Source organism: Oncorhynchus mykiss, chromosome 14 (assembly GCF_057628025.1).
Source record: "Oncorhynchus mykiss isolate SJ-2025 chromosome 14, ASM5762802v1, whole genome shotgun sequence".
Taxonomy (NCBI): Eukaryota; Metazoa; Chordata; class Actinopteri; order Salmoniformes; family Salmonidae; genus Oncorhynchus; species Oncorhynchus mykiss.
The window spans coordinates 13,373,054-13,493,101 of NC_143035.1; the positions used below are offsets into that span (position 1 = coordinate 13,373,054).

General features: G+C 42.4%; 6 protein-coding genes and 1 pseudogene across 13 annotated transcripts; 2 read left to right on the forward strand and 5 right to left on the reverse strand.

Annotated features, from left to right (window-relative positions):
• The first annotated feature begins 17,050 nt into the window (after window positions 1–17,050).
• On the forward strand, window positions 17,051–57,566 carry slc43a1a (solute carrier family 43 member 1a). 2 transcript variants are annotated; one of them, XM_036942973.2, is made up of 15 exons: window positions 17,051–17,343; window positions 23,226–23,386; window positions 28,574–28,772; window positions 31,013–31,068; window positions 32,456–32,532; window positions 48,653–48,745; window positions 48,923–49,056; window positions 50,848–50,963; window positions 51,064–51,210; window positions 51,774–51,806; window positions 54,060–54,189; window positions 54,276–54,405; window positions 54,514–54,587; window positions 54,661–54,784; window positions 54,887–57,566. In XM_036942973.2, the coding sequence occupies exons 2-15, from the start codon at window positions 23,233–23,235 to the stop codon at window positions 55,076–55,078; spliced, it is 1,659 nt and encodes a 552-aa protein (XP_036798868.2). In that variant the 5' UTR covers window positions 17,051–17,343; window positions 23,226–23,232; the 3' UTR covers window positions 55,079–57,566. The 2 variants fall into 2 exon arrangements, with proteins under 2 accessions (XP_036798868.2, XP_036798870.2); XM_036942975.2 differs by having other exon boundaries at window positions 17,099–17,343; window positions 23,231–23,386.
• A 266-nt stretch (window positions 57,567–57,832) lies between these two features.
• med19a (mediator complex subunit 19a) lies at window positions 57,833–64,963 on the reverse strand. 2 transcript variants are annotated; one of them, XM_021561254.3, is made up of 6 exons: window positions 64,588–64,963; window positions 63,802–63,924; window positions 63,284–63,417; window positions 62,574–62,670; window positions 62,408–62,502; window positions 57,833–62,254 (listed from the first exon to the last, which is right to left on the reverse strand). In XM_021561254.3, the coding sequence occupies exons 1-6, from the start codon at window positions 64,805–64,807 to the stop codon at window positions 62,189–62,191; spliced, it is 735 nt and encodes a 244-aa protein (XP_021416929.1). In that variant the 5' UTR covers window positions 64,808–64,963; the 3' UTR covers window positions 57,833–62,188. The 2 variants fall into 2 exon arrangements, 1 of the variants encoding a protein (XP_021416929.1); XR_016486292.1 differs by lacking the exon at window positions 57,833–62,254 and having other exon boundaries at window positions 62,430–62,502; window positions 63,223–63,417.
• A 130-nt stretch (window positions 64,964–65,093) lies between these two features.
• On the reverse strand, window positions 65,094–67,103 carry pmf1 (polyamine modulated factor 1). The gene is made up of 5 exons (XM_021561255.3): window positions 66,271–67,103; window positions 66,060–66,165; window positions 65,883–65,983; window positions 65,489–65,684; window positions 65,094–65,343 (listed from the first exon to the last, which is right to left on the reverse strand). The coding sequence occupies exons 1-5, from the start codon at window positions 66,501–66,503 to the stop codon at window positions 65,266–65,268; spliced, it is 714 nt and encodes a 237-aa protein (XP_021416930.2). The 5' UTR covers window positions 66,504–67,103; the 3' UTR covers window positions 65,094–65,265.
• Window positions 66,754–72,611, forward strand: tmx2a (thioredoxin-related transmembrane protein 2a). Its single transcript, XM_036943624.2, is given in 8 exon segments — window positions 66,754–66,769; window positions 67,462–67,575; window positions 68,554–68,630; window positions 68,978–69,018; window positions 69,181–69,246; window positions 69,448–69,557; window positions 69,560–69,576; window positions 69,693–72,611. Coding segments are annotated over 8 exon segments (612 nt in total). The 3' UTR covers window positions 69,864–72,611.
• Window positions 72,612–72,654: 43 nt separating this feature from the next.
• Window positions 72,655–97,210, reverse strand: LOC110488833 (palmitoyltransferase ZDHHC5-B). 2 transcript variants are annotated; one of them, XM_090198382.1, is made up of 12 exons: window positions 96,789–97,210; window positions 82,419–83,857; window positions 82,191–82,312; window positions 81,960–82,117; window positions 81,328–81,500; window positions 81,141–81,243; window positions 80,874–81,041; window positions 80,603–80,735; window positions 80,405–80,513; window positions 80,219–80,319; window positions 75,358–76,316; window positions 72,655–74,946 (listed from the first exon to the last, which is right to left on the reverse strand). In XM_090198382.1, the coding sequence occupies exons 7-12, from the start codon at window positions 80,894–80,896 to the stop codon at window positions 74,841–74,843; spliced, it is 1,431 nt and encodes a 476-aa protein (XP_090054508.1). In that variant the 5' UTR covers window positions 80,897–81,041; window positions 81,141–81,243; window positions 81,328–81,500; window positions 81,960–82,117; window positions 82,191–82,312; window positions 82,419–83,857; window positions 96,789–97,210; the 3' UTR covers window positions 72,655–74,840. The 2 variants fall into 2 exon arrangements, with proteins under 2 accessions (XP_090054508.1, XP_036798872.2); XM_036942977.2 differs by having other exon boundaries at window positions 80,950–81,041; window positions 96,789–97,207.
• A 9,338-nt stretch (window positions 97,211–106,548) lies between these two features.
• Window positions 106,549–111,443, reverse strand: LOC110488835 (polyribonucleotide 5'-hydroxyl-kinase Clp1). Its single transcript, XM_021561257.3, has 6 exons — window positions 111,336–111,443; window positions 109,309–109,574; window positions 109,076–109,183; window positions 108,786–108,905; window positions 108,419–108,556; window positions 106,549–107,664 (listed from the first exon to the last, which is right to left on the reverse strand). The coding sequence occupies exons 2-6, from the start codon at window positions 109,570–109,572 to the stop codon at window positions 106,969–106,971; spliced, it is 1,326 nt and encodes a 441-aa protein (XP_021416932.1). The 5' UTR covers window positions 109,573–109,574; window positions 111,336–111,443; the 3' UTR covers window positions 106,549–106,968.
• Window positions 111,444–111,518: 75 nt separating this feature from the next.
• Window positions 111,519–117,549, reverse strand: LOC110488836 (selenoprotein H-like; annotated as a pseudogene). Of its 4 annotated transcripts, none has more exons than XR_002468489.3 (7): window positions 117,516–117,549; window positions 116,894–117,045; window positions 115,854–116,424; window positions 113,004–113,142; window positions 112,569–112,711; window positions 112,259–112,378; window positions 111,519–112,063 (listed from the first exon to the last, which is right to left on the reverse strand). The product of XR_002468489.3 is annotated as a selenoprotein H-like, transcript variant X1 (transcript). The 4 variants fall into 4 exon arrangements; XR_002468488.3 differs by having other exon boundaries at window positions 115,854–116,652; XR_002468490.3 differs by lacking the exon at window positions 116,894–117,045.
• Between the last annotated feature and the right edge of the window lie 2,499 nt (window positions 117,550–120,048).

Sequence of the window (120,048 nt, forward strand, 5' to 3'; positions counted from 1 at the left end):
TCCTGACAACGCCTATTATTTTGAGATTGCGTCACCTGTGGATCTGTTGGGGCGGTATGCGAACTGAAGTGAGTGGGTGTAGTTTTTCTGGGATGATGGGGTGAGCCATGACCAGCCTTTCAACGCACTTCATGGCTACCGACGTGAGTGCTACGGGGAGTAGTCGTTCAATCAAATCAAATGTTATTTGTCACATGCACCGAATACAACCTTACTGTGAAATGCTTACTGACAAGCCATTAACCAACAATGCAGTTCAAGAAATAGAATTAAGAAAATATTTGCTAAAAAAAACAAGGTAAAAATATTAAAGAAAATAATGAAGTTCCATACCAATAACGGGAGTATCAGTGCCGAGTCAATGTGTGGCAGTCAACAACACAATAGAAAAATCTATGTACAGTGTGTGCAAATGTAGAAGAGTAGGGAGGTAAGGCAATAAATAGGCTATGGAGGCGAAATAATTACAATTTAGCATTAACACTGGAGTGATAGATGCTTATGGCTTGGAGGTAGAAGCTGTTAAGGACCCTTTTGGACTTAGACTTGACGCTCCGGTGCCGCTTGTCGTGCAGTAGCAGAGAGAACAGTCTATGACTTTGGTGACTGGAGTCTTTGACAAGTTTTTGGGCCTTCCTCTGACACAGCCTAGTATATAGGTCCTGGATGTCAGGACGCTTGGCCCCAGTGATGTACTGAGAGGTACGCATTACCCTCTGTAGCGCTTTACGGTCAGATACCGAGCAGTTGCCATACCAGGTGGTGATGCAACCAGTCAGGACGCTCTCGATGGTACAGCTGTAGACCTTCTGGTGACCCATGCCAAATATTTTCAGTCTCCTGAGGGGGAAAAAGGTTGTGCTGTGCCCTCTTACCAACTGTCTTGGTGTTTTTGGACCACAATAGTTTGTTGGTGATGTGGACACCAAGAAACTTGAAACTCTCAACCCGCTCCACTTCAGTCCCATCGATTTTAATGGAGGCCTGTTTGGCCCTCCTTTTCCTATAGTCCGCGGTCAGATCCTTGGTCTTGCTTACATTGAGGGAGAAGTTGTTGTCCAGGCACCACACTGCCAGGTTTCTGACCTCCTCCCTATAGGCTGCCTCATAGTTGTCTGTGATTAGGTCTACCACTGTTGTGTAGTCAGTAAACTTAATGATGGTGATGGAGTTGTGCTTGGCCATGCAGTCGTGGGTAAACAGAGAGTACAGGAGGGGACTAAGCATGCACCCCTAAGAGGGCCCAGTGTTGACGATCAGAGTGGCAGATGTGTTGTTGCCTACCCTTTCCACCTAAGGGCAGCCCATCAGGAAGTCCAGGATCCAGTTGGAGATGGAGATTTTTAGTCCCAGGGTCCTTATCTTCGTGATGAGCTTTGTGGGTACTGTGGTGTTGAACGCTGAGCTGTAGTCAATTAATAGCATTCTCACATAGGTGTTCCTTTTGTCCAGATGGGAAAGGGCAGTGTGGAGTGCGATTGAGCTTGCATCATCTGTGGATCTGTTGGGGCGGTATGCGAATTGGAGTGGGTTTAGGGTTTCTGGCATGATGGTGTTGATGTGGGCCATGACCAGCCTTTCAAAGCACTTCATGGCTACCGACGTGAATGCTACAGGGCGGTAATCATTTCGGCAGGTTACCTTCGCTTTCATGGGCACAGCAACTATGGTGGTCTGCTTGAAACATGTACAGTGCCTTGCGAAAGTATTCGGCCCCCTTGAACTTTGCGACCTTTTGCCACATTTCAGGCTTCAAACATAAAGATATAAAACTGTATTTTTTTGTGAAGAATCAACAACAAGTGGGACACAATCATGAAGTGGAACGACATTTATTGGATATTTCAAACTTTTTTAACAAATCAAAAACGAAAAAATTGGGCGTGCAAAATTATTCAGCCCCTTTACTTTCAGTGCAGCAAACTCTCTCCAGAAGTTCAGTGAGGATCTCTGAATGATCCAATGTTGACCTAAATGACTAATGATGATAAATACAATCCACCTGTGTGTAATCAAGTCTCCGTATAAATGCACCTGCACTGTGAAAGTCTCAGAGGTCCGTTAAAAGCGCAGAGAGCATCATGAAGAACAAGGAACACACCAGGCAGGTCCGAGATACTGTTGTGAAGAAGTTTAAAGTCGGATTTGGATACAAAAAGATTTCCCAAGCTTTAAACATCCCAAGGAGCACTGTGCAAGCGATAATATTGAAATGGAAGGAGTATCAGACCACTGCAAATCTACCAAGACCTGGCCGTCCCTCTAAACTTTCAGCTCATACAAGGAGAAGACTGATCAGAGATGCAGCCAAGAGGCCCATGATCACTCTGGATGAACTGCAGAGATCTACAGCTGAGGTGGGAGACTCTGTCCATAGGACAACAATCAGTCGTATATTGCACAAATCTGGCCTTTATGGAAGAGTGGCAAGAAGAAAGACATTTCTTAAAGATATCCATAAAAAGTGTTGTTTAAAGTTTGCCACAAGCCACCTGGGAGACACACCAAACATGTGGAAGAAGGTGCTCTGGTCAGATGAAACCAAAATTGAGCTTTTTGGCAACAATGCAAAACGTTATGTTTGGCGTAAAAGCAACACAGCTCATCACCCTGAACACACCATCCCCACTGTCAAACATGGTGGTGGCAGCATCATGGTTTGGGCCTGCTTTTCTTCAGCAGGGTCAGGGAAGATGGTTAAAATTGATGGGAAGATGGATGTAGCCAAATACAGGACCATTCTGGAAGAATGGATTCTGCAAAAGACCTGAGACTGGGACGGAGATTTGTCTTCCAACAAGACAATGATCCAAAACATAAAGCAAAATCTACAATGGAATGGTTCAAAAATAAACATATCCAGGTGTTAGAATGGCCAAGTCAAAGTCCAGACCTGAATCCAATCGAGAATCTGTGGAAAGAACTGAAAACTGCTGTTCACAAATGCTCTCCATCCAACCTCACTGAGCTCGAGCTGTTTTGCAAGGAGGAATGGGAAAACATTTCAGTCTCTCGATGTGCAAAACTGATAGAGACAAACCCCAAGCGACTTACAGCTGTAATCGCAGCAAAAGGTGGCGCTACAAAGTATTAACTTAAGGGGGCTGAATAATTTTGCACGCCCAATTTTTCAGTTTTTGATTTGTTAAAAAAGTTTGAAATATCCAATAAATGTCGTTCCACTTCATGATTGTGTCCCACTTGTTGTTAATTCTTCACAAAAAAATACAGTTTTATATATTTATGTTTGAAGCCTGAAATGTGGCAAAAGGTCGCAAAGTTCAAGGGGGCCGAATACTTTCGCAAGGCACCGTAGGTATTATAGACTTGGTCAGTGAAAGATTAGTGGAATCTGTGTGGGTAGCTGGACAGGTAGGATGACTGACAGTGAAGGTGAACAGGTGGTCACGTGTCAGGTGACAGAGGAATGGATGAGACTGAGGCAGGATATCCTTTAACCATAAAGTGGTATATTTATTGAGTAGTCTGTGCTGCATCACAAAGGAAACAAACAACATGTATCCGATCAAATTCCTCATCCCAAAGATCATATCATAACAATCATTCATGATTAACATAATTAGGGAAGTCAACAATCCAGTTCGTTAAGAAGTCAATAGTAATCATCGGTGAGTCATTTAGCCTCGTAACCATTTATCATAAATCATGATAGAATACAAACATTGAATGGTTCTTCAATCTATAATCCCCATTAGTTTGGTATCAAAGTCAATCAGTTAGCAAACAATGACGTTTCTCATTTCACCCTTTCAATTGTCTTCATGTGTACGTATAATTAATTGCATTACATATTAACCATTTCGCTTGCATAATTGGCCTATGAGGATCCGTAGGGCCATGATCATTGACAATTCACATTACACAATATGTTTGAAGCGTGCGCTCCAAGCCGCGCTCCGCGGTAATAACGATAAGCAATAACTGATGGCCCACTCCCCCGATCGCCACAGATAGTTCAGATGAAAGGTAACAGAGTCGGTGGACTTACGTGGATTCATGGACACACAGAACTTCTGGATCAGATGGAGTTAAGGAAGAGAAAGCAGCGAGATCAGGCGATGGCAATTTACTCCTTTTATGGAGTTGAGATCTGTCGGACATTTCCACCTGACCTAATTAAAGCGCCCCTGGCCAAGCTGAGTAAATGGCAATGAATTAAAGGATTATTCCACCAACTCCATGGGCCTCTTCTACAGTCAGGGAGAGGTTGAAAGTATCAGTGGACACTTGCCAGTTGGTCCACACATGCTTTGAGTATACATCCTGGAAAATCCATCTGGCCCCGCGGATTTGTGAATGCTGACCTGTTTAAAGGTCTTGCTCACATTGGCTCGGGAGAGCGTAATCACACAGTCTTCCGGAACAGCTGGTGCTCTCATGCATGCTTCAGTGTTGTTTGCCTCAAAGTGAGTATAAAAGGAATTTAGTTTGTCTGGTATGCTTGCGTCACTGGGCAGCTTGCGGCTGGGTTTCCCTTTGCAGTCCATAATAGTTTTCAAGCCCTACCACATCTGATGAGCGTCAGAGCCAGTGTAGTACGATTCAATCTTAGTCCTGTATTGATGCTTTGCTTGTTTGATGGTTCATCTGAGGGCATTGTGAGATTTCTTAAAAGCATCCAGATTAGTATCCCACTTTATGAAATCTGCAGCTCTAGCCATTAGCTCAGTGTGGATGTTGCCTGTGATCCATGGCTTCTGGTTGGTATATGTACGTACGGTCACCGTGGGGACAACCTCATCGATGGACTTATTGAGAAAGCCGGTGACTGAGGTGGTATACTGGATGAATTGGATGAATCCTGGAACATATTCCAGTCTGTGCTAGCAAAACAGTCCTGTAGCGAGTCACTGGTACTTCCTGCTTTAGTTTTTGCTTGTAAGCAGGAATCAGAAGAATATAATTATGGTCAGATTTGCCAAATGAAGGGCGAGGGAGAGCTTTGTATGCCCCTCTGTGTGTGGAGTAAAGGTGGTCTCAAGGTTTTTTCCTCTCGTTGCACATGTGACTGATGAGGCCTACATGAATTGCTTCTTACTGACAAATTGACCAATTTTGGAGCCTGAAAAGTCGGAACGCCTGAAATGGGCTAAAACTGTCCGACGAAAAACAGGATGGTCACCCTAACACAAACGTATTACCATTAACTTCAAATAGGCCTACCAGTAGCCAGTGATGTACTAGTAAAAAAAAGTGTAGGTAAACTCTGATTGATGGTCCCAGTGAAAAAATGCCCCATAATGCCCCATAATGTCTGGCCCTGTGCCCTCCCTAAATCATGGCATTGAATGGTTCGTCAGAGTTTTAGCCCTCCATAACTGGCGACGAGACTATGGCAGCTCTACGGGTGTAACATTTATTGACAATTTTGATACCTTCTGGAAACAAAGCTCATATTATAAGGAGGATGGGATGCACCCAAATCATTTGGGTTTCTGGATCCTTTCACAGCATTATAAGACTGTGTTAAGGCAATGACTTATCAATGACCCAAGCCCAGCTCATTTAATCCCTACCATTGTGTCGCTGAGTTGTTATGATGCTTCTGCAAAAGTACATTATCCCAGGGGTGCCGGAAGACACAATGTAAGTAACCTAATTTATGTCCCTCTTACTGCCCTGAATTTCTCTGCTGATCCTACAGCTATTGTATTCAGTAATCATGTGCATATGAACCAGAATGATAATGTTAACAATGAGGCAGTGTGCCCTAGCAGAACGTCCACTGTGTGCAGCTCACCCTGCACTAACATAAATAACCTGAGCATGTCTACCTCTGCTAAGCTTCCCAGTAAAGCAATAAAAACAATCAAGCATTAAAGAAAAAAGGTTTTCCAACTTACAAAGCATGTCTGCAGGTCTGTAATTGTTATCATAGATACACTTCAACTAATGGAGGTCAGAATCTAAAACAAAAATCCAGAAAATCACATTGTATGATTTTTAAGTAATTCATTTGCATGACAAATGTATTTGATACATCAGAAAAGCAGAGATCATACGTTTCCTGTAGTTCTTGACCAGGTTTGCATACACTGCAGCAGGGATTTTGACCCACTCCTCCATACAGACCTTCTCCAGATCCTTCAGGTTTTGGGGCTGTCGCTGGGCAATACGGACTTTCAGCTCCCTCCAAAGATTTTCTATTGGGTTCAGGTCTGGAGACTGGCTAGGCCACTCCAGGACCTTGAGACGCTTCTTACGGAGCCACTCCTTAGTTGCCCTGGCTGTGTGTTTCGGGTCGTTGTCATGCTGGAAGACCCAGCCACGACCCATCTTCAATGCTCTTACTGAGGGAAGGAGGTTGTTGGCCAAGATCTCGCGATACATGGCCCCATCCATCCTCCCCTCAATACGGTGCAGTCGTCCTGTCCCCTTTGCAGAAAAGCATCCCCAAAGAATGATGTTTCCACCTCCATGCTTCACGGTTGGGATGGTGTTCTTGGGGTTGTACTCATCCTTCTTCTTCCTCCAAACACGGCGAGTGGAGTTTAGACCAAAAAGCTATATTTTTGTCTCATCAGACCACATTACCTTTTCCCATTCCTCCTCTGGATCATCCAGATGGTCATTGGCAAACTTCATACGGACCTGGACATGCACTGGCTTGAGCAGGGGGACCTTGCGTGCGCTGCAGGATTTTCATCCATGACGGTGTAGTGTGTTACTAATGTTTTCTTTGGGACTGTGGTCCCAGCTCTCTTCAGGTCATTGACCATGTCCTGCCGTGTAGTTATTGGCTGATCCCTTACCTTCCTCATGACCATTGATGCCCCACGAGGTGAGATCTTGCATGGAGCCCCAGACCAAGGGTGATTGAACGTCATCTTGAACTTCTTCCATTTTCTAATAATTGCGCCAAGAGTTGTTGCCTTCTCACCAAGCTGCTTGCCTATTGTCCTGTAGCCCATCCCAGCCTTGTGCAGGTCTACAATTTTAGATTCCGTCTCTCACAGTTGAAGTGTACTTATGATAAAAATTACAGACCTCTACATGCTTTGTAAGTAGGAAAACCTGCAAAATCGGCAGTGTATCAAATACTTGTTCTCCCCACTGTATGTGATACAGAGAGGTATATTTTCTGGGTGATTTAAGTATTGACTGGCTTTCATCAGGTTGCCCACTCAAGATAACGCTTTAAACTGTAACTAGTGCCTACAACCTGGTTCAGGTTATCAGTCAACCTACCAGGGTAGTTACAAACAGTACAGGAATGAAATCATCAACATGTACTGATCACATATTTACAAATTCTGTAGAAATTACCTTAAAAGCAGTATCCAAATCCATCGGATGAAGTGATCACAATATAGTAGCCATCTCCAAAGGCTGGACCTAATAAAGTGTATGAGGTCATACAAGACATTTTGTAGTGATTCCTATGTTGTTGATGTAAGGAATATTTGTTGGTCCATGGTGTGTAATCAACCAGACGCTGCACTTGACACATTTATGAAATAGCTTATCCCAGTTACTAATACGCATGCACACATTAAGAAATGACTGTAAAAACTGTTAAATCCACACGGATTGATGAGGAATTTAATAATTGTATGGTTGAGAGTAATGATGCAAAATAAATGGCAAATAAGTCTGGCTGCACAACTGTGGTGGCATTTTTCTGCTTTACCAAATGAGGATAGAGTTACAAACTTCACACACCAGTCAGAGTTACACTTAAACTAACTACATATTTTTTAATAAGAGCTTTGCAATAGCCTTTTTTTACTTTCAATGATGCTCTATCTCTAATGAACCGTTGAAAAGTGCCAACAGAAAAGTACAAAGATCTTTTATAGCCAAGATACACCCCTCTCAACTTACATGACGAACCACAGATCTTAGGAACAGTTCACAAAGGTTAAGATGCGTATGAAAGATATCCATAAAACATAGCAGACCGTTCCTGCTGTGTCAACAGTTCTCATTGTAAAGACCAGTGTCTGGCCCCCTCCTACTCCAAACTGGAACCTGTCTCACCCTGGTACGGTATAGCACAAAAACATTACCTTTAATATCTGGTATGCTCTTTAGGCTTTATTACCCAAAGACATCCTAAATCTCCTCTGTCAGTGCTATCTCATAGAGGCCCATCCTCAGTGGAACACACAAACAATACTCTATTCTGTCGAATGTAACAACTATTATAATGTAATACAAGCATTATAACAATCTTACAAGCACTAAAACATAATCTTGCAATTTTCCAAGACACAACCGATTGGCAAACATGCTGCAAATTGAGAAATCATGTGACTAATCTGAATAAAAAGAAGAAGAACCCACACTATGAAACAAAGATGATATTAAAAAAGCTTTAGAGCACCTTAAATGAAATTTTGAACACAAAGGCTACATCCAAAATCCAAATCCATCATTCATTGGATCAGATGGCTCATTCATCACAAAACCGACTGATATTGCCAACTTCTTTATTTGTTAATTGGCAAGATGAGCAAACTTAGGCATGACATGCCAGAAACAAACGCTGACACAACATATCCAACTATATCTGACCAAATTATGAAAGACAAGCATTGTAATTTTGAATTCCGTGAAGTGAGTGTGGAAGAGGTGAAAAAATGATTGTTGTATATCAACAATGACAAGCCACTGGGGTCTGACAACTTGGATGAGAAATTACTGAGGATAATAGCGGACGATATTGCCAATCCTATTTGCCATATCTTCAATTTAATCCACTATAAACGGTGTGCTCTCAGGCCTGAAGGGAAGCAAAAGTCATTCCCCTAGAATAGTAAAAAAAACTTTACTGGCTCAAATAGCTGACCAATCTACTTGTTACCAACCCTTAGTAAAACTTAGGGGGAAAATTGTGTTTGACCAGATACAACGCTATTTTGCAATAAACAAATTGACAACAGACTTACAGCATGCTTATGTGGAAGGAACTTCAACAAGCATAGGACTTACACAAATGACTGATGATTGAGAGAAATTGATGCAAAAAAGATTGTGGGTCTGTTTTAATAGACTTCAGTGCATCTTTTGACATTAGATCATAGTCTGCTGCTGGAAAAGCATTAAGATTAAAAAAAGCCAACAGTTTTGGCTTTACACCCCCTGCTACGTTCTGGATAAAGAGTTACCTGTCTAACAGAACACAGAGGGTGTTCTTAAATTAAAGCCTATCCAACATACAGTGGGGCAAAAAAAGTATTTAGTCAGCCACCAATTGTGCAAGTTCTCCCACTTAAAAAGATGAGATAGGCCTGTAATTTTCATCATAGGCACACTTCAACTATGACAGACAAAATGAGGGAAAAAAAATTAAAAATCACATTGTAGGATTTTTAATGAATTTATAAGTATTTGGTCAATAACAAAAGTTTATCTCAATACTTTGTTATATACCCTTTGTTGGCAATGACAGAGGTCAAACGTTTTCTGTAAGTCTTCACAAGGTTTTCACACCATTTTGCTGGTATTTTGGCCCATTCCTCCATGCAGATCTCCTCTGGAGCAGTGGTGTTTTGGGGCTGTTGCTGGGCAACACGGACTTTCAACTCCCTCCAAAGATTTTCTATGGGGTTGAGATCTGGAGACTGGCTAGGCCACTCCAGGACCTTGAAATGCTTCTTACGAAGCCACTCCTTCGTTCCCAGGGTGGTGTGTTTGGGATCATTGTCATGCTGAAAGACCCAGCCACGTTTCATCTTCAATGCCCTTGCTGATGGATGGAGGTTTTCACTCAAAATCTCACGATACATGGCCCCATTCATTCTTTCCTTTACACGGATCAGTCGTCCTGGTCCCTTTGCAGAAAAACAGCCCCAAAGCATGATGTTTCCACCCCCATGCTTCACAGTAGGTATGATGTTCTTTGGATGCAACTCAGCATTCTTTGTCCTCCAAACACGACAAGTTGAGTTTTTACCAAAAAGTTATATTTTGGTTTCATCTGACCATATGACATTCTCCCAATCTTCCTCTGGATCATCCAAATGCTCTTTAGCAAACTTCAGACGGGCCTGGACATGTACTGGCTTAAGCAGGGGGACACGTCTGGCACTGCAGGATTTGAGTCCCTGGCGGCGTAGTGTGTCAGCTCCCTGCAGGTCATTCACTAGGTGTGTGGTTCTGGGATTTTTGCTCACCGTTCTTGTGATCATTTTGACCCCACGGGGTGAGATCTTGCGTGGAGCCCCAGATCGAGGGAGATTATCAGTGGTCTTGTATGTCTTCCATTTCCTAATAATTGCTCCCACAGTTGATTTCTTCAAACCAAGCTGCTTCCCTATTGCAGATTCAGTCTTCCCAGCCTGGTGCAGGTCTACAATTTTGTTTCTGGTGTCCTTTGACAGCTCTTTGGTCTTAGCCATAGTGGAGTTTGGAGTGTGACTGTTTGAGGTTGTGGACAGGTGTCTTTTATACTGATAACAAGTTCAAACAGGTGCCATTAATACAGGTAACGAGTGGAGGACAGAGGAGCCTCTTAAAGAAGAAGTTACAGGTCTGTGAGAGCCAGAAATCTTGCTTGTTTGTAGGTGACCAAATACTTATTTTCCACCATAATTTGCAAATAAATTCATTAAAAATCCTACAATGTGATTTTCTGGATTTTTTTTTCTCATTTTGTCTGTCATAGTTGAAGTGTACCTATAATGAAAATTACAGGCCCCTCTCATCTTTTTAAGTGGGAGAACTTGCACAATTGGTGGCTGACTAAATACTTTTTTGCCCCACTGTAATCCAGGTTGTATCAGGAAATTGTAAATTGTATAACGGCCTTAATTTTGCTGGACCCCAGGAAGAGTAGCTGCGGTCTTTGTAGTATGATCTAAAATAAGGACGCGCGACAACTAGGTTCTATCTCCAGCCTGTTTATTAACCTAACCCCTGCATGTCATACATAGGTACGGATACCCCCAAGGGACATCCTACTACAGTCTTGGCAGCAGCTAATGGAGATCCATACTAAATATTTTTTGTCAGAGGACAAACCATTCACAGAGACAAACTGATATCTTTCCGACTGATAAGATCTAAACCAGGCCAGAACTTGTCCGTGTAGACCAATTTGGGTTTCCAATCTCTCCAAAAGAATGTGGGGATCGATGGTATCAAAAGCAACACTAAGGTGTAGGAGCACTAGGACAGATGCAGAGCCTCGGTCTGATGCCATTAAAAGGTAATTTACCACCTTCACAAGTGCAGTCTCAGTTCTATGATGGGGTCTAAAATCAGACTGAAGCATTTCGTATACATTGTTTGTCTTCAGGAAGGCAGTGAGTTGCTGCGCAACAGCCTTTTTTGATGACACGCTCTTCAAAATGCCGGCGCTGCAGCATACTCCTAGCCAACATCTCTCTCCGATATCCCTCCTCAAACTGCTCCATCGACTCCCAGATGGTTTCTGGCTCTCGCCTCTGCCGAACGCCCCTTGTGCACCTCCCTGACCATAGAGAAGCCAGAGGGCTCTATGGTCAGGGCGTGATATTCTCCTAATTTCGTCAGAACTTTCATTCATTTTACTGCAGGTTTGCAAGTCACAAAAATAAATTAAATTACATTGTAGTATAGATAAATCCTTCCTTCACTCTTTCCCAAGCCAAGCTTGTCCCAACCTCCCATTCGAGATTTTTATTCAGCTTTTTTTTTTATTAAAAAAATATTCATAATTAAATTGGAGGTCTTCGGGGGGCCAAATATCACCAAATTAATTATGAATATTTTTTTAATAATAACAATCTCGAACCCGTTTTTGCATCAGGGGACCCACATATGATGTACGTGAACGAAGGAGAATGGATGAGTAAGCCGATGTATGGCTGGGTGTAAATGTGTCTGAGAAGAAGTTAGGGTGCCAAAAGATGGGAGATTGGGACAAGCTTGGCATGCTGTAGTCTTCAAATCTGGCTCGCCTACAATATTGTTTAACCCACAAATTAATTGTGAATATCTTTTCATAAAAAACAATATATTCATAATAAAAATATCGGACCCGAGATAAAAAAAAAACTCCCAAATCCAATGTCCCAAGAAGGAAGTTATCCTACCTAAATAATGCAAAAGTTACATTTTAATTTCATTCATGAGGAAAGAGAATGCAGGAGACAGTCAACTAATAATGCAGGCAGCGGACCATTTTGTGGTGCTGAAACATGAAGCTGCAACCACATCGCAATCAATAGGAGGTGAACAGCGCCTGGTGCTGAAAATATAGCTAACTTGTTATGCAAGTGTTGCACAGCAACAGATGGAGAACACCTACAGCAGTCGAGTAAATCATTTCAACAAAACTTTTCATTTTTTAATTTGATTTTACAAACAACAGGAGGACTTAATTGGAGTCTATTTCTTCCTAGGTCTACTGTATATAAAATAACAACTGGCTGAGCTAGGCTATAAGGCTGAACAGCATCTTTCACAATAAAAAAATACGTCCCGAGTCTATATTGCGTTCATATAGGAAAATGATGAATCGCAGGTGTAAGTCGATCCAAACATTGTTAGCACATAAAATACAAGTTTCTTTATTGTGCTGTATTTCTCTGAGCATGCCACCCACAACGTACACAGGGACTCAGCACTCCTGAGCGCATCCCTGATTTGTCTCGATGTCTGGAATTCAATCAGCTCAGTTTGAATTGCGGTCTCATCCAGCGAGGGTATAGTTTTCTCAGCAAGGAGGGAGAACTCTCCACCTGGGCATCTGTGAGAGGATCACGTACAAATGCAATGATATCACTGGGCATGCTGTAGTCTTCAAATCTGGTTGAAAAGTTGTCCCTCAGCTGCTTGATGAAATATTCCATGCTGCGGCCTGGTCCCTCTGCCTGTCGTTTCTTCAGTGTGCCGAAGTGCAGTAGATGTCAAGTCCAAATCGAACAACTCAAGCTTCCCAGTAAAGGCCTTAAGTTTTTCCAACATGTCCACCACTGTTTTCCCTCTTTCTTGTAACTGGAGATTTAACCCGAATATGTCAGCAAAAAAATCTGTGTGTGTTTTTAGCAGTTTTATTTTAGTGCCTTATTGCAAACAGGATGCATGTTTTGGAATATTTTTGTTCTGTACAAGCTTTCTTCTATTCATTCAATTAGGTTAGTATTAGGTTAATATTGTGGAGTAACTGCAATGTTGTTGATCCTTCCTCAGTTTTCTTCTATCACAGTAATTTAACTCTGTAACTGGTTTAACTCTCCTGTTGTGTTCGTTTAAAAAATGACTGCCCCATTATAGCTGATATAGCTGATCCATAATAATACCATAATAATACATATATTATCACCACACAATCTTGTGTTCTGTTTCGTTGTGTTCTTGAACATAGCCCTGTTTCTTTGTGTTCTTGAACATAGCCCTGTTTCTTTGTGTTCTTGAACATAGCCCTGTCTTTCATTTTTGTTCATTGATTTCACCTGCGTTAGTTACTCACCTGGTCTCATCAGCTCCTTTTTTTAAATCTATCATACAGAAATCCAGTGTCTTCCCTCAGGCAAGAGCACCATACACAAATCCAGTGTCTTCCCTCAGGTAAGAACACCATGCGCATAAAACACTTTCAATCACTTGTCACCCAGTACCTCAGTACTGACTTGGTTCATCCTAATCTATAACCAAGTTCCTCACACAAGGTTCCATTAGACCCTCAGGAATTTCTAACTATTACACCTGGGGTTCTGTGTCATTTATCTCATACACATCGTATACGGGCTTATAAATAAATGTAGGTATCAACTGTTCCTGTAAATATCAACCCCATGAGTGAGGTGCCACTTGCATACTGGAATCAGTCATCAACCACAGAGTGCTTTTTTAAATTTCAGACTGTTGGTTTAACAGACGTCTGCTTACCTTATAATTTGATGCGCTGCACAGTGGGACGAAGATCATCCAGACGCAGGGGTCACTCACTCCTGGCTCGCTCGCCAAATGTTGGTTTGTCCTTTGCATGGGGTGATGTAAGTTTCCTTTGACAATCAGTCTTCCAGATAGATGACATAGACACAGGAACCTTGGTATAAAACTCTTTAGTAATAAAATGCAATTGCAGACAGAGTTTCACATACAGAGTACCTCAGTAGTCTATAATAAAGATCTGTGTGGCGAAACAGGAGACAATGCTCCTTATACTAGTGGGTGTAGACAACCTACCGTCAATCATACCTTAACATTGTTGCATTGGATTAGATACAAAGTATCAAAGATGAGGAAAACATGTCTACACTGTGGTTTCTCACTCTGCTATCTTGGCCTTGAGCCTGTGTGACTATCAGCAGGTGCAGACAATTCTCAGCCTGAGAACTAAAGCACTACATCTCCATTTACCCAGTACCTTCCCATCATTGCGCTTTGCAAGCATACAAAGGTCATCACATATATACAGTAATCATGGCATTGATGTAGCCCCACACTCGACACCCAGGGTAACCCCCAACACAGGCAGTGATGCAACTGGTCAGGATGCTCTCGATGGTGCAGCTACAGATCTTTTTAAGGATCTGGGGACCCATGCCAAATCTCTCCTGAGGGGGAAAAGCTGTTGTCGTGCCCTCTTTACGACTGTCTTGGTGTGTTTGGACCATGATAGTTTGTTGGAGATGTGGACACCAAAGAACTTGAAACTCTCGACCCGCTCCACTACAGCCCTGTCGATGTTTCCACTGCTGTTGTGGTTAAAGCACAATAGCGATACCATGTTCCTCAAAAACCGATAGGCTTTTCCTCAGCTGTAGATCACAGCTGAAGAACAATCAGTTAGTATAGTGCATGTAGGTGAGGACCTCCATGCTGTTGAAGAGACTTATAGAGCTCGCCAGCTTGTAGTCCTAAAAACCAGACATGAGTTACTCCTGGTTCATTCGGCCATTCCTATGGGGAAATAATTGGGTTTTGGGATAAACACCGAAAATAAAGTCTGAGGTTAAAACAGGCTAAGGATATCTTATACGTTTTGTTATGAGATATCAGTCCGTTAACATGACCTTTATGAATTATGATTCCTTTATGCACTTTATGTTCCTATTTTGATTACATAAATGCTTCAAATTCACAAAAAGTGACATTAGCTGGTGTAGACTCTCATGGAACCCGTTCATTTTCCCATACGCTTTGGCCAGCAATGAGCCATGGCGGAGTGCCTACAAAAAGACACCATTACCGAAGATTTTTATAGCTAACCCAAGATAGACCACAACCTGTCGTTTCCAATGGGAGCAAATTAATCATAGTGGGCTGATCAAGCACGAGTTAGCGAGGTACTATTGGTGTGTTCTAGCATGTATTTGCATATTTCCATTAGGGAACGCCAACACTACAGATTCTAGTTTTGGGAACAGAAAATTGCATTGAGATAAAATGTTTCATCGATGAGGAAATTAGCAGTATAAAATACATCTCTCTCCATCTCCCACTTCGGGCCTGTCACGTCCTGACCTTAGTTCCTTTTTTTATGTCTCTATTTTGGTTTGGTCAGGGCGTGAGTTGGGGTGGGCATTCTATGTTTTTTCATTCTATGTTTTGTTCTGTGTGTTGTATTTCTATGTGTTTGGCCTGGTATGGTTCCCAATCAGAGGCAGCTGTCAATTGTTGTCTCTGATTGAGAACCATACTTAGGTAGCCTGTTCCCACCTGTGTTTGTGGGTAGTTGTTTTCTGTTTTTGTATTCTGTACCAGGCAGGACTGTTTCGGTTTCGTTCATTCTCTTTTGTTGTTTTTCCATTCAGTGTTCAATTCATAATAAAAGATGAACACGTACCACGCTGCACCTTGGTCCTCATCTTCTTCAACCCACGACAGCCGTTACAGGGTCACTGGGCTTCCTCTCATCAGCATATTTGCTGGTGAGTGGAAGCACCAACCGGATGCTTCAATTTATACGTCCGGTTTCACTTCTGGCTGTTCTAGGTAGCTCATTACTATTGCTCTCTTTAAGTTCAGACATGCAGTTGTTGCAATACCATTTCTGGCTAGCAGGTGTCACCCAGGTCTCACGGACCGGGCCGCACAAATCTACACCATTTAATTGGAAGGGTACACAAAGAATGTTGTTAGTGATGTTAGGATATATAATCTTGTATGAGCTTTTGTGCTGTATACATTACGCTGTTACAGGTGTCTAGCTTATGGGCATGTGGCAACAGTGTGTAGGAGGGAGGTTCCTAGGTGTGATAAGTGTGCAGAAGGGCATGAGATAAAAGAATGTGGAGCATTGCGGAAAGTAATTGTAGTGGTGTCAATGGGGCTGGGGATCAGAAATGTCCGGTGCGAGAGAGGCAGGTTGAGGTTTCCAGGGTTAGAGTAGTGCAGAAGTCATATGCTGAGGCACTGAAGAAAGTAAGGAAGATGGGTCAAGGGGGAGGGATCCTGAGAGGAGTGATGTGACTTGTAGATATGTACCAGTATTTAGGGATAGGCCAACAAGTGATATATTTGTTTCAGTAAGATTGGATTTTTAGCATTTATAGCAATGGTTATCAACTGTACTGCAGGGATGGAATGTAAATTGCAGAAAATTGAGGTTGTGGTGGCAGCAGCAGAGAGGTATTTGTGTGTGTGTAACTTTAGACCGTCCCCTCGCCCATACCCGGGCAGTTTATTTTTTTTGTGAGTGTAGTGTTAGATAATCGATATTTGTTGATTTTTTTCAAGCAACGTATAAGGGATTTATACTCCAGTCTACTAGGAGGCAGTAATGCAATATTTATTGGATGCCAACCACCGTTAAACCTAATCGAAGTAGAACGAAGATTGTCGTGGCACCGGCAGTGGCAGTTGTTAAACATTGTAACATGACTCACAGATAGAGGTGAACATATGTGAAACTTAATGTCTTAATGAAACGTATTGAACCCATGTCACCCATTCTAATATATGTATAGTTTTATTATTTTAATTTCGGGGGGTTCATGTCAAGAACTGAACATCGTCTTCCTCTCTCCTCACTCTCACTTTTTCATCATTGCCACTTTCCAGTATGCTAACCTACAGGTAGCGCGGGTACCCAACATTAGTCCTCGCTGGTAGAGAAAGCCATGCCCCAAAGCACAAATGTGACCAAGTGACAAAGGGGGCGGATGGTTAGGATTCTAGGAAGAGAAAATACTGAGGGAGCGAGTAACGAAGTCAATTTGGAGAGGGAGGGAGAAAAAGGAGAGAGGGAGTATACGAAAAAAGTGTACATTATACCGTGCAAGTAACTACACGCGAAGAACACGGGGTAGGCTTGATATAAATCAGAGTCGTAATTTGCTTTAGGAGGGGAAGAGAATAAATCGAAATCGTAGAGAAGTGTTTCTACAGCTACAAGAAACATTCTGTCAACGTTGTGTCATTTATTTTTCAAAAGAAAAAGCTGAAGTAAGTCATATTTTTTTATTAGAAACTTAAACACATTTTTTGTTGACTTTATATCTAAAAATGACACTAAAAGCTAGTAAGTGCCAAATATACCCACAAAGGCAAGCACCAGATGACGAATGGGTGGTGTTTTAGTTACTTTCAGAGATATATGTGCTTGTTAATGCGTTATTGCAATGATAATAATCGATTTGTTATGTTATATTTTCTTGTTGTTGTTTGTTTTGATGACAATAAATATGGTGGTTAATTAGGGCAGGACTATTTTTTAGTAGTGATGTTCAGTTTGCGATTGATTCGTTCTTTTTGAATGACTTTTTACTGACACGAGGTTCATTATTCATTTTTCCTAGTGACTCGTTCATTTTCGTCGTTCTTTTGACCTGCTGGCCCTTTGGAATTTAAAACAATTCAAAATTCAACTATAGAATACACATTATATAAGGACAAGTCACACATAGTATAATGAAAATTCGAAGTCTGAGTTCACAGTAACGAGCGTAACGACCACGGAGCGTTCTGACGCGCCAACGACAGGCAGGTAGCTTGTCCTGTGGCTGAAAACCATTGTTTTTGCGAACGAATGGTTATTTTTGAAAGGATCTTTTTGACGCACGTCGCGAATCGCATCGGTGAAAGAGCCGTTCATTTTGTCTCCCTGATTTGCATACTGGTACTACTGGTCTTTTTTGTTTTTGCTCAAAAACGTTTTTCTGGACATAGGTTAAACAATTATTATCTAAAGAGGACGAATCCTCACTGCAGAAACAATACATACTGGGGAGAGCGCATCAATCAGGTCCACAGTTGTTTTCAGTGTATACAAAAATACATAATTTGGCCTGTTAAACATGTATTTGAACGTGAGCCGGTTCTTTTACATGAACTTTAACAAATGAGCCAGCTCATCGAAGAGACTCGGAATGGCATCACTACTTTAAAGCTAGCTAGCTATTTCGGAAATGACCGTCGCTGGTCGCTACTTTCGTCCACATTGGATTGGGCAATACAGCCAGGGGGGCACTCAAACTAGCTAACTAATTTACATATCTAGCTAATGTGATCGAGATGTATAACATTTAACTTGGTTCTGGAGCCTCACTTTTTATGTTCATTTCAGGTTCAGGTGGGGGGCGTGGCCAATGTCGAATATTTTAGAGACCCTCCTGTTGTTTGCAGTGACAAAATATAGCTGTTTTAAAGACGATTTCCTCCAATTCGAAACATTTTAGCAATGAAATATGCTGTTTTAAAGCAATTCTGAAAATGTTTCCATGGGGTTGAGAGAATTTTTCAGTTTTAAAGCTGATTTCCTGCAATTCTACACATTTAGCGATATTTTTTTAAATATATATATTTTTTTTAGATTCTCCCTGACAGTTTGGCTTTTATTTTGGTAATAGTTCTCAAAGATGATATTTTAAAAATATATAGATCCATTATCTTTTCTATATTATTTAGGTCTGGTTTTAAAGCTGCAGTATGTAACTTTGGCGCTATGACCAAATTTACATCGAAAGTGAGTTATAGATCTGTCATTCTCATTGAAAGCAAGTTCTATGTGCGCTATTTCTATGCTTCCGATCCTTAACTTTCGGTTTTGTACACCAGTTTCAAACAGCTGAAAATGGCATATTTCTGGAAATTAAAAATAATTTCACAGTGGTTTAAAAGGTAGAATGATTTTCTACACTTTACCTGCTAGTTTTAACCACATAAACTGAGATTAGGTGAACTATTAGAATTTCAGCAACCAGGAAACGGTGGAGCGATTTCTGCATGTTTAAAACCAAAAATGTTGATTTATTTTTACTGTTTGGACATAGGTGGCACGAAAAAAACCAATACTTTTCTGCATTTGAAAGAACAATAATATATGAATACATTTAGAGTCCCATAGGGCGGTGTGCAATTGGCCCAGCGTCGTTCAGGTTTGCACGGGGTAGGCCGTCATTGCAAATAAGATTTTGTTCTTAACTGACGTGCCTAGTTAAATAAAGGTTAAATAAATAATAAAGGTCAGCAAGAGTGAACTTCCTTCCTAACAGTGGTGGAAAAAGTATCCAATTTTCATACTTGAGTAAAAGTAGAGACACCTTGTAACGATCGTTGTTGGAAGGATGGTCGGACCAAGATGCAGCGTGGGGTAGGATAATCATTTTTATTTATGATAACTGGCACAAAACAAGAAAGAGGAACAAATGAAACGTACAGCTTTGTAGGGCTAAAAAGCAACAATACAAAATCAAGATCCCACAAACAACAGGTGGGAAAAGGCTGGCTAAATATGATCCCCAATCAGAGACAACGATAGACAGCTGCCTCTGATTGGGAACCATACCAGGCCAACATAGAAAATAAAAAACTAGACTACCCACCCTGACCTAATCAAAATAGAGAAATAAAAGGTTCTCTAAGGTCAGGGCGTGACACACCTTCATAGAAAATTACTCAAGTAAAAGTGAAAGTCACCCAGTGAAATACTACTTGAGGAAAAGTCTAAACATATTTGGTTATTTATTATACTTAAGTATCAAAAGCAGAAGTACACATCATTTCACATTCCTTATATTAAGCAAACCACTCTTGTTTTTTAAATGTACGGATAGCCAGGGGCACACTCCAAAACTCAGACATCATTTACAAACTAAGCATTTGTACTTACTGAGTGAGTCCGCCAGCCCAGAGGCAGTAGGGATGACCAGGGATGTTCTCTTGATAAGTGCGTGAATTGGAACATTTTCCTGTCCTCCTAAGCACTCAAAATGTAACAAGTACTTTTGGGTGTCAGGGAAAATGTATGGAGTAAAAAGTACATTATTTTCTGTAGGAATGTAGTGAAGTAGAAGTTGTCAAAAATATAAATAGTAAAGTAAAGTATAGATACCCCCAAAACGACTTAAGTAGTACTTTAAAGTATTTTTACATTACTGCTTTGTTTTTTGAATGAGAACTGAAAGTAAAGTGTTTTCCCTGACATGTGGTCCTGTTGTCCAGCCCGTGGAGGTTGGTAAACCCAACTAGAGAGAGCGGGAGAGAGCCAAATTGATTCACGTGATGAGTCACAATAATCAAATACATGGCCTCACTTGTTATAACTAAAGAGAATTAATTTTAAAAATGCTCTGTAATAATATCCATTTCATAACGCTTTGTAATAGGCTACCACACATTTTCAAACCTCTGACCTACACAGCCTTGTCCAGAGCTGAGTAAATATCAGGTAGAAGTTAGTTACAGCATTGCATCATTCAGCTGTATCCTAGCTAGCATAGGGTTGTACAGTAGTCTTTCAGTTGAGTGTCAACCGGTCTTTCAGCCAAGTGTTGAATTAATTTGTTGAATGGTGAAATGAAATCAAAGGCAAGGGGATAGAATTTAGACGTTTTATTTTTGAGTAGTGCACCATCAAGAAAAGGTCTGCATTTCCTACACCACGACAGTCACCCTTCTCCTCTTTCTAATGACGAACGACCCACTCAAGACCTAGGGGAAGGAAGGAGTGAGAACAGCACGTGGGGGGAAAAAGAGGTGGGAAATCTTGTGAGGTGAGAGATAGGCAGAGGAGGGAAAGTAAGAGACCAACGTGTATAACTCAGTTTGCACACACGGAGATACATCTCGTTCTTATCTAATATAGCACATTGAGCTTTTCCAGGCCTTTTGTCTGTAGTCCTACCGGTATGTGTGTGGAGGGGATTCTCTGGAAGTCCAATTCATGTGACAGTGCTGTAGATACTAGGTCCTATACCATCAATCAATCAAATGTATTTATAAAGACCTTTTTACATCAGCTGATGTCAAAGTGCTATACAGAAACCCAGCCTAAAACCCCAAACAGCAAGCAATGCAGATGTAGAAGCACGGTGGCTAGGAAAAACTCCCTAAAAAGGTCAGAACCTAGGAAGAAACCTAGAGAGGAACCAGGCTCTGAGGGGTGGTCAGTCCTCTCCTGGCTGTGCCAAGTGGAGATTGTAACAGAACATGGCCAAGATGTTTAAACGTTCAGCAGGGTCAGTTAATAATAATCACAGTGGTTGTAGAGGGTGCAACACGTCAGCACCTCAGGAGTAAATGTCAGTTGGCTTTTCATAGCCGATCATTCAGTGTTAGAGACAGCAGGTAGGGTAGAGAGAGGGTCCAAAACAGCAGGTCCGGGACAAGGTAGCACATCCAGTGAACAGGTCAGGGTTCCATAGCCACAGGCAGAACAGTTTAAACTGGAGCAGCAGCATGACCAGGTGGACTGAGGACAGCAAGAAGTCATCAGGCCAGGTAGTCCTGAGGCATGGTCCTGTCGGACTCAGTTCCTCCGAGAGAAGAGAGAGAGAGAAAGAAAGAAAGAGAGAAAAAGAGAATTAGAGGGAGCATACTTAAATTCACACAGGACACCGGATGAGACAGGAGAAATACTCCAGATATAACAGACTGGCCATAGCCCCCCGACACATAAACCAATACTGGAGGTTGAGACAGGAGGGGTCGGGAGGCACTGTGGCCCTGTCCGATGATACCCCCAGACAGGGCCAAACAGGCAGGATATAACCCCACCCACTTTGCAAAAGCACATCCCCCACACCACTAGAGGGATATCAACAGACCACCAACCTACTACCCAATTTAAAGGCAATGCTACCAAATACTAATTGAGTTTATGTAAACTTCTGAACCACTGGGAATGTGATGAAAGACATAAAAGCTGAAATAAATCATTCTCTCTACTATTATTCTGACATTTCACATTCTTACAATAAAATGGTGATCCTAACTAACCTAAGACAGGGAATTTTTTACTAGGATTAAATGTTGTGAAAAACTAAGTTCAAATGTATTTGGCTAAGGTGTATGTAAACTTCCGACTTCAGCTGTATGTACGGCAGGACCATTGTTGTTTGTGGAGTGTTATTGTCGCTGCCAGTCAATGTCTTCTATTCCCTCGTAATCACAGATAGAACACATTTACAGACATAAGTTGCTAAGCGCCTTTAAAGATGTTTCTCATTGTTGAGAGGGTTAAGGGAGCCGTGTGTGTGACTGTGCGTCCAGCATGGTGTGTCAGTTACAAGAGAAATGCCCCTCTTCAGATACTTTCTTGGCACAAAGGAGTGCGCTGGACTATGCCTAATCCCATTACACACAGTCACACACATTCCCTCTCTTCCTCCCCCCACACACACTTTTCTCTCTCTCAGCCATCTCTCAATAAAACACTCTCTGTGTGTCCTTCAGACACACATGGCCAGACTACACAGTCACAGACAGCCCTCATAAAGTCTGTTGAATGGATATCCTGTTCACATCTGTCCACCCCCCCCCCCTCCCCCACTTAGGCTAACTCAAGTCCACTGACACAGACACCGCCCCTCACTCTTATATTTCCCACTTCCCCCTCTTTCACTGCACTGTCGTTTTCTCTCAGCTGCTCGCTTAGTCCTTTTTTACAAGTTTGTTAAGGCGATCATGACCGGACAGTTGGCTATTTGATATTGGCTTTTGGTCATGTCAGAGACTGAGGTCACCTGTCTTCTGTTGTGTGTGTATGTGTGTGGTAGAGGCAGACTGGTGTCTCCTCCTGGTTTGAACTAAAACTGCTATTTATTCTGAAAAAGGACCAGGGGGTTTGGTGGGTGATGTTCCATGACCTAGTTTGGTCAGAGCTGTTCTGTTTTTTGAACTCTTTCTGATTCCAGAGAGGTGACTCACTGGATCCTAGCCAGTGTCCCCTTGTCAAAGTGACATGCTGGCCTATAGCTGGAAATGTGTAGTCTAATACTGTACTGTTGGCTGTAACATCTACATGTATTGATTAAACTCTCTCCCTCCCTCTCTCCACTTTTCTACTTTCTCACACCCTCTCTTTCTCTGCATTTTTTCTCTCTCAGAGCAGCAATGGCGCCCTCTCTCCTCCAGGCCTATAGTAGGCGCTGGTGGATGGCTGTGACGGCGGTGTTGGAGAACCTGCTGTGTTCTGCCGTGCTGCTGGGATGGGGCTCCCTCCTCCTCATGCTGAAGGGCGAGGGCTTCTACTCACACCTCTGCTCAGGTAGGATATACACCAGGGTTTCCGTTAGCCGGTAATAACCGGCTTTTGGCTGATTAAAAAAAATGAAAAGCCAATAAATATAATTGCAGCCAGCCAATTGTCTGGGGAAAAAATCCCATTGAGAAATAATGCATTTTAGCCTATTTATTGATTGAGATACCAGTGGGTGTAGCGCAAGAGCTGCTGATACAGCTTTAACAGATGTTTGTTGCTGCTGGAGGGAAACGTGCTTTAATAAGCCCAATCATTGCGCAATGATTCTAAAGGCAATCACATGTATAACATTTTTTTTAAAACTATGGCCATGATTAAAAAGAGCTACCTTTTCATAACTGGTAATTGAAACGTGCTTCCCATTCGCCATTCAAGTGCATAGGTGTCACGCCCTGACCATAGAAAGCTGTTTATTCTCTATGTTGGTTGGGGCGTGATAGTGGCTAGGGTGGGTCATCTAGGCAGCTGTTTATCGTTGTCTCTGATTAGGGATCATATTTAGGTAGCCATTTCCTCATTTGTGATTTGTGGGATCTTGTCTACAGTTAGTTGCCTGTGTGCACACCAGTAGCGGCACGGTTCGGTTGTACTTGTTTGGTGAGTTTCGGTAATTAAAATATGTGGTACTCTACGCATGCTTTGCTTTGGTCCAATCATTTCAATGAGTGTGACAATAGGCAACTAGGCAGGCTTCACTGTGTTACACACCACTTTGCAATGAGCTACAGGTGGTATGTAGTTAGAAAACAAACTTAATTGTTTGAAACCTGAACATTTTACTTCAAAGTAGCCTAGCCAAACTCCAACCAAACTGTGCAAGAGCAATTATTTTATAGACTTAGTGGCCGGGGACTTTAATGCAGGGAAACTTAAATCTGTTTAACCTAATTTCTACCAGCATGTTAAATGTGCAACAAGAGGAAAAAAAACTCGAGCCCACCTTTACTCCACACACAGAGATGCATATTAAGCTCTCCCTCACCCTCCATTTGGCAAATCTGACCATAATTCTATCCTCCTGATTCCTGCTTACAAACAAAAACAAAAGCAGGAAGCATCAGTGACTCGGTCAATAAAAAAGTGGTCAGATGAAGCAGATGCTAAGATACATGATTATTTTCCTAGCACAGACTGGAATTTGTTGCGGGATTCTTCCGATGGCATTGAGGAGTACACCACATCAGTCACTGGCTTTATCAATAAGTGCATCAATGACGTCGTCCCCACAGTGACTGTACGTACATACCCCGACCAGAAGCCATGGATTACAGGCAACATCCGCACTGAGCTAAAGGGTAGAGGTGCTGTTTTCAAGGTGCCGGACTCTAACCCGGAAGCTTATAAGAAATCCTGCTATGCCCTCAGACAAGCCATCAAACAGGCAAAGCATCAATACAGGACTAAGATCGACTCGTACTACACCAGCTACGACACTCATCGGATGTGGCAGGGCTTGCAAACTATTACAGACTAAAAAGGGAAGCACAGCCGCGAGCTGTCCAGTGACACGAGCTTGCCAGACAAGCTAAATTACTTCTATGCTTGCGTCGAGGCAAGTAACACTGAAACATGCATGAGAGCATCAGCTGTTCCGAACGACTGTGTGATTACACTCTCCGTAGCCAATGAGTAAGACCTTTAAACAGGTCAACATTCACAAGGCAGCAGGGCCAGACGGATTACCAGGATGTGTATTCCGAGCATGCGCTGACCAACTGGCAAGTGTCTTAACTGACATTTTCAACCTCTACCTGTCTGAGTCTGTAATACCAACATGTTTCAAGCAGAACACTATAGTCCATGTGCCCAAGAACACTAAAGTAACCTGCCTAAATGACTGCCGACCCGTAGCACTCAGGTCTGTAGCCATGAAGTGCTTTGAAAGGCTGGTCCACACCATTATCCCAGGAACCCCTAGGCCTAGACACACTCCAATTAGCATACCGCCCCAACAGATCCACAGATGATGCAATCTCTACTGCACTCCACACTGCCCTTTCCCACCTGCACAAAAAGGAACACCTATGTGAGAATGCTATTCATTGACTACAGCTCAGCGTTCAACACCATAGTGCCCTCAAAGCTCATCACAAAGCTCAGGACCCTGGGACTAAACACCTCCCTCTGCAACTTGATCCTGGACTTCCTGACGGGCCGCCCCCAGGTGGTAAGGGTAGTAAACAACACATCCACCACGCTGATCCTCAACGCAGTGGCCCCTCAGGGGTGCGTGCTCAGTCCCCTCCTGTACTCCCTGTTCACTCATGACTGCATGGCCAGGGACGACTCCAACATCATCATTAAGTTTGCTGATGACACAACAGTGGTAGGCCTGATCATGGACAACAATGAGACGGCCTAAAGAGAGGAGGTCAGAGACCTGGCCGGGTGGTGCCAGGACAACAATCTCTCCCTCAATGTGATCAAGACAAAGGAGATGATTGTGGACTACAGGAAAAGGAGGACCGAGCACGCCCCCATTCTCATCAACGGGGCTGTAGTGGAGCAGGTTCAGAGATTCAAGTGCCTTGCTGTCCACATCACCAACAAACTATCATGGTCCAAGCACACCAAGACAGTAATGAAGAGGGCACGACAAAACATACTCCCCCTAAGGAGACTGAAATGATTTGGCATGGGTCCTCAGATGCTCAAAAAGTTCTACAGCTGCACCATCGAGAGCATCCTGACTGGTCACATCACTGCCTGTTATGGCAACTGCACGGCCTCCGACCGCTAGGCACTACACAGGCTAGTGCGTACGGCCGAGTAAATCACTGGGGCCAAGCTTCCTGCCATCCAGGACCTCAATACCAGGCGGTGTCAGAGGAAGGCCCTTAAATTGTCAAAGACTCCAGCCACCCTAGTCATAGACTGTTCTCTCTGCCACTACATGGCAAGTGTTACCGGAGCGCCAAGTCTAGGTCCAAAAGACTTCTCAACAGCTTTGACCCCCAAGCCATAAGACTCCTAAACAGGTAATTAAATGGCACCCAGACTGTTTGCACTTCTCCCCCCCATATTTTACGCTGCTGCTATTCTCTGTTTATTATCTATGCATAGTCACTTTAAATCTACCTACATGTACACATTACCTCAATTACCTCCTCGACCAACATGTGACCCCGCACATTGACTGTGTACCGGTACCCCCTGTATATAGCCTCGCTATTGTTATTTTACTGCTGCTCTTTAATCATTTTTGTACTTTTATTTCTTATTTTTTACTTGCCTATTAATCTATTTGGTATTTGCCACGCGCTCTGCCCAAATTGCGGACCCTTCCAACTCTAGGCTATGCGATTTAAAACAATCTACAGTTGTTTTTTAAGAAGCTAATAATCCTCTTTGGCCAAATCATTCTTTCTGATCTAGTAGCCTATTTTAAATTATTTATTTATGTATCGACAGGAGTAAGCAAATTAGGCTGTATAATTTTGGCTATTTCGTTCAATTTACTTCCCATAGCCTTATGGAAGTGCCGCCTATGTATTCTAACATCGGAATTTGGTAAGAATGACAGATGCTGTTGCGTCCGAGTTGCATGTTCTGTTAAGATAATTTACCATAAACTAAATGTGATTTCTGTCATTCTGAGAACCGTGGGTGGACGCCCTAATCAGGTTACGCAACCAATAGATACATTTCTTAAATGACGGGTAAATTAACATGTTGCCAGTCAAATGTCCAGCGCAACACTTTCCTAATGGAAACCCAGATACACAAACATACACTATCAGAGGAGGAAGACTTACATACACAGAGGAGGAAGACATCCAGTGCATTCGAAAAGTATTCAGACCCCTTGACTTTTTCCACATTTTGTTACGTTACAGCCTTATTCTAAAATGGATTAAATTGTTTTTTTCCCCTTATCAATCTACACGCAATACCCCATAATGGCAAAGCAAAAACAGGTTTTTAGAAATGTTTGCAAATGTATTACAAATATAAAACTGAAATATCACATCTACATAAGTATTCAGGCCCTTTACTCAGTGCTTTGTTGAAGCACCTTTGGCAGGGATTACAGCCTCAAGTCTTGGGTAGATATTACAAGCTTGGCACACCTGTACTTGGGGCGTTTCTCCCATTCTTCTCTGTATATCCTCTCAAGCTCTGTCAGGTTGGACAGATATTTGGATTCAAGTGCCTGGGCCACTCAAGGACATTCCCGAGGCTTGTCCCAAAGCCACACCTGCGTTGACTTGGCTGTGTGCTTAGGGTTGTTGTCCTGTTGGAAGGTGAATCTTCGGCCAAGTCTGAGGTCCTGAGCACTCTGGAGAAGGTTTTCATCAAGGATCTCTCTGTACTTTGCTCTGTTCATCTTTCCCTTGATCCTGTCTCCTAGTCTCCAGGTCCTTGCTGCTGAAGCAACATGATGCTGCCACCACCATGCTTCACCGTAGGGATGGTGCCAGGTTTCCTCCAGACTTGACGCTTGGCATTCAGGCCAAAGAATTCAATCTTGGTTTTATCAAACCAGAGAATCTTGTTTCTCATGGTCTGAGAGACTTTAGGTGTCTTTTGGCAAACTCAAAGCGGGCTGTCATGTACCTTTTACTGAGGAGTGGCTTCCGTCTGGCCACTCTACCATAAAGGCCTGATTGGTGGAGTGCTGCAGAGATGGTTGTCCTTCTGGAATGTCCAATCAATTGAATTTACCACAGATGAACTCCAATCAATTTGCAGAAACATCTCAAGGATGATAAATGGAAATGGGATGCGCCTGAGCTCAATTTCAAGTCTCATAGCAAAGGTCTGAATACTTATGTAGGTAAGGTTTTTTATTTTTAATCTACACACAATACCCCATAATGACAAAGTGAAAACAGGTTTTTAGACATTTTTGTACATGTATTAATGAGAAGAAGAAAAAATGTATCCATTTTAGAATAAGTTTGTAACGTAACAAAATGTGGAAAAAGTCAAGGGGTCTGAATACTTTCCGAATCCACAGGAGGTTGGTGGCACCTCAATTGGGGAAGACGGGCTCGTGGTAATAGCTGGAGCGGAATGGTATCAAATACATCAAACACATGGTTTGATGCTGCTCTATTCAAGACATTATTATGAGCCGTCCTCCCCTCAGCAGCCTCCACTAATGCATGCTGTTCCTCATGCACGCATACACTCTTCCTCAGCATAAACTGCTATCAGGGATGAGCGGTAACCTTTCCATCTCTCCCATAGAGAACGACACGATGGCCCACTTGCTGGTGATGGGAAACCTGACTTCCTGGGAGAGTGGTATCTGGGTGAGCTGTGTGGACCAGGAGGAGATGCTCAATCTGGGCTTCACCATCGGCTCCTTCCTCCTCAGCGCTGCCACCCTGCCCCTGGGCATCCTCATGGACAAGTACGGCCCGCGCCCACTACGCCTTCTCGGCAGGTAATTAATTATATAACATTATAAACTGAGTGGTTCAAGCCCTGAATGCTGATTGGCATACAACCGTGGTATATCAGACTGAATATCACGGGTATGACAAAACACTTTGTTTTCCTGCTCTAATTACGTTGGTAACCAGTTTATAATAGCAATAAGGCACCTCGGGGGTTTGTGGTGTATCGCCAATATACCACAACTAACGCTGTATCCAGGTACTCTACGTTGCGTTGTTTCCTATGAACAGCCCTTAGCCATGGTATATTGGCCATTAACCACACCCCTTCGTGCCTTATTGGTTAATTAACTAGTGGTTAGTACCAATAGCGATAATTCAATATGATATCGATATCATTTGATATGCATATGAGCAAGGCATATCGGGATATCCGTTTATCCTTGGTGTTACGTACACTATTCTGTAAAAGAGTACACGTTACTGTTGGAGCCGCGGAGGTCTCCGGAGGTCTAAACTACCCAACCAGTTTGAATACAATGGGGAGCCCATTGATGCCCATCAGCAGGCAGTTACGTATGCTTAAATGTAAAATGTCTCAAGGTTAGAGAAGCTGGCCAGTAACCAGAGGGTTGCCGACTCGAACCCCGAGTTGCCTGCTGTGTAATCTGCAGGGAGTGAGCCGGCAGCCGGAGGATTACCGGGTTCAATATCTTGTATACTATCTAACGCTGTTGTGCTCTTGAGCAAGGCACTTTACCCCTAAGTGCTCCAGGGCCGCTCCTTGACAATAAAGCAAGTACTGTATGGTATTGGTCCTGCAAGCACAATAGCCTTTCACAGGTTCTCAATTTAGCATACTTTTACTGCCTGTTGATGAGCCATCAACAGACTTCCCATTGTATATTCAAACTGTTTGGGTAGGTTAGGCCCCCGGAACATTCACACCTGGCCTAATGGGAAATCAGCAAGCAGTTGTCAGATCTTTGCAAAGCCATGAAAGTTATTCATTCAAACCGAGATTTTGTGGCCATCATGAATATTAACGATTGTCGAAACGAGTCATATAGCTCTAATTGAATAGTTTTTCCCACCAAAGTACTTTCGCTGTATCGACATTTTCACATTTACATTTGAGTAATTTAGCAGACGCTCTTATCCAGAGGACAGGAGCAATTATGGTTAATTGCCTTGCTCAAGGGCACATCGGCAGATTTTTCACCTAGTGAGCTCAGGGATTCGAACCAGCAACCTTTTGGTTACTGGCTCAACACTCTTAACCGGTAGGCAGTCCCCCCAAAAATTTAAATGGGAAATAGTGGTAAAGCCCAAAAAGTTTATGTCAGACTGCTTAAAGGCAGAGGAAGTCAGATTATGCCAGATTACATACCCAGGGCGGGTGGAGGGGCATTTAGTCTTTTGTGTCTCCTCAGTGAACATGGGTGGGGCTGTGTGTGTGTGTTTGTCTTTGTGTGTGTGTGTGTGTGTGTGTGTGTGTGTGTGTGTGTGTGTTTGTCTTTGTGTGTGTGTGTGTTTAAGGGAGTGGTTCTCAACTGATTTTGCCTTGGGACCCAAATTGAACCAGGTTGTCTCAGTAGCGATCCAATATTCGCATTGCAATTTTTTGGGCCAAAAAGCAATCTTGGAAAACTATTTTGAATGCTTTATTGATATTTATTGTACCAATTATATGACAAGGGAACAACAGTCATACCTTTTTCATTGTCAATAATTCCATTTGGCCCATATTCTTGATGAAGAATGTTAAGCTCACTAAAATCAACAAAATCTGCTAAATGGCACTGCTAATAACTCTATATTGAAAATACTGTGATTGAAAAAAAGGTTCATTATCATTTCTAAACACTTTATACCTGGTTTGAGTCATTTAAATTCAGACTGGAGTATTCGCCACCCATTCAAATCCGCCCACCAGGTGAGAATCGCTGGTTTAAAGTACACGTGTCAATGTGTTCCCGTATGTGTGTGTTTTAGGTTTACCATAGTGGAGGTATGAGTAATGAGGAATGTGTGACAGACTAAAGAGGTGTGTGAATGCTGTAATGACAGACACATGGCTCGAGGAGAACCTCTGCCTCGTTGGAATCTCTTCTGGCAAAAAAGGGAGAGAAAAAAGCTAATAGAGAGAGAGAGATTTGACTGGTACACCTCTCTCATCTCCCTCCTTGTCTTGAAATGTACCGTTGTTATCTGCTAATGAATGTATAATAATGTATTTTTTTTAGGTCTGGATGTCCATCTAAAAATGAAACTTCCTTTTTTGCAGTTTTTGTTTTGGTCTCTCTTGTGCCATGATGTCAATATCAGCATACGATCCTCATCGTAAGTCACAGACATTATCCCCAACACAGGCACTCACAAACACAGACCCACACACACACACACACGTTGCCACTTGTCGATACCTGTAGACCAGGAGTTTCCAACAGATCGAGCACAAGCTACCAGTAGCTCACAGCCCACCTATGAGTAGCTCGCCAATCAATTCTGAAAGTACATGCATTTTTTTCACAAATTCCATCGCAAACTGTCAGAAACATAAAGCTCCCAGCTACTATCCAATCAAAGCAATATTGACATTATCCCACCCCCGGTTAGCCACAATATCTGCCAATTAATTTCCGCCAATATTGCCCCTGTCTGTCTGTTTGGTGTGCGTGTTAGTCTATTTTGTGTGTAGCCAGTTAGTGATGCTAATGATAACCGTCTTGTGGGTAGACAGAAAGACATTCCCCCATTTTCAAATAAAGGGAAAATCTACTCAAAAATTATATTTTGGTATTTTAGTCCACTGTTGATACTGTCCCAAAATGTTTTCCATGTCAGCAGTCAAGTTTTCAACATACTGGACTTTTAAGAAGCAAAGTGTCACCGGGGTGAACTTTCCCTTTAAATGTTAACAGAAAAATAGGCTTACCTGACAGAACTACATTATTTGTATCAGTTGAGTGGCGATTTGTTTGCAAACTCTGCCATGACGTGCTGCAGCAGTAGGCGTAACAGGAGAAACATCACTCGACTGACACATTCCTCTGTTGCTAGATGCGCACTGAGGAATTACACAAAATAAATTCAATTTGCTTGTTTTTTCCCCAGACCTCACAAATAGTCTTCTGATGTGATTTAAGCATGGGCATGGGCATAAAACAGAGAACTGAATTCAGAATAATATAAAACATTATTTTATGTGGGCCCCTTAGTTTGTTTGTTAGCCATTATTTTACCAAGTATATTAACAGAAAACACCAAGGACCCAGGGAAGAGTAGCAGGGGAGAGGAGAAGAACTTGCCTATTTGAATGCTATAAAAAAAAATGTGTAGCTTGCGACATGTTAGATTTAGTTAAAGTAGCTCTCATGCTAGAATAGTTTGGAGACCCCTGCTGTGGACTATATTTATACACCTAGTCAACAGTGTTTAAAGAAATAATCGACTCAAACTATATGTTGGTATTTGTTTCATTAGTCCACATTTGCCCCAAAATGTTTTGCATGTTTTCAAGAAATGTGACTTTCAAGAAGCAAAGTGTAACTTGCAAAACACGTCATCATCATGATGTCACATTACTTGAAAATGGTATATATTTAAAACACACTGACATGCGAAACATTTTGTGACTGTATCAACAGTGGACGAACGAAAAAATACCAAAATATAGTTTTTTTGTGGATTATTTCTTTACCTCCTATCTCATTTTCTCTCTCTCCAGGGCTCTCTGCTCTCATCTTTCTGGCACTCTCCTTCAACGGCTTCGGAGGAATCTGCTTGACCTTCACCTCCCTCACGGTGACACACACACACACACACACACACACACACACAGAGACTAGTGACACCTCTAGTCCATCTGGTCTAAGTTTGTCAAACACACCAGTCAATATTTGCTCTATTCAAGTGGTTGATAAAACAGCAAATCCTCACATCTGTTTACCTCGGATCCAAAAATCAGCAAACACGGTTGTCCTTGAAGACCTCGATTACTGGATGTTTTCTTCCCATGTCTCTGAAAAACCAATATCATTTAGTTTTGTCCTGTTTGTATGATGAGCCAACAAGGTGTTTTTGCGGCACAGAGGAATTTCCCAGTATTGATTGAGTAATATGGGGTGGTTAGCGTCATAGACCTGAGAGGACAGCGTGTTGTTTCTGGAAGGTAGTTGTTTGCGTGTGTGTGATGTGTGTGCACGTCATATGACATGAGTTACCTTGCCTGTGTTGGTCTGGGGCCACCTGTGTGTGTGTTATAATTACTGTACAGTAGGCCTGTGTTAACATACACTACCGTTCAAATGTTTGAGGTCACTTAGAAATGTCCTTGTTTTTGAAAGAAAAGCATATTTTTTTTTACCAGTGAAATAACATCAAATTAATCAGAAATACAGTGTAGACATTGTTAATGTTGTAAATGACTATTGCAGCTGGAAACGGCTGCTTTTTAATGGAATATCTACATAGGCGCGTTATCAGCAACCATCACTCCTGTGTTCCAATGGCATGTTGTGTTAGCTAATCCAAGTTTATCATTTTTTATTTTTTTTTACTCTGTTTATTAAGTTTTACACACACAGACAAGACAAAGCAATATAAATAATACACTCAACTAGAAAAAAAATACAAATAAAAATACAAATAAAAAAATAGCTTTAAAGATACCATACTTTAGACAAGTTAAACACACCGGGCAGAAGGCTACAGAGGTTAAAGGGCCATCTATAGTACAGGGACAGAGCAAACACCTCACCATTGTTCCTGTAAACAGTCAAGGGATAAGGGTGGAGAAATACAACCACTCACAGAGAGTCATGGCCACAGACCGACCATCCACTGGACAAAAAAAAAGTTTACAATGCTTTAAAATAAAAAAAATAAAAAAATCTAATGATTATTCATGTAGGCGTGAACAAAATGTAAAAATAACTGGGAAAAACAAGCTCACACTTCAGTCTCTGCCTGGGCAAGATGAACAAGGCATCTGCGGACCACAATCAATAAGCACATGGACCTTAATGCCCCCCCCAGCAAAAACACAGAGAGAAGCTCCTCCAACCCTTAAGTCAGACTTATTTTAGTTTTAATTGGAATGCCATCAGAGGATGACTGTTTAAAGTAAGACCGGAATGGAGCCCAAGCCTCATTAAACAGTTTGGGGTTCCCACGTGAATTGAATTGAATTTTTTCTAGTTTCAGAGAGCACAACACATCTCTCACCCAATATTTATAAGATGGGGGAGCTGCCATCTTCCAGTTCTGTAGTATTAGCCGTCTAGCTAAAAGAGTTGTATAAGCAACAGTGTCCGACTGGATTCTTGATAGGGGGGTACCCATGGGCAGTACTCCAAAAAGGGCTGTAAGGGGAGACGGATCTATAACAGTGTCATGTATATCAGAGAAACATTTAAATATTAATTCCCAGAAACCTGACAGTTTATGACAGCCCCAAAACACATGCAACAGTGTGGCTGGTTCCACTTTACATCTGACACAGGTAGGATCAAAATCAGAGAATATTCTTCCAAGTTTGGCCCCCGACCAGTGGATACGGTGAACCACCTTGAATTGAATGAGGCTGTGTCTAGTGCTAAAAGAGGACGAGTGCACCCTGTGCAGCACAGATTCCCAGGAGTCTTCCTCAAGTTCCTCCCCCAAATCCTTTTCCCATCGAGTCTTTAAAGGCACCAAAGAAGGGTTCTGTAAGTCATGAATGATTGCATATACATCTGAAATTGCGCCCCTAGGAAGCTTGTTCAACTCCAAGATGCTCTCTATAGCTGTATTTGCAGGCCTATTGGGAAATCCAGGTGTGTTAGCTCTGACAAAGTTTCTAGTCTGGAGATAGCGGAAAAAGTGGGATTGATGGAGATTGAACTTTTCCTGCAGCTGAGAAAAAGAGGCAAATGTATCATCAAAGAATAATTGGGCTAGCGAGGAGAGGCCTAGTGAGTGCCAAATGTCAAAAGCCCCATCATTCAAAGATGGAGGAAATAAAATGTTCTGATTGATTGGGCCTGATAGAGAAAAGCCTCGGAGGCTAAAGGCTAAACGGAACTGATTCCAAATTTTAAGAGACTGCTTTACAATTGGGTTGACACACCTTTTGCCTAGGGACACTGGGACGAGCACAACACAGAGGAAAGTGCTGCAGGTTTACACGATTCAGACTCCATCTGGACCCAGAGTGGTCTAGGGCCAGTAGGATCAGTCTGCAGCCAGTACAGAACGGCTCTGAATTTTGCAGCCCAGTAGTATGTCTGAAAATTTGGTAGAGCTAAACCCCCCCAATGACCTAGGCTTCTGTAAATGTTTTCTACCAATCCGTGGTACCTTGCCATCCCAAATAAAATGCATGAATGTTTGATCCAGTGAAATAAAAAAAGATTTTGGAATAAAAATGGGTAAACATTGAAATAAATATATAAATTTGGGCAACACATTCATTTTAATGACATTAATCCTTCCGATAAGAGAAAGGGGTAGGGAATTCCAAAAAGTAAAAGATTGTTTCAAGCTGTCTGCTAGAGCAACAAAGTTTTCCTGAAACAAATTTGAATATTTCCTTGTCACTTTTACTCCCAAGTAGGTGAATTGATCCCGGACAATCCTAAACTGAGAACTTGTGAAAGAGCACTTTAAAGCAGCCTTGTTTACCGGAAAAAGCTCACTCTTGCCTAGATTCAGCTTGTACCCTGAGATTGATCCAAACTTTTTAAGAACAGATAGGGCACGTGGCAATGAGGTATCAGGGTTGGAGATAAACAAAAGGAGGTCGTCAGCCTATAGCGAGACTTTCTGCTCCCAGCCCGCCCTGATTATACCTTGAATGGCATCATTAGAGCGTAGTGCAATGGCGAGAGGCTCGATTGCCAAAGCAAACAACAAGGGGGAGAGTGGACAACCCTGTCTGGATCCGCGGTGCAAGGGAAAATAGTCAGAGGACAAGTTATTAGTCCATACCGAAGCCATGGGGGAAAAATAAAGAATCTTTATCCACGCAATGAATTTGGGGCCAAAGCCAAATCTATAAAGGGCAGCTGTTAGGTAATCCCACTCAACGCGGTCAAACGCTTTTTCGGCATCAAGTGAGACCACCACCTCCGGGTCCTCCGACGCTGGGGAGTACAGTATATTCATAAGGCGCCTAATATTGAAAAATAAATGCCTGTTTCTCACAAAGCCAGTCTGGTCAGAGTGTATTACTTGGTGCAGAGTGTATTACTTGGTGCAGCAAGCCTTCCATACGGATGGCTAGAAGCTTAGCTAGGATTTTGTAATCACAGTTTAAAAGCGAGATTGGGCGATAGGATCCACATTCCAGGGGGTCTTTGTTTTTCTTTAATAGTAATGAAATTGAAGCCTGATAAAGACTAGGCGGTAGCTTTGAAGTATTAAGGCACTCTGCAAATAGTCGAGACAAGAATGGGCAAAGCAGACCAGAAAACGTCCTGTAAAATTCGGTTGGAAAACCGTCCGGACCCGGTGATTTACCACTTTTCATTGCGGACACTGCTGTTGCAATCTCCTCAAGCGTAAATTCTTCTTCTAGACAGTCATGGGAGTCTGTTGAATTGAAGGCATATTCAAGCCGTTAAAGAAGGAGTCAATCAGCAAAGGGTCTTGAGGGGATTCAGAGGTGTATAGCGCAGAGTAAAATTGTTTAAATTGATCATTGATCTCTTTATGTTTAACTGTGGTGGCACCAGACGGGTTCCTTATTTGTGGGATTAAACGTGAGGCCTCAGATTTACGGATCTGATGCGCAAGGAGTTTACTGGCCTTGTCGCCTTGTTCATAGACTTTGTATCGAGCTCGCAAGAGTAACTGTTCAGCTTGCCTGGTAGAAAGCTCATCAAATTCAGATTGGAGTAGTTGGCGCTCTTTATGCAGATCAGAGGAAGGATCCGTAGCATATTTCTCATCCAATGTGGCTATGGACTCGCTCAGGTCCCGAAGTCGCTGGGAGCGAACTCTGTTTTGGTTGGCTGTATAAGAAATAATTTGGCCACGTAGGTATGCTTTGAGAGACTCCCATATGGTAGAGCAGGACATACCTGGTGTTGAATTAGTTTCTAGGAATAAGGTGATTTCAGAAGAAATGAAATTGACAAACTCATTATCTGAGAGTAAAATGGGGTTGAGACGCCATTGATAACACATAGGAGGTCGCTGGGGAAACTCTAGTTCAAGCACCAATGGTGAATGGTCAGAGATACTCTCGTAAGTACACTGCCGAAGGTTAGGCAGAAGTTTTTTGTCCAAAAAGAAGTAATCAATCCGGGAATATGTTTGATGAACATGAGAATAAAAGGAATACTGTCTATCTGTAGGATGTAGGAAACGCCAGGCCTCAAACATAGCATATTTCTGAAGAAAGGATTGAAAAAGTACGGCACATTTAGATGGGCCTGTATTTGTTTGTGAGGACTTGTCAAGAACTGGGGACATTTTACAGTTGAAATCCCCCCTAAAATCAACAAATGATAATCTAAATTGGGAATAGCAGACAGAAAGGAAGAAATGAAACTTGTGTCATCCCAGTTGGGAGCATAAACACTAGCCAAAACAAGAGGGGTAGAAAACAGTTCACCGGTTACTATGACGTATCGTCCCTTAGGATCAGCAATAACCTCAGAAGCTACAAAGGGAGTAGCTTTATCAACCAGAATAGCAGCACCTCTTGATTTACTATGAAAGTTTGAGTGGAACACTTGACCAACCCAGTCCTTACGCATCCTAAAATGCTCACCAGTCCTCAAGTGAGTCTCTTGTAGAAATGCAATATTTGCATTCAAACCCTTTAAGTGTGTCAACACCCTCTTACGCTTCACCGGGTTGTTAACGCCTTTGGTGTTCCATGAAATGTACTTGATCGCATTATTTCGGCCCCTCTGGGCATTCCCGTTATTCAACCCTGTCATTAGAGCATAGAATGGAAAAGCAATGAGCGCCCAAAACCCCCAGAATAACTTGTCTCAGAGTAATAATGTACGGTGGTAAATGTTTGGAAAAAGTACAGAAAAAAAAACAGAAAAAAAAACTAAAAAGACAGAATGACAACATTAGAACTGAACAATTCAACCTGCCCCCCCACCCCCTCCCCCCATCCCAGACAATACCTGCCCAAACGAGGTACAAGCCTAAATAGAACATGTTCTCTTCGCACAGTATGTCTGTGAGAGTGCGGTCTTAAACCTAAACCCACAGTCCCGCTCTTTAAAGTCGGGTTTTGTTAGTGGATCAAGCAGCAAAAAGAAAGATTTGTATGTATTTTCTTCAAATAAAAAAAGGTGAATCCCTTGTGCAAACGGAATGACAAAAGCACCACTTGTAGATGTATATAATTGTATTCCCAGTCTTATAACAGGCATTGAGAGAGAAAATAAATAAAATGTCTAAAGGCTCTCCGCCAAAAATCTAATTTGAAGTAAGGAAATCATAGTAAGACAATCAAAAATAATAGTAATTATAATAGTAGTCTAGTTGACGCTGAGACAGCTTACAACCAATACCAAAAAACTATGTGTGTTGAACGTTTGCTGGGCATAAATGACGCTCAAAACTTTAAAAATTAAAGTGAGACCCCAAAAACCGTGTAGCCTCGGGAGACATTTACTGTTTACTGGGTCAGTGCAAACGGATGCAGTACACAAATAACCCAAAATATTTTGAGTCACTGAGACAATGTGTAAACAAACTAAATAGGTGAGCGAGACAGCCTAGAAACACAGGAGTTAAGTAAAACCTTAATACAATTAAATTAAAATGACTGAATGCTTGTAAGGCACGCACACTAGATGATCAAAACATTAGATCACATCAAATAAGCCTGAATAGTTTCACCAACTATACAAGACTAGCCTGTTATATCTAAACATAATTGTACCACAGGTGGGTTACTTACTAACCACAGTTCGCAAGCAACAGTTGCACTCGAAGAATTATGTCACGGGGCCTCTCCCCATCCCGGGGCTTTGGGCGCAGCGACTGGTGGGCTCGATCAATCAGGGGCTTTTCATCTAAGGCAAGAACATCCTTCAGCAGCCCTGAAACGAAATCCGTGGCGCGATGCATTTCCGCTGACTCTGGGACCGATACAAGTCTCAGATTATTGCGGCGAGAGAATCCCTCTAAACTCACACAGCTCTCCTTCACCTTTTTCAAATCCGCAGCTAGGCGTTTAACTTCAGCCTCCAGGGATGTAGTTAAATCGGAGACATTAGTAGCGGAGGTCTCCAGTGCTGCAATCGTTGTAGTGTGTGACGCAGTTGTTGTTTTGAGTAATGTGATTGCTGGCACAGTCTCGTTCCGCAAGATGGTTAAATCTGCTTTTAAAGTATCAGAAACCTCCTGTATTCTGGCCTCAATTGTAGCAACCACCTGTGTTTTCATTTCAACTATCTCAGAGCGTAGTAGTTTGATGGCCTCGAGAATGTTCATTTCAGCGCCGCCAGGCCAAGCCGCACCCCCGGGTAAAGTGTGCGTCCCCGGGCCCTCAGACTCAGGAGAGGGCGGTGATGAGAGCGGGTCTTGTAGGCCGGGTTTTCTCAAAGTCATGCTTTTGGCCTTATGTTTGGTCGACATGCTGACATTCGGAAGCAAAGTAGTCTTGGTTTTTACAGAAAGGGATCACCAAATTAATATTTGAAAATAAATACAATTCTGCTGCAAAATTCACATAAACTTTAAGAATACCACGGGAGCAAACGGAAAACACGTCAGTCGCACATGGCGTCCCCTACCATCCCCCAAGTTTATCAGTTTAAAAGGGTAATTGATCATTAGAAAACCATTTTGCAATTGTTAGCACAGCTAAAAACTGTTGTGCTGATTAAAGAAGCAATAAAGCTGGCCTTCTTTAGACTTGTTGAGTATCTGGACCATCAGCATTTGTGGGCTCGATTACAGGCTCAAAATGGCCAGAAACAAAGAACTTTCTTCTGAAACTCTTCAGTCTATTCTTGTTCTGAGAAAAGAAGGTTATTCCATGTGAGAAATTGCCAAGAAACTGAAGATCTCATACAACGCTGTGTACTACTACCTTCACAGAACAGCGCAAACTGGCCCTAACCAGAATAGAAAGAGGACTGAGGGGCCCTGGTGCACAACTGAGCAAAAGGATAAGTACATTAGTGTCTAGTTTGAGAAACAGATGCCTCACAAGTCCTCAACTGGCAGCTTCATTAAATAGTACTAGCAAAACACCAGTCTCAGCGTCAACAGTGAAGAGGCGACTCTGGGATGCTGGCCTTCTAGGCAAAGTTGCAAAGAAAAAGCCATATCTTAGACTGGCCAATAAAAATACAAGATTAAGATGGGCAAAAGAACACAGACACTGGACAGATGAAGATTGGAAAAAAGTGTTATGGACAGACAGACGAATCTAAGTATGAGATCACAAAGAAGAACATTTGTGAGACTCAGAGAAAAGGAAAAGATGCTGGAGAAGTGCTGGACGCCATCTGTCAAGCATGGTGGAGGCAATGTGATGGTCTGCGGGTGCTTTGGTGGTGGTAAAGGGGGAGATTTGTACAGGGTAAAAGGGATCTTGAAGAAGGAAGGCTATCACTCCATTTTGCAACGCCATGTGGATGGTGCTTAATTGGAGCCAATTTCCTCCTACAACAGGACAATGACCCCAAGCACAGCTCCAAACAATGCAAGAACTATTTAGGGAAGAAGCAGTCAGCTGGTATTCTGTCTATAATGGAGTGGCCAGCACAGTCACCGGATCTCAACCCTATTGAGCTGTTGTAGGAGCAGCTTAAGAAGTGACCATCAAGCCAATCCAAGTTGTGGGATGTGCTTCAGGAAGCATGGGGTGAAATCTCTTCAGATTACCTCAACAAATTGACAACTAGATATCCAAAGGTCTGCAAGGCTCTAATTGCTGCAAATGTCGGATTCTTTGACGAAAGCAAAGTTTGAAGGACATAATTATTATTTAAATTAAAAATCATTATTTATAACCTTGTCAACGTCTTGACTATATTTCCTATTCATTTTGCAACTCATTTCATGTATGTTTTCATGGATCTATGTTAGTCACCAACAGGTTTTGAGGGAGGGTAGCTTTTAGTATTTATGGATGTGAAATTGTTTACGTGGTGTGAGTGTGTGTGTGTGGGTATTTTGGCGCCTGAGTTGCACATGCCTTTTCCCAGATGGAAATTGTCCCACTTGTGCCTCCACCAATCACAAGTCCTGACTCGTCACACACCCACCTTTACCCAAAACACACAAGGGCACACTCACCCTCTCTCTACCCCCCTTCCTCCCTCTCCCTCTTTCCGCAGTTCTTATCTTACTCTCTCTGTTCTAGCTGATATTAGTCAGCTGGAAAAATCCAAAAACAAACACGGAACTGCCTCGATCCCCATGTGTGTGTCCTCACACAGAAACGCCAGAAACACTAGGGGAACACATAGACAAAATCACAATACAGACTGAGAGAGGTCTAGTCAGGGACTGTTGACCTCAGGCAATCCTGTAACCTCTGACCTTTCTCCTGGCTTTAGACGACAGACCAGTTAAGCAACCTCTCTTCGTGTAGGTATATTTACTGTAACACTCAATCCAAAACATTCACACACCCCTTCAATCACGCTCACAAATGAGTACCTGCTGCATGCTGTCTCACACAACAAACGACAGTTTGTCCTTTCGCTCTCTGTTGTACACACAACCCTAGTGCCTCCCACATAGTTTGCCACAAACTCTAATAAACCCAGGGAGAATGCACACACACTGTTCGGCATGAGTTGTGTCCTCCTATATATATATATATATACAGTGCCTTGCGAAAGTATTCGGCCCCCTTGAACTTTGCGACCTTTTGCCACATTTCAGGCTTCAAACATAAAGATATAAAACTGTATTTTTTTGTGAAGAATCAACAACAAGTGGGACACAATCATGAAGTGGAACGACATTTATTGGATATTTCAAACTTTTTTAACAAATCAAAAACTGAAAAATTGGGCGTGCAAAATTATTCAGCCCCTTTACTTTCAGTGCAGCAAACTCTCTCCAGAAGTTCAGTGAGGATCTCTGAATGATCCAATGTTGACCTAAATGACTAATGATGATAAATACAATCCACCTGTGTGTAATCAAGTCTCCGTATAAATGCAGCTGCACTGTGATAGTCTCAGAGGTCCGTTAAAAGCGCAGAGAGCATCATGAAGAACAAGGAACACACCAGGCAGGTCCGAGATACTGTTGTGAAGAATTTTAAAGCCGGATTTGGATACAAAAAGATTTCCCAAGCTTTAAACATCCCACGGAGCACTGTGCAAGCGATAATATTGAAATGGAAGGAGTATCAGACCACTGCAAATCTACCAAGACCTGGCCGTCCCTCTAAACTTTCAGCTCATACAAGGAGAAGACTGATCAGAGATGCAGCCAAGAGGCCCATGATCACTCTGGATGAACTGCAGTGATCTACAGCTGAGGTGGGAGACTCTGTCCATAGGACAACAATCAGTCGTATATTGCACAAATCTGGCCTTTATGGAAGAGTGGCAAGAAGAAAGCCATTTCTTAAAGATATCCATAAAAAGTGTCGTTTAAAGTTTGCCACAAGCCACCTGGGAGACACACCAAACATGTGGAAGAAGGTGCTCTGGTCAGATGAAACCAAAATGGAACTTTTTGGCAACAATGCAAAACGTTATGTTTGGCGTAAAAGCAACACAGCTGAACACACCATCCCCACTGTCAAACATGGTGGTGGCAGCATCATGGTTTGGGCCTGCTTTTCTTCAGCAGGGACAGGGAAGATGGTTAAAATTGATGGGAAGATGGATGGAGCCAAATACAGGACCATTCTGGAAGAAACCTGATGGAGTCTGCAAAAGACTTGAGACTGGGACGGAGATTTGTCTTCCAACAAGACAATGATCCAAAACATTAAGCAAAATCTACAATGGAATGGTTCAAAAATAAACATATCCAGGTGTTAGAATGGCCAAGTCAAAGTCCAGACCTGAATCCAATCGAGAATCTGTGGAAAGAACTGAAAACTGCTGTTCACAAATGCTCTCCATCCAACCTCACTGAGCTCGAGCTGTTTTGCAAGGAGGAATGGGAAAAAAATTCAGTCTCTCGATGTGCAAAACTGATAGAGACATACCCCAAGCAACTTACAGCTGTAATCGCAGCAAAAGGTGGCGCTACAAAGTATTAACTTAAGGGGGCTGAATAATTTTGCACGCCCAATTCTTCAGTTTTTGATTTGTTAAAAAAGTTTGAAATATCCAATAAATGTCGTTCCACTTCATGATTGTGTCCCACTTGTTGTTGATTCTTCACAAAAAAATACAGTTTTATATCTTTATGTTTGAAGCCTGAAATGTGGCAAAAGGTCGCAAAGTTCAAGGGGGCCGAATACTTTCGCAAGGCACTGTATATATATACACACACACACACACACACACTTAATTGACATTCACTCCTCTCCATTTGTCTCTCTGACCCCGGTCTATGATGAGTCTGTTCCCCAACTGGGCTGGGCTGCACCAGCGTGGACCGGGTTTCATAAGGGTGTTGTTAAAACTTATGTCAGAACTGGGGCACAAGGTCTGGGGCACAAGGACACACGCAGACATAGACAGCCCTTCTCTTTGAGTGGTTGTAGTGGCAACACTGCCCATGTTGTTGTGGTTGTAATGTTTTAGTCCTGATGAGGGAGGTCACTTCAGTTTGGTTTGTTGAACCAACTCTCCATTCTATCCTTATGCCATTGTTTTTCTAGTCGAGCCCAGGGGATTGCCATTCAACATTTAACGCTTAGCTCTGTTTTATTGTGAACTTTACAGGCAAAACCTACATTGGATTCAGACCACATATTCTCAGCATCGTGGGTAGATAGATGTCATGAGGCTTGATTTAGGACATTCAATTTATTTAAAGACATTCAATTGATTTAGGGACATTCATTTTATTTAGGGACATTATATTTATTTAGGGACATTAGATTTATTTAGGGACATTAGACTTATTTAGGGACATTAGATTGTAAAGGTACACTGCTTGCTTGCTTGTAAAGTTTCACTTTTCTATTTCAAATGCAGACACCTTGTTCTACCAACCTCCGTCAGAGTTTTGGTTGACAGATACTGTAGATGTTGAAAGGGTGATATTGAGTTATGGTTAACCCTATAACCTTGTGGGAATTGGCTTTTATTGATAGGGTGAAATTGAAATGTTTATTACAGAATAAATATGAAAAGCGCATGCCGGTCGGATGCCGAGCAGTTGCCATTCCAGGCGGTTGCATCACTGCCTGGTATGGCAACTGCTCGGCATCCAACTGCAAGGCGATACAGAGGGTAATGTGCACGGCCCAGTACATCACTGGGGCCAAGCTTCCTGCCACTCAGGACCTATATACCAGGCGGTGTCAGAGGAAGGACCTAAAAATGTAACAGTTAATCAAATGGCTACCCAGACTATTTGCATTGACCCCAATCCCCCCCGTTTTTTACGTTGCTGCTACTCTCTGTTTATCATCTATTCATAGTCATTTTATCCATACTTACATGTACATATTACCTCGAAAAACCTGTACCCCCACACATTGACTCGGTTCCAGTACCCCCTGTATATTTTATTCTAAAATGGATTTTAAAAAATACAGTTGAAGTCGGAAGTTTACATATACTTAGGTTGGAGTCATTAAAACTCATTTTTCAACCACTCCACAAATTTCTTGTTAACAAACTATAGTTTTGGCAAGTCGGTTAGAACATCTACTTTGTCCATGACACAAGTAATTTTTCCAACAATTGTTTACAGACAGATTATTTCACTTAAAATTCACTGTATCACAATTCCAGTGGGTCAGAAGTTTACATACACTAAGTTGACTGTGCCTTTGAACAGCTTGGAAAATTCCAGAAAATGAAGTCATGACTTTATAAGCTTCTGATAGGCTAATTGACAACTTTTGAGTCAATTGGAGGTGTACCTGTGGATGTATTTCAAGGCCTACCTTCAAACTCAGTGCCTCTTTGTTTGACATCATGGGAAAATCTAAGTAAATCAGCCAAGACCTTGTAGACCTCCACAAGTCTGGTTCATCCTTGGGAGCAATTTCCAAACGCCTGAAGGTACCACGTTCATCTGTAAAAACAATAGTACGCAAGTATAAACATCATGAGACCACGCAGCCGTCATACCGCTATATCGTCATAACCTGAAAGGCCGCTCAGCAAGGAGGAAGACACTGCTCCAAAACCGCTATAAAAAAAGCCAGACTACGGTTTGCAACTGCACATGGGGACAAAGATCGTACTTTTTGGAGAAATGTCCTCTGGTCTGGTGAAACAAAAATAGAACTGTTTGGCCATAATGACCATCGTTATGTTTGGAGGAAAAAGGGGGAGGCTTGCAAACCGAAGAACACATTCCCAACCGTGAAGCACGTGGGTGGCAGCATCATGTTGTGGGGGTGCTTTGCTGCAGGAGGGACTGGTGCACTTCACAAAATAGATGGCATCATGAGGTAGGAAAATTATGTGGATATATTGAAGCAACATCTCAAGACATCAGTCAGGAAGTTAAAGCTTGGTTGCAAATGGGTCTTCCAAATGGACAATGACCCCAAGCATACTTCCAAAGTTGTCGCAAGATGGCTTAAGGACAGCAAAATCAAGGTATTGGAGTGGCCATCACAAAGCCTTGATCTCAATCCTATCGAAAATGTGTGGGCAGAACTGAAAAAGCATGTGCGAGCAAGGAGGCCTACAAACCTGATTCAGTTACACCAGCTCTGTCAGGAGGAATGGGCCAAAATTCACCCAACTTATTGTGGGAAGCTTGTGGAATGCTACCTGAAACGTTTGACCCAAGTTAAACAATTTAAATGTATTTGGCTAAGGTTTATGTAAACTTCCGACTTCAATTGTATATAATAATTTATCCATCTACACACAAGCAAAAACAGGTTAAGAAATTGTATTAAAATAAAAAACAGAAATATCTTATTTACTTAAGTATTCAATCCCTTTGCCCAGAGACACGAAATTGCACTCAGGTGCATCCTGTTTCCATTGATCATCCTTGAGCTGTTTCTACAACTTGACTGGAGTCCACCTGTGGTAAATTCAATTGATTGGACATGATTTGGAAAGGCACACACCTGTCTATGTAAGGTCCCACAGTTGACAGTGCATGTCAGAGAAAAAAAACAAGTCGCAAGGTCAAAGGAATTGTCCGTAGAGTGCCGAGACAGGTTTGTATCGAGGCACAGAGCTGGTGAAAGGTACCCAAAGATTTCTGCAGAAGGTCCCCAAGAACACAGTGGTCTCCATCATTCTTAAATGGAAGAAGTTTGGAACCAACAAGACTGTGGAAAAAGTGAAGGGGTCTAAAAACTTTCCGAATGCACTGTACACCATGATAACCATGGTAGCAATTGAAAGGGAACAGTTTGGCGATTATGTGAAATTATTAGACCAAAAGGTGAGGACACAACAGTTCACCTGACACAAGGCTGAATCGAAACATTGTTGATTTGATGTGCATTTTATATTTACAGGAAATCTGAAAGTACTCTGATACATTCAGTAACATGATAAGCATATTCTTGGAAAATGTGGGGTAGGTGCAACGTAAGACAAAAATGACATAGTAATTTCAATGTACTTTTATGAGTCAAGGGGTCTTGAACGATAAGTTTTTTTTTTTTAACTTTTTTTTTTTTTTTAGCTCTCCTTGCTGTGCAGTTGAGGAACTAGAGCAAGCACACTTGTAGTAGTTTTGGTTTGAACAAAAACCTGCATCCCCGCCATCACACAATTACTGTTGTTTTACGCAATCTGGGTCAGGTGGGAATCATTTGATAGCTTGTTCTAAAGCCAACATGACTAGCTATGTTATAAAATATGATATTACGGTGTTAGGCTTTCACAATGCCGTTCAGAGAAACAGATTGTAATTCTGGTGAGCATAGAAAGGACTTGTGTGCATTCAGGTGCTTGTGCCGCTGCGAATCTTCTTCACAACAGACAAACATGTGCTCACTCTGTTCAGAACAACCCAGGGTATGGCGCCATGTCATCTTGTAACTGTACATCAAACACAGTGATCATAAATGTTGACACTGTATATGACATGAGTTTTCTGATATGGACTCATCTTATCAAAATACATAGTCCCCTTTAATCTACAGCATTTCCCTCACACAGACAACAAAAATTTGGCAAAAGTTGCCTAATTATCACTAGCAGTAGTGTTGTCACTAAGCCAGTATCATGATACTAGGAAGCAAAGGAAACAAAACATGAAGCGGACAATTTGTTTTTAGGAAAACAGTCCTAATGTTGGGAAAAAAAACAGCCTTATATTGTCACCAAGAGTAACATTTGTTTATTTTGCAAGCTATTGCACACACTATTTTATAAAAGTAGGTTTTAAAGGACCATAGAGTGAAGTCTGCTTCGTGTTTCCATTTTTGTGACGGAAAATCTGGTATCGTGACACCACTAATTAGCGGGAGGGATGGGGACAACTTTTGTTGCACGAGGTACACGAGCCTAACATCGCCTCAAGTACACATTTTGTCTCTCACTCCATCTTTCTCCCCCCTCTCTTTCTCTTTGTTTCTCTCAGACACATTTGCTTTGTCACTAGTCAGTCTTCACACTTTTCACAGCTCTTCTACCCGCCCTAGAATGTATTTTCATATCCGTGTAACATTTCCAGTAATTCCCATGTACCTGACAGTAAAACCAGCTGGGTCATTCCTCTCTCCTAAATTCACGTGTTTCCACGGACCCTGGCTGGCCAAAAAGGGAAGTCACGTGCTTGAAGGACATGCGTTAAATGTGTGCTTTCTAGGCTCCTGTCAGAAAACCGGTGGGAATATCGCCTCCTGCAGACACACACACACACGGATGCCAAGACGCTCTGTCTCACTGTGCTGTACAGTTACAGGCAAACGTCGAGGTGGGCATTTAACACGGCTATACTAACTTTACTTTGACATTTGTAAGAGATACAATCTTTTCTGTGTTTTTTAGCATCTGGCCCCTCTCACTAGCGTTCCCAAAAATCCGTCAGGGATCATCCTGGTATATATGTTGTCTGCGCCAGGATGTGAAATATTTGCCTTCCAGGAACCAGGTTTCGGGTGTCTTTTTACTAGTCCAGTGTCATGTCGGAACACGGCCAGGAACATTTTTATCATGTGCTTGCCGGCAGTGGAGGCTGCTGAGGGCAAGACGGCTCCTAATAATGGCCAGAGTGGAGCGAATGGAATGGCCTCAAACACATGGAAACCATTTGTTTGATGTGCACTACAGGTCAAAAGTTTTAGAACACCTACTCATTCAAGGGTTTTTCTTCATTTTTACTATTTTCTACATTGTAGAATAATAGTGAAGACATCAAAACTATGAGATAACACATATGATTCCAGAGCATGTACAGAGCATTGTCGATAATCACATGGCTGATGGATGGTGGACTAGTAGAGAAAGTCTGCTGAGAATGGCCCAGCTCATGAACAGTACTCTGAATGAATATCATTGGGTCTCAAAAAAGTAGTTAATAATGCTTGAATCCTTCTGCCTCTATGAAATGTCTATTATTAACTTGATTAAATGATCAGAAGTATTTTCAGTATGATAAAACTTCCTCTGCCAAAGTGGTTCTGTAGATAACGTACTGTAGTAAACCTGTGTTGGGCTTATATTTTACTCAACACCTTTGTGCTCTCTGCTGGTGAGCTTGCATTATTGCACTCCTAATGCACTCAGTCAAGACTTTCCTAATGCATTGTGTCTGTTCTCCTATTGTATCAATATGTATTGATTGTGGTCAAATGATCAATGTTTGAGACTGTTCATGAATGTATCCCTCTCTCTTTCTTCCTCATCCCCTGTTCCCCACCCCTTTCTCCCTCCAGATACCCAACATGTTTGGCAGTCGGACCTCCACCATCATGTCTCTGATGATTGGCTCCTACGCCTCTTCTGCCGTCACCTTCCCTGGAGTCAAGGTAAACACGATGATGTCGTCAGAGATGGACACACATTTGTGACTGTTGCCTCGTATCACTCATACAAATAGAATACATGTTCAGCCTTCATATGTTACGTGAAGAGGTCAATGAAGTGTCCAAAGTAAGTTCTGCTTTTCTCTACTAATAACACCCCATGTTCTCTCCCTCTCTAAGCTGATCTATGATGCAGGCGTGTCGTTCCGGGTGATTATGTGGGTGTGGTCGGGTCTAGCAGGCTTCGTCTTCCTCAACTGTTTCTTCAACTGGCCAGTGGAGGCCTTGCCCACGCCGGACGAGGTCGACTACATGTCAGTACAACACTGAAACAACATTACTACAATGTTAGAGCACCGATTTAAAAAAAAGAATGGCTATTATAATATTTTTACCATAACACTTCCACAATGCTAGAACAATATAGATACAGTTGAAGTCAGAAGTTTACATACACCTTAGCCATATACATTTAAACTTTTTATTTGTACAATTCCTGACATTTAATCCTAATAAAAAAATCCCTGTCTTAGGTCAGTTAGGATCACCACTTTATTTTAAGAATGTGAAATAATAGTAGAGAGAATTATTTATTTCAGCTTTTATTTCTTTCATCACATTCCCAGTGGGTCAGAAGTTTACATGCACTCAATTAGTATTTGGTAGCATTGCCTTTAAATTGTTTAACTTGGGTCAAACATATTGGGTAGCTTTCCACAAGCTTCCCACAATAAATTGGGTGAATTTTGGCCCATTCCTCCTGACAGAGCTGGTGTAACTGAGTCAGGTTTGTAGGCCTCCTTGCTCGCACATGCTTTTTCAGTTCTGCCCACAAATGTTCTATGGGATTGAGGTCAGGGCTTTGATGGCCACTCCAATACCGTGACTTTGTTGTCCTTAAGCCATTTTGCCACAACTTTGGAAGTATGCTTGGGGTCATTGTCCATTTGGAAGACCCATTTGCGACCAAGCTTTAACTTCCTGACTGATGTCTTGAGATGTTGCTTCAATATATCCACATAATTTTCCTACCTCATGATGCCATCTATTTTGTGAAGTGCACCAGTCCCTCCTGCAGCAAAGCACCCCCACAACATGATGCTGCCACCCCCGTGCTTCACGGTTGGGATAGTGTTCTTCGGCTTGCAGGCCTCCCCCTTTTTCCTCCAAACATAACGATGGTCATTATGACCAAACAGTTCTATTTTTGTTTCGTCAGACCAGAGGACATTTCTCCAAAAAGCATGATCTTTGTCCCCATGTGCTGTTGCAACCCGTAGTCTGCCATTTTTATGCCGGTTTTGGAGCAGTGGCTTCTTCCTTGCTGAGCGGCCTTTCAGGTTATGTTGATATAGGACTCGTTTTACTGTATATATAGATACTTTTGTACCTGTTTCCTCCAGCATCTTCACAAGGTCCTTTGCTGCTGTTCTGGGATTGATTTGCACTTTTCACACCAAAGTACGTTCATCTCTAGGCGGTATGACGGCTGCGTGGTCCCATGGTGTTTATACTTGCGTACTATTGTTTGTACAGATGAACGTGGTACCTTCAGACGTTTGGAAATTGCTCGCAAGGGTGAACCAGACTTGTGGAGGTCTACAATTTTTTTTTCTGAGGTCCTGGCTGATTTCTTTTGATTTTCCCATGATGTCAAGCAAAGAGGCACTGAGTTTGAAGGTAGGCCTTGAAATTGATCCACAGGTACATCTCCAATTGACTCAAATTATGTCAATTAGCCTATCAAAAGCTTCTAAAGCCATGGCATCATTTTCTGGAATTTTCCGAGCTGTTTAAATGCACAGTCAACTTAGTGTATGTAAACTTCTGACCCACAGGAATTGTGATACAGTGAATTTCAAGTTAAATAATCTTTCTGTAAACAATTGTTGGAAAAAACACTTGTGTCATGCACAAAGTAGATGTCCTAACCGACTTGCCAAAACTATAGTTTGTTAATAAGACATTTGTGGAGTGGTTGAAAAGCGACTTTTAATGACTACAACCTAAGTGTATGTAAACTTCCCACTTCAATTGTAAGTGAAAACATGATCATGTTACCATACTGAAAGCAAATAAACAACTTTCTTTATTTTCCTCCTCAGTAAGCAGTTAGCGTCGACTGATGTGTCTGGAGACCATAAGGGGGTGGGGGAGAGTTTGAGTCAGAAGAATGGAGACCTGAAACACTCCACTGAGAAACTCCCAGCCGTAACACCGAGTGAGTCAAGAACACACACCGGAAAACAGAACGCTGCCCTTATTTACAAACACATCTCATATACCCATATTAACTGTCTGCCCATCTCTCTCTCTCTCAGACACCATCCCATTCCGTAGGTCCGTGTTCTCGCCCATCTTCCTGTGGAGTTTGGTTACCATGGGGATGACCCAGCTCAGGATCATTTTCTTTATGGGTGCCATGAACAAGATGCTGGAGTTCCTCGTCACCCACGGCAACCCTTACTGTGAGTGACAAACAAACCAAACTAACTGACAGTCAACTGACACACCATACCGTGACAGTCAACTGACACACCATACCGTGTCAGTCAACTGACAAATCAGACCGTGACAGTCAACTGACAAACCAAACTAACTGACAGTCAACTGACACACCATACCGTGACAGTCAACTGACACACCATACCGTGACAGTCAACTGACACACCATACCGTGACAGTCAACTGACACACCATACCGTGTCAGTCAACTGACAAATCAGACCGTGACAGTCAACTGACAAACCAAACTAACTGACAGTCAACTGACAAACCAAACTAAGTGACAGTCAACTGACAAACCAGGCCGTGACAGTCCACTGACAAACCAGGCCGTGACAGTCCACTGACAAACCAGGCCGTGACAGTCCACTGACAAACCAGGCCGTGACAGTCCACTGACAAACCAGGCCGTGACAGTCCACTGACAAACCAGGCCGTGACAGTCCACTGACAAACCAACATACTATCATGATTCCCTCCATGTAAATGTGTTCTAATAAAGTTGTCCTGTCCTTTCTTTCCTTAGCCTCTGTTTTGAACGTCGAGGCAGAGGAGAAAGGTGAGAAATGTCTCCTGGTGAAAGTGCGCATCCTTGTCGTGTGTGTGTGTATGGGTGTGTGATGATCAGCCCATGTCCTCCATCACTTGATCTAAAGCTATTATGAATAACAAGACACTGACAGTGACTTACGGTGTATGAGAATCAGTATTTATTGGCCCTTTTTCAGGACCCTGTCTCTCAAAGATCTTCATTGTAAAGGGTTAAACACTGTTTGCCATGCTTGTTCAATGAACCATAGACAATTAATGAACATGCACCTGTGGAGCGGTCGTTAAGACACTAACAGCTTACAGACGGTAGGCCATTAAGGTCACAGTTATGAAAACTTAGGACAGTAAAAAGGCCTTTCTACTGACTCTGGAAAAACACCAAAAGAAAGATGCCCAGGGTCCCTGCTCATCTGCGTGAACGTGCCTTAGGCATGCTGCAAGGAGGCATGAGGACCGCAGATGTGGCCAGGGCAATAAATTGCAATGTCCGTACTGCCTAAGACAGCGCTACAGGGAGACAGGACGGACAGCTGATCGTCCTCGCAGTGGCAGACCATGTGTAACAGCACCTGCACAGGATTGGTACATCCGAACATCACACCTGCGGGGCAGGTGCAGAATGGCAAAAACAACTGCACGAGTTACACCAGGAACGCACAATCCCTCCATCAGTGCTCAGACTGTCCGCAATAGGCTGAGAGAGGCTGGACTGAGGGCTTGTAGGCCTGTTGTAAGGCAGGTCCTCACCAGACATCACCGGCAGCAACGTCGTCTATGGGCACAAACCCACCGTCCTGGACCAGACAGGAATGGCAAAAAGTGCTCTTCAATGATGAGTCGCGGTTTTGTCTCACCAATGGTGATGGTCGGATTCGCGTTTATCTTCGAAGGAATGAACGTTACACAGAGGCCTGTACTATGGAGCGAGATCGATTTGAAGGTGGAGGGTCCGTCATGGTCTGGGGCGGTGTGTCGCAGCATCATCGGACTGAGCTTGTTGTCATTACTGGCAATCTCAACGCTGTGCGTTACAGGGAAGACATCCTCCTCCCTCATGTGGTACTGCAGGCATATCCTGACATGACCCTCCAGCATGACAATGCCACCAGCCATACTGCTCGTTCTGTGCGTGATTTCCTGCAAGACAGGAATGTCAGTGTTCTGCCATGGCCAGCAAAGAGCCCACAGCTCAATCCCATTGAGTACGTCTGGGACCTGTTGGATCGAAGGGTGAGGGCTAGGGCCATTCCACCCAGAAATGTCCGGGAACTTGCAGGTGCCTTGGTGGAAGAGTGGGGTAACATCTCACAGCAAGAACTGGCAAATCTGGTGCAGTCCATGAGGAGGAGATGCACTGCAGTACTTAATGCAGCTGGTGGCCACACCAGAACTGTTACTTTTGATTTTGACCCCCTACCCTTTGTTCAGGGACACATTATTCAATTTTTGTTTGTCACGTCTGTGGAACTTGTTCAGTTTATGTCTCAGTTGTTGAGTCTTGTCATGTTCATACAATATTTACACATGTTAAGTTTGCTGAAAATTAACACAGTTGACAGTGAGAGGACTTATTTTTTTGCTGAGTTTATATCCTAAGGAGTTTGAGTTTGGAGCGTCGGCAATTGGTTTGGCACCGAAACCTATTGTTGTGCGTCTCCCGGTAAAATTGTTCTCTTTCTTATCATGTATGTAACAATCAGAAGTTACCTCTGTAATGTGATCACGTTTAGCATGTGAAACATTAAGGTGAATCTTCAAAAATGTAAGTGATTACCTTGTTGTCCTCTGATGAAAGAGGGTTCTGTTCCAGCGCAACGTTTTTCATTGGCAGTAATGTGGTAGTAGCTTATCCGTTAAAATTATATTATTTATGCTCAGGCAATGATTAGAACCTTTATTGATGTGTCTGCTTAAGGTTATTCATGTTTATCATCTGAGGGTGTGCATATTGAAATACAAGTATCCTGATGTGAAACTGGTTCTCATTGGCTGTTGCATTTGTATTTAAGCACCTGCCACTTCCTTGTTTGTCGAACAGGACAGGGAACAGGTTTGCATGCTGCTGGGTTTTAAAGTTTTGTTCCAGTTTTTCTTCTTTCTGTTAATACTTGTACGCCGGCTATTATTATCTTCACTTGCAAATATAAAGCCTACTCTGGGCAAGAACAATCAGTTCTGACTTGTTCCCTCCTCAGTGTAAAATCATACCGCTGGGTCTTTCTCACAGGGTGTCTAAATGTGTGTTCCCTTCTCTCTCCAGTGAGTTTCTACTCGTCCATCTTCGGCTCCCTGCAGCTGCTGTGTCTGGTCACCTGTCCTCTGATTGGCTACATTATGGACTGGAGGATGAAGGACTGTGAGGACGATACCAGAAAAGACACAGAGAAGAGGTGTGAGAAAGAGAGAGGGGGAAGCTGAATGGAAGTAAGAGGTAGATAGATAGATGTCTCATTGTCCCCTGTCCAATCCCACTCAGACCAGCAGACGGGCTGACGAGAGACAAAAAGATACAGAAAATCACTAATGCCATGAGAGCCTTCATCTTCACCAATCTGCTACTGCTGGTGTTCGGAGTGTGCTGTCTGATAGACAACCTGCGGCTCCAGGTACACACACACGTTTTTCTCGTTCATTCGTTACCAAACACACACAAATGCACACACTACCCCACCTCCAAATGTCAACACACTCCTTCCCTCTTCCTCTCTCTGTAGATCCTGACCTTCATCCTCCACACCATTGTCAGAGGGTTCATCCACTCCTGTTGTGGAGGCCTGTATGCTGCTGTGTAAGTACTCAACTTCGTCATCATCTTTACATACAGAAATTGACTTGAGAAATAATTGCCCATTCTCTCTCAGATACCCCTCTAACCACTTTGGAACTCTGATTGGGCTGCAGTCGATGATCAGTGCTGTGATCGCCCTGCTGCAGCAACCCCTCTTCCTCGTCATGGTGGGATCCCTGCACGGAGATCCCTACTGGGTGAGAGACACACGCTCAGTTTTCCAGTGCAGGTACCCATACTGTACAAGACTTTGTAACCCCTCACTTGTCTAACTTCCCATATCTCTGTCCCTTTATCAGATCAACCTGGGAATGATCCTCTTCTCATTGGCTGGCTTCTTGTTGCCTGGATACCTTTTCTACCATCGCAGACACCTGATCCAGGAGAAGGCGACTCAGGACAAGAATGCCACTGGCCAGGAGAGAGAGGCTCTCAACCACTCAGAGATCAATGGCCTCAAACACCATAGCAATGGTCACAGCATCCAGTAAGCGTAGGAAGTGGTTCTGGAGCAATGCTAAGGATTTTGGGAACTGTAGGATTATTTGTATCAATGTTCATATTATCCACCCAATCACTAACCAAAATATCGTCAAGTAAATGTAATTTTTTTGAATTGTTAGCATTATTGCTGTTTTTGTTGCCTCATGGCTTTATTCAATCTGTATCGTGGAAGTTCAACGCTAAAGCCCAAATGAAATTTAAAGGCAATGTTCCCATGTTGGCGGAGACTGCATTGACGGTAAACGCTGCGTATGTCGGCTCAATCGGAAATGACCATGACTTTTCTAGTGCTTCAGCGGTGCAGATTGACTAGAGCCCTAAACCATAGAACTTCCAACCATGATCCACTAACATGTCAGGACTTGAAGTCAAATACTAGTCAATGGAGTTGCTTGAATTGGAATGTCTTGATAAGTTATCAGAATTTTGTTGTTGTTGATGTATTTGCTGTGTGGCTAGTCCAAGACTTCTATGGTACTTGAAAGACCCTTCAGGGGCATGTTACTCCTTTAATATATTTCTCAATCCATGTTGACAAAGAACACACGACACCAAAGAATGATATTCAGATATGAATTGTGCAGCTTGTACTGAAACAAAACAACGATAGTGTTTCTGTTTCGGTTAATCAAATATGCTGAGTGTCACAGACGAAGGATGTATCAAAATGACATGTAAGAAAATGTGAATAGCATAGTTAAGGTTGTACTATGAGGCTTGGGTGAAATCAGACACCCAGTCAGGAAGAATGCTACAGTTTGTTATCCCAAATATTATGCCATTGCTTTTTGTATTGCAATCATATTTTTCTTAGCGCATAAACTAACATGCATACAGACACACACATGTGCTGGCTCTTGCGCTCACTCGTTCACAGACAGACTGACTGTAGAGACACTAACTACCTCTTCTATTCCCCAACCGTCTCTCTACAACCAAGACCCATTTGTGTGCCTGTGTGAGTGTACCGTGTGTGTAGATTTGTCTTTTCATTGGTCAATGTATCACTCATTAGCCATGGAATAGGTAGAGGTTTTATTTTTGGTATGATAAGTTTTATTTTTCAAACAATATAAACATATACAGGCAAAAGACAACGTAGATTCTATGCCTAGATTGTTCAAAGATTAACGAAGTGGAGTCAAATTGGTCATACTCCACTGTACTCGCATTTCAAGATTATGTTTTAAAACATGAAAACAGTGTGACACTTGACACCCAAAGCTGAGACTGATTTTGAAAAGTAGACAGATGCAATGGTAATGTATCCAATGTGTCAAATACTTTTACAGCTTTGTGACCAGGAATTAACTTGTGTGTAAAACAATATGCATGTACTGTCTGTTTGTACCTTTTATATGCAGACATGTTAAAAAGGGGATTGTTGTTATTACCCAATGTTTTCATTGTAATGCCATGATTATAACTGCTATTCTGATTATGTATGCTTTCTGTGTTCTCTACCCGGTTAGTGTAGAGTATACAAAACATTAAGAACACTTTCCATGACGGTGTCCAGGTGAAAGCTATGTCACCTGTTAAATCCACTTCAGTCAGTGTAGATGAAGGGGAGGAGAAGTAAAATAAGTATTTTTGTGCCTTGAGACAAAGATTGTGTGTGCCATTGAGGGTGAATGCGCAAGCAAAGATATTTAAGTGCCTTTGAACGGGTTATGGTAATAGGTGCCAGGCGCACCGGTTTGTGTAAAGAAGGTTAACACTGCAGGGTTTCACGCTCAACAGTTTCCCGTGTGAATTAAGAATGGTCCACCACCCAAAGGACATCCAACCAACTTAACACAATTGTGGGAAGCATTGAAGTCAACAACGGGCCATTATCCCTGTGGAATGCTTGCGAATTGAGCCTGTTCTGAGGACAAAAGGGGGCCGTGCAACTCACTCTAAGGAAGGTGTTCCTAATGTTTTGTACACTCCATGTAAGTAGAGCGAAGGTTTTTTTTCTCATGCAAATGTGTAATGGTGTAATGCTCCACATAGAGATGTGTAACAACACTGTCTAATGTTAAAAGACAGGTTCTCAATATAAATAGTCTTGAGGCTTTTGTATTATGCATCTGTTAATGTCAATCATTACCATATAGTGACAAAGGGGGGATTGAAATATGTTGTTTTTGTACCTGCCATAGAATTGAATGTAAAACCACAGCGACAGACAGTACCAAACTTCACCTGGGAAACCAACGCCATGTCGAGGGTGGCTACAACATAGAAAAAGAATGTGTGAGGTTTTCTACTTCTATGGGCTGCAAAGCCATGTTTTTTTTTCTTAAGTGTACAGCACTTTTCCTCAGGGGCATGTAGCTGAAATCATAACGATGAAATGTATTGTATCCCCTCCCCATCACGCTCTTTCTATAGCTTTGTTGTGTCAGAAGTGATATGCAATTTTTTTCTGCCATCTCTCATCTGGGGACTAAGTCTCATCAAATAAATAAACAAATATGTAGGAAACTATCCTGTGACTGTGTTTGCCCGTTGATATTCCTGACAGTCTAACAAATGAGTACTTGGCAGAATATTCATGAATAAATTAAAATGTTGAATTGATGTTTTCAGATTGCAAACACATGGCGCTGCATTTTCCTGACCACAACTTCGTTAGTCACACTTTAGCTGGATGAGAGACCATATGCCCAAGACTGAATCAGCATGTCACTCAAGACAACCTTTCAGGCATAGGGGAGAAGACCATACAACAGAAAGAGGAGCAACGCAGCACGGACAATAATAAAAGTTTATTGGAATATAATTTGTAGTCAGAGAATATCCCAAACAAATGAAAAAGGGACACTCATCATATACAGTGCCTTCGGAAAGTATTCAGACCCCTTGAGTTTTTCCACATTAAGTTGCGTTACAGCCTTAATCTAAAATGGATTAAATCAAATAAAAAAATCCTCAGCAATCTACACACAATACCCTATAATGACGTGAAAACAGGTTTTTAGATATGTTTGCAAATGTATTTAAAACAAATACCTTATGCAAGTAAGTATTCAGAACCTATGCTATGAGACTCGAAATTGAGCTCAGGTGCATCCTGTTTCCATTGATCATCCTTGAGCTGTTTCTACGACTTGACTGGAGTCCACCTGTGGTAAATTCAGTTGATTGGACATGATTTGGAAAGGCAAACACCTGTCTATATAAAGGTCCCACAGTTGACAGTGCATGTCAGAGCAAAAACCAAGCCATGAGATCTAATGAATTGTCAGTAGAGCTCCGAGACAGGATTGTGTCGAGGCATAGAGCGGCAGGGTAGCCTAGTGGTTAGAGGGTTGGACTAGTAACCGGAAGGTTGCAAGTTCAAACCACCGAGCTGACAAGGTACAAATCTGTCGTTCTGCCCCTGTTCCTAGGCCGTCATTGAAAATAAGAATTTGTTCTTAACTTGCCTAGTAAAATAAAAATAAAAAATTAAATAGATCAGGGAGGTGACCAAGATGGACCAAGGTGACCCGATGGTCACTCTGACAGCTCTAGAGTTCCTCTGCACTCCACCAACCAGGCCTTTATGGTAGTGACCAGATGGAAGCCACTCCTCAGTAAAAGGCACAATGACAGCCAGCTTGGAGTTTGTCAAACGGCAACTAAAGGTGACTCAGACCATGAAAAACAACATCTGGTCTGATGAAACCACAAATGAACTTTTTTGGCCTGAATGCCAAGTGTCTCGTCTGGAGGAAACTTGGCAGCATCATGCTGTGGGGTTGTTTTTCAGCGGCAGGGACTGGGAGACTATTCAGAATCGAGGCAAAGATGAACGGAGCAAATACAGAGAGATCCTTGATGAAAACCTGCTCCACATCACTCAGGTACTCAGACTGGAGGCAAATGTTCACCTTCCAACAGGACAACGATCCTAAGCACACAGCCAAGACAACGCAGGAGTGGCATCGGTCCAAATCTCTGAGTGGCCCAGCCAGAACCCGGACTTGAACCTGATCGACCATCTTTGGAGAGACCTGAAAATTGCAATGCAGCAAAGCCCCCCATCCAACCTGACTGAGCTTAAGAGGATCTGCAGAGAACAATGGGAGAAACTCCCCAAATACAGGGATGCCAAGCTTGTAGCGTCATACCCAAGAAGAGTCAATGCTGTAATCGCTGCCAAAGGTGCATCAACAAAGTATTGAGTAAATTGTCTGAATACTTATGTAAATGTTATATTCCCGTTCATTTTGTATACAGTAATCAAATATATTTATATAATATATCTGCTGCAGAAGATAAGTTCATTAGAGTTTCCAGTCTCAGAAAATGCAGCCCAAATAAGAGTTCAAGTAACAGACATCACAAAATCAACTATTCAGAGGAGACTGTGCGAATCAGGCCTTTATGGTCGAATTGCTGCAAAGAAACCAATATTAAAAAAGGACACCAATAAGAAGAGACTTGCTTGGGCCAAGAAACACAAACAATGGACATTAGACCTGTGAAAAGCTGTCCTTTAGTCTGATGAGTGTAAATTTGAGATTTTTGGTTCTAACCGCTGTGTCTTCGTGAGATGCAGTAGGTGAACGAATGATCTCTGCATGCGTGGTTCCCACATGAAGCATGGAGGAGGTGGTGTGATGGTGCTTTTCTGGTGACACTGTCTGTGATATATTTACAATTCAAGGCACACTTAACCAGCAAGGCTACCACAGCATTCTGCAGCGATACGCCATCCCATCTGGTTTACGCTTTGTGGGACTATCATTTATTTTTCAACAGGACAATTACCCAAAACACAGGCTGCATAAGGCTGTATTAGGGCTATTTGACCAAAAAGGAGTGATGGAGTGTTGCATCAGATGACCTGGCCTCAACAATCACTCAATCTTAACTCAATTGAGATGGTTTGGGATGAGCTGGACCACAGAGTGAAGGAAAAGCAGCCAACTAGAGCTCAGCATATAAATTAACTCCTTCAAGACGGTTGGAAAAGCATTCCAGGTGAAGCTGGTTGAGAGAATGTCAAGAGTGTACAAAGCTGTCATCAAGGCAAAGGGTGGCTACTTCGAAAAATATCAAATACAAAATGTAGTAACACTTTTTTGGATACTAATTATTCATGTGTGTTATTTCATAGTTTTGATGTCATCACCATTATTCTACAATGTAGAAAACAGTAAAAATAAAGAAAAACTCTTGAATGAGTAGGTGTCCAAACTAGTGGTCGACCGATTAATCGGAATGGCCGATTACAAGTTTTCATAACAAATGGAAATCGGTATTTTTGTACACCAATTTGGCGGATTACATTTTTTAATTTTTTAAAAAAAATTTTTTAACACCTTTATTTAACTAGACAAGTCGGTTAATAACGCATTTTTATTTTCAATGACGGCCTAGGAACGGTGGGTTAACTGCCTTGTTCAGGGGCAGAACGACTGTTTTTTGCCTTGTCAGCTCGAGGATTCAATCTTGCAACCTTACGGTTAACTAGTCCAACGCTCTAACCACCTGCCTCTCATTGCACTCCACGAGGAGCCTGCCTGTTACGCGAATGCAGTAAGAAGCCAAGGTAAGTTGCTAGCTAGCATTAAACTCACCTTATAAAAATCAATCAATCATAATTACTAGTTAACTACACATGGTTGATGATATTACTAGTTTATCTAGCGTGTCCTGTGTTGCATATAATCGATGCGGTGCATATTCGCGAAAAAGGACTGTCGTTGCTCCAACGTTTACCTAACCATAAACATCAATGCCTTTCTTAAAATCAATACACAAGTATATATTTTTAAACCTGCATATTTAGTCAATATTGCCTGCTAACATGAATTTCTTCGTCACTTCTCTTGCAACAGAGTCAGGGTATATGCAGGAGTTTGGGCCGCCTGGCTCGTTGCGAACTGTGTGAAGACTATTTCTTCCTAACAAAGACAGCCAACTTCGCCAAACGGGGGATGATTTAACAAAAGCGCATTTGCGGAAAAATGTTTGAGATGATAGTTTCTGGATTCGACCATATTAATGACCTAAGGCTCGTATTTCTGTGTGTTATTATGTTATAAATAAGTCTGATGTGATAGAGCAGTCTGACTGAGCGATGGTAGGCACCAGCAGGCTCGTAAGCATTCATTCAAACAGCAATTTCATGCGTTTTGCCAGCAGCTCTTTGCAATGCTTCAAGCATTGCGCTGTTTATGACTTCAAGCCTATCAACTCCCGAGATTTGGCTGGTGTAACCGATGTGAAATGGCTAGCTAGTTAGCGGGGTGCGCGCTAATAGCGTTTCAAACATCACTCGCTCTGAGACTTGGAGTAGTTGTTCCCCTTGCTCTGCATGGGTAACGCTGCTTCGAGGGTGGCTGTTGTTGATGTGTTCCTAGTTCGAGCCCAGGTAGGAGCGAGGAGAGGGACAGAAGCTATACTGTTACACTGGCAATACTAAAGTGCCTATAAGAACATCCAATAGTCAAAAGGTATATGAAATACAAATCGTATAGAGAGGCTAAATATTATTTGAGGCTAAATTGATTTTATTGATGTACTATATTAAGTTAAAATAAGTGTTCATTCAGTATTGTTGTAATTGTCATTATTACAAATAAATAAATTAAAAATGTAAAATTGGCCGATTAATCGCTATAGTTTTTTTTTTTGGTCCTCCAATAAATCGGTATCAGCGTTGAAAAATCATAAATCGGTCGACCTCTAGTCCAAACTTTTGACTGGTACTGTAAATGATCAAAAATGTCTAAAAACCTTGTTTTTGCTTTGTCATTATGGGGTATTGTGTGTAGATTGATGAGGGAAAAAAACAATTGAATCACTTTTAGAATGAGACAAAATGTGGAAAAGGTCAAGGGGTTTGAATACTTTCCAAAGGCACTGTACTCAGTCAGAACATCAGTGACCTTCTGTCTGTCATACTGTAACAACATTACTCTACCATGCTCACATCCAATCTGCCACCCACACACTTTCTCACAAACTCACATACTGTACAAACAGACATTTACGTATCCCTCTCTCACAAATGCATAATCTCTCGTATCTGCATACATTCTCACAAACAGTTCCTGATTCTCTTCAAACACACTCACACGCTGCTCCTCACACACACACCGTGTCTGTCTGGTCTATCGGAGGCTGTTGCTGTTGGGCTGAGAGCCAGCCAAGCCAGGGTGGTCCGGACTGTGGCGGTTCTGCAAGAAGAGGCACAAACACTATAGAAAAAGTCCCAACCCATAGCCATTGGCCTCAGCTCTAAATCAATCCCCTCCCTCCTAACCCCTAGGCCTCCTATATCCAAATGTCAGTGAAAGAGGTAGATAGTGGGTCAGGACAGTAAGTCTTACCTTCTTCTTTTTCTTGTCCTTCTTTTTCTTCTTGCGATCGGGGTCGTCATCCCTCTTTTTCTTCTTCTTCTTGGGGTCAGAGTCTGACGGGGTTTCTGTAAAAACACAAGGAAGGGTTTCAAAGGATGTGGGATGGTGTCAGTACCTCTGTGTGTGTGTGTGTTACCTTGCGGTATGGGATCTTGTGGTCGGTGGTGTTTGTGCTTGTTTTTGCTCTTCTTCTTTGGGGGCTGTATGTGCATCAGTCTGTACTGCTCTGGTAGCTGGAACACAAACACAGAGTTTATACCATCTTCACATCTTCGTTAGCAGTACAGAAATTATACAGTCAAATGTTGATTAATAAAGTTCCCTAGAATGTGTGAGCTGTGTTGGGTAGGTTACTTTCTAAACATAATCCATTCCAGTTAAATGCACAAATTTGTAATCAGTAATGGAACTGTTCATTCCCTAAACTCAATAATGTAATCAGATTACTTTAAGTTACTTTTGGATTACTTTCCCCTTAAATTAAGACGTATTAGAAGAAGACAAAAAGGATCCATCAAACGCATTTCGTGTTTCACCATTGTGGTATCTGACTTGTGGCCAGACTCAGGTGGAACAAACTTAAACCTGTGTCTTTTTTCAATGCTGAATTGAATATCTCTGAGAAAACAGGAAGGTGTGAATTTATTTTTTCGCAAACATTCTTTCTGAATTTAAAAGTAGTCCAAGAAGTAATCTAGTTTTTCAAAAGTATCTATAATATATATATATACACATTTTTTTTTAAATAGTCTGGTAAAGTAACAGATTACCTGTAATCAGATTACCTGTAATCAGTTACTCTCCGTGTGTGTGTGTGCGTGTGTGCATGCTTGTGTGTGTGTTTACAGGTCCGGTGTGTAGTCTGAAGCCGGTGAGGCTGGCTCCGGTCAGAGGGCTGAAGGAGTTGCCACACACTGGAGGCTTCTCTATCAGAGAACGCAATGAACTGCCATCCTGGGTGCCAGGACAGTCTATCATACCTAGAGAAAAAACCAAAGTTATATTTTCACAGACTGGATAGGTGCAGTGAAATGGGAGTCAGCTGTAGTAGTACGGCCTCCCTTGAGCAAATTAGGATTAAGTGACTTCTTCAAGGGCACATTAAACACCATGTCTCCTCGGGTATTTGAACCAGTGACCTTTCAGTTACTGGCCCAATGCTCTAACCACTAGGCTACCTGCTGCACAGAAGAGAAGTGAAAATGGAGACACTGATTACATAGAGACAGAGGAGAGATGGAGAAGAGGCAAGTGTGTGAGGTATGGGAATACTCAGTGTGATGGGTCCACAGAAAATAACTGACACGCACAGACAAAAACACCCACAAAGTAAACAGCGCAACTGTGCTGTGTGTGTAGTTCACCTGGTAACTCTGGCAGGAAGTTGCTGAGCTTCTCCTTAACCTTCTTGCCACAGAACTTGTTGTAGGCGTGTTCCAGGTTGTAATGGGTGATTAGGTTGGTGTTGCCCGTCAGCTCATTGCCCACTGTGGGGCAAACACAAAGGATAAGACACTGTCAATACAGTAACAAGATCCATACAGACGTCAATGTCCCATTCAACGGTCCAGAGTGAGTAACTTGTTATGGCTAATGTAGAAACTAGGAAGTGCACCTAAAAATTGATAAAGCAAAGATAACACTATCTGCTAGAGAAATTAGATTACATTCCATACTGACCACGGCACACACTTGGGCTAGGCCTACAGAATGCACCATCAATTAATATACTACCCACTGGGCTAACTAGTCAGTAACCAGCTTGCTCTAGAGCAGGGTTTCCCCAAACTCGGTCCTGGGTCACCCCTTGGGTGCACGTTTTAGTTTTTGCCTGAGCACTACACAGCTGATTCAAAGAATCAAAGTTTGATGAGTTTGTTATTTGAATCAGCTGTGTAGTGCTAAGGCAAAAACCAAAACGTGTACCCAGGACCGAGAATGGAAAACCCTGCTCAAGAGAACCCAACGGAGTAAACGGTTTACAGCCGGTCCCCCTTTACAGGTCATTACAGTCTATTGAATGGACTAGTAACTAGCTACCACACATGTTAGTTAATATTAGAAAATAACATGAGGTAGCAAATAATAATATTCCACTCAAGTATGAATAAACATATTACGTACTGCCTACACTGAAATGTTAACTTTACCTGGTAGCTCTCGCAGTAAATAAAAAGGTTCGTTCATTGCTCCCGGCTTCCGTAGAGCAGGCCCCTCATCCCCGTGCTGAGGTGGCATCTGAGCCGCCATTGTGACTTGATTTGGCGGCAGAGGCGGTGGTGGTTTTCCCGGTCCGAATCCCAAAGACGATGATCCGGGTGGTCCCTGAGCTTCATTTTGCCCATACAGATTTGAAAACATTTCCGTCATGTCTATTGCGAGTATCTAATATATATATTTTTTAAAGACATCGATTTCCTCCCCTATACTTTTAATTTTGTACACATTGAGCCACGATTGTCTGACAACAACTTGTCTCGACTTCTTTGTGGCATTGTCGGCGTAGTACCGTAACACCAGCAATATATTTGCCGGTTAAATTGTATTAAATTGTATTGCCAATGGCCCCAATTGCCCCGATATGAAAGTGTTCGTTTCAAAAGTTAATCTTGTATATTTGAATGATGTACTGTAGCTACTAAATGAAAGCAATGCGTTTGTGTTGCGTTTTTTTATTTTGAGTTTATTTAATAACAAAAAGCGCATTGGAATAAAATAACTGGTATACTCCTTACAAAAATGCACAGTTTACACATGTCAGGGTTAGAGTTATGATTCAAATTGGTCAAATGCATTCTGCTTTAGAACAGGTCATTCATTACTCAGGGTTAAACATCAAAGGTCGCAGGAGGGCAGAGGGAGGAAGAGAGCGCTTGGAACTCGGCAAAAGCTGTCTGTGCAGGTGCCTAGAGATGCAGGTAGAAAGAAAGAAACAATGAAAACATAATACTGCTAAACCAAAGCCAAAACGGACTGACTCATTCCATATACAGGTTAGAGGACTTGTGCAGCTCTGTGCCCCCCAATGCAGTGATTCTCCATCTTGCTCACCTTCCACTCGTCCACAGCTGTTGCGATGCGTTGTTCGGTCTGAGCGATGCCCTCCCTGCCTGCCTGCACCCTCTGAGCCAGCACAGCATTCTCCTGCAGAATCTTCTTCAGCTCCCTCCCCAGGTAAGCCTTCTGCTTCAGGTAGTATGGTGTCACAAAACTACACAGGTCCTGCTCAGGCACTCCACTGGGACGCCTGGGGGACATGAAGAGAGGTAGGGTAAACAGAAGTGGCCCTGGACACTGATCTAAGGTCAGATCTTACAAGGTGAACACACATAAATGGATGTAATGGCATACAGGACAATCCAAGATGGAGGAAGACACTAGGCACAGCAGCATACAGACACAAACAAAGAGACCAACATCCTCTTTGATGCTGACAGTGACTAACCATGCAGGGTCTTGGCTGTTCTTAGCAGCTTCTTCCAGTTTGTTCAGCTCATCCAGTTTGCACTGTAGCTCCCCCTCTTCGATCAGTTTATTGATGTCATCCTGTATAAGTGCCACACACACAGTCAAAATTCTAACATTCCCTCATATGAAGTGGACTTAAGGGATGGCGACCAACCTGTATAGTCCTCTGTAGATCTTCTATGAACTGCTTGTGGATGTTCTCTGTCACCTGTGGGTTCTTCTTGTAGAACGGATGGAACGATTGGGCAAATCTGTGAAAACTGACGACAGGTTCAGACAGATTTAGCTGTCTAGTATCCCAAGGGTGCAACATTGTTCAGCTCAAAGTAATATATAGCCAAATGTATCATTCACGAACTACTTACCTTGCATCGGATATAAACTTCTGTAGGCTCTTCTCCATTACTTTGTTGAACAGCAATAGCCTGTTCCTCCGGGGCTCGGCTCCGTCTGACCGGCGAGAATCATTTCCATGACCCGACGACAGAGACGAAACATCTCCTGTTGCATTATTAGACTGATCCTCCACATTATCTCCTGAACTTTTAGCACCTTTGTGACGAATTTCCTCCTGAGCTGTTTCACCAGTTTCTTCCATGTTCAACTTTTTTTTTTTTTTTTTTTTTACGGTACCCGCCAAAGCGCTAGAAACCTACAAAAAACGCCCATCTACGGAACGCCAACATGTACAAAAAGTTACTGTATCATTGTACGCACGCGCAGATAGGTAATCTATGTTACGTACATTCACTTTGAGCAGTCTTTGGTCTTTGGAGATTTTGCTGCATCAACTGTCATTTTCCTCAAACTCCTTTCTTTCTCTTCTCCATGTTGCATGCTGCGCGAACATGGGGTTGATCACCGGTTATTGCTTTCTTTTACCACTTACCTCAAATATACAAATGGCTCTTCAAGCCTTATTACATATTGTCTACATTGATGTCCACTGCATTCCTCATACTTAGGAAGTGTCCGGGACTTTGCGAAAACCTGAATACTGAACGGGAGGACCGGAACCGATGCGACTTTGACTTGGTCAGTATCAGGGTAGCGTGGCAGCGCTGTTGCGCTAAATCTTCTGGGTTGTGGTGTTACTGTAAATATTTATTTTACAATACTTTGTATGTAATATTGTGGGGCCTTACAGAGAGAAGTGGATATTCTTATGTTTCTCTGTGCGATTGTCATGATGAAGAACAGGAGAGACAGTACATTCTGAATGAATGACACCAGTTTGGCCAGGTGGCAGGTGTGAGCCGATTGTTGTCACTGAAAATCTCTCATATGTTTACAGTATAAACAGTAAACATCAGAACACACACATGCACAGGCAACTTGCCCGACAAACCCTCACATACCATAAACCACTTAAGGAGATGTTGATCTGCTGAGGATGGGTTTGCTCTTGACAATCTGTTTGTTTTGGCACTGCTTATTTCGTTCACTCGTCCTAACCCCCCTACCCTCTTTTCTATCCATTGAGTTGTATTATTCCTCTCTCTACTCCACCCCCTTATCTCTCTGTCATGAACCCTAACCTTTATCCTATTCTCCAGTCACCATAGAGCAGCATGCAGGGAACCTGTTTATGTTCAGTAAGGTGGCCAACGTTATCCTCTTCTTCAGGCTGGACATCAGACTGGGCTTCCTCTACTTCTTACTGTGCATTGGTGAGCTGACATACTGTCATACTACCCTTAATGTCACTGCTATCAGTTTATTATGCATTATAACTGGTGCCCAGAGGAAGTTGTTGTACTCCTTGTTAAGACAAGACAATGCATGCTTCAGTGTTTCAGTTGGACTTTGACTTTGTTAGTCGAAACCAACTAGTCTGTCTATGCTCTGTGAGTGATCTTGGCAGCATAGGTTAGGAGTTAGAGCTAATACCAAACAATACTGAACAAAAATAGAAATTTAACATGAAACAATTTCAGTCAATTTAAATAAATTCATTAGGCCCTAATCTATGGATTTCACATGACTGGACAGGGGTGCAGCTATGGGTGGGCCTTGGAGGGCATAGGCTCACCCACTTGGCAGCCAGGCTCACCCACTTGGCAGCCAGGCCCACCCACTAGGGAGCCAAGTCCAGCCAATCAGAATGAGTTTTCCCCACAAGGCTCACCCATGGTTACACGTGGTCTACGGTTATGAGGCCGGTTGGACGTACTGCCAATTCTCTAAAGAGACATTGGAGGCAGCATATGGTAGAGAAATTAATATTAAATTATTTGGCAACAGCTCTGGTGGAAAATCCTGCAGTCAGCTTGCCAATTGCACGCTCCCACAGAACTTGAGACATCTGTGGTATTGTGTTGGTTGACAAAACTGCACATTTTAAAGTGACCTTTTATTGTCCCCAGCACAAGATGCACCTATGTAATGATCATGCTGTTTAATCAGCTTCTTGATATGACACACCTGTCAGATGGAAGATTATATTGACAAAGGAGAAATGCTTACTAACAGCAATGTAAACAAATGTGGGCAAAACATTTGAGAGAAATAAGCTTTTTGTGCGTATGGAAAATTATTTCCGCTCATGAAACATGTTTACTTTACATATTGCGTTTATATTTGTGTTCAGTGTATCTATTCTACAGTATCATATACTAAAAATGTTGCTGTTTCCTATCCTATCCCAGCGTTCTTCATGACCTGCAAACCACCACTCTACATGGGCCCAGAGTACATCAAGTACTTCAGTGAAAAGACCATAGATGTAAGTGTGGTAATCCAAGCCTTGAGACGTGACAGCCATGAGTGTGGAGATTAGACAACATACTGTAGACTGTTGATCCTAGTTAGCTGACTGTCATTACAGTATTACTAACTGTAAGTCAGCATTAGATGTTATTTACAACATTTTAAATGTTACTAATCCATGTTCTACTGCTCTAGTAGCCCTGCCTGCCAGGCTAATGATGGTACTTTTAGTAGCAGAAGACACCCACCTGGGAACCAGACTACTATTCCAGTGATCTATTTAGATAATCTAATGTAATCTAATGTAATCTGGTCTAATCCCATTGGACAGGAGGAGTTGAATCATGATACTCGCGGGCTAAGTGTCAGTCCTTCGCCCCCGTCTTTGCTGGCCTCTTCCTCAAGTTAGTATTCTTCCTGTCTCACTTATTTGCTTCCTCCCTCTCCATCTCCTCTTGTCTGTGTACATTTACCCCCTCCTCTACTCTTATCCCAGTGAAACACAAGTCTCTAATGTTGTTGTGTTAACTAAACATGGCTGTCTCCTGTTCTCCTCGGTTTTTCAGGTATAACTGTACTGGACTGCGGTTTGGGAAGATAGATGCTGACCAGTACGGAGAGGTGGCTTAGAGGTAAGACTTTCCCTTATGGACATTGGAAGTGTCTCTGACAAACTATATTTTCACGAGAATGCTCCATTACATTTTTTTAATTTAGATTCTAAGACCCTAGACTGCATGTCAGTCTGTCTAAATTTAAGACAATAAGGAACTGCTTATTTCCACAGCCTGAATTGTATTTTTGCCGTGTGCTGACTATGTATTTTTCTACAGGTACAAGGTTAGCACCTCCTCTCTGGCCAAGCAGCTCCCTTCATTGGTGCTTTTCCAGTCAGGGTGGGAGGTCATGAGTCGTCCAATGGTGGACAATAAGTTTCGAGCTGTGTCTGGACTTTCAGCGAGGTGTGTGTTGTGGGGATCATCGGTCTGTGTGCGGGCTTGTGTGTGCGTGACTTGATAAAGTGTGGAAATGGCTTTAGGTCCCCACTCACATAACCGTGTGTCTCATTCACATCTAGGAAAACATCATATGTGACTTCAACCTGAACGAGCTCTTCGAGGCATCTAAGAAGATAAAGAAGGGTCGTGGTGTGAAAGGAGAGGAAGTTCACTGCACAGTTCACTGCTCGTCACACAATCGCTGTCAGTTATCACTGGTTGTATTACCAGACGAACAGGATTCAAGTTAATTCACGAGCTTGGGCTTGTGGAAAAGCTGCTGCACGCAAACCAAAAGGGACAGAATGAGCTACACTACATGGCCAAAAGTATGTGGACACCCGCTCGTTGAAAAATCTCAATCCAAAGTCATGGGCATTAAAATTGGAGTTGGTTCCCCTTTGCTGCTATCAAATCAAATGTTATTTGTCACATGCACCGAATACAACTGGTGTAGACCTTACAGTGAAATGCTTACTTACAAGCCCTTAACCAACAAGAAGTTAAGGAAAAACCTTAAGTAAAAAAAAAAGTATAAATAACACAATTAAAACAGCAGCAGTAAAATAGCAATAGCGAGGCTATATACAGGGTGTACCAGTACAGAGTCAATGTGTGGGGGCACAGGTTAGTCGAGGTAATATGTATAGTGGCAAGAAAAAGTATGTGAACCCTTTGGAATTATCTGGATTTCTGCATAAATTGGTCATAACATTTGATCCGATCTTCATCTAAGTCACAACAATAGACAAACACAGTCTCTGCAGCAGCAGACGAGGGTTGACTAGGGTTATAACAGCCTCCACTACTCTGCATAGGCTTTCCACTTGATGTTGGAACGTTGCTGCGGGGAGTTCCTTCCATTCAGCCACAAGAGCATTAGTGAGGTCGGGTACTGACGTTGGGCGATTAGGCCTGGCTCGCAGTCGGTGTTCAAATTCATCCCAAAGGTGTTCGATGGGGTTGAAGTAGGGCTGGGTGATATGGCCTAAAAGTAATATCTAAATTTTTTCAGAGGTTTGGACGATTCACGATATATATATATTATATATCTCAAGTTCTTGTTTTTCTCTAAACAAATTCAAAAAGGTCCAGACATAATTCTTAATTTAAGTTTCTTAATTAAAATTAATATACAAGGCATCAAGGCCTATTTGTGCAAAACAAATGAACACACCAACACATCTATTGTTTAGGAATGTTTGACCACTAGCTGTTCAATTATTTATATTTATATATATATACACATTTTGAATGAACATTTATTAATTTAGTTAATTTGTTGTTATAATTAAAACAGCCTGTGGTTATTTGCTATTGGATTGGCAGAATGACACAACTACTAACACATTAGCCTACAGCTGGCCTGAACATAACTTTTTTGAATGCACTTTAATTATCCAATGTCACACTTACCGATGGCGAGGTGAAGCCTGTGCCCAAAGCACTGCAGGCGGGTCCAGTTGTTCAAGCGCAATGCTTTTTTCATGTTGCTCCCGATGTCAGTTGTCATGCACACCGACAGGTGTCTTTGAGACCCTGGGCTATTACTTCACCCGTATGATGATCGGGGAAGTATGGAACTCTTACCCCGCTACACTTCTCTGGCGTGGTTACAATTTGTGAAAGGTTGTGATTAGTGGATAACCTCTGTGCACGTGTTGTCACGCAATTGGGACATGATTCGACATTGGGCTGACAGAGAAGAGACAGTGAGATGCTGCATTTGTGAAACGTTACAACATTATAACAGAACCTCGATTCTTGTAATACAGGCATTTTTCATATCGAGCTAAAACATAAACTCAAATATATAGAAAAAACTATATTGCCCAGCCCTAGGTTGAAGTCAGGGCTCTATGCAGGCCAGTCAAGTTCTTCCACACTGATCTCGACAAACCATTCCTGTATGGAAGTCACTTTGTGCACAGGGGCATTGTCATGCTGAAACAGGAAAGAAGCTTCCCCAAACTGTTGCCATAAAGGACAGAATCATCTAGAATGTCATTGTATGCTGTAGTGTTAAGATTTCCCTTCACTGGAACTAAGGGGCCTAGCCCGAACCATGAAAAACAGCCCCAGACCATTATTCCTCCTCCACCAAACTTTACAGTTGTCAGTATGCATTCAGGCAGGTAGCATTCTCCTGGCATCCCCAAACCCAGGTTCGTCCGTCCGACTGCCAGATGGTGAAGCGTGATTTATCACTCCAGAGAACGCATTTCCACTGCTCCAGAGTCCAATTGTGCATGGTGAGCTTAGGCTTGTGTGCAGCTGCTTGGCCATAGAAACCCATTTATGAAGCTCCCAACGAACAGTTCTTGTGCTGACATTGCTTCCAGAGGAAGTTTGGAACTCGGTAGTGAGTGGAGTGTTGCAACCGAGGACAGACGATTTTTTACACGCTTCAGCACTCGCCAGTACCGTTCTGGGGACTTGTGTGGCCTACCACTTGGCAGCTGAGCCGTTGTTGTTCCTAGAAGTTTCCACTTCACAATATCAGCACTTACAATTGACCGGGGCAGCTCTAGCAGGGCAGAAATTCAACAAACTGACTTGTTGGAAAGGAGGCATCCTATGACAGTGCCACATTAAAAGTCACTGAGCTCTTCAGTAAGGCCATTCTAGTACCAATGTTTGTCTACGGAGATTGCATGGTTGTGTGCTCGATTTTAAACACCGCTCAGCAACGGATGTGGCTGAACTAGCCAAATACACACATTTGAAGGGGTGTCCACATACTTTTGTATATATGGTGTATCTAAATGGAAACATCTAACCTTCCCAATTATCGATGCTTTAAATTATTGAAGTGAAAATGCCTTACACCGCCATCTCACTCATTCATCCATAACAGTTTTACTGTGACTGCAGTGAGTTTGTTTTACTTTTTCTTTCATGTTCTGATGCCTTTTGGGTCACATCACAGTATGGAGTCAAACTGACCGTTGGTATAATCTGTTCTGCCAAAAGTGAAATAAAACTTTTATCCTCCCAGACCCCTGCCATACTCTCGGCTGATTTTTGATTGAAGACATACACGTTTTTCCATCAGGGCAACCTTTTAATCTGAGAAGACATCTTTAAAAACCACTTCATAAGGCCATTTTGGAAATGTCTTTTTCATATTCATCATTGAAGTAATTTGTGACACTCTTTCCATTCAGCACAGCTTACAACAACAGTATTCTAATTTACTCATGTATATTCACTTCTTCACCACCAAAGTAAGTCAGACTTTCTCCAGTCCTGTATGTCTGACTATTTGTGCCATTATGATGCTTAACTATTGTCATCATACATATCAACCAGGTGTGCATTTGGCAAGGATATTCTCTCTCTCTCACACACACACACATCTAAACGAGGGGGACGCATACACACACACACACTGACTGGCCATGCTGCTGTTTGATTGGTTGGTGGGATAGTCTACTTTGTGTGCTTCAGAACATAACATGTGTTATATTCAGCTAGCTTTGACATTCCAACTCTCATAGTTTTGGATTAAACATAACACCACCTCTCACCCACAAACACTCTGTTTCTGACCATGCCTTCCTAAACGTATTTGTGGCCAAAATGTTAAATTGTACCATAAAGAGATTCAAAATAAAGAAATCAAGAGGCCAGAATATCTACAAAACAAACTAAAATATAACATTCTTATCTGGCTGTAGTCATATGAAATACTGTAGAAAACACAATGTTTAGTTTTACTACAAATGGTATCAAGGCAAAAAAAACAATCAAAACAGTCCTCAATTTCAACCCCCTCCCCCCAAAGCACATCATACATAGTTCTATTAACAATCAGACATTACTACAGAATATCTATAAATATACCATTATACCATAAATAAACCACCCCCCAGAATTTGATTTCTTGGAATTGTCCAAGTACATTAGAATTTAAGGACAAGGCACTATGACAGCGATGTGGGCTCTGGGTTATAAATGACCCTTCTGAGAACATATCTAGGATAATCTTAACATCCCCTAGTCCTAACCTTAACCATTAGGGTCAAAAGCCCTATTGTCTAGGGGCAACTTCATCCAACTCCAGGACGGTGAGATCGGTTTGGAAAAGTGTTAAGAGCGCAAAGGTTTCCCTGTGTGCTCAAATAAATAAGCCCCTCCCACCCTAAACCCATTTGGCTAGACATCTTTATAAGGTTTTTCTAGCATTCGATTGACAGAAAACATTATGAACATCAAAAGGACAATCATTTAAAACTACAAACAGAATTTGAATAATGTATCAATAAAAAACATTGAGTGTACATTCCACAAAGAGGCTTGTGCTGTATTTATGATTCAGAATTTCAATTTTCTTTGTGGCTTTCAACATCCTCAGTGATGTCACTTCAGCTGTCCGTCAGAGAGGATCATCACATTGGATGAATATTCCATCGAGATCTATGACAGGCTGAAGCAGCCTTCAATCAAAACAAGCGACCAGTCTAACTCGCTCACATTAACAGTTTGTCACAAAGCAAAATAAACTATATCTTCATCATCTGACCCAATAATTCTTAAAGATTTTTTTAGACATTTATATAAAACAATTAAATAAAGCTTTGGTTTTTTAGAAAACTAAAATGAAATTCTAGTGGTTGAGGCATCATCTCTGCACAGTCTTTGAATAATCACTGCAGACTAACTAATTAATGACTACTGTGGAGTGGGGATCCATTGTGATTGATCCATCCATATGATGGAGCAGGAAGTCTTGAACCACAGAGTGCCATGATTGGTCACCAGTCCATATGCTCCCTCTCAGGCACCATACTGATTGGTTAAAAAGCCTTACTTCCAGGATTATATTTTATCGCATAAATTCTCCATGTGTTAATGTACCAAAACAAATCATATATTATATAAGTGTTATAGAGAGAGTTTAGTACCCAGCAGTCATAATAGCATTTATGTTATACAGTCTATGGCTCACAGAGAGGCCGAGGTAAGGTTGTCCCATTCCAACACTGATCAACATCCAATATGAAATATTGGCAGATAAAGATGGCCAGTTGCCCTATAAGGATAGGAAGGTAATTTAAATACCAGTGAGCCAACACACTTCTATTCCACTATCCGACTCCATATTGACCATTGTGTGGGTGCATTTTAGTGAACATCCATCTTGAAGTCCCTCAGAGTAAGAAAATGGGAATCTGTCCAGTGGAACACTCTTCTTTCTATCATTGGCCGGGGCGGACGTCTGTCACTCAAACCGATATCTCATAGGTTGTGCCTCCGACGCCGGTCACCTTTTTCACCCCGCCCCCTGGTTTAGATGTACTGTGATTGGCCAAGCCTGGGCGAGATGTGGATCTGATTGGAAAGTCGGCGGGAAAGGGGGGGGGTAAGGATGCAGATGGGGTGACGGAGTGAGAGAGAAGAGGTGAGTAGATCTGATTCAAAAATAGACTGTAATAACAAGACTTATGATGAGGTTACTAGAGTAGAAGGCTCATTGGGGTGGAGGAAAAGGGCAAAGAACAGACAGGAGTGAGAAGACAGTAGCAGTAGACACAATTCAAACAGATATACATCCCACTACAGTTACATCTGAGCATAGTTCTTATACACATTAAAAACACACTCAAGCAGAAAAACTTACTGATACCAAGAGGAGGAAAAGACTCACACAGATCAGGGAGGAAGAGGGTTCACATAGATCAATCAGGGAGGAAGAGGAGGAGTACGAAGAGTACCAGGCTTGTGGCTCAGATCTCTACTCACTGTGGAGCCTGGGTCCCTCCGATTCCGCCCCCTCCCGACAAACCACCTCCTCCCATTGGCCGAGCCTTGTGCTGGAGCCCTGCCTCTCGGGTGTAGGAGAGAGACTGCCCCAGGGAGGGGCCTCGGGGCGGGGGGGACACAGGGGGGTCAGGGGAACAGGCACGGGGGGAGGACGGGGAGGGCTGTTCAGAGACGGGAGGAAGGGGGCGAGAGGAGGAGGCACGGAGGTGTGGGTGTCTGGTGTCCTGGTGGAGGAGGTGCGGTGTCTCGGGGTGGGCAGTGTGTGGGGGAGGAGTCGGCAGGGGCGGGCTGATGGCGCGAAGGTACGCCCTGTGGGGGGAGGAGAAAGAGGCAGAGCCCTGGAGCAGCTGGCCCTCTCTCTGCTGGGCCATCTGTGCAGAGAGGAAGGGTGAGGTGTACCCCTGCAGGGGCGCATCCCCGACCCCGGGGGCCGGCAAGGAGAAGGTCGTCGCCGGGGGAAATGCTGCGGGGGGGTGGGGCTTCTGGGGGGACAGCTCATGAGCAGCCGATTCAAACTCTGGGCTCTCGGACGGTGTCAGCAGGCTGTCGTAGGACAGGCTGCCATTCCGAGGTGTCTGATTGGCCAGGCTCTTGTAGCTGGTGTCGGTGGTGCCCTCTGATTGGAGCGTGCCCAGAGTATTGTGGTGCGTGTGGGCAGAGCGCATGCTGGAGGAGAGGGAGCCACCGGTGGACAAGACAAGAGATGAGGGGTAGGAAGTGTACGACCGCCCCCCTAGGGAGTACCCGGAGATGCCCCCCGAGACGCCACCACCCGTCCCACTGGTTCCCCCGGGGCCCTCGCCCCTTTCCCTTCCCCCCTTATGCACCCCCACACCTATTATCGACCCCCCATCAAGGGTGCTGGGCTCAGACCGATAGCTGGGCTGGCAACTCGACTGGCGGATGGAGGGAGAGTCCAGACTGTCCCCACGAATCATCTGGAGAGAGAGAGAGAGAGGGAGAGGTGGTGAAGGTAATGATAGGAGAGAAGAGTAGTAAGCAACAGTGAAGGTAAAATGAAGAGCGTATGTTACAAAGGGATTACTTTGAGGAGACTTTCCTCAACAGAAGACAACATAGAAATTTGTACAGATCACAGTTTCTACAGAGAGCCAGAAGGGGAGGATGAAGGTCTACTGGTGCATCACATTACCAAGAACACTCACCCTGCAAAATAACATTAGCGCCACAAGAACAGAAACATAGAAATCTATAAAAATACCGGCATTCATGTAAATGCAGAGTCGGGGGGGGGGGGGGGGGGGGTCACAAGCATACACCTTTTTACAGACATAAATGGGGACACACACACGACACTAACTGAGACTTACTGATCAACTGATGGCCACTGAGTGATCAATTCAGAGTAAAAACAAAAAAAAAGAGGGGGGTGGAGTTAAACACAAAGGAAAGAAGAAAGGCTCGGACCTCAGAGAGGGGTCTCTGCTAGTCCCACCTGGATGCCCTAGGCTTAATCCCACCCAGCCTTCTATAGCTGAGCTATCAACTGATTTGACCCTGTGTTTAGGAGAAGATTCTAAACTAAAGGAGTAGAGCTACGTCATCTCAGGGAATGGATCTCACGATGTCGCTCATCTCTAATGTTAAAGGTCTGGACTGTGTGAGTATGTATACACTCCTCTCCATATGCATGTGGACAGGGTAGCTAAATTGTTACATTTGGCTCTATACTCCAGCATTATGGATTTGAGAATGAATGGTTCATATGAGGCGACAGTACAGAGCTTTTATTTGAGGGTGTAACTGACAGTTAACCTGTAAGTCAATGTCGTTGTTTTTTGTTTGAATTGTTTACGTGTTCACTATGCAGGGGAAATGACAAGCGGAACTACGTGACTAAGAACTGGTGTAACGGGGATCATTATTTTAGCAACACACCTTTGGAGGGAAGGCAATCCCACACTGTGTTAGCTAGGTTTTTCGTGTCTTCGGGTGTAGTTCGTAACGGTTGAAGCGTGTATGTTAGGATGGTAACGCTATAATAATTAAGGATGAAGCGTGTATGTTAGGATGGTAATGTTATAATAATTAAGGATGAAGCGTGTATGTTAGGATGGTAACGCTATAATAATTAAGGATGAAGCGTGTATGTTAGGATGGTAATGCTATAATAATTAAGGATGAAGCGTGTATGTTAGGATGGTAACGTTATAATAATTAAGGATGAAGTGTGAATTCATGCCAGGAATAAGAAGCGTGAAGTTTTGGATTTCCTCCCTTCTGTAATAAGCAGCCAATGAGTTATTTTTCCTTTATTCATGCGTTTAATCTGATACTGTTATATATCCGGCTAAACTGTTTTTATGTATGTAAGCACTTCAGAGTTATATCAAGCTAATAAGTCACTCGTAAGATAAGAAGGTTGTAAGAGTGTGCTGCAACTGTATTTTCATTTTAAAAAGTATTCGGCCCCCTTGAACTTTGCAACCTTTTGCCACATTTCAGGCTTCAAACATAAAGATATAAAACTGTATTTTTTTGTGAAGAATCAACAACAAGTGGGACACAATCATGAAGTGGAACGACATTTATTGGATATTTCAAACTTTTTTAACAAATCAAAAACTGAAAAATTGGGCGTGAAAAATTATTCAGCCCCCTTAAGTTAATACTTTGTAGCGCCACCTTTTGCTGCGATTACAGCTGTAAGTCGCTTGGGGTATGTCTCTATCAGTTTTGCACATCGAGAGACTGAAATTTTTTCCGATTCCTCCTTGCAAAACAGCTCGAGCTCAGTGAGGTTGGATGGAGAGCATTTGTGAACAGCAGTTTTCAGTTCTTTCCACAGATTCTCGATTGGATTCAGGTCTGGACTTTGACTTGGCCATTCTAACACCTGGATATGTTTATTTTTGAACCATTCCATTGTAGATTTTGCTTTATGTTTTGGATCATTGTCTTGTTGGAAGACAAATCTCTGTCCCAGTCTCAGGTCTTTTGCAGACTCCATCAGGGTTTCTTCCAGAATGGTCCTGTATTTGGCTCCATCCATCTTCCCATCAATTTTAACCATCTTCCCTGTCCCTGCTGAAGAAAAGCAGGCCCAAACCATGATGCTGCCACCACCATGTTTGACAGTGGGGATGGTGTGTTGCTTTTACGCCAAACATAACGTTTTGCATTGTTGCCAAAAAGTTCAATTTTGGTTTCATCTGACCAGAGCACCTTCTTCCACATGTTTGGTGTGTCTCCCAGGTGGCTTGTGGCAAACTTTAACCAACACTTTTTATGGATATCTTTAAGAAATGTCTTTCTTCTTGCCACTCTTCCATAAAGGCCAGATTTGTGCAATATACGACTGATTGTTGTCCCATGGACAGAGTCTCCCACCTCAGCTGTAGATCTCTGCAGTTCATCCAGAGTGATCATGGGCCTCTTGGCTGCATCTCTGATCAGTCTTCTCCTTGTATGAGCTGAAAGTTTAGAGGGACGGCCAGGTCTTGGTAGATTTGCAGTGGTCTGATACTCCTTCCATTTCAATATTATCGCTTGCACAGTGCTCCTTGGGATGTTTAAAGCTTGGGAAATCTTTTTGTATCCAAATCCGGCTTTAAACTTCTTCACAACAGTATCTCGGACCTGCCTGGTGTGTTCCTTGTTCTTCATGATGCTCTCTGCGCTTTTAACGGACCTCTGAGACTATCACAGTGCAGCTGCATTTATACGGAGACTTGATTACACACAGGTGGATTGTATTTATCATCATTAGTCATTTAGGTCAACATTGGATCATTCAGAGATCCTCACTGAACTTCTGGAGAGAGTTTGCTGCACTGAAAGTAAAGGGGCTGAATAATTTTGCACGCCCAATTTTTCAGTTTTTGATTTGTTAAAAAAGTTTGAAATATCCAATAAATGTCGTTCCACTTCATGATTGTGTCCCACTTGTTGTTGATTCTTCACAAAAAATACAGTTTTATATCTTTATGTTTGAAGCCTGAAATGTGGCAAAAGGTCGCAAAGTTCAAGGGGGCCGAATACTTTCGCAAGTCACTGTACTTTATAGTTCTCACGGAAGGTGATAATTCTGACTAAAACTACAGAATAAATCCGCCAGTTAAAATCAAGGAACGGTTGTGCTCGTGGTTACCGGAGGGAGCTACAGAGGGTATTTTCATACATATATTTTTTTTTTTACCATTTAGAAATGAATGTTCTTCATATAATTTTATGATATCATAAGTAGTTGGACAAAACTCACTTCTAGTGTATTAAAGTAGTCTAAAGTATATTGGGCCCATATTCCTTGGACAATGACTTCATCAAGCGTGTGACGCTACAAACTTGTTGGATGCATTTACAGCTTGTTTTGGTTGTGTTTCAGATGATGTTTTGTCCAATAGCAAGTGAAATGGCAATAAAGTGCTTTCATTTCTAAACGGTAAAACAGTTATGTATGAAAATACCCTCAAATAAAAAAAAGGTGACATTTTGTACTGCCACTTCATATTAAAACATATTTAATTGCAAATCCCAAAATGCTGGAGTATAGAGCCAAACTAAACGTTTTAGCTTCAGCGTCCAAATACATACAGAGTAGGGCCAGGATCGCGATACTCGTTAGTATCGTGGCGAGGAAACAAAACACAAAGCGGATTTAACTTCTTTAGGAAAACAGCCCTAATGTTGGAAACAAACATCATTATGTTGTAAACCAGTCGCATGTATTTCTTTTCCAAACTATAGCACACAATATTTTACATCCAGCAGGTTTTTAAAGGACTGAAGAGTGGTCTGCTTCGTGTTTGTGGTATCGTCACAGCCCGAATATGGAGGGGAATGTATGCATGTGTATGTCTGTGTGTGCATGCGTGCATACCTTGTTTGGGTGTGTCAGAGCTGTGTGGTTCATCTGTGGGCTGCTATAGGCCGGCCGGTACATAGATGGAGTGGGCGGACCGTCAGACAGCAAGCTGCTCTCTGATTGAAAAAAAAAAAAAAACAGCGTTTAAAAACTACACAACGCCGTGGGATACGAGAGTGCTTGTGTGTGTTCACTGCTCACCCTCGGTGTCAGCGCGGGGCAGACCAGGATAGCGGAGCTCCGGTTTGGGAGGAGGTGGAGGCTCTGCATCAGCTGACTGGCTCTCCATCTGCTCTAAACTGCTCTTAGACTGACAGGGACAGGAAGGAACAAGACTGTTCATACACACGAGAGACGGCTAAGAGTTTATTTGGTGTGTGTGTGTGTGTGTGTGTGTACCCTGGTGCTGTGGCAGTCGTTCTGGATGCCGTTGTCCAGGACTTTGGCTTCTAGCTGGGCCTCGGAGAGAGGCGGGCGGAGGAAGGGAGGCTGCACCTCCGCTGTCTGTTTGCCCCGCCACCGCCCCACATACCTGACAGAGACAACAAAACACACATGAATGACTTCCCTGAAACATACACCAACTTCATACTATATTACACAGTAGAAATATTATTATATAGATATTTAGTTAACCACCATAACAGTGAGGCTATACTGAGTTCCTTACCCCTGAGGGTCTTGTTCAACCATAAGCTGCAACAGCAGAGGAAATGAGGAGGCATGAAGGAGAGACGGTCGCTAACCTGGGAGCCTGAGCGCTACAGAGCACGTGTGAGATGTTCCTCAGACAGCCATTGGTGAAAGGGTTAACGCCGCCCCTAAACTTCCCTGTGACCTAGAGAGAGAGAGAGCGCGAGAGAGAGATGGTCTATTTTGTAGATCATGTCAGCCCTCTCAGAGGAAAACACACCAAGACCCACACAGACAGACGTACCTGCTCGTTAGTGGTCCTACCCCGAGCTACCAGTACCATGTGGAAACCAGTAAGACCTGCAACTGGGATGAAGAAGAGGCCAGCAACACACATTGTAGCCATACTGGGAACACACAGTTAAGGACACCAACACAACAACTAGCGTGTGTGTGTGTGTGTGTGTGTGTGTGTGTGTCAATAAGGATACGTGACAGCGGAGTGAACCCTGTCCAGCTGGTGCTGGTGGTGGAGGACGTAGAGCAGGCCGAAGCCGAACACACCCATGATGTGGATCGTCAGGGACAACAGGAACAGGAAAAAGTGACGGTAGTTCCTGCGCCCAATACAGTTGTTGACCCATGGGCAGTGGTGGTCAAAGTCCTGCCAGGTCACACACAGGTCAAAACAGTCACAAAAGGGTCAATAGAGGAAAAAAATAATAATTATAATCAAATAACTGATGTCTCTCTGATATTTCTACTGTTGCCACGGACAACATGTTATAACACAGTTGTCACCCGTTATACCACCTATAGTGTGAGCTAGGTGGCAGTCTGTAGAAGTACAGGTCTGTGTGTGTGTGTTTACCTCCACACAGTTGTCACACACAGAGCAGTGTGAACAGCGGGGCGGTCTGTAGAAGTACAGGTCTGTGTGTGTGTGTTTACCTCCACACAGTTGTCACACACAGAGCAGTGTGAACAGCGGGGCGGTCTGTAGAAGTACAGGTCTGTGTGTGTGTGTGTGTGTGTGTGTTGACCTCCACACAGTTGTCACACACAGAGCAGTGTGAACAGCGGGGCGGTCTGTAGAAGTACAGGTCTGTGTGTGTGTGTTTACCTCCACACAGTTGTCACACACAGAGCAGTGTGAACAGCGGGGCGGTCTGTAGAAGCGGCAGCTGGAGCACCACTTCATCCGGACCTGAATGCCCTTGATATCCACTGTCTTATAGAGCGGAGCGCGGAAATCATCCTCTTTATCCTCATCCTCTTCCGCTGTGAACACACACGCACAAACCTTACACACTTTCTTCACACCTAAGTCATTTATCTTTAACACTCTCCTTACCTCTGGGAAAGACCCCTGGGTCCATAAAGGTGGCCATGCAGAAGTTGGCGAGGGTGAAGAGGAAGACCACAGCGTTATAGATGGGAACGACGGAGGAGACATGCTCTGACAACCACGGACACCTGGAGGGAGAGAGGGATGGGGGGGAAGCGAGATCGAGATATAACATGGAATCTAATGTGTGTGTGTGTGTGTGTGTGCGCGTGTGTGTGCGTGTGTCTTACTCACGTGAAGCAGAAGAAGAGTGTGGTGGAGGCGACCAGAAAGGTGGTTGCCGCGGAGACGGGTACATAGCGGCTGGGGTGGAACCGACGGGGAGAAGAAGAGGCGGGGCCACCCACTTCTCCCCCTAGCCCCCCACTACTAAACCCCGGCATCAGAGGGAGAGAGAAAGAGAGAGGTAGAAGGGGTATATCTAAAGAGAAGGGTGGTGGACGGGTCAGAGGGAACACCTCGGTGTCCGTAAGGGATAAGGGAGCATGATGATAGAAGGGAAGGATCTTAGGGACTTGTAATATTACACAAAGCAGCCATTTGGGAGAAACATCTTAGCGAAAGCTAGCCAGATATTTGCACTTCAGCCAATAAAACCACATAAAAACTAAAATAATGATTTTATAGTAAAGTTTACACCTTTGTTTACATGTGTAGAACTTTGCAGGTATATATTAGACTATATAACTTTTACACATCTTAAAAACGTTACACTATGATACAAAAATAATTGCGACTCTTAGAAATATTTCTATATGGCTTCATGTAACCTTATTTGGTTCAACAATATAAATAAATCAACAAAATCTCTCCTGCGTAGCGCAACAAAGACCCACAAGGACACACACACAACGAACTGCTTGAACAACCACTTTCTGACCTGGTGAGACAACAAACCAACCCTCCACAGGCATTGAACACTAACTTGCTATAACGCCTCAGCTATTACTCAGTGCTTGAGTGTTAACAGTTGTCCATTTACAAATTCTGGTAAGGGAAATGTGGGGCAGAAATGAGGAGGTAGTAACAGGACATCCTATGAAACAGCAGAACAGGGTTCTCTAGCAGAGCAGTGACCATCGACTGAACTCTGGTCTTAGAAAAGGTGTATCTAGGCACTGAAATGTGTGTTTGTGAGATAGCGAAAAGTGCGACAGAATGCTTGCAAAGGGGAGAGTTCAAGGCTCTATATCCTGCGGAGGCAGCAGCGGTTGAGACAAACAAAAATCTCAACTTTAAGCCAGTCTTAAAGCTGCCCAGCAAAAATCCACTTGCAGCTTTCTCAAACATTAAAACTTGTACACAAAAGCTATTTAAAAATGTTGTATCCACTATTTCAGTACTCCGTCAATATGAAAGAATGGTGAGATCAGTCTTGTTGGGTCAACTGGACCAATTAGCTGTTTATCTAGCGGTTTTGTTCAGTCTGTGACAGTGCAGTGCAGGTCAAATCAATTCAGCCCAAACAGAGCCTAAATCTGTGTCGCCATGGTTTTGCCGTAAACATGCCTCTTTTCCCATGATCCCTTTGAAATGGAGCCACGCAGAAAGAAGAATAAGCCACTCAGACAACTGCAGGTCCTCTTCTTTCTCGCCCGCTTTATTTCTTCGCACACACTCAAGTGTTCTGTCACACACCGCCGTTGGGTAAGAGGCCAATCGGAGGGCACCTCCTGAAACAGAAAGAAATGGAGAGCATGTTACATCAATAACATTAACCAACACCACAAACTTCAACCATTAGTAATTACACACACACACAAACCTCACACCATCACTAACACAAATGCAGCCATGAAAAACATAGTAGTGGTGCAAGGTATGACAATAATTCTTTACATACTGTAGCTAGTTGTTGCAAGCCAGAGCAGAATTGTGCATGTCTCGGGAGTGGCAGGTTGTGTGTTGAAACCTGACCATTTTGTCAACTCTACTCCATTTTCATTTTACAACACTGACTAACCAGGAAAAGGGTGTGTCTAAAAGCATCTTTCTTCCTTACACACAAACACAACCTTTCTCTCACACTCACACACACAGACACAGGTATTCATAACAGAACCTCCTATCCACACAGATCTCATGTAACACCTGAGGGAAAAGTCCTGTTCCATTAGAACACTGAAAACAGATCTTAGGTAATAGAGAGCAATAGTAATGGCGTGTTTTTGTAGGCCCCCACGGAGGCTAACTCTGCCATGGCTTGTTGGCCAAAGCCTACAAAGCCTGGTAAACACAGGCTTAGGAGATCGTATACATTTTGTTCTGAGAATCTTCATCAGCTAACATCACTTTTTGCAAACTTTGATGCATAAGCACATAAAGGCTTCATAATTCATACATGTCATGTTAACTGTCTGATATTATCTCATAGAACAAAATGAACACAAACATGAGGTTTCATTTCCGTTTTTCTAGGACTACAAACTGGCTAGCTTATAGGTGCATTTTATGGTATAATGATCAAACTCGGTGAACTAATACTATAGTAGATAGCTTAAGGAACATTGAAGATTGGAGGCAGTCTGGGGAGCCTGTCAGTCAACCAGATCCCATTTAGTCAACTAGTTGATTGTTCGGTCAATGGTGTTGGTCAAGCAGTAGCAACAATTTATTTTTGAATTTCATGGTGTACAAGACACCAGTCTGATTGGCGCCTGTCTGAGTGGACTGATCCATTGTGGAGGCCGTGGGGATGGCACAGTCCATCACTAAGACATGTGCTACTGAAATTGTATATGGTTATATTACGTAAAAACAATGGTGCAACACTAACAAAAATTCTATTTTATAACAAATGCACCTTCTACCGCATTGGATAGCGATCATTCTGAACGAATCAGTGCGCTGTTGAATTGGCGCCTAGTCCGTGTTGCTATGTGCATAATAGCAACGTTATCCAGCATATTGGTGTTGAGAACAATGCGGCGGAGGCAGCAGCTGAGTTAGGAGAAGAGAAAACAGCACTTGCCTTAATTGTCTTAGCATAGTGAGGAGAGAGGAAACCCCAACTTAATTAGGTCTATAATCAATAGCCTAACTGTTTATATATCCTGGCTTTATAAAACTTTAAGCATCAGCAACCACATGTCGGATAAACAATTATACAAATGTGGCTGTTTTTCCATCTTTTCTATGCTTTAAAGGCTTTACACTTTTGTTGTTGTTTGTGAGAGCAAAATTGAAAGATTGTTCTAATACTTTTATTGCATCAAATGGTTGTTTTATGCAACAGAAGAGAGTATTTTGTTAACTATTGTGTGTGTTCCACTGAGGATGGGCCTCTGGGAGATAAATATCCTCTGGCAGTATTACGATGTCTTTTGGGTGATAAAAACTAAAGAGCATTCCAGAGTATGAGTTAATGTTTCTGTTCTATATGGTACCAGGGAGAGATGGTTCCAGTTTGGAGTCGGAGGGACAGACACTGGTCTCTATATAATCAAAACTGTTGACACAGCAGATACTGTCTGCTATGTATTAGTGCGCGATGAGACAAGGATATCCCTGCCGGCCAAACCCTCCATAACCCGGATGACGCTGGGCCAATTGTGCGCCGCCCCATGGGCCTCCCGGTCGCGGCCGGCTGCGACAGAGCCTGGGCTCGAACCCAGAACCTCTGGTGGCACCTGGGAGGCCCTACATACGTAAGTTGAGTTGGTATCTTTAATGGATAATTTGATAAAGATGAGATTTAAGCATTATTAAACTGTCTACAAAGTCTGGGCAATTGTGCTCTAGAAACTGATTGGAGTGTGTCCACTTTTGGTTAACTTACCCTGACGATGTTACTATAAAAAGCTTTTGGGATTTTCTCTGTCTGGGTACTACATTTGAAATAAAACTGCACTAAAAGGCCTGAAAATGTGTTTTCTTTTTTTCATCCCAGTATGAGAGGAGTTGCTGGATTTATTGAATAAACCTTTTTCCATAAAGTTAAGAGTGAATTAAGATGGAATCTCGACGTAATTTATAACGTCGTACAAAGCCTATGGTATCCATCAAACTAATTATCATTGCGTGATTAATGTGATGTAAAGTACTTGAAATACTTGGCACGAGAAAACAATCTAGTTTTATTAAAAAGCGCAAGATGTGTTTAGTAGTCAATGAATGTCGATTTAACTCTGACTGCCAATCTATTCCTTTGGCATGTGAGAATCTTTCCAGAGAAACGCTTGGACCTTTAATTAAGGCTATTTTCTGGGAATTGTGTCGTTAGTATGTGTCGGATTTTACGACTACAGACAATTGTAAATTGGGTTATTTGCAGGGTTTCTTCGTCATTTCAATAGCATTGGGTCTATGGTATTGTCTAAAATCTGGGTTTCTGATTGGAATTCAACTATTGGTATGTTTTGCTTGGAAAGATACGGCCGCTAGTGTTTAAGATATAAACTGAACGTTTTAACAGCTTGCTTAGTTCAAATTGAAAGACTAATTTGTTCAACATAAATAGCGAGGCAATTTCGATGTAACACATTGTCTGTTGCCTAAATGGTCTGCTGGAATAACATTGAGAATGGAGTCATATTTAAATAACTGAATCAAAGAAGAGACAGTTAACTAAATCTAAAGAATTCTAATAATAGCAGATAGGTAATTGCAATAGAGTTGTGCCCACCGAAATGTTTTTTTTTCTATTCTTATGGATTGACTGATGTATTTTATAAATTTGGCGCATTACATGTTATTTTTAAGCCGAAAGAGAGGAGAAAGTTGTAAAGTTTGTTTTTAATCTTACGATAGAGGTAAGCGCCGAACGTTGTTGGAGTATGGATTATATTTTTTCCCCTACTGGTAAGAATTGGAGTGTTAGTTATAGCGGCTATATCAGGCTGTAAGGGATTCAGGTCTGAATAGTTGAATCTGAAACTTTTTGTGATAGTTTCTGAATATTGTTGCTTGGTTTTATTGTTGCTTGGTTTTATTGTTTAGGGGACACCAGTGAATTTGAGCAGGACGTTAATGTATTCTAACATTATAATCTGTTTCCATTACGTGGTACAATGTCCAGTCATTAAAGTGGATTGCAGTTTGAGTTTGATTTGATTTTTACATGGACAGTGCACATTAATCACAGTTGTGTGTGTCTAATGGCAGGGTATGACCAGACATGGGAAGCTCTCACAGAGAAAACAGATAGTTCCCTTAAGGAAAATCACCTTTAGTCTAACTATACAGTCATCTCTCATGGTAGACCTTGTGGTTTGGGTTTTCTGTTTAGCAAAAGTACTGAGTGGAGGGGGAGCCAGGCCATTTAGAATCTTGAATACAAGACATGCGTCAGTGTATTGCAAAAGATTTTTCCAATTTAGGAGCTCATGCTTTCTGAGAATGTAACAGTGATGATAGCTATTGGGCTTCCTATCAAGCACTTTGAGAGCCTGTTTGCAGACAGACTGAATGGGTTTTAATGTTGTAAAGCAAACTTGGGCCCAACTAGTCAAGTAGTATAATAAGTGGGGGAGTGTCAGATTTGAAGTACAGTTTTACTACTTCTGGCGTCAAACAATTTCGTATGTATTGGAAATTAACTAGGTTGAATTTGGTTATTTGAGTTACCTTTTTCATTTGCTTTTTAAAATAGGAGGTTGGAATCAAGTATGATAACGTGGTACTTAAAATTGGCTACCACCTGGAGCTTTTCCCCTGACACAGACATCTGGCGCAGTGGCATCAGTTGTCCTCTTTGTGAGGAACATGCAGAATGTTTTTTTTGTTTTTTTTACATTGAGATGCAAACATGAGTCCCTGAGCCACTTTGTCACCTGCACCATTACAGTAGTGAGTTCTTGTGCAGCTTGTTGTTTGCTCTTTGCATGCACATATATCACTGTATCATCTGCATACATTGGAACTTCAGACCCTGTACAGACAGAAGGTAGATCATTAAAGCTGAACAGTATTGACCTTTGGGGCATGCCAACATCGTAGCCAAGAGTGGGAAAGTTTGTTTTGACTATTATGCTGATGAGACAGCACCAACTTTTTAAAGGTTTTAGATTTGTTAAACAACAGGTTTATATTTTTACTAACTTTATGCAACAGGTTGAAATGATTAGATTACTGGAAAGGGGTTGTGGGTTTCTTTATTGGTTATTGTTTTTTTTTTAGGTGTCAATTTCACTTACTGAAACGCTGTATTATCTGATGTGCTTTGAGTAGTATTCTTACTTCCGGGACTGATGGAAGTCACCTACAGTATGTATGTTAAGGGAGACGTAGGAGAACACGTCTCTAACAACTTTTTATTAAATATCATGGATTCCTTACGCTGAGTTATTTACTACAGGGGGGGGAATTACATTTAGAGGGGTAACAGGAACAATCTAAGGCGAAACAGCTATCACATATTTGTTGGAAATTGGTCTAGTAACGATACCAGGATAATTATGTCTAAGGGTAGCGCATGTTAGATTAAGCACATATAAACACTGAGGAAGTTTAAAACTAATGATTAGTGATTTGAGGGAGTACAGTGGACTTATCATTATTATCAGGTTTTGTTTGTAGTTAACTTTTGGTTTGCTGAATCGGTGTTAGTAGAGTGAATGCTGACAAAATGTTTTGTGTTTTCTTCCAGGAAAATGTGGGTTTTATTGACTCTCTTTGAAATGTTTCCTGGGGCTATAATCTTGGGAAGAGTAAGTGAGATTAAGGCTGTAAAATACCAAATGATATAAGGCCTGGCCATTTTTTGTTTGTTTTTACCTTAAGGTTTGCAAATAGCCACACACAAAACACTTGACTATTTGTTGGTGTTTTTAAAATACTATGTTTGATGTGTGTTCTATTTCCTTCGGTTTTAGTGAGTTTTCCATTTGTTTTTAGTGCCAAGGTATCTTAAAGGCGCACACACATGGAATTTTCAGAAGTTTTTAATTTTCTGAGTTTGAATTAAACACGTGAATTATTTTGATAAAAAGGAATGTACTGGAAACCTGTGAAAAAACATGTATGAAATGTTTGACTGTTTTTCATTAATTTGTGTAATATAGTAAGAAACACTTCTTTGAAGGGTTTGTATGACCTCGGTCATGACTTTCCATTGTGGTTTGATCACCCTCATTGGAAATCCATTTGGACAATGAATTTAAGGTCATTTGTAATACCGATTTAAAGGTATTTTGTAATACTGATAATTATGATGAAGTTTATAGTTAGCCATATTTGTAAGTTGGACCAATGTGAAGAAAGAGAGGGTGTTGCCTTTGACTAAGGGTAGGCTGCCTTAAGTTTATTTTCCTATGACCATATGGGCACAATTATTTTTCCTTTATGGAGTTCTTAAGAGTAGTGATTTTAAATTTGATTTGTTTTTTGTAATTTTGTTTAAAAAAAATTGACCAGTAGTGTTTATTTACACATTACTCATATGGGGAGTTGTGTCACAAATGGGGGAGGGAACAGTCCTCTGAGGTTTTGGATTGAAGTTTACACACCTTGAATGATGTGTAGGAGTGTATGAAGTGATGTGTGAAGGAGTGTATTGTTGCGTTGTTTGTTCTGTTCTATTCCCGATGGGTTCGAGGTCTAACTTCCTGATCCCGTGGCTCTGCGAGAGTTGACAGTGTGATGGGGAGTATAAGCCAAATTGAAAGAATAATGTGTTGTTATTCTCTTTGAAATTTGTATTAAGAATAATTGGTCAAATTAATTATTTATCATATAGATTAATGAACTGAACTAAACTGTTGTTCTGATCCGTCCTCGCGAGGTTATCATGAAAAGTGACATCAGATGGTATCTTAATGCATGGAAGAGATAATTGGACAGAACAGTGTGTGTACCTCAAACCCCCCCTCTAACTGGCTGAAGAAGAATGACAAAGGCGTTCAATATGGCCCTGTCCACGCCACTTCTACCGAGAGAAATGAGTCCAAGCCAGAAACCGGTGTACAGCATCCGATCTAAGCTATCAACTGCTTTTCTCTCATGACTTCTCATGAGTGTGAGAGGAGTCCACGCGGAGTGGGCATGGGGAGAAATCTGTTCTAAACTTCTTATGTTTCTGGTAGACGAAAGGACAAGACAAATGGGTGGTAAAGGTGATGGCGGCTCAGGTGAGACATTGAAATTGGGACATTATCATGGCCATCCACTGTAAAGCTATCTGAAGTCAACGAAAAGGACGCCAGAAGAATACATTTCACGTTAACCAGGAGTCACACTACCTGGATTTGTCTAACAAGCTATGCTAATTTTACTTTCTGGGATGGAAATAGTCATTTCCACCATACCATGCTGATCCATTGGAGTGTGAGGGATAACTAAAGCTTATTTTATTAACCTCTTAGAGCTCTAGGGGCGCTATTTCATTTTTGGATAAAAAACGTTCCCGTTTTAAGCGCGATATTTTGTCACGAAAAGATGCTCGACTATGCATATTCTTGACAGTTTTGGAAAGAAAACACTCTGAAGTTTCAGAATCTGCAAAGATTTTGTCTGTAAGTGCCCCAGAACTCATTCTACAGGCGAAACCAAGATGATGCATCACCCAGGAATTAGCAGAATTTCTGAAGCTCTGTTTTCCATTCTCTCCTTATATGGCTGTGATTGCGCAAGGAATGAGCCTACACTTTCTGTCGTTCGCCCAAGGTCTTAGCAGCATTGTGACGTATTTGTAGGCATATCATTGGAAGATTGGCCATAAGAGACTACATTTTCCAGAGGTCCGCCCGGTGTCCTTTGTCTAAATTTGTGCGTAATCTTCAGGTGCGGGCATTTTCTCCTGGGATTCAGGAGAGAAAGCATTTTTCCAAGAACGATGTATCAATGAAGAGATATGTGAAAAACACCTTGAGGATTGATTCTAAACAACGTTTGCCATGTTTTCAGTCGATATTATGGAGTTAATTTGGAAAAAAGTTTGCGTTTTGAGGACTGAATTTATGGATTTTTTTTGGTAGCCAAATGTGATGTATAAAACGGAGCTATTTCTAATACACAAGGAATCTTTTTGGAAAAACTGAGCATCTGCTATCTAACTGAGAGTATCCTCATTGAAAACATCAGAAGTTCTTCAAAGGTAAATGATTTTATTTGAAGGCTTTTATGTTTTTGTTAATGTTGCGTGCTGGATGCTAACGCTAATGCTAACGCTAAATGCTAACGCGAAATGCTAACTCTAGCTAGCTACTTTTACACAAATGATTGTTTTCCTATGGTTGAGAAGCATATTTTGAAAATCTGAGATGACAGTGTTGTTTACAAAAGGCTAAGCTTGAGAGATGGCATATTTATTTCATTTCATTTGCGATTTTCATAAATAGTTAACGTTGTGTTATGCTAATGAGCTTGCTGATAGATTTACACAATCCTGGATACAGGGGTTTTTTCATAGCTAAACGTGACGCAGAAAACGGAGCGATTTGTCCTAAACAAATAATCTTTCAGGAAAAACTGAACATTTGCTATCTGAGAGTCTCCTCATTGAAAACATCTGAAGTTCTTCAAAGGTAAATGATTTTTTTGAATGCTTTTCTGTTTTTTTGTGTAAATGTTGCCAGCTGAATGCTAATGCTAAATGCTACGTTAGCCATCAATACTGTTACACAAATGCTTGTTTTGCAATGGTTGAGAAGCATATTTTGAAAATCTGAGATGACAGTGTTGTTAACAAAAGGCTAAGCTTGAGAGCTAGCATATTTATTTCATTTCATTTGCGATTTTCATGAATAGTTAACGTTGCGTTATGGTAATGAGCTTGAGTCTGTATTCACGAACCCGGATCCGGGATGGGGAGATCAGAAAGGTTAAACTCCATTGTTGCATGCACTATGCATTAAATATGTGCTTTTCAATGTCTTTGAAGATATAGCTTTGAATCTCAAACTGTATGCATTTTTGTGCAGGTGACTGTGTATCATAACCTATGCAGACAAATTGTGAGTGTGCTTAGAAAATATGTTGAGGTTGAAATGGGAGACAGTGCTAAGTTTCTTGGGAGGCTGAGGCAGTGCTATAGCAGCTGGTCACGTGCAGGAACCCATACAATATTACCGGTATCTTTCATACAAATCTTAACCTTGTGACCCATTCTATATATCTGTTGTTCATCATGTAGGTTGAAAGGGGTGTATCTTGGCTATAAAATACCTTTGTACTTTTGTCTCGGGGCTCTCAACAAATCATCTAAGCGTGATTCGTCGACCAGCCATTGCTATTGCAAAGCTCTCACTAATAAAGATTCAGTTTAAGTATAACTCTGACCTGTGTGATAGGTTTGTCTCTACTCATTTGATAATACAGAAATGAACCACCATGTGTTATTATTACTTATAATTTATTTAGTGTCGTTTACACTCTTTACTTCAATACTTATATAGGCTACTGTATCAATCAATCATTCATCCATACGTGTCATCACACAGCATATGAGTCATTCATGTTTTGAAATGCAATCAAGCATGTTATAAAATAATGCGACCCTTGAATAATTAGTGTAAACAATAAGTAAACTGTTCCATTTCGGAAATTGCATTCACAAATGAATGTGACTGTTTAGTCTTTGCTGTAATAAAGGCTTTACAAAAGTACATAAGACTCATAATTTATTTGGTGTCGTTTACATTATTCCAATCAGAAAAATGACTTTGTAATCATGGCACACAGCACTTCCTCCTTTTTCTTTGTCTCCAATATTTAACATAACTAGTCAAATTTATTCCAAACATCCGACTTCCCCTTTAGCACGAGCTCGTAAATCAGTAAACATTCCCCCGTTTCGGGTTTATTGGTCACATGTATGCATCTGCATCCATTTTGCTGTCATGTGTTCAGAGTTTGTTATAACCAATTTATTGATGCGATTATGATATGCTATAGGTCAGGCACTATTGGTCACGTGCATGCAATGCATACATGTGTCAGTTAAGGATCACCCCCCCCCAATTCTCGCCTAAAATGAAATATCCAAATCGAACTGCCTGTAGCTCAGGACCTGAAGCAAGGATATGCATATTCTTGATACCATTTGAAAAGAAACACTGAAGTTTGAGGAAATGTGAAATTAATGTAGGAGAATATAACACATTAGATCTGGTAGATATTTCATCTTTGAAATGCAAGAGAAAGGTCAAAATATAATATTGAAGTTTAGGTGCAATTTAGATTTTGGCCACTAGATGGCAGCTGTGTATGTGCAATGTTTGATTTTGATCCAGTGAAGCATTGCAATACTGCACAGTATTTTGTATCAAGTCTGCCCGAATGTGCTGAATTGGTCAATTGATACATTTAAGTAAATAACTATACAGTTCACAAAAAAATATATGGTAATACAAAATATTAGTTTAAACAACCCCAGGAATGTACATGATGGATCATTAGCTTATACAGTAACTTTCACACGTCTAGATGGCCAGGTGGGGTGGGTGTGGAGCAAGAGACAGAGGAGAGGCAAGAGACAGCAGGGGTTCAAACTGTAGAACCTAGTTCCTACATGTGAATATAAAAATAGATTTTTATCAAACAAAACTATGCTACATTTTATCTCTGGGACCTTCAGGATGACAAATCAGAGCAAGATGACTGAATGTAAGTCCATTATTTACCTCCAGAGGTGAATGTATCAAACCAGTTGCCGTGATAAGTTTAGACTTTTACTTTGTGTGAAAGCTGAATGGTCTAAAAAGTATTTTGTTAAAATAGGTTAAACGTCTCTCTGCTGAACACACACACATGCATACTGATGCCACACAAACTCACTGACCACATTACACTGCTGTTACTGTCCATCTATCCTGTTGCCTAGTGAGTTCACCCCTACCCTACCTATAAGTACATACAGTGCACCTTCACTTTTTCCACTGTGTTACATAACAGCCTCATTCTAAAATGGATAAAATAAAATAAATCCTTAATCTACACACACACACACACACACACACACACACAATACCCCATAATAACGAAACGAAAACAGGTTTAGATTTCTTTTGCAAATGTATTAAAAGTACAAAACAGAAATAAGTATTCAGACCCTTTACTAGGAGACTCGAAATTGAGCTCATGTGCATCCCGTTTCCATTGATCATCCTTGAGATTTTTCTACAACTTGGTTGGAGTCCACCTGTGGTAAATTCAATTGATTGGACCTTATTTGGAAAGGCACACACCTGTCTATGTAAGGTCCCACAGTTGACAGTGCATGTCAGAACAAAAACCAAGCCATGAGGTGGAAGGAATTGTCTATAGAGCTCAGAGACAAGATTGTGAAGCTGCACAGATCTGGGGAAGGGCACAAAAAAATGTCTGCAGCATTAAAAGGTCACCAAGAACAAAGAGCGCCGTCATTCTTAAATGGAAGAAGTTTGGAACCACCAAGACTCTTCCTAGAGCTGGCAGCCTGGCCAAACTGAGCAATCGGGTGAGAAGGGCCTTGGTCAGGGAGGTGACCAAGAACCCGATGGTCACTGACAGAGCTCCAGAGTTCCTCTGTGGAGATGTGAGAACTTTCCAGAAGGACAACCATCTCTGCAGCACTCCACTAGTCAGGTCTTTATGGTAGTGGCCAGATGGAAGCCACTCCTCAGTAAAAGACACGAAAGCCTGCTTGGAGTTCGCCAAGAATGTCAAGCGTCACATCTGGAGGAAGCCTGGCACCATCCCTACGGTGAAGCATGGTGGTGGCAGCATCATGCAGTGTGGATGTTTTTCAGCGGCAGGGACTGGGAGACTAGTCAGGATAGAGGAAAAGATGAAAGGAGCAAAGTACAGAGATCCTTGCTGAAAACTTGCTCCAGAGTGCTCAGGACCTCAGACTGGAGGCAAATGTTCACCTTCCAACAGGACTACGACCCTAAGCACACAGCCAAGATGGTGCAGGAGTGGCTTCGGGACAAGTCTCCATCCTGAGAGCTTGAGGGCCTACAGAGAAGAATGGGAGAAACTCTCCAAATACAGGTGTGCCAAGCTTGTAGCATCATACCCGAGGCTGTAATTGCTGCCAAAGGTGATTTATTCCTTGAGTCACTATTTCTATTATCTTTAACTCTGCATTGTTGGAGAAGGACCCGTAAGTAAGCATTTCAATGTTCGTAAACAAAATGTGTAGATTAAGCATGTGACAAATAAAACACATTTGATTGGCTTGACGTGTTGCGAGGCATCACTGATTTACACAGGGTTCCGACCCCTCTTTAGCTCAATTCTGCCATGAAAGCTGGTTTGCAACAAGGCTAGGCTGTATGCACCAATTAATTATGGAGATATGGCCAAGTGAATCTAGTCCAATATGGCCACATGCAGCTGGTTGGCAGCCATAATATAAATGGCTGTCAGGGAGGTAATGGACAAAATCAGTGATGCACTATAGCCAAAAATACTTATTTTGACATGCCCTAGCAATGTGTGAAATCAAAGTCAACCATTTGTTTCACGTAGTCGCTGTCCGTGATTCAACCCCAAATCACGGCCGGATGTGATGCAGCCTAGATTCGAACCAGGTACTGCAGTGACCCCTCTTGCACACTCGGGAGCCCTTATGGTCAGAAATATTGTCTATATGATTTGTGTGGTTTATTTAGTAGGTAGATAACATTAGTCATTTTGATATTGTTTAATGATAACACCCTATATTCTTCTAACAGAAAATCCAAATGACAGCAGCCATTTTATTAAAATGGTCACCCTGGTTGAATGATAGGCTTCCCAGACTGCCTCCAACCTTTAAATTGTTCCTTAAGGTATCTAGTATTTGTGTGCCAAGTTCGCTAATTGTATCAAAATGCAAATTGAGTATATTTTGTTCTTACGCGCTGGACTATATAATGGAACCTGAGCACCACAATCTTCAACCCAGCTAGTTGGCGAAAAACTCTACACCCCCTATGACAGAGGTGCAAAGGTACATACCGATACAATCAACACCTGACATACACAATCTGTATATAATCTATTCAAAGTGAACACCGCCCATATTAGCACCAGAACAGCCCTACCTTCTCTACACAGACTGTTTGTATCTGTGAAAGAAATGCTGCTGGAGGTTGATGAACGAGGGTATGTGCCCCACTCAATTAGCAGACGACTAATAATCTTTACGTAACACACACACAGTAAATCACCCCTTCTTCAATGGCTGTTAATCCTGAACTCTCCCCGTTCAGAGTACCCTGACTCTACTCCAGTCAGTGTCAGGCCATTGTCACGTTAGCTAGCAAGCCATATTTTTCAGCATTGGCGTACACCTGACCATAATCAAATTTCCAAACACACTGACTGAGTGACGTCGAGTCTGACAGACAGCACCTCTCTTCTATCAAATCTGTTCGATTACATGTTCCATCAATGTTAAACACAGCTAGACAACATTGGACTCAGCCGTGTATGCTAGGTAACTAGCTACCTAGGCTATCAAGATATTGTACTTGTCCAAACCTGCAAATGTAACAAAATGACAAGAGGCTAATATAACGTATTGAGAGCCGTTGTGAAACTGCAAGAAATCCAATGCACTAACGTTAGCTAGCTAGTTAACGTAAACCAAGGCAGGGTAAGTTTGTTTGATCACCGCTTGAGACAGTACAACTATAAACTGTCAGTTAAATTAGCTACTTGGATATTATTGGAAGAAGCAGTTCACCAAACAAGCCATACCTGACGTCCAGGGCTGATGTTTTCAAGTACTTAAGAGTGCGTTTCGGTCCCGAGGCTAATTGCTAGTATGCTAGGCCAATGTTGGAATCCCGGAACTGCCCTCGCTCCATTAATTTGGGACATTTGTCCAATCAGTGATTGAGATTAGCGTCATTCCCGGTGAGTCTGCGCTCCTTGTTCTATCTGTGGAGTCGGTGTGGCCTTGGGCGGGGATTACAGACATATTTTTGAAAGCTTTCAACATGCCAGAGGTCGCTCCGGACAGTGGTCCCGTTATCTAAAGCAGGTTACAGCTTTGCAACAGAGGCACGTCTACAATAGTCTGTCTGAGTACAAGGCTGTATAGCTATCATTCCACTCCTGTCATTTGCGAGAGACTGGCCTTTCAACGTTTAATATCTAGCTATGCATCCTGATTTCCAACGGATTTGCTCATTGGTTGTTGGAAATAACATTAATAGTTTACATGGCAACATGTGGAGCCTAGAAAATAGAATTAGAATTATAAAGCCTTCAGAAAGTATTCAGACCCCAATAATTATTCCACATTTTATTGTGTTACAGCCTGAATTCAAAATGAATCAAATATTTTTTTCCCTCGCCTATCTACACACACTACCCCATAATGACAAAGTAAAAACATGTTTTTAGACATTTTTGCAAATGTATTGAAAATGAAATACATAAATATCTTATTTACATAAGTATTCACACCCCCGAGTCAATACAAGTCATCTATAAATTGTTGCTAGGTAAAGCCCCGCCTTATCTCAGCTCACTGGTCACCATAGCAGCACCCAACCGAAGCAAGCGCTCCAGCAGGTATATTTCACTGGTCACCCCCAAAGCCAATTCCTCCTTCAGTCGCCTTTCCTTCCAGTTCTCTGCTGCCAATTACTGGAATGAACTGCAAAAAAATCACTGAAGCTGGAGACTCATATCTCCCTCACTAGCTTTAAGCACCAGCTGTCAGAGCAGCTCACAGATCACTGCACCTGTACATAGCCAATCTCTAAATAGCCCATCCAACTACCTTATCACCATATTGTTATTTATTTTATTTATTTTGCTCCTTTGCACCCCAGTACCGCTACTTGCACACTCATCTTCTGCACATCTATCACCCCAGTGTTTAATTTGCCATACTGTAATAATTTTGCCAAAATGGCCTATTTATTGTCTCACCCCCCTTATCCTACCTCATTTGCAAACACTGTATATAGACATTCTCTATTGTATTATTGACTGTATGTTTGTTTATTCCATGTGTAACTCTGTGTTGTTGGTTGTGTCGCAATGCTTTGCTTTATCTTGGCCAGGTCGCAATTGTCAATGAGAACTTGTTCTCAACTAGCATACCTGATTAAATAAATAAAAAATACATGTTAGAATCACCGTTGACAATGATTACAGCTGTGAGTCTCTAAACGCTTTGCACCCCTGGATTGTACAATATTTGCACATGTATTATTTTTTTAATTATTCAAGCTGTCAGGTTGGTTGTTGATCATTGCTAGACAGCCATTTCCAACTATTGCCATAATTTTCAAGCCAACTTAACTCATACAGTGGGGCAAAAAAGTATTTAGTCAGCCACCAATTGTGCAAGTTCTCCCACTTAAAAAGATGAGAGAGGCCTGTAATTTTCATCATATGTACACTTCAACTATGACAGACAAAATGAGAAAAAAAATCCAGAAAATCACATTGTAGGATTTTTTTATGAATTTATTTGCAAATTATGGTGGAAAATAAGTATTTGGTCAATAACAAGTTTATCTCAATACTTTGTTATATACCCTTTGTTGGCAATAACAGAGGTCAAACGTTTTCTGTAAGTCTTCACAACGTTTTCACACACTGTTCCTGGTATTTTGGCCCATTCCTCCATGCAGATCTCTTCTGGAGCAGTGATGTTTCGGGGCTGTTGCTGGGCAACACGGACTTTCAACTCCCTCCAAAGATTTTCTATGGGGTTGATATCTGGAGACTGGCTAGGCCACTCCAGGACCTTGAAATGCTTCTTACGAAGCCACTCCTTCGTTGCCGGGATCATTGTCATGCTGAAAGACCCAGCCACGTTTAATCTTCAATGCCCTTGCTGATGGTAGGCTTTGTTACTTTGGTCCCAGCTCTCTGCAGGTCATTCACTAGGTCCCCCCGTGTGGTTCTGGGATTTTTGCTCACCGTTCTTGTAATAATTTTGACCCCACAGGGTGAGATCTTGCGTGGAGCCCCAGATCGAGGGAGATTATCAGTGGTCTTGTATGTCTTCCATTTCCTAATAATTGCTCCCACAGTTGATTTCTTCAAACCAAGCTGCTTACCTATTGCAGATTCAGTCTTCCCAGCCTTGTGCAGGTCTACAATTTTGTTTCTGGTGTCCTTTGACAGCTCTTTGGTCTTGGCCATGGTGGAGTTTGGAGTGTGACTGTTTGAGGTTGTGGACAGGTGTCTTTTATACTGATAACAAGTTCAAACAGGTGCCATTAATACAGGTAACGAGTGGAGGACAGAGGAGCCTCTTAAAGAAGAAGTTACAGGTCTGTGAGAGACAGAAATCTTGCTTGTTTGTAGGTGACCAAATACTTATTTTCCATCATAATTTGCAAATAAATTCATTAAAAATCCTACAATGTGATTTTCTGGATTTTTTTTCTCATTTTGTCTGTCATAGTTGAAGTGTACCTATGATGAAAATTACAGGCCTCTCTCATCTTTTTAAGTGGGAGAACTTGCACAATTGGTGGCTGACTGAATACTTTTTTGCCCCACTGTAACTGTAATTAGACCACTCAGGAACATTCAATGTCGTCTTGGTAAGAATCTCCAGTGTATATTTGGCCTTGTGTTTTAGGTTATTTGTCCTGCTGAAAGGTGAATTAATCTCCCAGTGTCAGGTGAAAAGCAAACTGAACCAGATTTTTCTCAAGGATGTTGACTGTGCTTAGCTCCATTCCGTTTAATTTTTATTGTGAAAAACTCCCCAGTCCTTAACGATTAAAAGCATACCCATAACATTATGCAGCCACCACTACGCTTGAAAATACGGAGAGTAGTACTCAGTAATGGATTTGCCCTAAACATAACACTGTATTCAGGACAAAAAGTGAATTGCTTTGCCACATTTTTTGCAGTATTACTTTAGTGCCTTTTTGTTAACAGGATGCATGTTTTGGAATATTTTTATTATGTACAGGCTTCCTTCTTTTCACCCTGTCAATTAGGTTAGTATTGTGGAGTAACTACAATGTTCTTGATCCATCCTCAGTCTTCTCTTATCACAGCCATTAAAACTCAGTAACTGTTTTAAAGTCACAATTGGCCTCATAGTGAAATCCCTGAGTTAGAAAGGACACATATCTTTGTAGGGACTGTCCAAAGTGAAATTAACAACTTCACCCTGCTCAAACGGATATTCAATGTGTGCTTTTTAAATTTGTTTACCCATCTACCAATATGTGCATATCAAATCAAATTGTATTTGTCACATGCGCCGAATACAACAGGTATTAGACCTTACCGAGAAATGCTTACTTACAAGCCCTTAACCAACAATGCAGTTCAATAAAATATTTAATTAAGTGAGGAAAAAAATGGAATCAATCAAAAAACAAAATAAATGGACATAACAATAACAAAGCTATATACAGAGGGTACCGGTACCGAGTCAATGTGCAGGGGTACTTCTTTGCGAGGCATTGGAAAACCTCAGTGGTCTTTGTGGTTGAATCTGTGTTTGAAATGCACTTCTCGACTTGAGGGACCTTACAAATAATTGTATGTGTGGGGTACAGATACGAAGTGGTAATACATTTTTTAAATGTTAAACACTATAATTGCACACGGAGTGAGTCCATACAATGTATTACTGGCCAAGCACATTTTACTCCTGAACTTATTTAGGCTTGCCATAACAAAGGGGTTGATTATTGACTCAAGACATTTCATATTTTCAATTGTAATTCATTTGTAAACATTTCTAAAAACACAATTCCACTTTCACAGTATGGGGCATTGTGTGTAGGCCAGTGACACAATAATCTCAATTTAATCAATTTTAAATTCAGGTTGTACACAACAAAATGTGGGGGAAAATCAAGGGGGTGTGAATACTTTCTGTAGACACTGTATCAAACTTTTTGTGAACTACTGAAAGATCCATTACTACCATGTTTTAATTACTGGTATTTAAATGGTAAACTGTCACACACACAAAAAGGGTGGGTGGGTGATACAAATACCCAGTCTCTTTAAAACAATTGGAGGCCCCTCACCAATGTTCCCTCTAAGCTGCGAGTGTGAAAGGGTACGCAGCTCCCCACAGACTGCCAAGCAGAATAAATATTAGCTCCCACAGAGAACCTCACTCAACTTTCTGTGATGTTTCCCCCCTTACTTAACACTATCAACGTTTCCCTTTACTCTGGGAGTTGTGATTGAATCAACGCATTATTAGCCACTTTCAATGCAACGTACCAAAACAAAACAAACTGTGCAAGAGATTTTGTTGTAAACGTGAGATTATATTGAGATGCAAGTCTACACAGACAAGTGAAGCATAACCAATCAGCGCTGCAGTAGGCCTATTTGTAATTAGACCATTGCCATATATGGAGCTGTGCCATTGACTTTGAACTGGACTGTGTTTTCAGCATGAGCGGTTTCCTGAATAGATGCGCTTGTTTTGATACCAAAGCAAGAGCTGCATGTAGCCATCTGTGCATGTTTGTTCATATATTTTGCTAGTTAGTGAGTTATTAGCCCAGTTATAGATCATTTGTAGTCAACAATGGGGGAGTGATTGCTTCTTACAAGAGCACAAAACGTGTATATTTCTAGACATCTTTGAAAAGCGAGTTGAATAAAGAGCAGTAGGCAGTCGCAGTAGCATACTTTGTCTGATTCTTTGTAATAATGGTCTGGGAATAATGCATATAAAGTTTTTTGTTGTTGCATCGAACACAACATTTTCAATCACCTCCTTTTCTAAAGGACAAGTGGATAAACAGGTTAATGTCAAGCCCTGCATGTTGTGTCATGGAATGTAGGCCTACATTGAACACCACACATTGGCTGCTACTGTAGGCTGAATGATAGAACAGCTATTTCCGTGTCAAAATGTTATGAACACATTTTCTCTATTGTGTTTGATGGTTGGTCACTCTGGTAGGTCTACATTATGATCAAATAGCCACAGTAGCCTACTTGACCACTGTCTGAAACTGTAACTTAAAGCAGGTACAGCCTCAGTGTTCACAGTAAACGTGCACTGGAAGTTGCACAACATTTCCCCAATGTTCAAGTTTGCAGTCAGTAGACCTGAAATTTGATCAGTGCCAAAAGAAATTTGAGGGAACATTGCCCCTCACCCTTCGATGTTGTGATGCAAAAATATTGGCAAAATGTATTGCTCATCGAATAAAAAACGTCTGTCCCGACATTGTTCATCACTATAAAACTGAATCCTTAAACACAACCGAGACAACTACTAGAAATAATGGAAAACTATGAGAATGTAGGAAAACCAGGTATAATCTTTATAGCAGATTTTGAGAAAGCATTTGATATAGTGATGTACGTCTAGAATCTGTTAACCTCTCCGGGGTAGCCCCCCTTCTTCTCAATTTCCGTCTAAAAACATACCCTAATCTAACTGCCTGTAGCTCAGGCCCAGAAGCAAGGATATGCATATTCTTGGTATCATTTGAAAGGAAACACTCTGAATTTTGTGGAAATGTGAATTGAATGTAGGAGAATATAACACAATAGATCTGGAAAAGAAAATACAAGGAAATAAACATACGTTTTCAGTTTTTTTATTGTTGCTGCATCATCTTTCAAATGAATAAGAACAGCCAAACATACATATAGGATGCTGGGGATGATTTGAATGAAGAACATAAGATGGCAACAATAGCTGAGCAAAGTTTTAGACAGATAACTTCAAAAATGAGCGAGCTACATGACATTGAGCATGAAGTCACCCAGGTGTCCCACACAGATGTACCCAAGTACAGTGATACATTTTGAAGGAAAGAACTATATACAAAATACATAAATGCTATTCTAACACACACACCCCAAAAATATATAAAAAATATTTTAAAAATACAAATATATAGATTTTCTTTTTAAATAACAAGGGTAACTATTTACACATTTTCTACGTACAATATTGTGAAGACCCTCAGTCCTCTACACAATATTATGATGCTGGTACCATGGCCAATAGCAGTCTCTTTCTGCTGTAAAGCAGAGGCTTACTGAACAGGTGGTGCAGGTGATGGGGCATTTCCTGTGACAAAGGGCACAACGACATCTCCCTACTGTGCCCTTTTTGCCCTGAGGCACATTCATGCCTGCAGAGATGGGCAGGTGAACACCACTGGTTGGAGCAGAAGGGACAGAGGTAGAGGGGACAGAAGGTGCTACAGTGGACTTGCTGTAACTAGCAAGCTCCTAGATGAGCAGCTCCCTGAAGGCTAGCTGTGAGATGGGGGGCTGTCCTCAGCTCTTGGCCATTTCCTTCTGGAGGATGAAGGCATTCACCACAGCAAAGTCAATGAAATGATAGAAAAATGTCTTGTACCATTTTATGGTCTTCTGGAGAACATTGTAGTATCCTATCAGTGCATCTGACAGGTCCACACCTCCCATGCCCTAGTTGTAGTCCTTCACAGCAGCTGGAATGGGGACATTTTTTGTGGTCCATGCCCCGCTACCGTCCTACACGCCTGACGACGTGATCACCACTGAAGGACTTGTGGATAGTTGTGCACATGACCACCTCTCTGGTATCCATCCACTTTACAAAGAGCAGGCCATCTTCACGAATCCATCACATGGTACCCCGCTCAGCCCACTTAGGCATGTCGTTCACCTTTGTTTTTGGAAAGCCCACTCTGTTGGTCTGAATGGTGCCACAAGCCCACACATCCAGCTTCCTCAGCTCTGTAAACAGGGTAGGGTTTGTGTAGAAGTTGTCCACAAACAGTTTGTAGCCCTTCCCCAGCAGTTGAAAATCCAATAGCTCCATAACGGAATCATAACTCAGTCCATTACCGGTAGCAAAACTGTTTTTCCCCTCATAAACAAAAAACATTGCAAGTGTAGGCACACACAATCTTCTAAAACAAACAGTTTGTAGCCCCATTTGGTTGGTTTGTTACGCATGTATTGTTTGATGCTGATTCTGGCCTTTGAGGCTACCATCCTCTCATCGATGGACAGGTTCTGGGCAGGCTGAAAATAGGTCTTGCAGGCCTCAACGATGCTGGGGTAGAGAGGTTTGATTTTGCAGAGCCTATCAAACCTTCCTGTGCCTCTCTTCTTGTTATTCTCCCCATCAACTTCTGGGTCACTGATGTGAAGCGCCCGTGAGATAGAAGACATGATAGTGGTGGGGAAAGGCAGTTGATAGAGAGCTGACGTTTACCAGTAGTCCCTCAGAGTTTTCAACTTCACCAGCCCCATGTAAATGACCAGTGAAAGAAAGCAGAAAAGGTCTGACATGGAAATGGGCTTCCATGCCTCTTTCTTTCCTGCCTGCTTCTTAGCCCCGTACTTATTGGTGTTCGACACCAGGGAATCAACAACTGACGAGGTGAAAAACTGTTGAAAAAGTTGAAGGAGGCTGTACTTTGCAGTCACGTCTAGGTGAGGTCCTGGCTGCCTTTTTGGTCGAAAAACTGGTGGAATTGGTTCCACATCATCTTCCAACACAAAGTGCCAATGACCCTCTGGCTGCAGGTTTCTGTCTTCCCCACCTCCCCTTCTTTGTCACTGACTTCAAACCTCTAGATGGCAGGGTAGGTGTGGAGCCAGAGACAGCAGGAGTCCGACTGGTTGAACAAGCTTCAGAGGGGGATGGACAACTAGACATTGGTGGCGCATAATCAGAATCACTGCCACTGTTGGGGAAAAAAAGAGTTTCAGTAAGAATACTTTCACGTATGAGCCCTGTATTAACACGTAAAATAAACAGATGTATTATAGAGTACAGGGAACATAATCACTATGGTGAAGTGCTGTTTCATTCCATGTTTATATAAAATTAATTTGAAAATATATATCACACACACACAATGTATAGCCAATGTGTACCTTAAAAATATCATCAATAATGGAGTGTATATAATGCAAATAAAAAAAAATAAAAAAAAATCTCAAATGAATAATATTTTACATTAATTTCAAATAACGACATTGGCATGAGAAGATTTTACCAGTCCATCATGGCATCCTCTCCGTACAGAATCATGTCTTCTGCCTGAGAGTCAAAACTTGCCTCGCTGAAAGATTCATCTTCCTGAAGCAACTCGGTCTTGCTTTCTCTGTCAATTTCTTCTATAATTTGGGTTACATCTGTATATCTAGACTTTGTTTTAGCCTTTCCTGATTTATTCGCCATAATTTAAATATATAAAATTGCTGAAAATGCTCCTCACTATGTACTGCTATGCGTAACACTCGTGGCTCCGTCAAGTAGGATTTGCAATGGCGATTGAACCTCTTTTACGCCAGAGTTTACGACAAAGGCTGGTCTTCAAACGTATAACCATTACATATTGCCGTTTACCTCAGCTCATTGGCTATCTTCCAAGCTAGATTTCAAGATGATCAGTGGTCATTTGGCCAAAATAGTCAATCAACGATAGACAGCTCCTACCATTGGTGCGCAATGTCATTGATTGGTGTCTTCAAATCGGGTTTGTTTCGGTCAATACATCCCGGGAAAAGAGCCATCAAGGGTGACTGTGTTACTAACAAACAGGATTGCAATGAAACCAACCATGACTGGATAAACGTGTGTTTAGTGTGTGTATTTACCATGAATGTTTCGTCCAAAGTTGAATGAGACGGAAATCACGACGCAAGTGGTTTACAAATGTTTCGTGTTAGTTTTGTTCATAAAATATGTTTTATAGCCTAACATTCACTGTGGAGTTAGGACAATTGGCATTGCCACCAAAGGAATATTTTCAAAGGTAAGCAATTTATTTAGTTTTTTTCTGACTTTTGTGACGCTAATGCTTGGTTGGAATATGCTAGTAATACTTTTGTTAGCTGGGGGCTCTCCTCAGATAATTGCATGGTTTGCTTTCGACGTAAAGCCTTTTTGAAATCTGACACAGCGGCTGGATTAATAAAATGTTAAGCTTTTAAATGATGCAAGACATGTATTTACAAGAATATTTAATATTACGAATGGTGTATTTAGAATTTTAGCGCTCTGCAATTTCACTGGCTGTTGGCCAGGTGGGACGCGTCCCACTGGTGCCAGAGAGGTTAATAAGTGGCTGGATTTTTTTCACCTTTGGAGAATCTCTCATAAAATGGGTAAAAGTCATGTACAACAATCGCTTATGTAAAACAATAAATAACGGTTACGTCGCTGAGAACTTTGAATTGTCAAGAGGCGTAAAACAAGGTTGCCCTCTGACACCATACCTATTTATTATGGTCATTGAATTGTTAGCTTCAAAATCTAATGATTAAGGGCCTACAAATGTAAAGGATTAGAGATAAAAGTATCAATTTACTCTTAATGCTTTGTCAATCTTCATCCTTGAAGGGCCTCAAAGAGGACCTGGATAATTTAATTAATGATAGAAAATATTTGAGGATTGAAGAAAGACCAGTCTTTGGAATATGGCACAGAGTACAAGGAATGGAATGTTCGCTAAGACTGGTACCCAGGTTCAATCTAAAACAATGCTGGAGTGAATGTATGTAGCTACACACCACAGAGGCAAAATAAGATGCAACAGAGGCATTTTATTAAAATCACAAAAAACATTCATAACCAAACAGTCTCGTGTGGAAAACAACTCTTGATAGAACATGTAGAAAAACTCACCAGTTTCTGACATTGCAAATGATCAAGTTGAATTAAAAAATATATATTTACAGACATTTTCCTCCTCCCTCAGCGCCATTCCACTCCACCGACTCTAACCCCCTCTCGCCTCCATTATCCTCACTCTCTGCCCAACACTTGTGTCATCTTCTCTCTCTCATCAGTTGAGCGTGAAACCAAATATTTTCAGAACCATATGCTGCTCTGCTGCCCCAAACTCAGTGCCAATGAAATTAAACTCCTCTTGACAAAGCCATCAGGGATTTCAGCCATTCAGCATTTCTCTGTCTTCCCATTGCCTTTTCCCTCTCTCCTCCTCTATTTGAGGTCGATGAAGCGAATGTCCATGATGAGCAGTGTGTGTCTGGGGAGGGGTCTGGGGGCGGGCGAGAGCACGGTCATCACCTGTGCCTGTGTGTCCACGTTAGTCACCACAATGAAGCCACACACTGGGCTCTCCAGCACACCCCTGCGCACCCCTCCAGCCCCCTCCTCCCCCTCATCGGCACAGCTTACGCTCAGCACATGGTGTGTGAGGTCACGACCGGGCGTCACAGGGACTAGCTTCAGCTGGGTGTCGTCCTGCGACATGCCAAGCGGCAGGCAAGAGTCCGGGATGGAAGGCGCTCCGATCTTGTAGATGCGCACATCAGAAAAGCGCACGTCGAAAGCGTGAGGGAAGAACAAGGCACTGCGAAAACCGTAGAAGTACTCCCGGATCTTCTCGTCCCGAGATTCACGCCGGCAGTCTTTGGAGCGCACCACGACCCCTCCGGATTTGGGTAGCAGCACAACTCGGACGAAGTGCGGTAGGTCCCGCTTCAACTCGTTGTAAAGCCTCTCCTGGTCCAGCACCAGAACCACATCCACCTGGAAGGCTGAGGCACAGTGGACCAGGGCCTGGTAGCCAGAACCCTTCACCCAGCCACAGGTGTTGATGATGCAGCCGCCCACACTGGCCTTCCTGTTTTCCTCACAGCGCTGGGAGAACACTTCGGCCAGACACGACGTCAACTAGGAGGCCCAGTGGGAAACAAAGATGGAGAGAAATGGAGGGGGAGTGAGAGAAAGGTAGCAATGGGGAGGGAGGGGCTAGAGATTATACACCAGGTAAAATGTCAACCACAAAGTTATGGTTTAATAAACTCAGCAAAAAAAGAAAGTGTGTTTATTTTCAGCAAACTTAACGTGTAAATATTTGTATGAGACAAGCTGATATTTGTATGAGACAAGCTGAACAAGTTCCACAGACATGTGACTAGCAGAAACTGAATAATGTGTCCCTGAACAAAGAGGGAGGGTCAAAATCAAAAGTAACAGTCAGTATCTGGTGTGGCCACCAGCTGCATTAAGTACTGCAGTGCATCTCCTCCTCATGGACTGCACAAGATTTGCCAGTTCTTGCTGTGAGCTGTTACCCCACTCTTCCACCAAGGCACCTGCAAGTTCCATACATTTCTGGAGGGAATGGCCCTAGCACTCACCCTCCAATCTAACAGGTCTCAGATGTGCTCAATGGGATTGAGATCTGGGCTCTTGGCTGGCCATGGCAGAACACTGACATTACTGTCTTGCAGGAAATCACGCACAGAACAAGCAGTATGGCTGGTGGCATTGTCATGCTGGAGGGTCATGTCAGAATGATGAAGTTATTTGGATTTTTACGAATTATCTTTGAAAGACAGTCCTGAAAAAGGGACGTTTATTTTTTTGCTGAGTTTATAACCTCTATGGTTAAGGGTATTAGGTTATCTGTCTCATCTTTCACCTTGTTGTAGAGTTTGATGTTGGTTCCTGGAGTGGTGGAACCAAAGTGGTAGACCAGCGGCGCCTGTACGGAGTACCCCTCCTCCACGTCAGCCGGACGCTCAATACACAGTGCTGACATTGTGCCCGGGACTGACACCTGAAGGGAATGTATCATGGTCATCAACATTACTAACCTTAGACACTGCCAGTCAATACAATCACTATATGTAATTGTCCTTATTAGCATAATGGCAGTGATAGTAGAGGCAACAGTAGCAATATATTGTATCTACACCACCATCCACAAACACAAAAGATTAATCTGCCTATATACTATTCTCTGTGCATAGTCATTGGTGCTGATGTAGTTGCTTGGTTGATCTCACCCCACTCTGGCCCACATCCAGCTCCACCAGTGTGGGCCTCCTGCCCAGCCTGACAGCGTAGTTCAGCAACAGCCTGCACAGCATCGACTTCCCCACATCTGTAGGCCCCACCACCATTACCTGGGGCACAACGTTGAAGCAACTTTTACACAAGAGAGCGTACAGTGTGTCTCTGACCAAGGTCCACTTCTCACACACACTAACCCAAGTCCACTTCTCACATACACACAAACACTGACCTAAGTCCACTTCACTCAGACAAAAATACACACACACAGATGAACACTGACCCGTGGTCCCCTCTCGTTGTCTCTCTCCGCCTGTCGTCTCATCTGTTCCAGTGCAGTGTGTGTGTTCAGGTAGAGCAGCATGGGTGTGTCCTTTGATTTGTACGCCACCTGGGAGAGAAAGATTTACACATTTCTGCATATGTCACTCCTAGCAGTTACAGATAACAATAACAGATGCTTCAGCCAAACACATATCCCTCTCATCCATCTGTTACTCCTCTACAGCCTCTCACCTCTGTCTTCCCCGAGAGAGAAACACTACAGCCCTGCCAGGTGAACACAGCAATCTTGGAACCTGGTCCAAACGTGTACTTCTTGTTGCGGTTGAGCTCAGAGCCAAAGACCTCCGCCAATCCTGTGAGCAGCTCCAGATGCACCTTCTCCCCGGCCTCCACCTCGAACCGCAGCTCAGTCTCCTTCTCCAGGTCAAACCTCGCGCCACCAGCGCCAGCCCCCACTCCCTCCTCACCAGTGTTCTCTGGGCCCTCAGTCACCATGGCTGTACAGAGACAAAGGTCAGATTTAGCCTGAACAACATTTAATACCTCACCGACATGTCTGTTTCATCTCTGCCATGTAATAAACTCACTCTGGACAGGATTTATGTGACTGATTATTAGATGCTGCGATGTTAGATTTCATTGGTGGTCTCTCATAAGTCACGACACAGGATATGAACATCCCTGGAATGACCTTTGATAGGACAAGCATAGGGCAGAGTGCTTTATTTACAAAAACACTACATGACCAGTTGTATGTGGACACCTGCTTGTCAAACATCTCATTCCAAAATCATGGGCATTAATAATTAATCTTCTGAGAAGGCTCTCCACTAGATGTTGGAACATTGCTGTGGGGACTTGCTTCCATTCACCCACAAAAGCATTAGTGAGGTCAGGCACTGAGGTTGGGCGATTAGGTCTGGCTCGTAGTCGCCGTTCCAATTCATCCCAAAGGTGTTTGATGGGGTTGAGGTCGGGGCTCTGTGCAGGCCAGTCAAGTTCTTCCACAACGACCTCTACATTCCATTTCTGTATGGACCTCACTTTGTGCATGGGGACATTGTCATGCTGAAGAAAGGGCCTTTCACAAACTGTAGCCACAAAGTTGTATGCACAGAATCATCTGGAATGTATGCTTTGTACAGCATTGTATGCTGTAGCGTTAACATTTATCTTCACTGGAACTAAGGGGCCCGAACCATGAAAAACAGCCCCAGATCATTATTCCTCCTCCACCAAAATTTACAGTTAGCATAAGCATTCGGGCAGGTAGCGTTCACCTGGCATCCACCAAACCCAGAATCGTCCGTTGACTGCCAGATGGTGAAGCGTGATTCATCCCTCCAGAGAACACGTTTCCACTGCTCCAGAGTCCAATGGCGGCGAGCTTTACACCACTCCAGCCGAAGCTATGCATTGTGATCTTAGGCTTGGGTGCGGCTGCTCGGCCATGAAAAACCCATTTCATGATGCTCCCGATTAACAATTATTGTGCTGACGTTGCTTCCAAAGGCAGTTTGTTACTTGGTAGTGAGTGTTGCAACTGAGGATTTGTACGTGCTACACACGTCTCCCGTTCTGTGAGCTTGTGTGGCCTACCACTTCGCGGCTGAGCCGTTATTGCTCTTAAACATTTCCACTTCAAATTAACAGCGCTTACAGTTGACCAGGGCAGCTCTCACAGGGCAGAAATTTGACTGACTTGTTGGAAAGTTGGCATCCTATGATCGTGCCATGTTGAATGTCACAGAGCTCTTCCTTAAGGACATTCTACTGCCTGTTTTCCCAAGGAGATTGCATGGCTGTGTTCTCGATTTTATACACCTGTCAGCGAAGGGTGTGGCTGAAATAGCCGAATCCACTCATTTGAAGGGGTGTCCACATACTTCTATATATAATGTAGAAGGCTCTGGTATAGGCCATGGCTGGAGGGCACTGTGCCAATCCAATCATTATTCAGCACTTACCATACATGTTGAGAAGCTACAAATGCGTTGATCAAGAGGGCTGTTTCTTTCTACCTTTTTATAGTAACTTGAAAAGGCTAACGTTAGGTACAAACTCAAATATCATGCGAAAAGTAAACAATACTATAGTGCTCAGAGCTAGATAAATGCAGTTCAATTAGCTAGCTAATGTTAGCGTGTAGGCTAGCTATCTGACAATGCCTGGTTAGAATGGTACCGGCGATAACCTGCTGAATACTAATAGCTATTTAGATATTTGTTTGTGACCGCCTTACTACATTTGTTACTTACTTAGAAATAGGTACGTTTATAGTTTGTCCTAAGTCTTCAAACTTTCCACCACGACAGACGAGTGACACTAGTCGCACAAATATGACGTCATGTTTTTAAAGAACCAATTGGCGTTTGCAATTGCGTAGTTAAATCATAAAATTGAAAATATTGGTTAAAATTGCAACAAAGTATGGAATCAGGTTGATTTAAAATGTAGAACATTTATTTTTGACAGGCACAAAACTTTATGCACATATTCCATACTTTTCTAAACAAAGAATGAGACAGAAGAGTATAGAAACATACGTGTTATTCTCCATAGAAAAAATATTAAAACACATGAGACTTAACATAGGAAATTGACCAGTGAATACTCAGCAACAAATATATTGTTATCCAGTGTTTCCCAAACGGTTAAAGAGTAAACCCCCAGTGTAAACAAGCCAACTCAATGTGTGAGTATCAAGCCACTTTGTCACAGTGTGGTCATTATTATGGACAGATTATTTTTTAAGGTGATACTCAGGGAATACACTGACAGTATACTGAAAATATTTTGTGAACCACCACTGTACAGTAACCTAATAGAGGGAATGTGTTGCACTTCAGATAGATACCACTAGATGTCACCATGTATCCAGGCCAGAGGAGCTTGACGCTTGGGTCATCAGAGGACAGACTGGGGAGCAACCCCGTTGGTCAGTCCCCATCATTCTGCGTCCAGTTTCCAAAACCTAGAGGAACAGCTGGAAACAACAAGAATAAATAAAGTAGAAACTAAGATTGTTTACAAAAAAAAATATTTGGGAAAGGTGGTTATTATCATAATAGTTGAGTCTATCAGTAGGCCATCATTGTAAATAAGAATTTGTTCTTAACTGACTTGCCTAGTTAAATAAAGGTTGAATAATAAAAAAATCAGGGCAGTCCAAAATACAGACCTTCACTGGGTCTCTATTAATTTTTCAGTGCCTCCTCCAGGGCTGCAACCACAATGGCAGGCTCAGGGAACTTCAGCCTGGCAGGTGGGCCTAGCTTTATGCCTGTCCAGAGGCACACCTCTACAGGAAGGAAATAATGCTTAGTACAAAATAAAAGGACAACTTCTGGTTGCCTCTGTGTCATGCCAAAGCTAAACAATATGCTCTGTATTCCCGGACACCTAATCTGTATTTTAAATTACAATTCTGTGTCCAGGAAACAGGCCCCATGAGAGTAGAATTGTTCATAACATGACCTGGAGGAACACACCTTTCCCTCCCTCCACAAGTGTGACCTCCAGGCTTTTCTTGCGGGGTTTCTGGGGGTTCAGAACCACGATGAGGTCTGGGCGGGCAGCCAGGAGGGCATCTCGCACCCCCTCAGCACACCGTCTGTACACGTATCAGCTCTTACTGCAGAATGACAGTTGCAACTCACTATTACAAGTTTTTATTTTCAGAGGCAATTTGTCTAAGACTTCTAAGTGGTCTGTTCCTTTCCTGTATATTGAGATTATCCAGATTGTACCGATAGAAGATAGGCAATTGTTTGGTGATGGGAATAAGGTTATGTGAATATGGAACTCTGACTCAATGCATTTACCTAAATTGATGTGTGTGTGTGTGTGTGTGTGTGTGTGTGTGTGTGTGTGTGTGTGTGTGAGAATATTATTTAGGGGGTGCCTGTGGATATTCCAGTACTCACCAGTGTTCAATGACCACCCTCTGGCCTTCTGTAGCAGTCTCCGTTTCCCCCTCCTCTCTTTTACCCCGCTTTCGCTCGATGACTAAAGTCTCCTCCTCAGTCTCTGCCTTGTTGTTTGCCTTGCGCTTCGATCCTCTACCTGTCCAGAACAAATATATGGTTAGTACTTTCATAAAATAATCACGGCACGTCGATCATTAGGCTACTTCCTTACTACTGGTTATGAGGGAAATACTCAAATGGAAAAGCTGTCCCCCGACCTGTTTTAAAACGAGCCGCCATTGTTGATATTGATTCAGCTTGCGTAACATCAAACTTCGGCGCGCATGTGGCGCTTCTTTTGTAATGGACTATTCCAAAATTCAATCGAAGGGGTTCAACATTTTGGCCGACAAAAACCCATTAATTGAAAGGGGCGATCAATTTAAGATTTTCAGCCAATAAATAACTATTTACAGTGCATTCAGAAAGTATTCAAAATTGTTCTACGTTACAGCCTTATTCTAAAATTCCCCTCATCAATCTATACACAATACCCCATAACGACAAAGCAGAAATATCGTATTTACATGAGTATTCAGGCCCTTTGCTATGAGACTCGAAATTGAGCTCAGGTGCATCCTGTCCACCTGTGGTAAATTCAATTGATTGGACATGATTTGGAAAGGCACACACCTGTCTATTTAAGGTCCCACAGTTGACAGTACATGTCAGAAAAAAAAACAAACAAGCCATGAGGGCAAAGGATTGTGTCGAGGCACAGATCTGGGGAAGGGTACCAAAAATGTCTGCAGCATTGAAGGTCCAAGAACACAGTGGACTCATCATTCTTAAATGTAAGACATTTGGAACAACCAAAACTCTTCCTAGAGCTGGCCGCCCGGCCAAACTGAGCAATCAGGGGAGAAGGGCCTTGGTCAGGGAGGTTTAATCCATTTTAGAATAAAGCTGTAATGTGGGAAAAGGGGTCTGAATGCACTGTAGGTGCCATCACACATGTAGGGCTTAACATAGCAGTGCTAGAGAGACTGACAGGACATGAATCAAATAAATAATACAAATGTAGGGGTATATCTGGGAGATACGATAACATCCTAAATACAGAAGTGATGGAAACGTTTGTCCTCTTTTTGCTAAATTTAGGGTTAACTTTAGTGTGTATGTGTATATAAACTGCTCAAAAAAATAAAGGGAACACTAAAATAAAACATCCTAGATCTGAATGAATGAAATATTCTTATTAAATACTTTTTTCTTTACATAGTTGAATGTGCTGACAACAAAATCACACAAATTATCAATGGAAATCAAATTTATCAACCCATGGAGGTTTGGATCAAAATTAAAGTGGAAAACCACACTACAGGTTGATCCAACTTTGATGTAATGTCCTTAAAACAAGTCAAAATGAGGCTCAGTAGTGTGTGTGGCCTCCACGTGCCTGTATGACCTCCCTACAACGCCTGGGCATGCTCCTGATGAGGTGGCGGATGGCTCCTGAGGGATCTACTCCAAGACCTGGACTAAAGCATCCGCCAACTCCTGGACAGTCTGTGGTGCAACGTGGCATTGGTGGACGGAGCGAGACATGATGTCCCAGATGTGCTCAATTGGATTCAGGTCTGGGGAACGGGCGGGCCAGTCCATAGCATCAATGCCTTCCTCTTGCAGGAACTGCTGACACACTCCAGCCACATGAGGTCTAGCATTGTCTTGCATTAGGAGGAACCCAGGGCCAACCGCACCAGCATATGGTCTCACAAGGGGTCTGAGGATCTCATCTCGGTACCTAATGGCAGTCAGGCTACCTCTGGCGAACACATGGAGGGCTGTGCGGCCCCCCAAAGAAATGCCACCCCACACCTTTACTGACCCACCGCCAAACCGGTCATGCTGGAGGTTGTTGCAGGCAGCAGAACGTTCTCCACGGCGTCTCCAGACTGTCACGTGCTCAGTGTGAACCTGCTTTCATCTGTGAAGAGCACAGGGCGCCAGTGGCGAATTTGCCAATCTTGGTGTTCTCTGGCAAATGTCAAATGTCCTACACGGTGTTGGGCTGTAAGCACAACCCCCACCTGTGGACGTCGGGCCCTCATACCACCCTTATGGAGTCTGTTTCTGAACGTTTGAGCAGACACATGCACATTTGTGGCCTGCTGGAGGTCATTTTGCAGGGCTCTGGCAGTGCTCCTCCTGTTCCTCCTTGCACAAAGGTGGAGGTAGCGGTCCTGCTGCTGGGTTGTTGCCCTCCTACGGCCTCCTCCACATCTCCTGATGTACTGGCCTGTCTCCTGGTAGCGCCTCCATGCTCTGGACACTACGCTGACAGACACAGCAAACCTTCTTGCCACAGCTCACATTGATGTGCCATCCTGGATGAGCTGCACTACCTGAGCCACTTGTGTGGGTTGTAGACTCCGTCTCATGCTACCACTAGAGTGAAAGCACCGCCAGCATTCAAAAGTGACCAAAACATCAGCCAGGAAGCATAGGAACTGAGAAGTGGTCTGTAGTCACCACCTGCAGAACCACTCCTTTATTGGGGGTGTCTTGCTAATTGCCTACAATTTCCACCTGTTGTCTATTCCATTTGCACAACAGCATGATGAAATGTATTGTCAATCAGTGTTGCTTCCTAAGTGGACAGTTTGATTTCACAGAAGTGTGTTTGACTTGGAGTTACATTGTGTTGTTTAAGTGTGGCTTGGGTGGCTTGTTTAAGTTAAAGAAACAATTTTAATTCTTCATCGACAAACATAAAAGCAGATGAAAAATGTTAACGTTATTGAATAATACAAACAATATTGTAAAAGTGTGACTGTGAGAGACACCATTAATGTCACCATGTACCCAGGCCAGAGGAGCTTGACTCAGTCTCATCAGAGGAATTACTGGGGTGCAACCACATTGGTCAGTCCTCATCATTCTGCATCCAGCTGCTACAAACCCTTGCTGACTGGCTGCAACGAACAAGAGGGAGAATTCACTATTTCAGCAAATCATTTTAATGGGATATTTATTCCAATCAAATAAGTGGATTGCCTTAATTTAGTGTTTTTCTCTTGGTCTCACTGTTTACTCTCTTGAGTAGCCAAACCCTCTCAACCAGTCTGTTTATTTCAATGGATTCCTTTCTATTACAGTTTGGGTCAATCTGATTTGAATTTAGTCATTTGAATTGGACACGGAACGACAACCCCCTGAGCTTACACTGGTTGAATCAACCTTGTTTCCATGTCATTTTGTTAAACCACTGTTGAATAGACATCTGTGTCCAGTGGGAACTACTAAGATTGTGCCTATGCATACTTCCCTCAAATGTTTATTCAGTCTTCAGTGCCTTCTCCAGGGCAAGAACTTCAGGCTCAGGGAACTTCAGCTTGCGAGGTGGGTCTTTCTTTATTCCCGACCAGACATACCTCTGTAGGAAAGGGAATAATTAGACAACAGATGAGACCCTAGGAGAGAAAGACACTTCCCATAGAGGTGTATCCCTGGAAGACAGTACTCCCCTTTCTCCCCAGCATCACTTCAAAACTTTTACTCTGGGGATTCTGGGGGTTCAGAACCACAATGAGATCTGGGCGGGCAGCCAGGAGGGCAACTCTGACACCTTCGGCATTTACACCCGTAAACTCGTCAGATTTTACTGCAGAAAGACAATAGAAAAGTGAGGTTTTACTGTTGATGCTTTTCTGCAGCAAAGATGTAACTTATCCCTTTGCACTTTAAATTGTGTTAACTGGGTAAATGTTGTTAGATTACAATAAGCTTTATGCATATGCCACATTATGCAATTTGACAGACTGGGTCCAAAGAATTAATATTTTGTCATCTTGTCACCCAAATACATTGGGTCTTGTACGTGTGGGTTCAGTTCCAGTTCCCACCAGTGTTGAATGACCACTCTCTGGCCCTCTGTGACAGTCTCCGGGTAGTCTTCCTCTTCTTCTTTTTTTTTTTTTACCCCTCTTCCCCTCCACTGCCATGGTCTACTCTTCTGTCTCCACCTTGGCGCTCGCCTTACACGTTGAACCGCAACCTGTACAACAGCAGGCAGTGGTGTTAGCTAGATAGTAGTCTAGCAGTTAGAGCGGTGGACCAGTAACCGAAAGGACGCTGGTTCGAATACCAGAGCCGAGAAGGTGAAAAATCTGTCAACGTACCCCTAATTTGCTATAGGGGCGCCGTAATACTAAGGCTGACCCTGTAAAACAACAAATTTCAATGTACCTAGCCGGTGTATGGGACAATACATCATTACATGTATTTACATATTTTTTTATAGCTAGCTACAGGCGTTTGTGTTTTAAGTTAGCTAGCTAGCTACTGTAGAAGTTAGCAAGCTAACCTGTCCTTACATGTCATAATGTATTTCGGAGTTTTGTGTCTCTACTTTAGTGTCTAGCAAGTTATTTTGTAATTCGGAGACACTTACAGTATAACTCATTTCATCAGTGCGATTTCAAGAATGATCTAGATTTTAAAAGCTTTTGATGTTGTAGGGGTTACCTGCTTTTGCAAAGGACGTTACTGTGGATCTTGCGTAATGATCGAATTTCGGTACGTTTTGTGGGCATGGGAATGGGCTATTCCATTGCGGGGTTGTTCATTTTGATGGCAGACAAAACCATTCCAGAAAGTGGGGTTGTGAACTTCGGCTAAGATTCATGGAGGTGCTTCTGTCACCTAAAATAGAAGTTGGCTGACACATATGGTGGCACAAAAATGATATTGGATTTGGCAAATATTTTGAATATCTATAAAGGAATATAAGTGCACAGATTGGCAACACAGGGGAGAGGATCATGTCTGGGAAAAATATTGAGGAGTGGAGAGCATCCAAAACAAGAGAATAGAGGTAAGCCTACAGAAACATGATAGAGGGAACCAGATGGGTGTGTTCGTGTCGTCTTTCTGCTAAATTGAGAGTAAATATGAGATCACAGGAATAGCAGCCCAAATCCCAGAGCCAAACACGTTTCCATTCTTACTCAAACAAAGGCTGTCTCAGAGCGAGAGCGTCACTTCCATGAGTGCCAAAAAAGAAGGGACTCTCACAAAGAGCCGAGGTGAGCGTGACTCATTTACAGTCACAGACCCACACTCTGTCACAGCCACACTTTCTTTCTATCTCTCTCAAACACACACAGGCTACTATTTCTTTCTCTCAAACACACACACACTCGGTGTTCTCCTCAGATCCCAGTCTGTCTTCGCCGTCTGGGGGTCTGTATTTTTAGCTCTGAGATGAGCCGGAGAGGGGCGTACAGAGCCTCAAACTGATGTACCCTCTTCTCTTTCTCCATCCTTCGATACCCTCTTGCCTCACAATGTGACGCAGGACGATGGAGCGAGCCCCTCCCACCGCCATCCTCCTTTTGAGTATAGGCCTAGGACACACACAAGACACAAAAGCATGCTGCCCACAGAAACGCAAAGAAAGCGGATCCAAAAGTTGTTCAATACCTAGGGACGGACACACACCACCATGCTATACATGTGGGTATGTGTGTGTATTCTCATTTGCATGCCTACGTACAGTTCATGTGTGCGTAAGATATGCCAGTGATTATGATCCAGAAATACACTGAAGATCTTCACACTTCCATCTCACCTCTTTTCTCTCTTCCTCCCTTTCGTCATCATAGACCTGCACTATCTGAACTGAGACTGACTGTGTTGTTATTGTATCTGGATTTGAATGTAATTTACATAGAGCCTCATCCTCTCTATCCAAAGACGTGGCAGCCAGTCACAGCATGTTCAGGCAGCCTCCTGTGGGGTGGAAAAACCTCAGAATTCCTCTGTCACTCACTCGCTTTCTTTCTTTCCACTTGGTGATCTGTCTGGAGAGAGGTCACTGACCTGACGGTTCACATTACCCTGCACTGATATAGTAAATAGGTGGAAGTGGTCACATGCGGATGTAATGGCTGGTCACCTGTGCTACAATAATGGATGTTGGTCACATTCTTTTTAGCAGTGGGTGTCCTGATACTGCACTTAGTACTTCGTACTCCCATATTTCAAAGAATAGGAGATACAAATGTAGATAGTGTGGTTACACGGCAGCAGATATATGGAGGGGTCAGGGCCTCACAGTGAGCCATACAGCTTACCAACAAAACCACCCAGTTGGAATTGAATGAATACATTTCAGCCTCTCTGAACCTCATAACTGCCCTCCTAAGCTCTCTGTATTTCTCTCTGGTCCCATTGACGTCATTGGGTGGCTGGGTTTGGGCTCGTTGAATAAGACACCCGTGTGAAGACACACGTCACCAAACAACGCCAACGACACGCCAACTCACAACAACAGACTCAGAGGGCCTAGCTGGGCAGCCAAGACGAACACTGCCATCTGGGAGAGAGAGTGAGCGAGCGAGAGACAGAGGGAGGGAGGAGGGGATAGAAAGAGGGAGCGAGCGAGAGAGAAGAATGTGACAAGGATGAAGGATGAAATAAAGGCAGATTGACTGATAGTTTTAAAATGATTCGCAGTACCATAAAAAGACTGACAACTAGACAAAAGAGCAGAAGAAGAAAGAGACATGAAAGAGAGAGAGAGCAACTGAATATGAGTAGGCGCTCTGCGGCACACACGCATCAAAGTCTATTGCCTGCTAATGGTCTCTCTATGTTCCTAGAGCAGAGTTAGTGCTAATGAGCTCCAAACAGACACCTGCAGAGTGCATGGACACATTATAAAAACATACAGATGATGCGATCATGACATATTATAACACTTCAATAAACATGTTATGAACCTGTGCTCTCCTTTGTGGAACGAGTGCAGGTATGGAAAGATTTGATAAGAAAGAAATGGAAAGTAATGAGAGAGGGAGGGGTCAGAGAAGACAACATACGTGTGATGATGACTGATGTATAGTGAGACCAAATTGAGGGAGTGAGTTGTCATCAGAGAGAGGAAGGAGAGAAGTTGAGAGAGAAAGAGGGAGGGAAGGGTGAGAAGAAGCTGAGTTGTGATGAGCTGTACCTGTATATATCCTGTAGAGAGGGAGACTTGGACGGAAAAAGAGAG

Bases quoted from the DNA above. Each gene is read 5' to 3' on its own strand.
- slc43a1a (XM_036942973.2), top strand. From the start codon at position 23,233: ATGGCGCCCTCTCTCCTCCAGGCCTATAGTAGGCGCTGGTGGATGGCT. The intron at 28,773-31,012 runs GTAATTAATTAT...CCTTTTTTGCAG, and splicing joins CCACTACGCCTTCTCGGCAG to TTTTTGTTTTGGTCTCTCTT. The intron at 50,964-51,063 runs GTGAGTCAAGAA...TCTCTCTCTCAG, and splicing joins ACTCCCAGCCGTAACACCGA to ACACCATCCCATTCCGTAGG.
- LOC110488833 (XM_036942977.2), bottom strand. From the start codon at position 82,567: ATGCCGGGGTTTAGTAGTGGGGGGCTAGGGGGAGAAGTGGGTGGCCCC. The intron at 81,042-81,140 runs GTACGTCTGTCT...CTCTCTCTCTAG, and splicing joins GTAGGACCACTAACGAGCAG to GTCACAGGGAAGTTTAGGGG. The intron at 80,736-80,949 runs GTTAGCGACCGT...TGTCTCTGTCAG, and splicing joins TGTAGCGCTCAGGCTCCCAG to GTATGTGGGGCGGTGGCGGG.
- LOC110488835 (XM_021561257.3), bottom strand. From the start codon at position 109,572: ATGGTGACTGAGGGCCCAGAGAACACTGGTGAGGAGGGAGTGGGGGCT. The intron at 108,906-109,075 runs GTCAGTGTTCAT...GTTGTGCCCCAG, and splicing joins ACAACGAGAGGGGACCACGG to GTAATGGTGGTGGGGCCTAC. The intron at 108,557-108,785 runs GTGAGATCAACC...CATTCCCTTCAG, and splicing joins TGGATGTGGGCCAGAGTGGG to GTGTCAGTCCCGGGCACAAT.
- med19a (XM_021561254.3), bottom strand. From the start codon at position 64,807: ATGACGGAAATGTTTTCAAATCTGTATGGGCAAAATGAAGCTCAGGGA. The intron at 63,925-64,587 runs GTAAAGTTAACA...TTTGCCCCACAG, and splicing joins TTTACTGCGAGAGCTACCAG to TGGGCAATGAGCTGACGGGC. The intron at 62,671-63,283 runs GTAAACACACAC...TTTGTGTTCCAG, and splicing joins TCAGACTACACACCGGACCT to CTACCAGAGCAGTACAGACT.
- pmf1 (XM_021561255.3), bottom strand. From the start codon at position 66,503: ATGGAAGAAACTGGTGAAACAGCTCAGGAGGAAATTCGTCACAAAGGT. The intron at 65,685-65,882 runs GTTAGTCACTGT...CATGTCCCCCAG, and splicing joins AACAGCCAAGACCCTGCATG to GCGTCCCAGTGGAGTGCCTG. The intron at 65,344-65,488 runs GTGAGCAAGATG...CTGCATCTCTAG, and splicing joins CAGCTGTGGACGAGTGGAAG to GCACCTGCACAGACAGCTTT.